The sequence below is a fragment of the Diospyros lotus genome, chromosome 5 (genome assembly GCF_014633365.1).
Source record: "Diospyros lotus cultivar Yz01 chromosome 5, ASM1463336v1, whole genome shotgun sequence".
NCBI lineage: Eukaryota > Viridiplantae > Streptophyta > Magnoliopsida > Ericales > Ebenaceae > Diospyros > Diospyros lotus.
The window spans coordinates 6746390-6890151 of NC_068342.1; the positions used below are offsets into that span (position 1 = coordinate 6746390).

Consider the following 143762-nt stretch of genomic DNA (forward strand, 5'->3'; position numbering starts at 1 on the left):
ATCCCCAAATCCTATTTTTCAGGATTTTTATTGCATTTTTTTCTTTTCTTTTCTTTTTTTTTTCTTTTTCTCTTATTTTCTTTTCTTTTCGTCGTCTTCTTCTTCCTTTTCCCGCCTGCACGCGAACCAGCCTTAGCCCACAGCCGCCGCCTGCGCGGCTTCCGGCCTGCCATCGCCCTCGCCGCCTCTCCCCGGCCTCCACGCAGCCGCTGGCAACCGTTCGCTGCCGCGTCTGGCTGCGGCCTTGCTGAAACTGGTTGTGGCCATGGCTGCCATGGTCGGGCCAGCTTCCCTCGGCCGCCTCCAAGCTTCCAACGACCCCGTCGACCTCGTTGGACATTGCCTTGGCTATTGCCGACCGCCCCCTTGTTACTTTTTCTTCCTCATCCGCCATGGCCGAGCATTGAAGCTTCTGTTTCGCGGCCATGGCCACCTTCGGCTGCTGGAAACGACCACTCATCGGCCGATCACTCTCTCTCGCGATCTATCTCCCTCTTTCTCTCAATCCCCTGAGCCCTCTCTGCCTCTCTCTCGGTCGAAGCTCAAGCTCCCTACTTATTCACTCTCATTCTTCCCCTATTTATAGGCATCACACCACTGCCTCACGCCTGCCTCGCCCATTCTTCTTTGCGTGAGAATTACTCCATAAATCTTGTAGAGGCATGGGTTCAATCTTGCAGGGCATGGGATTTGCGTGCAAATTCTCCCATAATTGATCATCAAATTGCAGAGCATGGCAACCATCACTCGCGCACACACAGCACGCGAATGCATATATATATAAATAAAACTATAATAATAGAAAAATTACATATTTTAATCTAAAAATTCATCTCTATTTCACTTATAAAATCCCCTAATTGCAAATACGCCCTTAAACACTGAATTAAATTGCATTACAATATTGAAAACGCAAAATTAATAACTTCAAAATTACTTGATTTGGACGATTTCGCCCTAGTGTCCTTACCGGGCTGTCGTTTCATCCCAAAACCACTGAAGCGTTGTTCATTACGAAAAATCGGAACCCCCTCAGGTTTCCATTGTCTTCCCGAAAGTCTCATGCGACAATTTGATTTTGCAGCCTAAATGGCAACTGCATTTTAACTGTACCGAAAATCGTTCCCGATCTGATTTCTTTTGATACCATAAATTCTATCTCGAGACGCTCGTTGAACCGTATTATTTTCCTTAGACAATTTCACTCTGAGGCATTCCCTGCAGTTGATTCGGTACTGATAATTGTTATCAGGCCAATTTTTCGATATTCAAAGCTTGCTTAAATTACGTGGCAACCTTATGCTGAAACGAGGTCTTATAATGGCTGCCTCTAGCAACTGCCCATCGCCACCTTCACCTCGCCGCTTCGCCTTCCCTTTCGCATGTCGATCGTCGTTGCTGGAGGTGGTCATGAGAAGGGAGAAGAAAGGAAAGAGGAGACCACCATGAGTTGCTGGGTGAAGGAAAGTAAATTTGCATATATGATAAGGGTATTTCTATCATTTTGACATATGTGTGTAACCTTTTCTGCCACCAAAAGAGTACAAGTGGCATAATTCTATCATTTATCATAGTTACACCATTTTTAAGTTGAGTTAAACATTCAAGTTTGCTTAGACAAAATGGATGGTGACTTTTTTTTTGTTCATAGAATTAGATAAACTCATAAATTCATCCAAACTAATGCAATCGAGTAGGTTTGATTTTTTTCCAACTTGGTTTTGTTTCTATTCTATTTTCAATTAAAATTTTATTTGAATTAAATTATTAGTGTTGTAACATAGGTTTAAGCCCATTAAAAGCCCAAAATAACTCTATGGGTTTTAAGGTGTAAAATTCTCCAAAATTTGGGGACATGCACAACGCACAAAATAGATAACTCTAACATCTGAATTTTTTTTCGATAAGATAAACATTATCTATAAGAATTATAATTTTAATGGGTTTCAAAATTTCAAGATAGATATTATCCGAAATTTTTTTAATCCTATCAGGGTTAAGATTAGTCAAGATAAAAGTTATGTAATCCCAACAGGATTAGGATTAGTCAAGATAGACATTATCTAATCCCAACAGGATTAGTAAATGTCAAGATAGATTTTATCTGTAAGAATCTTAACACTAAATTATTTCAAATTACTCCATACTCCTCTATAAATAAGTAGACACTCATTTTAAAAAATGTATGTCTCTGATACTGGTGTAAATACTACTCCTGGGCTTTCATCATTCTTAGTACCCAATTTAAGTATCAGAGTGTTTACGCAGAAAACCTCCCGCTCTCTCTAACTATTTTCTTTTTTGCAAACTCAAGCGACTTGATGATAACATTTCCTGTCAAATAAATTTATTGTTGTATCTTAATAACAACAATTGGGTTTGGGTATATGGATTCAATCTAACCCGATGGACTTATGTAAACAATAAAAAATTTCTATTTTTTGTTAGTATATTCTTTATTTTGCTTGTGCTGCTTACTATTTTTTTTTCTTATGTTAAAACATGCTTTATAAATTTTGATATTCTAGTTTGTGTGTCACATATTTTAGATTATGAATTTTTGATAGCTTTTTATAGATTTTCAAACTTAAACCCTAGCTAATCTAATATGAATTTGTTCAAGTTGGGTAGGTTTTATTTTATAATTGAATTAATCAAGTCAAAAATTTCAAACTTTCCTGATTTATTGAGGTTTGAATTTATATTAAATCCATATCGACTTAACTCAAGAATACCCTCGCAATGCATATACTTTGATCATTACCTACACAACATGAGCCATTGAAGTTGTTGGCAACCTAATTCAATTAAAACCCTTTATATTTAATTTGACAATAAAACAAGAGAAATATATTTAATGTGGAAGAATAAAATCAATTTAAAAGATATTTTAGTCTTCATATTATATATTTAGGATAAATTAAACTGATATCCCTTGAAATTAAGTGAAATTCAAGACATCTCTTCTTAATTTAATTTTGAAAAATTACAAGAACCCTCCCTCAATGAGATATAAAATATTAGAACTGTTCTCTTTATCTTCGGTGGGTTCATTATGAGAGTGAATTTAACGATGCTTAACTTAGGATACTACAACCCTATTTTTTTTTTTTTTTATTCCTCATTTTCTCTCAATGTTGGGTTGGAATGAACCCTTCAAACGATTGATGGGTTGTTGATGGCTGTCATTATTGTGCATCGGTGGTGTAAATTTAAAAAAAAAATAAAGAAAGAGGAGAAAAAATTATTAAAAAAGTAAAATAAATATTTTATTTTTATTTTTATAATAAAAAATCATTATAATTTTAAATTTCAAGAGACCTCAAGAACGTTCATGTTATTTACCTTTATTTATTGTATTAATGGTGATAACTTATAAGTTAGGTATTAAAAAAGTAAAATAAATATTTTATTTTTATTTTTATAATAAAAAATCATTATAATTTTAAATTTCAAGAGACCTCAAGAACATTCATGTTATTTACCTTTATTTATTGTATTAATGGTGATAACTTATAAGTTAGGTCGTATGAAAATAGAAATAGAAATGACAAATGAATATAATATGATGCGATGTAAAAATGAAAAAATAATATTTTTTTTTAAAAGTAAGAAATAAAAGTGTGTAAATGAAAAAAATTTAGAAACTTTTTGTAAGTATAATATTTAGTATAGAAAATTATATCAAAATAATTATTCAATTAAATATTAACTCAAATTCTATAATCATTCAAGTAAATATAATTAAATAGAAGTTGTTTATATTTCTAATGTAGTTGTTGAGATAAGAGAGATAAATTGCTTATGTGTCTAATATGATCGTGGAATAAAAACGCGTTTTTAAGTGAAAACACATTTGTAATCTTTTTTTAATATTGTAAAATGGTCTAAAAATATTTTTAAAATTATAAAAAAATAAAAATATTATTTTAGTATTCCATTACATTTTCAGATGGACCATTTTAGTGTTCTCGTACTTAAAAACAAAAGATAAGAGAATTTAATAATCGATCACAAGGAGTGCGATTTTGTGCATCTCTTTTAATGAAGGTGAATCACCCCGTCAATTTTGTGAGGCCCCCGTCTCTCTCTTCTCCCCTATCCTTTCTTCCCTTCCCTTTTCTTCTCCAGCAAGTATCTTGTAGCCTTTCTGTCACCGCTGCCTCGCCTCACTACTCGCATGCTGACAGCTGCTATATCTTCTTTCATCGCGGAGAGATAGGATGTATCTGTGATCGACGATGCAAGACAGTGGAGGATGCAGCAACGATCGAGAAGCGAAATGCGAGATGATAAAGCAGTGAGAGATGAGGTGGTGCCAAAGAATGAGGATGTAGTGGTGAGAGGATTGGCAACAAAAGCAAAGAAAGGGGAGAGAGGGAGGAAAAGAGAGAAATGGAGACCCCTAAATAACTTTTTTACCTTTCAAATTAACGGAGATCACGTTAACCTTCGTTAAAAAGGTGCACAAAATTGCACTCGATCATAGGGTGATAAATGGTAAAAGAATTGGATAATGCCATTCGGCCACCCTCAGGGCCATCCTCAAAGCCACCTTCAATCAAATTACCAATCTACCCATAGTGTGAATTTACAAAAATAACCTCAGTTAGTGCTTCATTTCTCTCACACCAGAGGTCTCACTCTTTCTCGTGCAACCTTTACTCTCTCTCTTCCTCTATCTCTCTTTCTTTCGCTCTCTCCATTTCGGTAGCCCTTGGGTCGTTTCAGACAGTGCTCACAATAGTAAGGGGCTCGACTATGATGTTCGCGATGGTGGCAAGGCAAGATTGGTCGGTGGGCGACAGACAATGCTCTCTCTCACACACACACTCAGTCTCTTTCTCTTTCACTTACTCACTACCACCCAAACTTCACTTATTATCTTTCTCTCTCTCTCTCTCTCTCTCCCTATCTATCTATCTCACTTACCCTCGACCTTGAGGGAGGAACACACCGTCACTGCCACCACTGTTTACACCGCCGTTGCCCACACTCGATCGAACTCTGCCTTGAGAGAGAAACCTGCCACCATTGTCGCTCGTCATCTCCATTGCTCTGATCTATAAGGAGGTAAGTCTCTCCCATAATGATTTTCAGCACACATCTATCATATATACGTACATATGCGTTATTTGGGTTTTACTGAAACTTTAAGTTTAGATTTATAGAGTTTCGATTATTGGATCTTGCTAGTTTTTGGGTATGTTGATCGATGGGCACTTGGGTGTCAGGTGATTCCTTTTGATCGCCAGAAACCATCGGCCACGATGGCCGATGACGACTAGCAGTACATTTTTAAGTTTGGTCAAAAATTAAAATTAAGATCTACAAAAATTCAACCATTAAATCTGACTCAATTTTTTGTATGTTAACTCTAATTGTAGGCTCTGATCATGAGAATTTTAGGTCAGCGGTGGTCGTCGGCAGCGGTTGTGTACATACATACATACATACATATATTTTGTAATTATTTTAGTTAGTTTATATTGAATATTGATATTTAATATCATATTTAATTATGAATTTGTATGGAAGATATTAAAGTTGAATATTGAATTTGTGATCTTTGAATATTATGAAGGTTAAAATTGAATTGAATTGGTTGAAATTTAAATGTTAATAAATTGAATTGATATGTATTTATTTTGTGAATCTTAGAATTGAAATTATTAAGTTTATTTAAGAATTGAATGGTAAATAGTGATTGTTAATTTTATTTAAATTTAGATATTTATTAATGTGTATATATATTTTAAATTTATATTAAATAAAATTTAAATTATGTCAATCTTTTTTTGATAATAAATTGAAGTTTTTAAAATAAAAAGTTTTAATTTTAATTTGCTAACTATATTTAGATACATATATAATAAAATAAAAAATAAATTATGTTTTATAATTTAAAATAAATTATATTCTTTAATTCTTTAATATTTATTTTAATAAATATAAGAATTTAAATATAATTATATAATTTTTAGTTAAAATGTTTGTTGCATCTATTGTTTGTTTCTTTCATATATAAATAAATATAAAATATTTAAAAACTTTGTCAGTAATTTGACAAACAAAAAAAATATTTGAAAAATATAAATATTATTTAGTTAGATATATTTTAAATATAGTTAAAAATTTGGTTAAACATTTGTTACTAAAAAGATATTTAACAAAATTAATTAAATATTCAAACATTTAAAAAATACAAAATTATTTAACTAATTGTTATCTTACCAAAATTAAAGAATTTTTACTTGTCTAATATATTTATTGACATTTACACTTATTTCGTATGTGCCATAGAAAAACATCTAATTATTGGATATAAAATTGCTCGTGTGACTAACGATTCTATATAACCTAAAATTATTTGTGCAAAAAATTATATATTTTTCTCCCACAGTTAAGTAGAACTTTTTCCCAATGGGTGATATCTAATGTGGCAGCAAAAGCACTATTTTGAGAATGTTGTATTTTTACATTTAAAACAAATAAATTAGTAAAAATTCTCTTATTTGGATATACTTAATAAAGATGTTGTAAAGAATTAAAAGCTGATTTGTTAGAGAATTTATCATCAATCCAACACTATCAATCGTTCTTGGGGAAGTAAACAATAATTTATATAAATGTTGTTGCTAATTGAGGGTGAAATGTGATTTCAACCTTGTATCAAGAAAAGTTCTCTAAATAAATATATTAAATATTTTGGGATAATTGTCTTTATGCGGCCTCTTGTGCTCATACCCTCGATTATATTAGGAGATGTAAATTATAAGTTGGATCTTTGACTCTTGCGCAAGGCAAAGATCAAACTCGCATTTACGGATTAATACCTGTATATTGCTCACTCGACCTATGCTCTGGAGGCAAATATATTAAATATCTTACCTTTAGAGAAAGTAGACTACCAACAAAGAAACAAACAACATGTAACAAACATTTTTACTTAAAATTATATAATTATATTTAAATTTTTATATTGAATAAGTTTGATTTAAATAATTAAAATAAATATTAAAGAATATAATTTATTTTAAATTATAAAACATAATTTATTTTTTATTTTATTATATATGTATTTAAATATAGTTAACAAATTAAAATTAAAAATTTTTATTTTAAAATTTTCAATTTATTATCAAAAAAATTGACATAATTTAAATTTTATTTAAAATAAATTTAAACTATATATACACATTAATAAATATATAAATTCAAATAAAATTAACTAACTATTTACTATTTAATTCTTAAATAAACTTAATAATTTCAATTCCAAGATTCACAAAACAAATACATATCAATTCAATTTATTAACATTTAAATGTTAACCAATTCAATTCAATTTTAACCTTCACAATATTCAAAAATCACAAATTCAATATTCAACTTCAACGTCTTCGATACAAACTAATGGTAAACCCGTGCAAGGCACATGAGAGTTTAATTTAAAAATAAAATATTAAACTTATTATTTTAAATAAGTTTAATAAAATTGATAATTATAATTTCTTTTTCTTTTTCTTTTAATACTCATTTTTTTTTTTTATCAAACTTTAAGTTTAATTAATTATCCACTATTCAATATGTTAATGGAGAACATAGTTTAATGTACCGCCATTCAATATGCTAAAAAATAATTAACACATTAAGTAGGGTATTGGACAAAATACTTATAAATTTTTTATTTATTATATTTATTTATTTATTATATTATAAAATTTATAATATATTCATTCAGAAACGTTCGTTATTTTTTATTTATTATATTATATTTATTTATAAATTTTATAAATATAAATAAAAACTTTTAAATGTGAGGAAGAATAAGTTTTTCAATGATTACAAAATTTTAAAATTATGGATTTTAATTTCTTCTATAGTCTTAAAAATGTGATATCTTATATATTAATTAGTATTGGAAAACCCAAGCATTTGATAACCTTAAATATTTTTTATGAATTTGTTAAGATATCACATTTTCAAGACTATAATATAATTATTAAAGTAAAATCAATAATTAATTAATCCCTACCTTTGATTTAATGCAAATTTTGGTGGGGAAAAATTCACCATTGATTGACATTTGACAAAATATTTTGACTAATTATCTTACTTCAATATATTATATATATAAGATAAAGATATAAAGATAAAATTTTATACAAATTGATAATTTTCTTTGACTTAATTAATAGTTTAAATTGTCTATTAATATTTCTTAGAAAACCCATACAAATTTAATACAAATTTTAAAAGCAAAAAACAGTTTGACAGATTTTTTGAGGGAAAAAAATATGCAAACTATTATACTTTAATATATATATTATATAAAGATAAAATTTTATATAAATAGACAATTTTATGTGACTTAATTAATAGTTTAAGTCTCTATTCATATTTCTCATAAATAATATTTATTTTTGATTGATTGATTGATTAATTGATGAGAAGATTTGAAATAAATTATTTATTTTTGATTATTTTTGATTTTTTCCTGATGATTATTATTCTTTTATATAAATAAAGATAAAGATTATATAAAGATTAAGATATAAAGATAAGATTTTATATAAATAGATGATTTTCTATGACTTAATTAATAGTTTAAGTTGTCTATTCATATTTATTAAAAATAATATTTAATTTTGATTGATTAATGGATTAATTATGAGAAGATGACAAAAAATATTTATTTTTGATTAATTAATAGCATTGAAAAATGCATGCAAATTTAATGTAAATTTTAGAGGCAAAAAACATTTTGGAGAGAAAAATTATTGATTTTTTTCGATGAGACTATCTTTCTTTTATATATATATATATAATGATATTAACTCAATATTTAATATACACATGATAATGCATTGAAAAACCCATGATTAGCATTGAAAAACTCATGTATTGGAAATTTAATTATTAATTTTACAGTAATTATTTATTACTGTTACTTTTAGAAATAATAATTTAATTATTATTAATGCAAGTTTTGGGGAGAAAAAATTCTTTTGCAACTATCCTACTTAGATGTATATAAAGATATTATATATTATTATATTATATAAAAATAGTATTTTATTTAATTGACAATTTCTGTAACTTAATTAATACTTTAAGTGTCTATTCATATTCTTCATTAATAGTATTTATTTTTAATTGATTGATGGATGAATTAAATATTTAATATTCACATAATAATGTATTGGAAAATCCATGATTAACATTGAAAAACTCATATTTTTAAAATTCATTATTAATTTTATAGTAATTAGTATTTATTATTTCAACATTCACAATATAAACTAAATAAAATAATTACAAAATATATGTATGTATGTATGTACACAATCTTTGCCACCCAAAAATTTTCACGATCAAAGTCTAGCATTAGAAACACCAAGTCAAAAGAGTAAACATACAAAAAAAGGAGTAGATTTAACGATTAGATTTTAGTAGATCTGAGTTTTAATTTTTGGCCAAATTTAAAAATGTATTGTCAGTTGCCATTGACCACCAGGGCCGGTGGTTTTCGGCGATCAAAGACAATCACCCAACACCCAAGGGTCTATCAATAAATATACCAAAAAACCAACAAGATCCAATAGTCGAATCTTCATAGATCTAAACTTAATGTTTCGGCCAAACCTATAACGCATATATAAGCACTGTCAATCGCTACTAGCCATTGTGGCGGTGGTTTTCGGCAATCAATAGCAACCACCCGACACTCCTATTTTCATTGACCAACATACCCAAAAACTAACAAGATTTAACGGCCAAAATTTTGTAGATCTAAGTTTAAAGTTTCAGCCAAATCTAATAATGCGTATATATGTATATATCATGGATGGGTGCGAGACTTATCACCTTGTAGATCGGAGTAATGGATACATACGACAAATGGGAGAGACAAAGAAAAGGCCGAATCGAGCTCAAGAGATGTCGGAGATGAAATCGCATAGACAATAGATTGTGAGAGAGAGCCAAACTCCGAAAGATAATACTTGTATTGGATTGACCCAAGGGCTACTGGAAGGGAGAGAGAGAGTGACGGCCAAAACGAGGGGAAGGGTCACACGGCCGTTGCTCTCTTTCCTTTCTGGCAGATAAAGAGAGAGAGGAAAGGTCAATGAGGGAGAGAGAGACGAGGTAAATTTTGAAATAATGGATTTTAAGCCACTTTTCGTATTGCGATATATCGTAATATTTTGGAGTCCAAAAAACAAGATCTATCACGGTATCTCGAGGGTAGCTTTGCGTGGCCGAATGGGATTATTCAAAAGAATTACGTGGCCAGAAGCTACTCCACAATAGCACTCCGCGGCCACTGATTCTCGCTTCACTAGACTACAACCACACCATTCTTAACACAAAGACTAACCTTGCCCATTTCTGTTGAAAATAATCAGAATATACATCCACAGAGAGAGAGAGAGAGAGAGAGAGAGAGAGAGGATCATGGGAAAGAAGGGGGGAGAGGAGGAAGAGAGGATAGCGGGAGGGGTGGTGGTGGTGAATCCTAAGCCCAACAAAGGATTCTCTTCCAAAGCCATCGATTGGTTGGAGAAGATAATAGTCAAGCTTGGCTACGATTCTTCGCGTCCTCACCACTACCTCTCTGGTAACTTTGCTCCGGTCGTGGACGAGACGCCTCCTTCCAAGGACCTCCCCGTCAAAGGCCACCTTCCGGTATATGTCTCTGTTTCCCTGATTCGGTATTCTATTTCTAATCAAGTTCATCTGTATCTTGGTACTGCCCTTTTGTTTTTCGTAATTCTATTGATTAATCAATGGTGTCAGAAGTACGTAACTTTTTATTTAGTACTCTAAGTATGAATTTTCTTAATTCTTATGCGGTCTTGATTACCGTTTGTTTCCTGAAAAACGGAAAAACAAGGGAAGAAAGGAATCTGTTTGTGGGTTTATCCCGTGCTTCTTGTTTTCATGCTATTTTTGGTGCAAATTGCATCTTCATGTGCCAATAACGGAAAGTATATGCTCTTAGTTGTTTACGCTGAGTATTCAATGAGGAATAAGGTTCACATCAGATGAATATTTCCCAATTGTCTGTGAAGTGATAACGACTTGTGAACTTGTCCAGCTTTCAGGTGCTTTCGAAGGCTGAGTAATTTATATAAACATGTCCCCGAATTGATTAATGAATAATCAATATTTTATATGATTGCCCGTGTTTGTGGATGATGGGGAAGGAGAGAAATGGGGATTGTATTGGCAGTGTCGTGGAAGCGTATTATGTCTTGGTAAGCTGAAGCCTAATTCAGGTGAAGACAAGGTCAAGAGATCAGAGTCAGTCAACAAAAGGATATTTTGAGTTAGGAAAGCTTAATAAAATGTTATGACAATAAACCTGCCATATAGCTGCAAGGAAGCGTAGGTTATCTGATAAGCCAAGTATAGTTATTAAACCAACTTGGAAGATAAGGCATGGAAGTGGCAAGGTAAACCATGTTAAAGGAATTTTAATTCTTGTTCCCAATTCCCATACCCAAAATGTTGGCCCTCACTTCATGCCATTTCATTTAGTTTTTGAAATACAAAGAAAAACAACTTCTTTCTATTCTAATGACTTCATTCACTTCTTTTACATACTAAATATGATTCAAACAGGATGAGCATTAATTCTTCTTGTCCAAATCTTTCACTTATTTTCCAAAACCTTGAATCAAGATGGATTGCTAATCAAGATGGCTGACTTGTGCTTCAGTTGCTAAATCTGGAGGGTCTATCAGGTACCTTGTCCCATTCTCCTTCAGTATATGTAAGCATCCTGATTAGTCTCACAATGAGATGCCTCCACCACGTGACATGCCCCCTTATTTCCTTGCATGTATGGAGCATACTAAATCTCATGACCCCTGAGGTCTAATAGGGGCTGGCAACTTGAACTAAAATGGGGGATGTTGCCAACTAATTGCATGGGTTTGAGATCTATATGATTAGGGGGTTTTGGGTAGTGCATTATGGAAAAAGTCATAACCAGGTATGAGTTGGGATGGATAGGCTTTAAATCACCTCACTATCAACCTACCCAATTACATTGTAATACTTTTAATACAGCTTTATATAATAATACAAAACTATTAAGAGTTTTGTTTTCCTTAGTTTTATGGGAAGATTATGTGTATTTTAGTTTTACAATGATTATTATTTTGATGCCATGCAGGATCAACTTATCCTAACTGTTTGATTTGAACCTTGTTAGCTTAGATGGGGTAGAGATGAGGTGGAGATATTCAACCAATCTCAGGTTTTAGGCAGAGAGGTTCAATCTGTCAGGGTTTTGGGACATGTGTGGGGGAAGTTCCTTGTATTAGGGGCAAGATATAGTTGATCAAATCCATTCAACTGCTATCCTAAAGGCTGAGGCTTAAGGTGCTATTGCCATTGATGTCCCTTTTCTCAGAAATTCAGTGTTCCAACCAGCAGTGAAAGTTGTCTCCAGTTTTACTGGCCTGCAGAAAAGGCCATATAGCTGCCTTTCGCTCTTGGGCACCTGATTTGGTGGCCTGGCCTCTGGGATATAACCCTCCTACATAAATAATACTTGTTCAGAAATGATGAAAATTAGGCATTACTATCCATGCCTCTGGCTTGGAAGCTTTTGGTTTTATATGCTCTAGGTTCACCCCTCTCTCTCTGTTGATCTGAGACTGCCTCCCTCATTTTCCCCGTGTCACTTTGCCAATATTTGGTAGATCAACAAACCCACCTTCTAGAGGGTTTTAGGCCAGCCTACTCAGCTGCACTATCATGCATCTTGCAGTAATATTGCTGAAAACAGGGCCACAGAATTCAGCTAAATTGAACAGAGCCCTGTGGACAAGATAGTCACACTGATCTTTTTTGGGATTTTGACACTCGAAAAGGATACATGTTGGTTCTGGCCTTTTAGGCAATTTGAGCAGACACTTCACGCGTGTTATAAATATATCATCCATGGGCAACCTAACAGGAGATTACCTTTAACTAAAGATAAGATTCCATGTGTTAAGAGATATTCAAGTTTTTAGTCTTACCTTTAATGGCAACCCATCACTTGTTTTTTCTTTTTGGAGAAACAGTTCACTCCTCATCTCATGCAAATCTGCCAACAACTAGAATCATTTTAAACAGTGCTCTAACCATATTTTTTTATTCATTTTATTTTTTAAATGATTATTGTTTGCTGGAGGTCTAGAATTCATGTAGCCAACCCCTCGTAATCAGATTAAGGCTTGTGATTGTTTGTTGGTCGTTTTTAAATTATCGTTGTTCCAATTTATGACATCTAATATTTGTGCATTGCAGAATTGCCTGAACGGTGAATTTGTAAGAGTTGGTCCTAATCCAAAGTTTGCTCCTGTGGCTGGATATCACTGGTACATTTTTTTTTCTTTTGCAAAACTGGTTTTCTAGGCATTACTAGATCTATTTTAAGAAATTCATGCAGTTTTCAGATTTAACAAGAAGCAAAACACTTCGTCTGGCTTATTTTTCTCAATAGTCTCTTCATAGTTGACACTTTTAGGTTGTGGCTTAGTGTGAATGACACCTAGATGAGACTTTTACTTACACCCTTTTTTGCTTGTGTGCAGGTTTGATGGAGATGGGTGTGTACTTTTCTGTTCCCTTGCTGAACTTAATGTATATATGGTTCATTTTAACTTCTTCATAGAGAAGGAACTCAATGATTTAGCATATAGTATCTGTTTCCGCTAACAAAGGTGATTTAGCAAGGGAACAAAGTATATATGTTGATGCGTAAAACTTAACCATATAGCCTTAATGTATATATGGTTCATTTTAGGGATCTTTCATCCAGACCAATAGTCTTTACTTCAAAAAAATACAGCTTCTTGATCAGTGGGTTTGAATACAAAAAGCTCTCTCTCTCTGAATGGATTTATAGTTTCCTGTTTTTTGTTTTTATGTGCTACTGTCCTTCCATCTATGTGTAGCCACTTCTGGAATTCAATATTAGAATGGATCATGAAGGTTTGAAGGCAACCAAGGGTCTAATGATGAATATTAATTTTACAGCATGATTCATGGTTTGCACATCAAGGATGGAAAAGCAACATATGTCTCCCGTTATGTAAGGACATCTCGTCTTAAACAAGAAGAGTTTTTTGGAGGAGCCAAATTTATGAAGGTATACCTTTAACCTAGATAAATTAAATGTTTTAAGCATTTTATTGATCAAGCATCTCTATTCATATATGTGGTTGCCCAAGGCATACAGACAAAGATATCTCTGAAATCTACTCTTTGACCAGTGATTCACTAGCCACTATATGCACTTATCCCACCCTATTCCTAAACCTAGCAGTTTGGTTGATTATTACTCTTATAGGCTCATCTTGCATACAAATTTTGGGGCATTCTGCATCTGCTAAGAACATTTCTTCCTTTAAGGGTAGTTGTAAGGTGTTTCCACTAGATAAGAAAAAACTTGATAAGATGTTGGAAATGATCATTTCAAATAGATGCTCATCATAAGTGTCCCCCCCCCCCCCAAAAAAAAAAAAAAAAAAAAAAAAATGATCAAAAGCATCTGGCAATGTCATGCCTATAGAAAAGAGTGCCACGAAGCTGTAGTTGGGGAACTTGATAGAAGGGATTTGCTGCGGATGAACAAATCTCTTTCTCTAAATATTATGTTGGTGAGACAAGTCGACGTACCGAGTAATATAAACTTTGAGCAAATTCCTTCATATTGTGCTTATGAATAATAAATTTTAATCAACCAGTTCTTATTAGCAACATTAAGGTTGGTTGTTTGTGACCTTCCGGTCACAGGTTCAAGATGTGGAAACTGCCTCTTTGCAGAAAGCATGGGGAAACAGCCTCTTTGCAGAAAATCAGGAACCTTTGTCCATTAGGGCACCCTTTTTTATTATTATGCTTCCATTTATCAAAACAATGTGGCATCATGTCTGCTTGAGATGTCTCTGTTTTTATTGATTTTGATTTTGCTTTTGAACTGTGCATATATTCGATGTTTTGTCTCCCATTTGAAGGGGAGTTTTTTTTTGGGGGGGGTGTGAATAGAAGAATCAAAAGATTGTTCTCTTACCAAACTGATGTGGAACAATCAAAAGATTGTTCTCATACCAAATCTGATGTGGAAAAAAATAAAAGGATTGGGAGAAGAAAGTAGGGGAATAGACAGGAAAAAGAAATAGAAGCTTGGGAAGAAAGAAGAAGCAGCAGCAAAGCTGGGGGAGGGAGTCAACATCTCTGTATTGAATATTCAAGTAGTCAAAAGCTGAATTTCATACTACAGCATGTGCCTTATTTATAGGCAAAAGATAATCCTAACTATATCATGATTTTGAATTCCTGTCCAACTATAATTATCTCAATTAAGAGATAAAACCTAAACCAACTATATCTCAAAAGTTTAAAAAAGATAAACTAAAACATGCTAAAATCAATCATCTAATAACCGTATCACTTGTAAAGAGGAGGAGGGAAAATAGAAGAAGATATCAACCATATTCCTCTTAATACTCCCCTCCAATCAAGGAATCTTCTTTTTATTCGCCCTTTTCTTTTTCCTTAGTACCCTCATCATGGATTCTAGTCAGAATAATTTTTATTTTATTCTATTTTATTTTTATATCTCAGTTCCCAAATTTAAGCATTGTGAATGCTTGTCTCTTGACCTTCTCAGTTTTATTTTGAAGGGTGAGTTGATTGGTTGAATGTTGTAAATGGAAAAAGCTAATTATCTGAAGACTACGTAAACCACCATACTAAGAGTACATAAATCACCATATTTTCTCTGTACATAAACCACCAATGCCCACATATTTTCTTTGTAGATCCAATTATTCTGTCTTTGTAACATAACCTGCAGATTGGAGACCTCAAGGGGCTCTTTGGATTGCTCATGGTAAACATGCAAATGCTGAGAGGAAAGCTGAAAGTATTGGATGTTTCGTATGGAACTGGAACTGGTGGTTTTATTGTCCCTTTTCTCTTATATCTTGTTTGACATTAATTCCAGTATAGTAACATTTAGTTGCCTGATATGCTTCCTGTTACATTTGTTCATTTACATTTTTATTTCAAGATGGCATATGAGAAGTGTAAGGAAGAACTAACCATTTTTCACATTTGTCCAGCTAATACAGCTCTTGTGTATCATCACGGAAAGCTCTTGGCCCTTTCAGAGGCAGATAAACCATGTGAGGCAATCTCCTCCCTTTTTTGATGGAAGCAATCTTCTCTTAGTTCTAATGGAATCAGTCTCAACTTTGGTTCTTTATGGTTGCTAACTCTGTTGGAATAAATGGTTATGTGAAATTGGTGTCTTAGGGCCTGTTTGGTGGGAGTTCCATTTTTAGTTTTCTGTTTTCATTCTTCATTATTTTGGAAATGAAAACAAGAAATGACCTTTGATTTCTTGTTTTTTTTTTTTTTTTCAAATTTTTTTACTATATTTGAGAATAATGAAAATGACAAAAAGCATATGCACAATTTCTGCTTCATTTTCATCTTTTCCCCTCCCCACCACTGGCGACCTTTGTTGCCAGACTCCTTGTGACTCAACCTCTTTAGGATGCGAATCCATCGGCAGTAGATAGGGGAATGGAGAGAGAAAAAATTTGCTAATTTATGTATACGTAGGGGTGTAAAATGGCCCGTTTTCTGGGGCTAGCCTATGCTCTGGGGCCTTGCCAGTATGGCTCATTTGGCACAACCCCCTATGGGCTGTGCCAGGACAGGCTGGTTTGGGTTGCTATTTTTTATTTTTTATTTTAAAAAGCAATTTTATTAACATAATAAAAGTGTAGTGGTTAATAAAATTTTGATCATTTTATTAAAAAACACACCTCAACAGCTCAACTAACAATAAATAACACAAATACATTCAACAATTTTTTGTATTGTACGGGACAATAAAAATAATTACACCAGTGCACTTAAAAGAATAAATTTACATTAAATCATGTTGTTAAATGCTTTAGAATTTTTATGGTCATGACAATTGCCTCATAGTTATTGATAGGAGCTTCATCTAATTTTTATATCAAGTAAAATCTTTTATAGACCATAAGAACTTACCATATTCCATTTTTAAAAAGGAGTTAACGTGTGTTGGTATGGTCTGTCGAGGATTTTATTTGACATTAAAATTAAATCAATTCCATACTATTAACTATTAGGCAATTGCCATGACCACAAATATAGAAATGCTGTAACTGTAAGAGAGAAAATACAATAAAACAATACACTTAAAAGCCTAGAGTTGGGGGAGGGGGGAGATCAGATTTCCCTGAGGGGTAGGGGGAATCTGATTCCCCCATGTAGCACACCTGGCCCAGTTCAAGGGCCATGGTGAGGCCCAAAAACCCGTCCCAGCCTTCAGTAATGGGCGCCAGGCACAGCCCAAGTCTGGGCCACCTTTACACCTCCATGCTTACAAACATATATATCTCCTGTGGCACTCCACCTTGTTTGTGTGGTTTAGTGCCGAGCTGAATGTTATATCTTCTGCATTTTGCAGATGTCCTTAAAGTGCTGGAAGACGGAGACCTGCAAACCCTTGGCCTTCTGGATTATGACAAGAGATTGTCACATTCCTTCACTGCTCATCCCAAACTTGACCCATTCACTGGTAAAATCTGTCTTCCCATCATGACATCTTGTCAAGTTCACTTCAACACAGTCCCTTTAGATTGATAGAATCCTTGCATGCAGGCGAGATGTTTACATTTGGCTATTCTGCCACACCGCCATACATAACCTACAGAGTTATTTCAAAGGATGGTTTCATGCATGATCCTGTGCCAATAACAGTACCAGAACCCATCATGATGCATGACTTTGCCATTACTGAAAATTATGCAATTTTCATGGATCTTCCTTTGTACTTTAGACCAAAGGTATGGTTACTTTCAATTTGTTTAGTGTTGTTTATATGGTACAGAACTCTCCGTGTTAAACAATTGCATTGTCACTGAATTTCAGAGAAACCTTTTAACAATTTGGATATATATTTGGGCATTTACGTATTTATTTTTATGTGTTTATTATAGAAAATCAAAGGCTGATGTGGGATATGAGTTTTTCACAAGAAAGTGCTTTTCTGTTATTTGTTCACTTAAAAATAGTGAATGTTAAATGGTGTAATACAATATGCTTCTCGCCCAATGGATGGGTTGAAGTTAACTTTGGGCTCATAAAACCTTACATATTTATATTTATGTGTTTATCATAGAAAAAAGAAGGCCGAGGTAGTATATGAGTTTTCCACAAGAAAGGAAATTTGTGTTCTTTATTCACTTAAAATTAGTGGATGCTGGATGATGTAATACCATATCCTTCTCACCTAGAAGGATGGCTTGAATTTAACTTTTGGGCTTATAGAATCTTGTATGTGATATGCACAAAATCCCTAGAATAGTATTGTTGATGTGGGATTGAGTCGTGATAGATGGTAGTATTACTTGTAGGGGCTTATTGTCCTGATTATCTGTTCATCTAAATGCAAGTTCCACTTCCCTTCCTGAATGGCTATAATATACAGTTCTCGTATTTCCTTCATGTATCATTGCATTCAAATGAGGTAGTTAAGTCATCAACTGAATGACTCACATTTTGTTTAGAAAGTCAAAGTGTAATTTACTTCTTAAAAGTGGTAATAGAAGATCAAAGGGGTGGGGATGGATATTTTTTTTTTGTGCTAAAAAGATGAAGGCAATGATGTACTTTTCAGAGGAAGGACTGTTATTATTTTTTTGGCTCAAGGCACTAAAATTTAGTGTCTGTTTGCTAAAGTTCTAAAAGTTGCAGCAGAAGATGAAGGTCACTAAGCAATCATTGCAGGTTTCAGTTAAATGTCTTCTTTAATGAGTTTATAGCTTTCTCTTTATTCTTATTGCCCTAATAACAATTAAAATTGACTTTTAAGAACGTTTTCACATTCTTGAGTCAAACTTGTAATGCATAAAACGTGTTAATCTTGTGATATTTGCTAAAGTAATAATTCAAACCTTCTTCATCATATGAAATTTTAGAACAATATTTTCTCTAAGATTAGGTTGAGATGAACACATGAGTTGCTTCAGAGAACCAGTGAGGTAATTTAAGAGCGGAGGATGGGTGCTGGTAGCACAGACACTCAGAAAACCACGTTGGTGTAAATCCACTTGGAAAGCCTTCTTTATTTTGTTATATAGGTGGAGTAAATCCATATTCTGGTTAAAGCTTTATTATCTGGAAGCATTTCTTGTTGGCTTGTTTGGACAACTCTCTCAATAATCACTCTTTTACACAAAGTTGTTTTCTTAGAGTTGTAATTGCTGAGTATCTATTTTTAATGTTGGTGCTGCTATTGTTTGTCCATATTTGCTAGGAGTATGGTTTGTTAGAAAGAATCATGAAGCATCTTTGTATTCCAGTATGCTGATTAAATTGATCATGAAATATCAAGCTCTACTTTCTCAAACCACTTTGATTTTCAGGAAATGGTCAAGGAAAACACACTGATCTTTACATTTGATGCAACTAAAAAAGCTTGTTTTGGTGTCCTTCCACGGTATGCAAAGGATGAGCTCTTAATCAAATGGTTCGAGCTTCCTAATTGTTTTATATTTCACAATGGTAAGCCCATTTGTTTGCTTTCTATTGTAATCTTAAAAGCTGAAGTTCATTAGTTATCTACTTCATTAACTTCTAGTTTATTGGTAACTTAATAACATTTTTGCATGTTTTAAGTTTTAGGTGGTAAACTTACAAGCAAGATATATCTTCTAGAAAAGAACCAAAAAGTAGAACTTACTTCAGTAGAATTTGCTTATCTAATGAAAAAAAGGTAGAACTTTCTTGCTTTATGAAATTAACAAGAAAAATTTTGCAGCATAAGCTGAGAACATTTAATAATTGAGAGCACATTCATTGAGTAGTCAGTAGAGAATAGAGAAGGTAAGAGTTATTGAAAAGGGAGAGATGCAAAAATGTGGGGCAGGGGTGGAATTAAAATTAAAAATTAGGAGGGGGGAATAGCCTTAGCTAAGGTCTTTGATCTCTTCTTATCTTTTCTTACATTGAGGGAGGTATACCCCGTCCCCGGCAATGGTCAAGTGGCCTGGATAGTCCTGCTGCTAAGGTGGCTGAGCTTGGGCCAGCATGGCCTGAGGTTGGCTTTGGTTTAGGCCACAAGCTACATGCCAGATTTACACCCCTTAGCAACAGATAAGGCTAGAAGGATGGATTTAATTGGATTTGATGGATTGTATGAAAGAAGGGTTACTAGACCTGCTGCTAAAGTAGAAGACTGCAAAGCAGATGTTACTTTCTTTAGAATCATAATTAACAAAGAATTTCTTGAGACATTTATAAGGAATTGAACTTTTCTTGTCACCTCCAAATCCAATTACATTTCTATAAGGTGTTACAGACCACCTGATCCTTTGTGTATGCTAATTTGTTAACATTATTAATAATTCGTGTAAAATATATTTGCATGCTCATTCTGTAATTTGACAAGTTGGCTTGGTGAGGTCTATAATGTGAGAAGAAAGGAAAAATGCAATATAAATATAAGTAATTTCCTTAGGATTTTAATTTCTTTTCTGTGTTTTTGGTACTTGTATGAGTTTCTTTCTTTAAAAGAAGTTTAGAATCTTTACTTTGTTCATTCTCATGAACATAATGATTTTGGTGTATTTTGTTTCCATTCTAAAATCTAGTGGAATTTTTTTTCCTTTTGACTAGCCAATGCATGGGAGGAAGGGGATGAAGTAATTTTGATCACGTGTCGTCTTGAGAATCCAGATCTGGACATGGTTAATGGGACTGTCAAAGAAAAGCTTGAGAATTTCTCAAATGAACTGTAGGACTCTGAACCTATGAATTCATTTAACTGTAGTGCTCCGAGGTTGTCCTGACTGGATATTTTCTTATCTTGATGTATTTTCAATCAGGTATGAGATGAGATTTAACATGAAAACTGGTATGGCATCGCAGAAGAAACTTTCAGCACCTGCTGTTGATTTTCCAAGGGTGAATGAGAGCTACACTGGAAGGTATGTGGTTGCAATTTTCTTGTTAGAGTTGGGAAATAATTGGGTTAACTTGCTTTTAGAAAGATATAGAGATGTATAAAGACATTCGTGTTCAGAGATGCATGTGAATTTTTCCATACCATGTTGTCTGCATTACCTGGACATTAATTTCCTCATTTTCTCAATTGTTAATTTGAATCTCTAACTGTGAAAAACATTTCCTTCTGTCAGTACCTTGCTTTACTAATCTGGTGCAAATTTAGGAAGCAACGATATGTATATGGAACCACACTGGATAGCATTGCAAAGGTCACAGGAATTATCAAATTTGATTTGCAAGCTGAGCCAGAGTCTGAGAAAACAAAGCTGGAAGTTGGAGGAAATGTTCAAGGCCTTTTTGACCTGGGACCTGGTAGATTTGGTTCAGAGGCTGTTTTTGTCCCTCGTGAGCCTGGTATTATCTCTGAAGAAGATGATGGCTATTTGATATTCTTTGTTCATGACGAGGTGACTGGGTATGTATTCTTTTTTATCATGCTAACACTAGTTAACTTTATTATTTTCTTTTTTATCCTGCACTCAAATACGACGAGAGATGAAAGTTGAATTTCATTGGGTAACTATTTAAAACCCTTTAATGACTGTAGGACATTCCAGCTAATCCTAGATAAGTCAGATATTCCAGTTCAATTGGTTTTGAACTTGCTGGACCCAGAGCAGATAAACTTAGTCACCTCCCTAAATTTTTAAAGTTGCCTTTTTAAAGCTGTTGTGTGCATCTTACCTTGATGATGATTTTACTATCTGGTCCATGGTACAAAATCTCTAGGAAAAAATCAGATCGTAATTTCATTACACTTTTTATTTGAGCATGATAAATAAGTCATATCTGATATAAGACAAAAAAGAGGTTCCATTAAGAGGGTGTTTGGTTTACCGGTTTGACCACTTATAAGTTGTATCAATAGCTTATAAGCTATTAAGCAAGAACTGGTGAGATGTTTGGGTGCACCTCACCAGCGTTTAAGCTAAGTAGCTTAAACGCTACTACCACAACATTTTGCAAAACGCTGCTTATTTATAAGCTGCATTGACCGATCATTTTATCATTTTACCCTCTTCCTTTTTGCTAATTTCCAGCCATGCTTTTCTTCTTCAACCTTTGCCTCCTGCCGTCTGTTGTCCTAGCTCTTTTGGCCGCCACCGTCAACCATCGCTGTAGCCCCCACCAGCCGCTTCCTGTCAGCTATCGGCCACTGCCCCCATTTGCTTCAACTTCTCCATCACTCCATCGGCTGCTACTCGTCGCCGTCCCCACCCTTATCTCCTCCGAGCTTCTCTTCCCCGCTGCGTGTATGTATGTATATGTATATATATATATATACATATAACAATATATTATATATATATCACATAATAATATATATTATTGTTATATATAACATATATAATACATATAGCAATATTGTATTAATATATTTTTAATAATTATGTCTAATTTATCAACATTTAATGGTAACATTTTATATCATTTAACACCATGTCTATTTTGGTCTTTTTGTCAAGTTTTGATAGCTTATCAATTCTTTCAAATCAAACACAAAACTATTAATTGATATCTAACACATTTATTCTGTGAGAAAACAATTATGAGAGAAAAACCTAAGAGATTAGTCTCTTAGTGTGTCATTTATAATAGGCACAACGGGCCTAATAACCTATGGGCTTAGCCTAATTACACATACAACAATATGCAATATATCTAATTATACTAATAATTCTAATACTCCCCCTCAAGCTGGAGCATAGATATCATATGCACCAAGCTTGTTACAGATATATTCTATCCGAGGACCGTTTAGAGACTTGGTGAAGACATCGGCAAATTGATCACTGGAGTTAACAAACTCTGTAACAATAACACCTTCAACCAGATTTCATCTAATAAAGTGACAGTCGATTTCAATATGCTTAGTCCACTCATGGAACACTGGATTGGAAGCAATGTGCAAGGCAGCTTGATTATCACAAACAAGTTTCATAAGGGACACTTCACAAAACTTGAGTTCCTCCAGGAGTTGTTTAAGCCAGATGAGTTCACAAGTTGCATTAGCCATAGACCAATACTCTGCCTCTGCACTGGATCTAGCTACTATATTCTGTTTCTTACTTTTCCAAGAAATCAGATTTCCTCCCACAAGAACACAAAATCCAGAGGTCGACCGACGATCAGAAAGAAAGCCGGCCCAATCTACATCTGCATAACAACAAATATCTGTGTGCCCCTTATGCTCATAGAGTAGCCCTTTACCCAATGCTCGTTTGATATATCTCAGAATCTGGATAACAGCATCCCAGTGAGAATCACATGGAGAACTGAGAAACTGATTCACCACACTTACAACAAAAGTAATGTCGAGACGAATGACTGTGAGATAGTTCAGTTTCCCTACCAATCTTCTATATCTTCCAGGATCTGAGTAAGACTCCCATGTCCCGGCAAGAGTTTGACATTTGGGTCCATTGGGGTGTCAATCGGTTTGCAGTTCACCATACCAGTTTCTTCTAAGATGTCAAGTGCATACTTCCTCTGAAAGATTGAGACCTCATCTCTTGATTGAGCAACTTTAATACCCAAGAAATACCGGAGTTTGCCTAGGTCTTTAGTCTGAAAGTGCTGATGGAGATGTTCCTTCAGATTTTGTATACCAACCTAATCGCTCCCCGTGATAACAATGTCATTTACATAAACAACGAGGTAGATACATGAAGAATATCGATAGAAAACTGAATGATCAGCTTCACTTCGAGTGAGACCAAAGGCTTGAACCATAGTGTCGAACCTGCTGAACCATGCTCGTGGAGATTGTTTCAGGCCATTGAGAGACTTCTTGAGTTTGCAGACTACATTGGACCCCCCCTGAGCAACAAAACCAGGTGGTTGCTCCATATAAACCTCCTCTTGCAAATCACCGTGAAGAAAGACATTCTTAATGCCCAATTGATAGAGCAACCAATGACGCGTGGCGGCCATAGAGAGAAATAAGCGAACAGAGGCCATTTTAGCAACTGGAGAGAATTTATCACTATAATCCAGTCCATAGATTTGTGTTAAGCCTTTGGCAACCAAGCGGGCTTTAAGACGTTCCACCTGTCCGTCGAGGTCCACTTTAGGGGTGAACACCTACCGACAACCAACTGAAGTCTTTCCTGGTGGCAAAGGCACCAAATCCCAAGTGCCAGTAGAATGCAAAGCACCCATCTCATCTAACATAGCTTGGCGCCAACCAGGAGGCGACATGGCTTCACCTGTGGTTTTTGGAATAGAAACAGAAGAAATGCTCGAAACAAAAACACTATAAACAGGTGACAAACGGTCATAACACAAAAAGTTATAAAGAGGATGTGGATTGTGAGTAGACCGTGTACCTTTGCAGAGTGTAATAGGAAGGCTATCGGGCTGAGGATCCATGGCAAGAGTGACCACTGATGGAGAGAGTGAGTCAGGAGAGTTGCAGTCAAGAGGAATGCCGGTGCTAGGAGTAGGATGAGGACGACGGTGATAAGAAGTGGAGGATTCGGGGAGTGCGAACCAGAAGATGGAAGTGGAGGGTCCACCAAGGAGGAGATAGACGGATCTGATAAGAGCAATGAAAGAGAAGGAATAGGCAATACTTGGTCAAGACGCTGTGAATCAGGTTGAGCAACAAAAAAAAAGGACTGTTTTTCAAAGAATGTGACATCAGCAGACATAAGATAGCAGTTCAACTTAGGAGAGTAACACTTATAGCCTTTCTGCAATCGGGAGTAACCGAGGAAAATACACTTGAGGGATTTGGCAGCAAGTTTATCCTGTCCCGGTGAAAAGGAATGCACATAACAGATACATCCAAATACATGAAGGGGAACAGAATAAAGGGGCTGGGAGGAGAACAAAAGAGAGTGAGGAATGTTGTCCTTTAACATTGAAGATGGCATGCGATTGATCAGATAACACGCAGTAAGAACAGTATCTCCCAAGAATTTGGTGGGAAGATTGGCATGTAAAAGTAGTGTTCGTGCAGTTTCAATGAGATGGTGATTTTTACGCTCAGCAACACCATTTTGTTGAGGTGTATAAGGATAAGAAGATTGATGCATAATGCCACGAGTAGTCATGAAAGTAGTAAATTGAGAAGAAAAGTACTCAGGGGCATTATTACTACGTAAAGTACGTATAGAAACTCTAAACTGTGTTTTTATTTCAACAGTGAATGTCTGAAAGATAGAAAACAATTCAGACCGACTATTCATGAGAAACAACCAAGTGCAGCGAGAAAAGTCATCAATGAAAGTAACAAAATATGAGAAACCAAGAGTATAATTGACACGATTGGGCCCCCATACATTAGAGTGCACAAGAGAAAGGGAGTCTCTGCCCTATTATTGACACGATTGGAAAAAGAATTGCGTGCGTGTTTACCACGCTAACATGACTCATAATTAAAAATAGACAACAATGACAAACTAGGAACTAATTTCTTCAATTTGGAGAGGCTAGGATGACCAAGACGAGAGTGGAGAAGATTTGGGAAAGCAACACTGGTGCAAGCCATCGGCACAGCAAGATGATATTGACCCTGTGACTCACACCCGACGCCAATCGTCCGCCCCGTACCTTGGTCCTGTACACAAACAAAGGTAGGAGTGAAAGTGATTGAGTAATTAAGGGTTTTAGTAAGCTGGCTAACTGAAATCAAATTGAAAGGACTGTTAGGGACATATAAAACTGAATTTAAAGATAAAGACGAAGTGGGTGTGGTTTGGTCTATCCCTTTAACTGCAGTTTTGGTGCCATCAGCCAAGGTAACTATAGGCAAGATATCATAATAAGTGAAGAGAAAATAAGTTTATTACCACACATATGATCAGTGGCGTCATAATCTATAATCTAATGACCAAGAGATGGGCTTTTAGTAACGCAAGCAACGGGATTATCAAGATGAGATTGCTGGGTGGCTTGAAACTTCAAAAAAACATCATACTCAACTGTAGACATAGGTATCAATTGTGAACCCAGTGCAGATTGGGTAGAACTAGGATCACTCTGGAATGTATGAGCTGTACTAGTAGATGATGTAGGCGGAGCAACTGACCAACCATGTTTCTTCCAACACCTGTCCTCAAGATGACCTAGTTTCTTACAAAAGGTGTACTGTGGACGTGGCCGATTATTATTACGGAATCTATTTCCTCCTGAATGAGAAGCCTAAGACACAAGGGCTAAAGATTCAGTTGGAGAAACAACATGAGAAGAAGAGGACATACCATGTACACCGGTCATGTTTAGCAACCTTTTAAAAGAGTCCTTCATGGTAGGATTAGTGGAGCTGGTCAAGATTTGATGTTTGATGGCATCAAATTCTGGTTTTAGATCGGAAAGAGCAATAACCATAAAAAACTTCTCTCTTTGAGCAACATGTTCGATCTTGGTCTTAGTAATGGGAAGAAGAACATCAAATTCTTGCATGAGAGCCCAAACTTATCCCAAATAAGATTCCATGCACAACTCTTGCTTCAGATTCTTAATATTAGAGACTACAGTGTACAAATGCTGGATGTCATTTGTATAACATTCAGCTTTTTTCTACACGTCAACACAAGTTTCAAATGGGCGAAAGAGCTACATGATGGATGGATCAATAGACTGCCATAGGAGGCTGTGTAACTAAGCATCAACTTGTTCCCATCTAGCCCGATTGGCTTCTGGCACACTTTCAGCCTTTGTGGTAAGATGATCGACTTGTCCTTGCCCTTTGAACCATATTTTAACAGAGGCTGCCCATGAGAGATAATTGGCATACCCTATCAACTTGACAATGGTGATATTGGTTGTTTCGAGATTGGAGACAGTAAATGACTGAGAGGCAGCAGGGGTAACAGGTGCGGTTGCGGGAGTAGCACCAACAAAAACTGCGTCACTGAGGTGAGACATAGCGAGGATTTGACACTGGGAATAGGCCTAGGGAAGGAAGGCGAGTTGATATGGAGAAGCCGGGAGAAAACGGCCGGCGGACCTGCCTTCACGCGCCGGCTCGTAGGGGCGGACAACTGTGCGTGGGAGCTCCAGCAACAACGATTTTCCGACGGCAACTCGGCCTGAAGGTGGCGAACCCTAGAGTGGGGTCGGTTCCAGCAAAGGAGGGCCGGATAGTGATGTTCCAGTGTGAACAGTGACGGTGAAGAAAGAAAACTGGGGTTTGAAGGTCGTTGGAAAAAGATACATAGCGGTGGCTAAGTTTTTTCTCACCGGTGGCTCTGATACCATGTGAGAAAACAATTATGAGAGAAAAATCTAAGAGATTAGTCTCTTAGTGTGTTATTTATAATAGGCACAACGAACCTAATAACCTACCGGCCTAACCTAATTATACATACAACAATATGCAATATATCTAATTATACTAATAATTCTAATATATCCAAACACATTATTAGCTTAAATGCTATCCAACTTTTAACTTAAAAGCTAAATAGCTTAAAAGCTATGAAAAAAAAAGGGTAAGCCAAACACCCCCTAAAACAGATTTCACTGACTTCTAATCATTTAGTGATTGTACATGCATAAGGAATAGCAAGAATATATGATGGGCCAGTGAAAGAATTCAAGACCGCTTAAATAGATTGCTAGATTGGAATATGAATTGATAATTCATGATTATGATTACTAAAAGAGCGCCCTTGGTGCATGGGGCTCCCTGCTTTGTGAGGGTTGGGGGAGGGTCATGTTACACAGCCCTCCCCTTGCTTTTTTACCAAGAGGCTGTTTCCATAACTTGAACCCATGATCTTCTAGTCACAAAGGAGCGACCTTATCCTTGCTACCAAGGCACACCCTCTTGTTGTGTGATCATTGAGCGCAAAACTTGAGCACCTAAGGTTTGCAAAGAATAATTCTCTCGGTACTGTAGGTAACTGAAAGGTTGAGAAACTGACAAGTAGTATCCAGTTGAAGATGACTTGAATTATGAAATCCTATTTTCACTAATTGTTGCCCGGTGACATTTAATTAGAGATGTATTTTCCTGGGCCACATTCCCTGAATAGATTTACAATGCCTTTAAAACACAGTGCATGTGCATTGAGTTATACTTTATATTTTTCACAAACAATCACGTAGATGCACAGAAATTTAGCATTCTGTAATTTATCGTATGCATATTAATATTTATCTTTCCAATCAAGTTAAGATTTTATTCCATATATTAAGATAATAAATCAGTGTAATGTGGTCCAAATTATGTGACAATATCTACTGAATGGTCTTGCTCATCCAGCAGTTGAACACAAACTAATCAAAAGGTTGTCTACTTTTCCTTTGTCACTTCCTTTTATCAATTTTATCAGTTAAGCGAAATTAATGAGGCTTGCTGAGGCTGAATAAGCTTTTCATTCGAACTTTCATATTAAAATTTACTCACTAGGCCCTGAAGTTTGCCTGAAGTCAAAGAACAATTTCATGAAGTTGCTAAACTCCACCCAGTGAACATTTTCTGAAATTGGAAATGCTTACAGATTTTCTATTTATATGAAGGTAGTGAAGGAGTAGTTTAGGGAAGTTTTCCACCTCTAGCTAGCAGAATTTTATGAGACCAGGTCTGCATACAGGTTTGCAACAGACTAACAGCTGGAAGAGTGGCTACACTTTCAAATTGATTTTTACATCAACCTTGATCCAAAAGCCAATAAGCTATCTGTATCTCTATACTTGATTAATTCATCTGGTGGATGACTCCTGCTAGTAAGTTGTCAAAGTGAGAAACCAGCTTCCTTCAATTCACAGATCCAGTGTACCACCCTTATTGGATGAGCTAACTGTTGTCCTTTTCTTTATGAATAGAACCAGACTTCTAATATACGCCTCCAGTCCTTGATAAGAAAGCATCCCTTTTACATAGAAACAGTTGCAGCTTCATGTGTATAACATTTAGAAATTCTTTTTGTAACGAATGATTCATACTTTTGAACACTGCTCTACCATGTTTTTCCAATTACAGCTTTATGAATACCATTGCCAGCACTAACATACTTGTGTTCTTTTATTTATCTTCTAGTTGTGGATACAGAATTAAGGTATTATCTTATATCTGGAGAGAAGTTCAAGAAACCTCTTTTATACTATTTGATTCAATGTTGCCTATAGGTCAACATAAAGCACTTGTCATCATTAACTTCGATTTCTCTAAATGAATATATTTTCAATGCCATCAAGTGTGATTTAGTTTCAATCTTGGGCTAATTCTGTCTTAACATATGTCCAGAAAATCTGCAGTCAATGTAATTGATGCCAAGACAATGTCCTCTGATCCGGTTGCTGTTGTTGAATTACCCCAGAGAGTTCCATATGGATTCCATGCCTTTTTTGTTACAGAGGTCAGTTATTTAGATTCTTTTGTTACTCTCTCTCTTCTTCCCTCCCTACCTTTAAAGATAGTAGCTTTAATGACTGTTGTATGGTTGAAATGAAACCAAGTAGAACTATAGAAATGCGAAGACCAACACTAAAAAAAGTGAATGACTATGGATATTGAACACTATATTGAGGTTTAAGTAACAATATGCTGATGTTGACAAATATGTGATGGAAGTTCTGAAATTGTTCAGAAACAACACAAAGTGAGTAAAAGAGCTTGAAAATTTTTAGACGGAAGAGTGTAACGCCCTGCTCTGCTGGAGCGTTACTAATGTCCAACTGGGATTTTTTTTTAAAAAAAATCTATTTAATTTCTCTCCTACCTGCTTATTGCAACTTAACCACTCAACCCATATCTTATCTCCTTAAGGGTTAACTTGGTTAAGTTTAAAATTATCCCTAGCCTCAGTGGGTGGCACCCATAATGCTTATCCATGATGGACTATGATTTAATCTGTTAAGGGTGTTCAACAAGTAATAATTTCAAAAACATTGGTTTGAACCTTATCTAGTTATTTGATGTTTAGAAACATCCTTTTTATCCTTTAGGAAACCTTTTTCATGTTTAAAAACATTTAAAGTAATATTAATTTTTTGCACAGTAGGTTTCAGAACCTGCTAGCCATTCTGAACTCTGACTGCCAAGTTCCGAAAAATGTTTCTCCCCATTTCTAAATCTGAGTTCATTTCTTTTACTTTGAAACCTCTATTACCTCATTTTAAAACATGAGAGTAATGTTCACATTCTGGAAACCCAAGTTCTGAAATTTCACCTCTGGGTTTCGAAACTTGTCTCACTGCTCACCACTGGAGTGCAAAGTTTCAAAACATGGGGAACCATGTTTAAAAAATTTGCTTCTGTTTTCAACTCTATTTCACGTTAATAACCTGAAAGATAGATTTTGACCTCTGTCCTTGAAGCTGAGAGACAAAGAGCTTAGAAAAGATCATGTGTAACATGTGTTAACAATATTCTAAAATTTGTTGAACATTTGTATCATGTGAACAAGATCATGTGTATCATGTGTTAACAATAACCTGTGAATCCGTGATTTTTTTGATGATTTAACCCTTGTCTCTCATTCTAACATGTGTTAAACAATATTCTAAAATTTTCTTGAGGTTATACACAACTTCTCATCATTTAATCTTCATTCAAGCCACAGTTTCCATGAAATGGAACAATATCCAAAACCAAAGTTCAGGAGATATATAACATTCATTTTGTGTTCCATGTACCAAAGTGGATCTTATATATCACTTTTACAAAAGATAATTTCCATGTAAAAGAAAAAAGAACTACTATAACGGGGTAAAATCCTTCACAAAAACAGATTTTATGCATCTTCTTCCCTTTCATTCTTCCATCTTTTCATTTCCTTCCAAAGGTCCAGCTTCATCTAAACACATTGAATGTGCAACATAAGTGTTGGCGCTCTACAAGGATTAATAAAACCATTTTTTATGCATGAAATGGCATGAATAATGCTTTACATGCAAAACATTAAATAGTCAATGTAAGTAGTAAAACTGTTTTCACTCACTGCATTCACCAAGCTAATGGACCTCCATGTCCACTCTAGGGTAAATTGCACCTAAACCTCCTGTGGTTTGGATCATTTGCAAGGAGATTCACTATAGTTTAAAAATATCTTTGAAGGTCCCCATGGTTTTTTTTTTTTTTTGCATAGACCCCCCTATTAAATCAAAAACCCCTATTGGGTCCTTATGGTTACTTCGAATTTCACCCAGACGCCCAGTGGGTTTGACCATTTTTACTGACACCCCCTGTGGTTTACTGCTAACATTATTCTGCCTAGCAATCATAATTCAGAACAGTATACAGCTTCTCCCTAGATCTTTGATACCATGCTTAATTGTTCCGCAATCTAACAGTAGCCTACTCTAAACTACGATCTTGCAAAATTTATCTACTTTACTGATATAGTCTCCATTTTAATGGTTCTACTCTGTTATTCATAGAGTGTAAGCTGATGATGATCTTCCCTCTCATGATGTTTGTCACAGGATCAACTCCAAGCACAAGCAAAGCTCTGAATGTCGAAATGTTGTGCAATTGCAGATAATCCAAATAAAGATCCTCCAGTCACCTTCAAGCTTATATAAAGTAAGTAAAGTACTGTAATACAGTTTTAATGTCAAGAAAGCATTTGTATGATCAGTGAAAGTGCCTATGACAGAGCGAGGGAACAAATATTATGGCAATTTGTTTTCCATAAATGTTCAGATTACAGTTTGTTGTATTCCAAGTGAATGCGTATCCCTTTGTCAAATTAGAGAATGTTTGTTTTCTCTTCCATTTTTGTACACGTCTAGGAAGATAGTGCAACTAGGGGTGCTCATAAATTTGATTGGTTCAATTCTGTTAGTAGCGTATCCTAGGGATGTAATTAGCTGTGTTTATGATAAGATATTAGCTGTAATTAGCACTAATAGCTGTATAGATAGTTTCCTATTCCTGTATAGTTTCTTAATTTATTCTGTTTCCTAATCTAGGAATAGGCTGCATGTATATAAATGGCTGTACACACCATTTACAAGAAATATACACACATTCTCTTATTCTTACAGATTTGATTTGTTTGTTTTTTGTTTTTCTCCCAACTTGGTTCAGTTCTAGTTCAACTTTTTGAACCCAATTGACATTCAGGTCGATACATGTAAGTAAAACAAGCATGAGTTACACTTGCAACCTCTTAAAAGTTGGTTTTTACTAGTATTTTTCAACGACTTGCAATGATGGCGTTGGTTGTCCCGCATTGGACAGCTAGAGATAAGTTCTTTTTCTAAGCATTATATTTAAGTGTTCTTTTGTACCACACTAGAAAATTAGAAATCTTACTTCTTCTGCTAGTTCTACATAAACTCCCTTTGGGTTAGATATAATGGAAGCTTTGAGAATAGTAAAAATTACAAGGTATTTTTTGTTTTCTCCAGTTGAAGATTCCTGGAGTGTGAGAGATTGGTATCCTTGGCCTCTCAAGGTGTGGGGTTTTGGGCAAAAGTCGTAGTGGATTTTCGAACCACGCCAAGATCGACGTCTCAATGATTCAAATTACTTACACTTTTAAGAATCCTCAACTAAAGAAAGCAAAGACCATTTTGTAATTTTTAATATTCTCAAAGCTTCAATTACATCTAAACTAAAAGAGGATTTATATAGAACTAGCAAAAGAAGCGGGACTTCTAATTTTCTAATGTGGGACAAAAGAACACTTAAAAATGCTTAGAAAAAGAACTTACCTCTAGCTTTCCAATGCGGGACAACCAACACCATCATTCTCCCTTGGTTGGAAAAGACCTGCCATCGAGTCTTGTTCATCTTGAGCTCTTTCTTCGTCAGTATGGAGAGAGGCCAGCAACATTGAAGGTAGTAGAAATACCATAATCTCTAGGCAGCTCAATCTTGTAGGTGTTGTTGATGCGTTTCAACACGTGAAAGGTTTATTTGCCCGTGGAGAAAACTTAGAATGGGCTCCTTTAGGAAACTGATCTTTTCTTAAATGAATCCACAATCCCTTTTCAAAATTTTTGGGTCTTCGATGCTTTGTTTGCTTGCTTCTGGCATATTTTGGGTCTTCGATGCGTGGTTGATGCTTTGACATTTTATGCTGCTGCCTAAAAAGAAAAGAAAAAGGCTGCCGGTGAAAATGGTATTTTTTTAAGAGTTAATTATCAAACTTTAATTAGTGTATCAATTTTACAATAGATTTTAAAACATATTAATCTTAGATTTAAATTTTTAATTATAAAATGGAGTTTACAACAGTTGCAAGTATGATGTATTAATTGAAAAGAGAAATTGTTAAATCTGATTAAGAGGGTCAAATTAAGTCAAGTTTAGGATTTTTCTATGGTTTGGCCATTAGAATTGATCCAGATCTGTCAAGTTTGGTGGGACAACAGCTAACTTTTCCCTCAGAGCTGAGGCCAAACAAAGTCGAGAGAAAACAATATTTTCATGAAGTTACGGTATTAAAAATGATAACATATTAGAATTTCAGCCCTTCTTGACACAAGTTTCATTTTGTATTTTTATTTATGTTTTTAATTAGAAGCAAAATCAAAAAATAGTGTTTAATCCCTTATTTGTTTTTAAATTTTTTTAAGAGTAAAACCAATAGAAATTAATATTTCTACATTTTATTTTCTTCTCATCCCATATAGTCAAACTTTTGTTGTTATTTTTTTTCTTTTGAGGTACATACACATTAAGAAAGTTTGGAGATTAGAGGTGCGTAAACGATCAGTTCGACCATTAATCGATTAAATCAAATTAATTGATAATCGAAAAAATCAAATCTAAACTATACAAATCGAACCAAACCAATTAAACTGAAAAAATACAAAAAAAATTAAAGTAACTAATAGAAAATATACAAAATCGAAGAAAACAATAGTATTTTATAAATATCAAAATAACATCATTTTAAAGTTCAATTCTTTTAACTCAAAAATTAAACTGAAAACTGAAAATCAAACTTTTTGAGAAAAAATAATTGAATCGAATCGAATTGACAACTTTGGTTAGTTCGATTTGGTTAGTTTGGATAAACTAAAATTTTACTCTCCCCTATTAGAGATGGTTATGGTGAGAGAACTTAAGCAAAAGATATGAAAAGAATAAAACTCTACGAAAAAGATTGAATATCAAAACTAAAATATAAATTAACAAAAAAGAACCCTAAAACTAAAAACAAGACGACAAATATGATGCTCCAACAAAGCTTCAATGAAACAATCACAATGTGAATGACAAATAAGAAAAAACTAAAGCTTTAAATGACCAAATTAAAACAAAAATTCAAAACCTTCACTTGTTTTTTATTGGAGAAATGTACATATGACCATTATCATTATTATACAACAACCTGTAAACCTCCAACTCGAGCACTCAAGTGATATTCAAAAATGAAATGAATATTTGAAGTGGTAACATGGATTGGAGTCCCCTTTACAAATTGATGTAAGATATAGAGTTAGGTTTATTAGTAATTGTTTGAATCCTATGGTTAAGTTGCAAAAGAAATCTAATTACTCTTGAAAAAAAATAAGTCATCCTTAGCTTATAGCGAGAACTAACAAGAGGTTGTATCGAGGAACCAAACCAAGGTGATTTTGGATAGAGAATAGATAGGGTTTTGATGAGAAAGAAAGGACATGGATAATTGATTTTATGTACATCAAGGTGGGTAAGAAGAAAGGCTATGAGTGAAGGGGTGGGTAAGAAGAAAGGCAATGAGTAAAGGGCATAAAGAAGAATCAAATACTTGTTAGGATGTTAACAAATGTGGAAGAGAATCAAATACCTGTTAGAATCAAAACTATTTTTCTTTCATTTATTTAAAAAATATGGTACAAATTTCAATCACTTATAACTTTTTGTAATTAATTAGAAAATTAGAAAAAAAGAAAAAAATATTTCGTAAAGCCCTTTTGAAGTATTTCTTTGGTAACCTCTTTTAATCATTATCAACACGCTCATTTATTGTTTTAAAAAAAAGGTTAATAAAGAATTAATTAATTATGGTAATTGAACATGGATAATGTAAAAGATAAAATAACTCAAATAAGCTTTATTTATTGCGCTAATGGCAGCAAAAAGTTGAACCTTATTGCATTTTTACAATTTAATCTACACATTTCAATTTTGGCAATTAACTCCCGATTTGATTGGTTAATTGGTTGTAATTTTATCCATGAACCGAATCCAATTCGAGATGAATGTGTGCTTGTCAATGTAGCACACTACTTACCATTTTAAAACATTTTGAGCATGTCTTACGTTGACACATGTAGAAAAAAAATAAAAAAAAATACTATATTATATATATATATATATATACAGAGAGAGAGAGAGAGAGAAAGGTGGGCAGGGGATGGAGTGATGGTTTAACATCTCGGTAGTTAAAAAAAAATTAATTTCTATAATCGAAATAAATTATTTATGATTTATTGATGATTTTTGGATTTAAGGAATTTAAATCAAGAAATTAAAATTTTTTATATTTTGGAATAAGGAGATGATTAAGAGTTTTTGAAAATTTCTGAGAATTTAAGTGAAATTTCTAAAACTAGGAACTCGGATTAGTATAAATTTAATGGTTGCATATAAAGAAGTGAGAATGCTGGTAGCTCCGGGGTTTAAGTTCGGGTAGGCGCGAAAGATGTTTTATTTTGCTAGAACCAGTCCAAGGCCAAAATGACGTCATTTTGGGTGTTAAAGAGGGCAATTGTGAGATGTCCCTGCCTCGCCACATGTCAGCTAATAGGGGAGGGTCATGTGTTAAATTGATGGAGCATTAATTGAGAGAAGTGAGAGTAACAACAACATTAATTGAAGATGTGAGAGGGCATTAAATTGAGATGGGATTGAAGAATTAAAGGAGCATGCATGGGATTTTGAATTGGATTTGCCTACCCAAATAGCTTGTGGATTAAAGAGACGTAGTACTGCAAATAGAATGTGAATTGAACATGAGATTAATTTAATTAGATGGTTCTACAAGCTAAACGATGATAGCACATGAAAGAGAGGTGTAAAAGAGTTGAAAATTTATTGAAATTTTGAAATAAAATGAGGAGAAGAGCGATATAAATACAACACTCCCAAGAAAGGAAAGTGCATGTGGGACAAAAAGTCAAAAAAAAAGGTTAAGAGTTAATAGTAGATTGTGCAAATAATAGAGTAAGGCAAAAAATTGTGTTCATAATTTAAGGTACGAAGTCCAATATTAGATTTCAAAGTGATTTAGTAATATTTAGTTAAAATAGATCTTTTAATCTATTATGTTAAATTTTTGTTAGAAAAATTCTAAGGTGTGGCAAAGGTGTTTTCAACACTTAAAGGAATCTATTCAAAGAGATTTATTAAGGCATCAAAAACAAACTATAAGAGTTAATGTATATTTTATGTGCAAATTTGGTGATCATAACTTACATATGATGACAACAAAGAGTCTAGGCATGAGGTTGTAAATTTTGGGACCTGAACAGAGCTCATGTTGGGGTCCATGGGGAATCATATAGGGGCCAACACGAGTTCAGGATAGATGAGGTGGACGGGTCTACATGCATGAATCACTTCATATTTTCTTTTCCATGTTTGTTATGAATTGTGATTTGTTATTTTATATATATTGTTTTTGTTGAGTCTTAGAACTCACCCCCTATAATTAACCATACAAATAGCTCGGGTTTTAGCAAAGGAAATGCGATATTAGAAGAATAATCGTCCATGGACGCGATCGATGAGTCGTAAGGAGACTTTTATTTATTAATGATTATTTTAATTACAAGTTTTCTAGTTTGTATTAAGTGTGAGACAAATGAGATTTTAAGTATTTATGTAAGAATTAATGTAACGCCCCGTAAATGCCAATTTAATTTAATTTTGGGGTAATTTAAATTAAAGGAAATATTAAAATAATTTGTTGTGATTTAATAAAATTTACTTATGTGATTTTAAGGAAATAAGAAATTAAAATAATTAATTAATTTGTTTTAGGAATTTCTGGAATTATAGGAAAATTAAAAGAAATTCAATAATGGGATTTTCAGAAATTTCGGGAGTTAATGTAATTAATTAAGTGGGCGTTAGTGCAATTAATGGAAGTTTAGGGGTGCTGGCGTGAATCGCGGAAGAGGCCAAAAGTCACATTAAATATAACTTAAAACATATATAGGTTAGATGCGAGCGTGGGCGCGGGCGGTTCGCGCGCGAGGCGGCCAGGCAGCGGGCGCGGGATCGAATCCGCGGGCGAGCAGGCGCGAGGCAGTGAAATTCGGCCAATTTTAATTCAGCCAGGCGTCCAAAAAACGACGCCGTTTCGTCTATGGCGGTGGCCTCCAGCAGCCACCCGCGCGCTGCCACGTGGCCGCGCCTCAGCCGTCGCTTTTTGCCTCTTTTAAAGCCCGAATTCGGGCACTTCTTTTGCTCAAACAGTGAGCAAATCTTGGGGAATTTCCGCGAGCAAGAGCTGGGAAATTTGGCGATTTTAAGGCTGAAAACTTGGTTAAATCAGGTTTAATTTGCATTTTAATTATCCAGGTATGTAGAGCAGCTAGTAATTAATATTCTGTACGGTCAGAATTTCGTTTTGCGTCCAATTTTATTAATTTTGGCAAATAATTGGGATATTGCAGTTTGTATAATTTTTACTGCTTTTGGACCCAACGAGCCTAAGGATATCTCTGATAAGGCAAGTTCTTCTTACCTATCTCGTCGTTTCTGTCGTTGGCGATTTATTGGGCCTCCCTTCGTTTGTTTCGGCCATTAATTAATTATGAAGTTTTTAAACGGTTAGTTTAAGATTTAATTTATTAAATGGATCTCGTGGGTTTTATTCGTTGGTTGCCTACGGGGGTTTGTGCCACCCCCCTGCCTGTTGGGAATGATGTCGTACTCACCCAGGACTAGGTTCTTAGCGGTTCGGGTATTAATTGGATTTTTTGGTTATTTTCTGGCTGGAGCGGTTGTGCAGTGGGGGCTAGGATCGATGGTTCGGTGACGGAGTGACTGTCGTACGGCCTACCTTAGGCCACCGGCGAGTCTCTCCTACCCACTGACCGTTGACCGGTGCCAGGCACTGCTAACTTGCTTAGCCGTTATGTGATTATAGCATGCCTGCTTATATTTTATTCTCGTTGCATGGCTTGATGTGCACATGGGTACGGGCTGCATGTTGGGATTAACATGATTTGGTTATGCTTGGTCACGGGCATTTTAGCTTGATTATAATGCATCCAGCACGGGCATATGCATCGTTTGTGGCTTACTATATGGGCGGAGCATGGCCTGATGCTTGGATGTATGGGCGCCTGGTATCACGTTGATGCTCACTACGCTATTGCATTTTATGTGCATTGCATGGCTACTGATAGTATTTAGTTCTCGGACGGGAGTACCGTTCCGAGGGAGCTTATGGCTCGGTTGTCGGGAGTACCGACGTGGATACGGGTGACGGGAGTACCGCCCCGGGACAGTGCGCACAGGTTTGTTGAGGAGATTGTTGCCTTCTAGGGCAGCGGCAGGTTGGTATGGGACTTGGGTGCCAGGTGTCTTGTGTGGGCCCCAAGGACCGGTATGTGCTTTCACTATACTGCACTGTTGTGTTGTAGCGTCTCATGACTTGTGTGTACTTGTGGGGCTGTGTTTGGGATGGTCTCTTCTTTTATTTATAGCCTTTCATTTCTTATAAACTTGCTGAGTCTTGCGACTCACCTTGCTTTCCATCATTCCAGGTAAGGGTAAAGCAAAGGCCGAGGGCGAGGATCGTTCCATTTAGCAGCCGGCCGTGTTGGTAAGGTGTATAGTTAGCTGCCCCCGTCATCTCTGATGTTTTGCTAGAGTCGCTGTCTTTTATTTTTGACTGTGTCAGGTTGTCATTTGTACCTCCTATTGTTGGCACAGGGTCTGTATGTATTTTTTTATATACTTCATGACCGCTGTATCAGCGGGGTGCTTGTGGGCATGCATGTTTACCGTTTTGCTTCCGCTGTTAAATTTCTTATTTATGCATGCCAGGGCATTTCTGTCTTTTGTCTATTCCTCTTCCCTTCTGTGAGCGCACTCGTTCGGATAGACCGGGTGGTTAGGATATCCGGGCGGGGGTGCTTACAATGTTGGTATCAGAGCGTCATTAAGTCTATTTGGGGGACAAGTAACTGTACACCAAGGCTGTTAGGTAGAGTTAGAGTGTTAGGACGTGTCTGTTATTTCGAAATGCGTTCTAATTAAATTTGGTTGTCTAGGTATCATGGACGCACGACGTGGGCGAGGTCGTGGTAGACCATCGGCACGAGGTAGAGGACACCTTGTCCCTACTCCGGAGGTTCAGGCTACAGGTGCGGGAGAGCAGAGACAGCCAGGACCACCAGATATGCAGGAGACATTAGCGGGTATTTTACGAGCTGTAGATGTACTGGCAGCATCTCAGTTGCGACAGGAGCGCAGACATGATGATAGGACCGCTACGGCCCAGGCGTCGCATTCAGGTACGTCGGGAGCAGGGGACGGTTCAGGTGCTACAGTGCTTAGAGATTTTATGGCCTTGCGACCACCAGAGTTTAGTGGAGGCGCTGATGCGACGGTGGCTGAGGATTGGTTACTAGCGGTGGAGAAGCATTTGAGATCCATAGACTGTGCAGAGGCCCACAGAGTTCGGCTGGGGACTTTCTTGTTACGAGGTGACGCCGAGCGGTGGTGGGAGACCACCAGACAGAGATATGGCGATGGAGGTCCGTCATGGGCACAGTTCGTCGAGGCGTTCAATGAGACCTATGTACCAGCTTGGATCAGAGAGCAGAAGGTGTTTGAGTTCATTGAGTTACAACAGGGCAGTAAGACAGTTACGCAGTATGAGACTGAGTTCGTGGCATTATCTCGTTATGCTCCTGAGTTAGTGACCCCTGAGTCGCGTCGAGTTAGCAAGTTTCAGAGGGGGTTACGACCAGAGATCCGTCATGCCATGGCTGGTATTGAGGCCCCTGACTTCCCTACAGCTGTTCAGCGAGCCCACGCGGTGGAGAGGGATCGACTGGAGGCCCGAGCAGAGCAGTTAGTCTTGAAGGGTGCAGGGAGCAGCGGTAAGAAGAGGAAGTGGGATGCAGGCAGCCAGAGTTCGGGATTTCCACAGTGCCGGCAGTGCGGGCAGAGACACCAGGGGCAGTGTCGGGAGGTACGTCGAGATGTATGTTATCGCTGTGGTCAGCCGGGGCATTTGAAGAGAGACTGTCCACAGGCGCCTAGACCGACTACACCAGCCCCACCAGCTACACCGGCCACAGGGCAGGAGATTATTTGTTTTCGCTGTGGACAGAGGGGCCACCGAGCGAACAGGTGCACCCAGCCAGCACAGAGTGGAGGGCCACGGACTGGAGGTGTGGGGCCCAGACCAGTTCAGAGACAGTCTGCACCTAGGACGCAGGGTGCAGGAGCACCATTACCTCTTCCAGCAGCACAGCGCCCAGGACCTACAGAGAGAGTTCAGATGCAGGGACAGGCATTTGCAGTGTCAGCGACCGAGGCAGCTGAGAGCAGTGATATAGTGCAAGGTATACTTACTCTCTATGGCCATGACGCACGTGCCCTATTTGATACAGGTTCCACCCACTCTTTTATAGCACCCCATTTGTTGCATAAGATCTCAATCCCGTGTAACCCCTTACCATATGATTTATCTATTTCGACACCGGGAGGGACGGTGTTGTTGGGGAGTGAGATGGTCAGGGATTGCGAGATAGGGATTTACGACCAGGTATTTGTGGGGGATCTTGTTGTTTTGGCGATCCAGGATTTTGACTTACTGTTGGGTATGGATTGGCTCTCTCGGCACTATGCTCGGGTTGATTGTCGTCGGAAGGTAATTTCATTTGAGCATCCGGGGAGACCAGTTGTTACATACCGGGGTGTGAAGCCAGTGGTGACTACACCGATGATATCGGTTATGCACGCCGAGAGACTTATTCGACGTGGGTGTGAAGCCTACTTTGCGTTCGTGACCGTGATAGCGGGGGAGAAGAAGGAGTTGGCTGCCTATCCTGTGGTGCGAGACTTTCCAGATGTGTTCCCAGATGAGTTGCCGGGACTACCACCGCACCGAGAGATTGATTTTGCGGTCGATCTGATGCCAGGTACGCAGCCTATTTCCAAGACTCCTTACCGTATGGCTGCCAATGAACTGAAAGAACTCAAGGTGCAATTGCAAGATCTTTTGGAGAAAGGTTTTATTCGGCCGAGCACATCGCCATGGGGGGCCCCAGTATTATTTGTGCGCAAGAAGGACGGGTCTATGCGACTTTGTATAGATTACCGACAGCTTAATCAGGTAACAATCAAGAACAAGTATCCCCTACCCCGTGTGGATGATTTACTGGATCAGTTGCGTGGTGCATCGATGTTTTCCAAGATAGATTTGCGGTCAGGTTATCATCAGGTGCGAGTCAGAGATGAGGATATTGCAAAGACCGCATTTCGCACGCGTTACGGCCATTATGAATTTGTGGTCATGCCATTTGGGCTGACCAATGCACCTGCAGTATTTATGGATCTGATGAATAGGGTATTCAAGGAATATTTGGATTCTTTTGTCATAGTTTTCATTGACGACATCCTAATTTACTCACCGAGCCCTGAGACACACGAGGCGCATCTGAGCGTGGTTCTGCAGAAGCTCAGAGAGGAGCAGTTATATGCCAAGTTTTCGAAATGTGAGTTTTGGCAGACCCGAGTGGTATTCTTGGGACACGTGGTCTCAGGAGAGGGTATCTCAGTAGACCCAGAGAAGACTAGAGCCGTGATGGATTGGCCGAGACCGATGACAGTGACAGAGATTCGGAGTTTTCTTGGCCTTGCCGGATATTATCGACGATTCATAGAGGGTTTTGCACGGCTTGCATCTCCCCTGACGAAGCTGACAAGGAAGGGCACCAGATTTATTTGGGATGAGTCTTGCGAGAGATCATTCCAGGAGTTAAAGCGGCGTTTGACTTCGGCGCCAGTACTGACGATACCCAGGTGTGGTGAGTTATTTACTGTATATAGTGATGCCTCGTATGCAGGGTTGGGATGTGTTTTGATGCAGGACGGCCGAGTGAATGCTTATGCATCCAGACAGTTGAAGAGGCACGAAGAGAATTATCCCACACATGATCTGGAGTTGGCGGCTGTCGTGTTTGCCTTGAAAATTTGGAGGCATTATCTTTATGGTGAGAGAGTCCAGATATATACAGATCACAAGAGTCTCAAGTATTTATTTTCTCAAAAGGAACTTAATATGAGACAACGACGTTGGTTGGAGCTTCTTAAGGACTATGATTGCGAGATCCTCTATCACCCAGGTAAAGCCAATGTGGTAGCAGATGCACTGAGTCGCCGTGGAGCATCAGTTGCAGCTATGATGGTGCAGGAGTGGTTCTTACTGGAGCAGATGAGCGATCTTACTATCTCTGTGGCACCAGACAATCCTACACTTTATTGCGCTGCCATGAGTATCCATTCGGATCTAGAGGGTCAGATTCGCGATCGACAGCGACAGGATGTGGAGCTTGGCGAGATTATGGCTGATATGGAGAGATTTGGGTCATTGGGGTACAGTCAGAGGGACGATGGTTTGCTATTGTTTCGTGGACGGATCTGTGTGCCGAGGGACAGTGATATCAGGCAGAGGATCCTAGAGGAAGCTCATCGTTCTCCCTATACTATCCATCCTGGAGCGACGAAGATGTACCAGGGCTTACGACGTCAGTATTGGTGGAGCGGCATGAAGAGGAGCGTAGCAGAATTTGTATCGCGATGTTTAGTGTGCCAGCAGGTTAAGGCTGAGCACCAGAGGCCTGCAGGATTGTTACGACCTTTATCTGTGCCGGAGTGGAAGTGGGAACGCATAGCTATGGATTTTGTCTCAGGATTGCCACGATCCAGCCGGGGGTATGATTCGATATGGGTGATTATCGATCGGTTGACTAAATCAGCGCACTTCTTACCTGTCAAGAAGACCTATCCTATTCATCGACTGGCCAAGCTATACATTGATGAGGTGGTGAGACTGCATGGAGTCCCAGCTAGTATTGTGTCAGACAGGGATCCTCGGTTTACCTCACGATTTTGGGAGGCGTTGCAGAGTGCTATGGGGACCCAGCTGACTTTCAGTACAGCTTTCCATCCTCAGACTGACGGGCAGTCGGAGCGGACCATACGGACTTTGGAAGATATGCTCCGCGCCTGTGTATTGGATTTCTATGGAAGCTGGGATGATCATTTGTCGTTAGTGGAGTTTGCCTACAATAATAGCTTCCAGGCCAGTATTGGGATGGCACCATTTGAGGCATTATATGGGCGGCCGTGTAGGTCACCGCTTTGCTGGACCGAGACTGGGGAGCGAGCGTTACTTGGACCGGAGTTGGTGGAGCAGACGACAGAAAAGATCCAGTTGATTCGGGCTAGGATGAAGGCAGCTCAGGATCGTCAGAAGAGTTATGCTGATAGACGACGCCGAGATTTGGAGTTTGATGTGGGTGATCATGTTTTCCTTCGAGTTATGCCGATGAGGGGTGTTCGACGCTTCGGAGTATCTGGCAAGTTGAGTCCTCGCTATGTGGGACCGTTCGAGATATTGGAGCGAGTCGGATCGTTGGCATACCGGTTAGCTTTACCCCCTCAGTTAGCCCATGTACATGATGTCTTTCATGTTTCTATGCTCCGCAAGTACGTGGCAGATCCCGGGCATGTCATTGATTATCATCCGCTCGTGGTGCAAGAGGACGCGTCGTACATCGAGTTGCCTACCAGTATCGTGGATCGAAAAGAAAAAGTGCTCCGTAGTCGCACGATTCCCTATGTGAAGGTCCAGTGGCAGCGGCATACCCCAGAGGAGGCTACGTGGGAGCTAGAGGAGGATATGATACGACTTCATCCTCAGTTGTTTGCCTAGCCAGGTACGAATTTCGGGGACGAAATTCTTTTAAGGGGGAGAGGATTTGTAACGCCCCGTAAATGCCAATTTAATTTAATTTTGGGGTAATTTAAATTAAAGGAAATATTAAAATAATTTGTTGTGATTTAATAAAATTTACTTATGTGATTTTAAGGAAATAAGAAATTAAAATAATTAATTAATTTGTTTTAGGAATTTCTGGAATTATAGGAAAATTAAAAGAAATTCAATAATGGGATTTTCAGAAATTTCGGGAGTTAATGTAATTAATTAAGTGGGCGTTAGTGCAATTAATGGAAGTTTAGGGGTGCTGGCGTGAATCGCGGAAGAGGCCAAAAGTCACATTAAATATAACTTAAAACATATATAGGTTAGATGCGAGCGTGGGCGCGGGCGGTTCGCGCGCGAGGCGGCCAGGCAGCGGGCGCGGGATCGAATCCGCGGGCGAGCAGGCGCGAGGCAGTGAAATTCGGCCAATTTTAATTCAGCCAGGCGTCCAAAAAACGACGCCGTTTCGTCTATGGCGGTGGCCTCCAGCAGCCACCCGCGCGCTGCCACGTGGCCGCGCCTCAGCCGTCGCTTTTTGCCTCTTTTAAAGCCCGAATTCGGGCACTTCTTTTGCTCAAACAGTGAGCAAATCTTGGGGAATTTCCGCGAGCAAGAGCTGGGAAATTTGGCGATTTTAAGGCTGAAAACTTGGTTAAATCAGGTTTAATTTGCATTTTAATTATCCAGGTATGTAGAGCAGCTAGTAATTAATATTCTGTACGGTCAGAATTTCGTTTTGCGTCCAATTTTATTAATTTTGGCAAATAATTGGGATATTGCAGTTTGTATAATTTTTACTGCTTTTGGACCCAACGAGCCTAAGGATATCTCTGATAAGGCAAGTTCTTCTTACCTATCTCGTCGTTTCTGTCGTTGGCGATTTATTGGGCCTCCCTTCGTTTGTTTCGGCCATTAATTAATTATGAAGTTTTTAAACGGTTAGTTTAAGATTTAATTTATTAAATGGATCTCGTGGGTTTTATTCGTTGGTTGCCTACGGGGGTTTGTGCCACCCCCCTGCCTGTTGGGAATGATGTCGTACTCACCCAGGACTAGGTTCTTAGCGGTTCGGGTATTAATTGGATTTTTTGGTTATTTTCTGGCTGGAGCGGTTGTGCAGTGGGGGCTAGGATCGATGGTTCGGTGACGGAGTGACTGTCGTACGGCCTACCTTAGGCCACCGGCGAGTCTCTCCTACCCACTGACCGTTGACCGGTGCCAGGCACTGCTAACTTGCTTAGCCGTTATGTGATTATAGCATGCCTGCTTATATTTTATTCTCGTTGCATGGCTTGATGTGCACATGGGTACGGGCTGCATGTTGGGATTAACATGATTTGGTTATGCTTGGTCACGGGCATTTTAGCTTGATTATAATGCATCCAGCACGGGCATATGCATCGTTTGTGGCTTACTATATGGGCGGAGCATGGCCTGATGCTTGGATGTATGGGCGCCTGGTATCACGTTGATGCTCACTACGCTATTGCATTTTATGTGCATTGCATGGCTACTGATAGTATTTAGTTCTCGGACGGGAGTACCGTTCCGAGGGAGCTTATGGCTCGGTTGTCGGGAGTACCGACGTGGATACGGGTGACGGGAGTACCGCCCCGGGACAGTGCGCACAGGTTTGTTGAGGAGATTGTTGCCTTCTAGGGCAGCGGCAGGTTGGTATGGGACTTGGGTGCCAGGTGTCTTGTGTGGGCCCCAAGGACCGGTATGTGCTTTCACTATACTGCACTGTTGTGTTGTAGCGTCTCATGACTTGTGTGTACTTGTGGGGCTGTGTTTGGGATGGTCTCTTCTTTTATTTATAGCCTTTCATTTCTTATAAACTTGCTGAGTCTTGCGACTCACCTTGCTTTCCATCATTCCAGGTAAGGGTAAAGCAAAGGCCGAGGGCGAGGATCGTTCCATTTAGCAGCCGGCCGTGTTGGTAAGGTGTATAGTTAGCTGCCCCCGTCATCTCTGATGTTTTGCTAGAGTCGCTGTCTTTTATTTTTGACTGTGTCAGGTTGTCATTTGTACCTCCTATTGTTGGCACAGGGTCTGTATGTATTTTTTTATATACTTCATGACCGCTGTATCAGCGGGGTGCTTGTGGGCATGCATGTTTACCGTTTTGCTTCCGCTGTTAAATTTCTTATTTATGCATGCCAGGGCATTTCTGTCTTTTGTCTATTCCTCTTCCCTTCTGTGAGCGCACTCGTTCGGATAGACCGGGTGGTTAGGATATCCGGGCGGGGGTGCTTACAATTAAGCTTATATTTGGTAAAAGATATTGAGGGGATTTCTTATAGAAAATAAAGGAGTTTCTTATAAATTGTTTTATAACTTCATCTTATCTTTGTAACAACTTTAAAATTTCAAGTGTGTAGCCCGACCGAGATTCGAGCATCCTCAGCTGCCTATTTTTCTTTTGGGACTCAAATTTTCGGTGAGCGAAGGTGGTGAAACCTAGATCCTACCAAGGATGCCCATATCTTTGGGGCATAACTATCCTTTAAATTCAGCAGATGGCTGTGGTTGTGGTTGTAACCACAAGTTATGGTGGCACCTCGGAAGTGGGTTATGGTGGCATCTCGGAAGTGGGATTGGGGGAGGTGCCACCTCGGAAGTGGGATTGGGGACACCACAAACGACGATAGCGATGAAGAAGGAGTTCGAGGTGACGACGAGAGAGACAGCGACAACGCTGGGCTAGAGGCAGTGACCGATTTGGAAGCTGAATGTGACAAATGAAGACGTGATGACGAGATTTGACAAGCCCAACCCATGTTTTTGCTTGATGCAATTGATTTTCTTAAGCTTAAGCTCGGCCTTGAACATGTCAACTTTGGCGTTCACATCTAGGCTCAGTCAGAACAGGGCTTTCACTTCGCCTCTATCAACGGCAATCATAGTCCCATCGGACTTGACCGAGAAATCACTCATGGGGGACTCTATGTCATCGAGATCCGAAGACCCGCTTAGGCTAGGGTTTTTAAAGCACGCAACGTTGAGAATGATGGTAGTGGTGGTGGAGATTGGTCGTCGCCTCGATCTCCTCCTTCATCATGTCGTTCCATCCATTGCCCGTCTTCTCTCTGTAAATATATATATATATATATATAACATAGCATTTTATTTTTTATTTTTTTTCACATGTGTTAACGTGGAGACCACTCAAATGTTTAAAATGTCAGGAGATGTGTCACGTCAGCAAATGCACATTTCTTTAGAGTCGAATTCGGATCGTGAATAAAATTACAACCAATCGACCAAATCAAGAGTTAATTGACAAAATTAAAATGTTTGGATTAAATTACAAAAACGCGGTAAGGTTCGGGTTTTTGTTGCTATTAGCTGTTATATTTTAATAAACAAAACTCTAAGAAATATGTGATTCATCACTCATCTCTTCTCTTTTTAAATATAAAAAATAAATTACAGATTAAATAAATACGATGTGTTAGATGAAATTATTGATTTAAATATATGAGGTAAATAACATGTTTTATTATCTTCATATTAGTAATTATATTTTGTTATTGGAGATAGTTTATATAAAAGTTTAGATTATGATAATCATGTGTGTTCACTTGGGATAACAATACATATAAAAAAAATTTCACCACTATCAATAACTATTAGGTTAATCACATCATTGTCGAAAACAATAAGAGAGTTATTATATGAAAAATGCTACTTGTACTTCTTGGGTTACAAAAAATAGCTCTTATGATCAAAATACTCTTACTCAATTTGTAAAATTGTAAAAGCCCCTTCCTTAATCTTCGACTTTTCATTCACCCAGTGATGCCATGGTCGTCTCTTTTCTCCCCCTTTTCCATGGTCACCTCCAGCAATCACCCGTTGCCGCATTTGCCTCACTTCACCTTTCACGTGTTGATTGTCGTTTCTAGAGGCCACCATGGGAAGGGGGAAAAAGAAAGAAAGAAGATGGTCATGGGTTGTTGGGTAAAGGGAAGTAAAATTACAAAGAGGATATGGATATTTCTATCATTTTGACATATGTGTGTAGCCCAAAAGAGTGCAAGTAAGATAGTTCTATCATTTATCATAGTTACACCATTTTTAAGTTAAGCATTCAAGTTTGCTAAAACAAAAATGGAAGGTGACTTTTTTTTCGTTCATGGATTTAGATAAAGTCGTAAATTCATCCAAACTAATGCAATGGAGTAGGTTTGATTTTTTTCCAACTTGGTTTTGTTCCTATTCTATTTTCAATTAAATTTTATTTGAATTAAATTATTAGTGTTGTATCATAGGTCAAAGTCCATTAAAAGCTCAAAATAACTCTTTGGGTTTTAAGGTGTAAAATTTCCCAAAAACGAGGGAAGATCCTACATAATGCGTAAACTAAATAATTTTAATATTTGATTTTTTTTTTCAAAAAGATACATTATTTGTAAGAATTATAATTCTAATGAGTTTCAGAATATCAAAATAAATGTTATCTGAAAAAATTTTAATCCTAACAGAATTAATATTAGTCAAGATAAAAGTTATTTAATCTCAATAAGATTAGAATTACTTAAGATGGACATTATTTAATCCTAATAGGATTAGGAAAGGTTAATCCTAAACTATTTCGAATTACTTTATGCTCTGTATAAATAAACATACACTCATTTTAAAAAATATACGATTCTGATACTGGTGTAAATACTATTCTCGGATTTTTATCATTCTTAGTATCTGACTTAAGTATCAGAGTGTTTGTATGGGGACCCTCCCACTCCCTCTGGCTGTTTTCTTTCTTACAAACTTAGACGACTTGATGATAATATTTTTCATCAAATAAATTTATTATTGTATCTTGATAACAACAATTAAGTTTGAGTATATGGACTTAATCTAACCTGATGGACGTATGTAAACAATAATAATTTTCTATTTTTTGTTAATATATTCTTTATTTTGCTTGTGCTGCTTACTATTTTTTTTCCTTATGTTAAAACATGCTTTATAAGTTTTAATATTCTAGTTTGTGTGTCACATATTTTAGATTATGAATTTTTGATAGTTTTTTTTTTATAGACTTTCAAACTTAAACCCTAGCTAATCTAATATGAATTTGTTTGAGTTGGGTTGGTTTTACTTTATAATTGAATTAATCAAGTCAAAAATTTCAGACTTTCCTGATTTATTGAGGTTTGAATTTATATTAAATTTTATCGATTTAACTCATGAATACCCTCACAATGCATATACTTTGATCATTACCTGTACAACATGAGCCATTGAAGTTGCTGGCAACCTAATTCAATTAAAACCCTTTATATTTAATTTGACAATAAAACAAGAGAAATATATTTAATGTGGAAGAATAAAAACAAATTAAAAGATATTTTAGTCTTCGTATTATATATTTAGGGTAAATTAAACTGATATCCCTTGAAATTAGGTGAAATTCAGGACATATCTTCTTAATTTAATTTTGAGAAATTACAAGAACCGCCCGCCCCCTTCTCAATGAGATATAAAATATCAGAACTGCCCTCCTTGCCTTCGATAGGTTCATTGTGACAGTGAACCTAACGATGCTTAACTTAGAATACTGTAACCCTTTTTTTTTTCTCATTCCTCTTTCCTCTCGATGTTGGGTTGGAATGAACCCTTTAAACGATTGATGAGTGGGTGATGGCTATCATTATTGTGCATCAGTGGTGTAAATTAAAAAAAAATAAAGAAAGAAGACAAAAGAATATTAAAAAAAAAGGTAAAGTAAATATTTTATTTTATTTTATTTTTATAATAAAAAAATCTTTATAATTTTAAATTTCAAGTAATAGTCTCTTAAATTTCACCTCATTCATGTTATTTATCTTTATTTATTATATTAATGGTGATAACTGCAAAGTTAGGTTGTAGGAAAATAGAAATAAAAATAGAAATGAGAAATGAATACAATATGATGCGATGTAAAAATGAGAAAATAATATTTTAAAAAAAATAAGAAATGAAAATGTGTAAATGAAAAAAATATAGGAATTTTTTATAAATATAATGTTTAGTATAGAAAATTATAAAAAAATAGTTATTCAATTAAATATTAACACAAATTCTATAATCATTTAAATAAATATAAACACACATTATTTCTATCTCTAATGTGATTGTCGAGATAAATTGCTTTCGTGTCTAATGTAATCGTAGAATAAAAACGCGTTCCCAAGTGAAAACATGTTTGTAATCTTTTTTCAATATTGTAAAATGGTCTAAAAATATTTTTAAAATTATAAAAAAATAAAAAAAAATATTATTTTGAAATTTCTTTACATTTTCATATGGACCATTTTAGTGTTCTTGTACTTAAAAACAAAAGATAAGGGAATTTGATAATCAATCACCCTTGTCAATTTTGTGGGCTTCCCGCAACAGCGCTGACGACTGCTATATCCTCCCTCATTGGGAGAGAAAGAATACAACTGTAATCGACGATGCGAGGCGAGGGAGGAAGCGACGACGATTGATGGGCAAGATGCGAGGCTAGAGAGGATGCAACAGCGATTAGCATGCAAAAGGCGAGACGGTAAGGCAACGAGAGAAGAAACGGCGACAAATAAGAAAGATGCAATGGCGAGAAGGTTGGCAACAAGAGCAAATGAAGGGTGAGAAGAGAGACGGAGACCCCCTAAATAACTTTTTTACCCTCCAAATTGATGGGGGTAACGTTTACCTCCTTTAACGTAGGTGCACAAAATTTCAGTCGATCATAGGGTGATAAACACAAAAAGAATTACGCAGCCGGTAGCTACTCCGTATCCACTGATAGTCTGTTTGGCTAAGCAATTTGATTGCTTATAAGCTATTAGTATAGCTTAAAAGTTATATACTTAAACACTAATTCAACAGCTTTTTGAAAAACTTCTCCCCCTCAGCTTTTGCAAAAGCTATATAGAGAAAAAGTTGCGTTGACCATTAAAATTACCTATTTACCCTCAACTAAAACACAAATTTTCAACCCATATCCTTTTTCTTCAACCCTCATTCTTTTTCAACCCTTTGAAACCAATTTCGACCGCCGCCACTGTCGCCCATGGTCCGTTTTCATCCGCCTCGCCGTCGCCCCAGCCATCTCCCCCACCGTAGCCTCTAGCTCTTTAGTCGCCTTTAGTTGTCGTCTCCAGCTCCACTGTCGCTGGTAGTCGCCATCTCAAACCCATCCCCCCATCCCCATCAACTGTCGCCTCCGGCCTCAATCATCATTGGCCACAGCCTTAATCGTCGTTCGTGCCTCCATCGTTGGCTCCATCCTTGGTGGCTACTCCGATCGCTTCCTACTCCCAATCGTTGTGTATATATATTGTATATATAGTGATATTAATCTAATGATAATATATTACAAGGAAAAAAATAAAAAGTGTATATATAGTGTATTAATATATTTTTTAATAATCTTTATATATATAAAAGTACGATAGTTTGCAAAGATTCCCCCCCCTCAAAAAAAAAAACTTGCATTAATTACTAAAAGTAACAGTAATTAAATGCTTGTATTTTTCAATAAATTAAAGATAGTAATTAAATTAAAAAATTAAGCATGAGTTTCGAATACTATTTATAATATTTATTTATAACTTAATTTTAAATTCTATTAATCTTCTCATCAATTAATTTCTCAATTAATTAAAAATAAGTATTATTTTTTTTATCAATATTATTAATTAAAAATATTTATAATATTATTTTTGATTAATTCCTCAATTAATCTCTCAATCAATTAAAAATAAATATTATTTCTGAAGAATATGAATAGACAACTTAAACTATTAATTAAGTCATAGAAAATTGTTCATTTGTATAAAATAAAAACAATTTGCATTTAGTACTTATTATTCTAAAGTAATTGGAGATCTCCTATAAAGTACCTTAAAATTTTTCATTATTAATTAAATAAATATTATTAATAGAAATTTTGAATAGATAATTTAAATTATTAATTAAGTCATGTGTAGATATATAATTTCTCAATGAATTAAAAATAAATATTTTTTTATAAATATTATTAATAAAAAATATTTATAATATTATTTTTGATTAATTCCTCAATTATTAAAAAATAAATAAAAAAGTATGAATTTTTCAATGTTAATTAAGATTTAACAGATCACATTTACAAGACTATGCAAGAAAATTAATACATAGTGAAAGAAAAATAAGTCAAAATTCATATTTTCAAAGTTTTGTTATTACTGTAAAAATTAAATTTCAAAATTAGAAATTAAAAATTTTAAATGAATTTTTAATTAGCATTGAAAAATCCATGTTTCCTCACATTTAGAAGTTTTAATTTATATTTCTATTTATAATTTATAAATAAATATATAATATAATAAATAATTTTATTTTAATAATTAATCAATCACTACTTTTAATTTAATGCAAGAGCAATGCATGAGTTTTTTAATACTAATTAAGATTTAAGATGTTGCATTTTCAAGACTAATATATATTTTTTTTAATATTAATTAAAATTTTATTTTTAAATTTATTGTGATTACACCTTCCGTGCATTGCATGGGTAAACACTAGTTATGTATAATTTATTAACATTTAATAATAAAATTTTACATAATTCAATATGTCTATTTTAGTTTTTTTATCAAGTTTTAACAACTTATCAATTTTTACAAACCAAACACATAATTTTTAACTATTAGTTTAAAAACACATTTATCCAAATACATTATGAGCTTAAACGTTATCTAATTTAAATGCTATAACTAGTTTAAATACTACCAAACTTAGAGGCCGTTTAGTTTAGCAATTTGACTACTTAGTAGCTTATAAGCTAGATAGTGTTTTATGTTTAAGTGTTTAGCAATAATAAGTAGCTTAAAAGCTACATAACTTAAAAGCGATTATAATAGCGTTTTGCAAAAGTTGGTACCCCTATCTTTTACAAAAAATACTACTAAGTTGACTGATTAAAGTACCAATTTGTCCTCAAATATTTTATATATTTACACACATCCCTCTATTACTTTTACATCTTCTCCTCCATTCTCTCTTCTGCCATCTCATCTTCTTTTCAGTTCACCCAGCGTCGTCGCCCTTCTTCCATTGCATCTGTCGCCCATTTGGGTCGCCGCAAGTTGCCTCCTTACAATAGGTTACACCATTATCGCTCCTTTTTTTAGATCTATCGCCGCAAGCCGCCATAGCCCCTATCGCTTAGACTGTCGCTGCCCCCTATCTCCTCCGCCCTAATCATAACTGCCCGTAATCGTCCCCACCCTCATTTCCTCCACCCTAATCGCTACATGTACGTATATATATTATATATATAACAACAGTTATATGTATATATATAATACATATAATAATATCGTATTAATATATTTTTAATAATTATGTATAATTTATTAATATTTAATGATAAAATTTTACATCATTTAACACTATATATATTTTAGTCTTTTTATCTACTTTTGATAATTTATCAACTCTTTCAAATCAAACACATAACTAATAATTGATAGCTTAAAAGCACTTCTATTCAAACACATTATCAACTTAAACACTATCTAACTTTTTACTTGAAAGCTGTTTGGCTTAGCGGTTTGACTGCTTTTAAGTTGCATAAGCAGCATTTTTGAGTGAAGTGTTTGGCAACACAAAAATGCTTAAACGCTACTATAATAGCGTTTGAGAAAAGTTGGTACCTTTATCTTTTGCAAAAGAAGCTATTGTGTTGACTAATGCTATTACTATTTTGCCCTCAAACATTTTGAATATAAACATTATCCCTTTCTTCTCCCATTTTCGAGCTTCTACCATTATCGTCGTTGTCGCCATCGTCTCTTCTTCAGATTCGCTTTCATCGTCGCCCTTCCTCCAAATTCGTTGTCGGCATTGTCCAGCAAAGCCGTCGTTCGGTTGGTGGGTCGCGCGATTGCCGCAAGCCGCCGTTGAGTTCCATTTCAACCTCTTCTAGCTACCACCGTCAGCTATCGTCGTTGCCCTCACCGGTCGCTTTTCGTTAGCCATCGCCTCCATCGGCTGCTGTCGCCACCGTGGGCCATCGATCGCTGTTCTTATCACTATGTGTAGCGTGTATATATATATATAATAGCAATAAACATAATATATGTTATATGTATATATATAACACAAAATAATATATATTATTATATATAACATACATAATATATATAATAATATTGTATTAATATATTTTTAATAATTATGTATAATTTATTAATATTTAATAATAAAATTTTACATCATTTAACATCATGTCTATTTTGGTCTTTTTGTTAAGTTTTAATAGTTTATCCACTCTTTCAAATCAAATACATAAATATTAATTGATAGTTTAAAAATACATTTATTCAAATACATTACCAGATTAAATATTATCTAACTTTTAATTTAAAAGTTAAATAGCTTAAAAGCTATGAAAAAAATTAGCAAATCAAACAGCTTATTAAAAATTAAATAACGTAAAAGGTATTGAAAAAAAAGGTAAGCCAACCTCTTAAAAACTTAAAAAAAAAACGCAATGCGAAACTAGATTCTCGCTTCACTAGAGGACACCACACCATTCTTAACACGACGACTAGCCTTGCCCATTTCTGTTGAAAATAATCAGACTATACGTCCGCAGAGAGAGAGAGAGAGAGAGAGATCATGGGAAAGAAGAAGGGAATTAAACGCATAGCCAAACTAGATTCTTGCTTCACTAGAGGACACCACACCATTCTTAACACGACGACTAACCTTGCCCATTTCTGTTGAAAATAATCAGAATATACGTCCGCAGAGGCACAGAGAGAGAGAGAGAGAGAGAGAGAGAGAGAGAGATCATGGGAAAGAAGGGAATTAAACGCATAGCCAAACTAGATTCTCGCTTCACTAGAGGACACCACACCATTCTTAACACGACGACTAACCTTGCCCATTTCTGTTGAAAATAATCAGAATATACGTCCACAGAGAGAGAGAGAGAGAGAGAGAGAGAGAGAGAGAGAGATCATGGGAAAGAAGAAGGGAGAGGAGGAGGACAGGATAGCGGGAGGGGTGGTGGTAGTGAATCCTAAGCCCATCAAAGGATTCTCTTCCAAAGCCATCGATTGGTTGGAGAAGATAATAGTCAAGCTTGGCTACGATTCTTCGCGTCCTCACCCCTACCTCTCTGGTAACTTTGCTCCGGTCGTGGACGAGACGCCTCCTTCCAAGGACCTCCCCGTCAAAGGCCACCTTCCGGTATATGTTCTGTTTCCCTGATTCTGTATTCTATTTCTAATCAAGTTCATCTGTTTCTCGGTCCTGCCCTTTTGTTTTTCGTAATTCTATTGATTAATCAATGGGGTTGATCAATGGTGTCAGAAGTACGTAACTTTTTATTCAGTACGCTCTAAGTATGAATTTTCTTAATTCTTATGCGGTCTTGATTACCATTTGTTTCCTGAAAAACGGAAAAACAAGGGAAGAAATGAATCTGTTTGTGGGTTTATCCCGTGCTTCTTGTTTTCATGCTATTTTTGGTGCAAGTTGCATCTTGATGTGCCAATAACGGAAAGTATATGCTCTTAGTTGTTTACGTTGAGTATTCAATAAGGAACAAGGTTCACGTCAGATGAATATTTCACAATTGTCTGTGAAGTGATAAAGACTTGTGAACTTGTCCAGCTGTCAGGTGCTTTTGAAGTCTGAGTAATTTATATAAACATGTCCCCGAATTGATTAATGAATAATCAACATTTTATATGATTGCCCGTGATTGTGGATGATGGGGAAGGAGAGAAATGGGGATTGTATTGGCAGTGGCGTGGAAGCGTATTATGTCTTGGTAAGCTGAAGCCTAATTCAGATGAAGACAAGGTCAAGAGATCAGAGTCAGTCAACAAAAAGGATATTTTGAGTTAGGAAAGCTTAATAAAATGTTATGACAATAAACCTGCCATATAGCTGCAAGGACGCGTAGGTTATCTGATAGGCCAAGTATAGCTATTAAACCAACTTGGAAGATAAGGCATGGAAGTCACAAGGTAAACCATGTTAAAGGAATTTTAATTCTTGTTCCCAATTCCCATACCCGAAATGTTGGCCCTCACTTCATGCCATTTCATTTAGTTTTTGAAGTACAACGAAAAACACCTTATTTCTATTCCAGTGACTTCATTCACTTCTTTTACATACTAAATATGATTCAAACAGGCACTTATTTTCCAAAACCTTGAATCAAGATGGATTGCTAATCAAGATGGCTGACTTGTGCTTCAGTTGCTAAATCTGGTGGGTCTATTAGGTACCTTGTCCCATTCTCCATCAGTATATGTAAGCATCCTGATTAGTCTCACAATGAGATGCCTCCACCACGTGACATGCCCCCTTATTTCCTTGCATGTATGGAACATACTAAATCTCATGACCCCTGAGGTCTAATAGGGGCTGGCAACTTGAACTAAAATGGGGGATGCTGCCAACTAATTGTATGGGTTTGAGATCTATATGATTAGGGGGTTTTGGGTAGTGTGTTATGGAAAAAGTCATAACCAGGTATGAGTTGGGATGGATAGGCTTTAAATCACCTCACTATCAACCTACCCAATTACATTGTAATACTTTTAATACAGCATTATATAATAATACAAAACTATTAAGAGTTTTGTGTTCCTTAGTTTTATGGGAAGATTATGTGTATTTTAGTTTTACAATGATTATTATTTTGATGCTATGCAGGATCAACTTATCCTAATGTCATGTAATAACCTGCTGTAAGGGGAGTTTGTTGTAATTAACAATAGTTAAGGGGTTAAGTAGAGCAGTGTGGTAGTAGCTAGCTGTGAGGGTTGTACTTAATTAGTTGCTGCATTAGCAACAGGTACATTCTCATGCATGTGGGTGGTTACAACTCATGAGAGGATAGGAATCCAGCTATATATAGTGCTGAATTCTCTCCTACGATTATGTACGAAAATATCAGAGAATCTCTTGAATTCTCTCTCTATCTATCTCTCTTTCTTTCTTCCTACATAATTCTCTTATCTTTCTTTCTGTTCCCTTCATTCCTATTCTACTGTTTGATCGGGAGCTGTTGTTCACTTCGGGAAGTTGACAAGTCTGGTATCAGAGCACGCTCTTGGGCGCCAAGCGATACTCACAAGAAATTATAACCATGGTTGATGGAACGAGAATGAAACAAATGGAGTCTCAGCTACAACAGGTGACGATGGCAACAACAGAGGTGCAAAATCAAGTGGGAATGCTCAAAACCTCTATTGGAGCTGGAGTAGATTCCCGGATCGACCAAGCGATGGAACGTTAAAGGGTGGAGAGTTGCAAGCAGAGCACCCTGTTACGGGAACAATTGATGGAGCAAATGCAGTTGATTGCATGAATGTTCACCAATCAACAATCGATAAGGTTCTCTCTCGAGTTTCCCTCGAGGGAAAGAACGGAGCCCATTTTTCCTGGAGTGGGAGTAGAACCGCGACCGATAGGAACGTCGAAGTTTGAGTTCGATACGGACACGGTGGGGGAGAACGTAAGAGAAGGAGATAGGGAGCCCCGGCTAATCGACACAACTAGAATTACCCCATGCCGAAGATCTAGATTCCATTGTTTGAGGGGGAGAATTCGAGGTGGTGGACGTGAAGATGTGAGCGAATCTTCTCCCTATATTAAATTCCGGAACAACAAAAGATCACCTTGGCTTCTGCTTACTTGAATGATATGGGTGATGCTTGGTATCAGGCATGGCTTGCGGTTAAGGAGGGAAGTCCTTGGAGTGTGTTTGTAGAGGACCTCTGTGTGAGGTTCGGAGATAAAAGCATGAGGGATATAATCGAAGAGTTTAATAAACTCAAACAAGAAGGAACGGTTCAGGCCTATCAGCAGAAATTCGAGGAGCTGAGATCGATGATGATGGTGCACAATCCTCAGCTATCTGAGGAGTACTATGTCTCGAGCTTCATCAGCGGCTTAGGGGATGAGGTGCGGCCTATGGTAAAAATGTTACAGCCCCATACAGTGAAGCAGGCTGTGGAAAGTGCAAGGTTGCAGGAAATGATCATTGAAGCAATGATGAAAAAACAGAGGAATGAGGGGTGATAATAGGGGGGTGGCAAGCAGTAAATAGGTTGACACCAAGAGAAGGAGGGTCCAATAGTAGAGGCGTCCTGCCCTACCTTCCACCAATCCCATTTCGGCTGCTAGAGGTAAGCTGATGGAGCAACGATGGGTAGATGGCTTATGCTACAAATGTGGGGATAGGTACTTCGTGGGACACAGGTGTAAGAGGCAGCTGTTGTTGTTGGAAGGGGAAGATGAGGAAACTGAGGAAGGAGAAGAACTATCAAAAAATGAGAGGGAGGACCACGGGGAGATCTCTTTACATGCCTTAAAGGGGGTGAACAATAGTAAGGTTATCAAGGTGGAAGGAAGAGTAAACAATCAACCGATCATGGTTCTCATAGATAGTGGGAGTACTTACAACTTCTTGGATGAAGTTGTGGCAAGAAGGCTTGGGTGTGAGGTAAGCCTATCCCATCCCCTATTAGTAATGGTTGCCAACGACAACAAGGTGATGAGTCAGTCGTCTTGTAAGGGTTTTTGCTGGGAGATGAATGGAGAAAAATTTTCAACAGATCTAAGGTTGCTCAAGTTAGGGGGTTGTGATGTAGTGTTGGGGGTGGATTGGATGAAGGGAGTTAGTCCAATTAGCTTCGATTTCAATAAAATGGAGGTGACTTTCAAGAAGGATGGCAGCAGAAAGGTCCTAACGGGCAATCTGGAGGTGGGAGTGTGTAAAGTCATCTCGGGTAAACGGCTACAAAGAATGTTCAGGGGTAGATTTCCAAAGGTGACTCAACTTTTTTCCCTCCATGTAGTGGAAATTCTTGAAGTAACCACTAAGAACGAAGGAGAGATATGCGTGGTGGTCAGTAGCAAGACATCCAGCCAAAGAAAGGTACAAGAACTAGACTCTCTTAATCTACTCTTAATTGAGTATAAGGACCTCTTTGCTAAACCCCACTTCCTTTCACTCGAAAGAGCTTTTGATCATTCGATTAACCTAAAACCTCAAGCCGAGCCGGTGAACCTAAGATCATACCGATACTCCCCTAAACAGAAAACTGAGATTGAGTTACTTATCAAAGATATGTTAAGCAAATCTATCATCCAGCCCAGCAACAGTCCTTTTGCCTCACCTATTTTGCTTGTTAAAAAGAAAGATGGTTCATGGAGATTTTGTGTCGATTATTGACAACTAAACTCCATAACCATCAAAGACAAGTTTCCAATACCTATAGTAGAAGACTTACTTGATGAACTTAAGTATGCCACTGTTTTTACCAAATTAAATCTTAGGTCGGGTTATCATCAAATTCGGATGAAACCCGAAGATATTCACAAAAAGGCTTTCAAGACTCATTAAGGGCATTATGAATTTCTTGTAATGCCTTTCGGTTTGACTAACACTCCAGCTACTTTCCAATCCTTGATGAATCGAATCTTTTAACCCTACCTCCGCAAATTCATTTTGGTGTTCTTCAATGATATCCTAATCTACAGCCCTTCCTTTGACCAGCACATCTATCACGTAAAAGTCACCTTTGAGGTCCTTAGGTTCAATCAATTGTATATTAAAGAGTCGAAATGTGCCTTTGCTCAAGAACAAGTGGAATACTTGGGCCACATCATATCTAAAACAAGAGTGAGCATGGATCCTAGCAAAGTGGCAGCTATGTTAGACTGGCCACGACCTACCAATGTAAGGGGACTTAGGGGATTTCTGGGGCTAACTGGCTACTACTGCCAGTTTGTCAAAAACTATGGAATTATCAGCCAACCCTTGATCGAATTATTGAAGAAGGATGGGTTCCTTTGGAGTCGGGAGGTAGAGAGGGCGTTTATAGACCTTAAGCAAGTTGTCAGCAGTGTTCCCACGTTAGGATTACCGAATTTCAGCAAACCCTTCATACTTGAAACAAATGCGTGTGCTAGTGGAATCGGGGCTGTTTTGGTTCAAGAGGGAAGACCCCTAGCTTTCTTGAGCCAAGCCTTGGCACCTAAGCACCTAGGATTAAGTATATATGAGAAGGAATTGCTGGCTGTATTGATGGCAGTGGATAAATGGCACCACTATTTGGAAGGAGGCACATTTGTGATCAAAACAAACCATGAAAGTCTGAAATTTTTATTGCAACAACGATTGAATACTCATTTATAGCAAAAGGGAATGACAAAACTAATGGGGCTAGACTATTCCATTCAATATAGAAAAGGAAAGGAGAACAAAGCAGCAGATGCTTTGTCGCGATGCTTTGAAGGGGGCCAAACAACTGCTTTAACTGTTGTGATTCTAGATTGGTGTCAAGAAGTTAGTGCAAGCTATGAAGCAGATGGGACATCTGAAGAATTGTTACAGCAGTTAGTGGTCAACCTAACTGCTAAACCAGGGTATTCCTTGGTAAATGGCATCATTAGGTATCAAGGAAGAATGGTTTTGGGAAATGATAAAAGGCTCAAACACAAGGTGATAGACGCTTTGCACTATTCACCTATGGGAGGACATTCGGGCATTGTCAATACTTATCATAAGGTAAGACAACTCTTTCAATGGCCAGGATTAAAGAAGGATGTTATGGAGTTTGTGATGGGGTGTGACACTTGCAAGAGGTTCAAAATAGAAAATGTGGCCTATCTGGGACTATTGCAACCATTGAACGTTCCAGGGGGGCCTTGGGAAAGCATCTCCATGGACTTCATTGAAGGACTTCCAAGGTCAGAAGGTAAGGATTGTATTATGATAATAGTGGACCGATTCACCAAGTACAACCACTTTGTGGGGCTGTCTCATCCTTATACTGCCCGAGAAATTGCTAAGATCTTCATGGATTAGATAGTAGCATTGCATGGAGTGCCCAAGACTATAGTATCGGATAGGGACAAGATTTTCACTAGCCTACTTTGGAAGGAGTTAATGCGATTATTGGGAGTCAAGTTGAACATGTCAACTACCTACCATCTTGAATTTGATGGGCAAACGGAAAGGGTAAACTAAAGCCTAGAAATGTACTTGAGGTGTATATGCTTCCTGCAACCAAAATCATGGCATAAGTGGCTGGCCACTGCTCAGTGGTGGTACAATTCCTGCCACCATAGTGCCATCAAAAGGTTTCCTTTTGAAGCACTTTATGGTTACAAACCACCACTACTTTCGGTCGTTGGAGAGACATCTTCAATGGCAGCCCTAGATACCTACCTCCAGCAAAGGCGGCAGGCTCTACAAGTGATCAAGACCGAGCTGGCCAATTCCAAGAACCGAATGAAACAATTCATGGATAGAAAGAGAAGTGACAAGCAGTTCCAAGAAGGGGAAAGTGTATACTTGAAGTTACATCCAAGGCATCTGAAATCCCTATCTCCAGGGCCTATTTCAAAGTTGCAACCCAAATACTATGGTCCATTCCTCATAACTGCCAGGGTGGGTAGTGTGGCTTACAAACTACAGCTCCCAAAGGATTCTAACATTCATTCGGTATTTCATGTTTTGCTTCTCAAGAAATCAGTGTCCGAACAACAAGTCAACCCCACCCTGCCTAATGCTACACAAGGCAAGGAGCAGCCTAAAGAACCCTGGGCCATTTTGGATAAAAGGGTGCTCTACAAGCATGGAGCCCCCATTCCTCAAGTGTTAGACCAGGTCTACACTCAGATAATAATACCTAGGAATACCTCTCAGATCTACTCAATTAGTTTCCACGAGCAGCAAGCCTTCTTATACTATTTCTTGAGGACAAGAAAATTTTGATGAGGGGGGTATTGTCATGTAATAACCTGCTGTAAGGGGAGTTTGCTGTAATTAACGATAGTTAAGGGGTTAAATAGAGCAGTATGGTAGTAGCTAGCTGTGAGGGTTGTACTTAATTAGTTGCTGCATTAGCAGCAGGTACATTCTCATGCGTGTGGGCGATTACAGCTCATGAGAGGATAGGAATCCAGCTATATATAGTGCTCCTCCTACGGTTATGTACGAAAATATCAGAGAATCTCTTGAATTCTTTCTCTCTCTCTCTCTTTCTTTCTTCCTACATAATTCCCTTCTCTTTCTTTCTGTTCCCTTCATTCCTATTCTACTGTTTGATTAGGAGCTGTTGTCCGCTTCGAGAAGCTGACACCTAACTGTTTGATTTGAACCTTGTTAGCTTTGATGGGGTAGAGATGTGAAACAAGACTTTGAAAATAATGCAATAGCTTGCTTGAATTAAATCTGAGAGTAGCAGAAAATATATATACAAACTACTGTTATATCACTTTCCTAGAAAGTAGGAAAAGATTTGGTACTGTACTCCTAAAAAATAGGGATAACTATCTCCTAAAACTTAGGAGATAAAGGAGATGTAAAATACAAAAGATTATAACAATTATCTACTACTAACAAACATAAATTTAAATAATTTGAAGATAATCTTGAGTTCCAGCAGATATTATCATGCTTTTGGAGTTCTTCTCCACTTATACTTCTAACAGAAACTGATCTCATCCAACACTCCCCCTCAAGCTGGAGAATAGATGGAAGTCATTCCCAGCTTGCTAATTAGAGCCTCAAAAATTGGTCTTGCAACTGCCTTTGTTAAAACATCAGCCACTTGATCATTAAATGGTATATAGGTCAAGATTATTCCTCCTTCCTCAATTTCTCTTTTTATAAAATGCCTATCAATCCTCACATGCTTCATCCGATCATGTTGCACTGGATTTTTAACAATGCTGATAGCTGATTTGCTATCACTAAATACTTTTGTTGGTTGAGATAGGGGAATCTTCAAGTCCTCCATGAGCCTTTCCATCCAGATTACTTCACATATCCCATGAGCAATTGCTCGAAACTCGGTTTCAGCACTGCTGCGAGCCACAACTGACTGCTTCTTGCTTCTCCATGTAACAATATTCCCAAATACCTTAGTGCAATACCCTGAAGTTGAACGACTATCTTCTCTAGAATCAGCCCAGTCTGCATGTACATAGCCTTCAATGCTTTTATTTTCAATTTTCTTGAACATTATTCCTTTTCCAGGAATTCCCTTTAGGTATCTTAGAACATGTTGAACTGCCCTCATATGTCTTTCTGTGGGTGAATGCATGTATTAGCTGATTACAATCACTGAATATGCTATGTCTGGCCTAGTTAATGACAAGTAAATCAACCTCCCTACCAACCTTTGATACTTTTCTTTGTTCATGGGAGCATCATCACCTTTTTCTTCGAGTTTCCAGCCCTTTTTCAATGGTGTTCCAGCTAGTTTGCAAGCTGTCATTCTGGTATCTTTCAGCAAATCCAAGGTATACTTCCGTTGTGAGATGAACAAACCCTCTTTGCTTCGAGCTACCTCCATGCCTAGGAAATATCTCATAGTTCCTAGGTCATTAACTTCAAACTTAGCCTTCAATTGCTGCTTTAGATTATCAATTTTTTGCAAATCATCACTTGTTACAATAATATCATCAACATAAACAATCAATATAGCCATTTTTCCATTTTTGTTGAGTTTAATGAACAAAGTATGCCCGGATTGGCCTTGTTTATACCCTAGCTGCCTGAGGGTCATGTTGAATTTGTGAAACCAAGCCCTTGGTGACTGTTTTAGACCATAAAGTGACTTTTTCAGCTTGCACACACTGCCACTTCCAACCTTTTGCTCAAAACCGGGGGGAACCCTCATATAAATCTCTTCCTCCAAATCACCATTAAAAAAAGCATTCTTAATGTCGAATTGGAAGAGAGGCCAATCAAAATTTACAGCAATAGATAATAGTACTCGAATGGAATTTAGTTTGGCAACCGGGGCAAATGTCTCCTCATAGTCGATTCCAAAGGTTTGGGTAAAACCTTGTGCAACCAACCTAGTTTTGTATTGCTCAATGCTCCCATCAGCCCTGTATTTGACTATAAATACCCACCTACATCCAACCACTTTCTTGTTAGGAGGCAATGGAACTATCTCTCATGTCTTATTTCCCACTAATGCATTCATTTCTTCCATTACAGCCATTCTCCACTTAGGATCTTCCATAGCAGCCTGAATATTTTTGGGAATATTAATGCTGTCAATCTGAGCCAAATACCCTCTGAATTGTGGAGCCAATTTCACATAGGTTAGATGATTAGATATTAGGTACTTAACACATGATCTTACCCCTTTTCTCAATGCTATTAGAACAGCCCAATCTAAGCCATCTTCTTCTTTAGTACTGCTGTCACTTTCTAGTGCAGCTGTCCCCTCATTGCTACCCTTTTTTGCTGAAGGATCGGTCTCTTGATATGGCTGGTTTTGCTTCAGTTCTGTATGACCTTTAGACTTTCTTGAGTAGACAAATAGAGGAGGATTTTTGGCTGCTGTAGGACTAGGTTTTTCCTGCTTAGAATGATGAGAGGACTTAGAATTTGCAGGATTTTTGGTGTCAGGTTCAGAATTTCCAACAGGTTCAGAATTTCCAACACCAAATAGTATGTTGTCATGAGGCACTAAGAATTCTCCCCCTCGAGAGCATACTGGTAGATTTGGATCAAAGGAAAATAAGGGAGAAATGGACTCATTGGAACTGTTTTGGTGGCCTGTGAGGGAATAATAGGGAAGATCTTCATAGAATGTCACATCGGTGGAAACCAAAAATTTGTGACTTGTAGGACAATAGCATTTGTAACCCTTTTGAGAGGAGGAATATCCCACAAAGATGCACTTGGTGGCTTTAGGATCCAACTTGGTCCGAGAAGGGGCATTGTTGTAAACATAGACGATGCAGCCAAAAACCTTAGGAGCAATAGACAAGATGGTAGAGATGGTTGGATACATAGTACATAGAATGCTGCGAGGAGTTTGGAATTGCAAGGTTTTGGATGGGAGATGAGTAATTAGGTAGGCAGCAGTGAGAACTGCTTCTCCCCAATAAGAATGAGGCACATTCATAGTGATCATCATAGCTCTAGTCACTTTTAGGAGGTGTCGATTTTTTCGTTCAGCCACTCCATTTTGTTGGGGTGTATGTGGACAAGAGCTTTGATGAAAAATACCATGCTCGGCCAAGTAATGAGAGAGATTATTTGAAAAATATTCTCAGCCATTATCAGTGCGAATTATTTTGATGGAAGTTTGAAACATATTCAAAATTAATTTGTGGAATCGTTTGAATATATTACCAGCTTCAGATTTTTCCTTCATCAAGTACACCCAACAATCCCTAGAATGATTATTGATAAATGTAATAAACCATCTAGAACCAGTGATATTAGGGCATTTAGAGAGTCCCCAAATATCACTATGAATTAATTGGAAGGGAGTAGAAGGCTTATACATTTGACTAGGATAATGAGATCTATGTTGCTTAGCAAGAGTACACTGTTCACATGAAAGAAACTGCTCTTTATTACCAAACATATCAAGATATAAAGATCTAAGGTAAGGAAAGCTAGGATGTCCTAAGCGTTTATGCCATAATAGGACATTGGCATTGGTTTTTACATTTAGAACAACTTTATTAGAAGGAAAACTAGAAGGGAAAAAAAGATCTACTACAAGACAATAAAGGCCATCCATTACTTTAGCATTGCCAATCATCTTCCTCGAGACTCAATCCTGAAAAACACAATAAGAAGGGTAGAACATTATAGTGTTGTCATATCTTTAGTGATCTAGCTCATTGATAATAAATTATGCTGCAGTCCAGGAACATGTAACACAGAATTCAACTTTAGATTAGAAATATATGCAGTCCCCATACCCAAAACTGGTGAAGTGGTTCCATCAGCCATAGATATATTGAGAGATGAGTCACATAAGGTATAATCAGTCAAAGACCATGCTGAATTTGTCATATGGTCTGATGCTCCCGTGTCAATCACCCATATATTCTTAGAAAGACTTTTAGAAACCAAGGAGTAGGGCTGGAAATTACCTTGCAGTGCTAGAGAAGCAGAGGACTGAGGATTAGTTTGGACGGACTGATTTGTACCTTGGTTTAGAAGCCTATACAAGGCTTGAACTTGCTCTTCTGATAGATTCAGATTCGACTTAGTTTTTGTTGAAGCCTCAGTATTATAGGCTGCTGCTTTGGGATTATCTCTCCTCGGCCGTGGCTTCCAATTTGTTGGTTTGCCATGGATTTTCCAGCAATTTTCCTTAGTATGGTTGAGCCACTTGTAATGGTCACACCATAACTTGTCCCTTGCTTGACTCTTTGCAAAAACATCCCCCTATTTAACAGAGGCAAGAGCCGAATGCTGGTGAGGTAAGACTGAATCTGATGGGTTTTGAAGCATCACTTTTCTCCTGCTTTCTTCCCTTCTTACTTCTGAAAAAACTTCCTTCAGTGATAGAAGAGGCTTTGTACCCAAAATCATACCCTGAATTTCATCTAAATCAGGGTTAAGACCATATAGGAAGTAAAAAATACGCTCTCTTTCTATCATCTTATTATATTGTGTGCTATCAGTTGGAGACTCCCAAGTTATTGCATAGAACATGTCCATCTCATGCCATAATCCAACCTAAACATTAAAGTACTTGGTCACACTGTTCATACCTTGTTTAGTGTTCCTGATGGCTGATCGGACTTCAAAACATTGAGAGAAATCTTCCAAATCTGAATACATCTCTTGAGTTGATTCCCAAACTTCCTTGGGCGTTTTGTAAAACAGGTATGTTCTCCTTATTTTTGGCTCCATGGAATTGATTAATCAAGCCATGATGGTAGAATTTTCAGCCTCCCAAAGGCCATAGTTGGCTGTTGTAGCAGGCGGAGCAGGGATGGATTTAAATACCCGGATTTTCCTTTGCCTTTTATCACTAACATCACCGATTGAGACCATTTCCTAAAATTACTCCCATTAAGTTTGTGTAGAGTAATTTGTAGGGGTTAGTTATCAATAGGTGTTGTAGTGAGGTGTGAGGGAGACGGAGATGGAAGAGAAGCACTTGGAGATGAAGTGGTTGAGGTTTCGGTTAGGGTTGGGTTGAGAGTGGCGTCGGCCATGAATAAAATCGAGAGAAGTCACTGTCGTTCTTCCTTGATTGAACAGTGCTCTGATACCATAAAACAAGACTTTGAAAATAATTCAATAGCTTGCTTGAATTAAATCTAAGAGTAGCAAAAAATATATATACAAATTACTGTTATATCACTTTCCTAGAAAGTAGGAAAAGATTTGGTACTGTACTCCTAAAAAATAGGGATAACTATCTCCTAAAACTTAGGAGATAAAGGAGATGTAAAATACAAAAGATTATAACAATTATCTACTACTAACAAACATAAATTTAAATAATTTGAAGATAATCTTGAGTTCCAGCAGATATTATCATGCTTCTGGAGTCCTTCTCCACTTATACTTCTAACAGAAACTGATCTTGTCCAACGAGATGAGGTGGAGATATTCAACCAGTCTCAGGTTTTAGGAAGAGAGGTTCAATCTGTCGGGGTTTTGGGACATGTGTGGGGGAAGTCCCTTGTATTAGGGGCAAGATATAGTTGATCAAATCCATTCAACTGCTATCCTAAAGGCTCAGAAATTCAGTGTTCCAACCAGCAGTGAAAGTTGTCTTCAGTTTTTCTGGCCTGCAGAAAAGGCCATATAGTTGCTTTTCACCCTCCTACATAAATAAGACTGTTGAAGTTTGCCTCGAGTTTTGTCCTAGAAGATAGCAGAATCGGAAGGAGTATAAAAGAGTAGTTTTGGCTGAAGAAATTAGGCAGCTAGGGGTTAAGTGTAATTAGTACATTTTGTTGGGGTTAATATGTAATTTCCCTAAGTTAGTTAGTTGCCCAAGTGTGTCTACCTCCTCTATAAATAAGAGGGCAAGGCAGCAGTCTAATAACTCCTCTCTCTTGTCAAGTTCTCTGTTTCTATTGTGAGTATTCTTTGTTCTAGAGAAAGTGAGGCATGTGTATTGTGTTCTTGAGTTTTCTTGGAGTGAACAAGGGTTGTACTTGAGCAATAGGGTTGAGAGAGGGCTTGGGCTTTGTACTGATTAGTTTCATCCTAATAAAAGGCTGCTCTTGGTGGGTGTTTGAAGGCTAGATGTAGGATTGTCAAAGGCATTCCGAACCAGGATAAATTTGCGCCTAATGCTGTTTGGTTTGATCTTTTAAATTCAGTTATTTTCTTTTCTGTTGTTTAGTTTTATGTTCTAAAGTTAACAAAGACTTCTTCAGAAATGATGAAAATTAGGCATTACTATCCATGCCTTTGGCTTGAAAGCTTTTGGTTTTATATGCTCTAGGTTCACCTCTCTTTCTCTCTGTTGATCTGAGACTGCCTCCCTCATTTTCCCCGTGTTGCTTTGCCAATATTTGGTAGATCAACAAACCCACCTTCTAGAAGGTTTTAGGCCAGCCTACTCAGCTGCACTATCATGCATCTTGCAGTAATATTTTGCTGAAGACAGGGTCACAGAATATATTCAGCTAAATTGAACAGAGCCCTGTGGACAAGATAGTCACACTGATCTTTTTTGGGATTTTGACACTCCAAAAGGATACATGTTGGTTTTGCCCTTTTAGGCAATTTGAGCAGACACTTCACGCGTGTTATAAATATATCATCCATGGGCAACCTAACAGGAGATTACCTTTAACTAAAGATAAGATTCCATGTGTTAAGAGATTTTCAAGTTTTTAGTCTTACCTTTAATAGCAACCCATCACTTGTTTTTTCTTTTTGGAGAAACAGTTCACTCCTCATCTCATGCAAATCTGCCAACAACTAGAATCATTTTAAACAGTGCTCTAACCATATTTTTTATTCATTTTATTTTTTAAATGATTATTGTTGGCTGGAGGTCTAGAATTCATGTAGCCAACCCCTCGTAATCAAATTAAGGCTTGTGATTGTTTCTTGGTCTTTTTTAAATTATCGTTGTTCCAATTTATGACATCTAATATTTGTACATTGCAGAATTGCCTGAACGGTGAATTTGTAAGAGTTGGTTCTAATCCAAAGTTTGCTCCTGTGGCTGGATATCACTGGTACATTTTTTTTTTCTTTTGCCAAACTGGTTTTCTAGGCATTACTTGATCTATTTTAAGAAATTCATGCAGTTTTCAGATTTAACAGGAAGCAAAACACTTCTTCTGGCTTATTTTTCTCAATAGTCTTTTCATAGTTGACACTTTTAGGTTGTGGCTTAGTGTGAATGACACCTAGATGAGACTTTTACTTACACCCTTTTTGCTCATGTGCAGGTTTGATGGAGATGGGTGCGTACTTTTCTGTTCCCTTGCTGAACTTGATGTATATATGGTTCATTTTAACTTCTTCATAGAGAAGGAACTCAATGATTTAGAATATAGTATCTGTTTCAGCTAACAAAGGTGATTTAGCAAGGGAACAAAGTATATATGTTGATGCGTAAAACTTAACCATATAGCCTTAATGTATATATGGTTCATTTTAGGGAGCTTTCATCCAAATTGTTGAAATATTCAAGATAAACCAAAGCTAACAACCAGCCGAGATCAAGATCAAGATCAAGATAATCCTAAGTGATAGATTGTTTGATGATTGTTTGATTGTTTAGATTTGTTTAGATTATTTTAGTTTTACCTTCATATTTATCTTTGTGTTTTTTATCTTCTTGTTGTATTTAAATTAATGTAATCTAGTCCTAGATAGTAGGAATGTAATCTAATCCTAAAATATAGGAGAATTCTTAGGAGAATTCTTCGGAACCTCTCGTGTATAAATTTTATCATTGACATCAATAAAATTATAAGGAATACCGGTTCCTTTTCTCAACATGGTATCAGAGCTTGCAAATCCAAGCCTGTTTTTCTAAGAAATCGGTGCCTTCATTGCACGATTTTGTTTTTTCAGTGCCTTCATCGCATTGTGCCCTAATAGCACCCGGTTTTTCTTCTGCCGTTCCACACACTTTTTTCATCCTTCTGTTCTTCCTTCAACATCAGCGAATCCATGTCAGAAACATCAGCAAACCCATCGTCTTCACCTACTATCATCACTGGAGAAAATACTGCAGTAGACCAACCTTCTCCTCTCACGGGCGAACTACCAAGTATTCATCAATCCTATCGGCTAGATGGTAGGAATTTTCTTCAATGGTCGCAGCTAATCAAAACCCTTCTTAAAGGCCGAGGAAAGAGTACCCACCTCACTGGGAATCCTCCACCAGAAACTGATCCAGGCTTCAGCGCGTGGGATGTGGAAGACTCCCGCATCATGTCGTGGCTATGGAGCACCATACAACCAGACATCAGCAGGAACTTTATGTTCCTTAGTACTGCCCGAGCAGTTTGGGAGACCGTTTATCAGACTTACTCAAAGGCCAAGGACGCATCTGTGATCTTTGATGTCAAAACAAAGATCAATGGTTCAAAGCAAGGTCAACTAACAATCACCGAGTATTATAATCTGATGCTAGGCCTATGGTTAGAGCTTGATCAATACCAAGCTATAAAGATGGTGTGCCAAGCGGATACTACTACTCTCAATCAAATTCTTGAAAGAGACCGGATAGTAGAGTTCCTAGCTGGCTTAAATCCCGAGTTCGATCAGGTAAGGGTTCAAATTCTTGGTAAGGATAAATTACCTAGCCTAAATGAGGTGTTTGCTATTGTTAGAAGTGAAGAAAATAGGAGAGGAGCCATGCTTGGTGGATCCAATATGGAAGGATCAGCACTCCTCTCCAACAACAGATCATGGAAGCAATCAACCAATCGAAATAAATCCAGACGAGAGGGGCAGTGGTGTACCTTCTGTAATAAGCCGAGGTATACTAAGGAGACTTGCTTCAAGTTGCATGGAAAGGAAGCAGTCCTCAATAAACTTGGTGGATTCAAGAATATAAGGACTCAAGGTCCTCCGCAAAACTACCCTCAAAGCTATCTTTCAAACAAAGAACAAGAGGGAGAAGCAGAAAAAGAAGAAAGGCCGAGTGTTGGAACTGGTATGGACTTCAGTCAGCTCAATAAAGAAGAAGTTTATAAGCTGAAGGAATTTCTAAAAACCATTCAAGATGGAGGGGGATCCTGCTCTATGGCTCAACAAGGTAAACAAATCAGTTTTACTCATTCTTTAGCCTCCAAAACTGGTAGGAATAACACTTGGATCTTAGATTAAGGAGCTACTAACCATATGACACCAAATTTCCAGTTTTTTGATACTTATGAGCCTTATACATCATCCAAACAGATCACTATTGTCGATGGAACCAAATTCCCATTAAAGGAAAAGGAAAAGTTATCTTTGGTCCAAATTTGTTAATCAACCCAGTCCTTTATGTACCAGATTTAACTCTTAGCCTTATTTCTATAAAACAACTCACTCAAGACCTCAATTGCAATGCTGTTTTCTCTCCATATGTGTGTAAATTTCAGGACATGGACACGGGGAGGATGATTGGTGTGGCTAAAGAGCAACATGGGTTGTATATCTTACAAGGGGGGAGCACTAAGCCTAAAGATCAGCTGCAGGAAGCCTACTCAACCTAGAAAACAGCCTCTGACCGAGCTGCCATTTGGCTTCATCATCTTCGACTAGGTCATCCTCCTTTTAGTTTAATGAAGGAAATGTTTCCTACTTTGTTTAAAACTCTTAGTCCTAGCAATTTTCAGTGTGATGTGTGTGTTATGGCCAAACATCATAGAACCTCTTATTCAATTAGCAATAAACTATCATCTAGACCTTTTGATTTGATTCATTCGGATGTTTGGGGTCCTTCAAGAATTTTAAATCAGTCGGGGGCCAAATGGTTCATCTCATTCATAGATGATTGTACTAGAATGTGTTGGGTTTTCCTTTTAAAAGATAAAGCTAGTATTGGGATTGTTCTCCCTTACTTTTGCAAAATGGTTCACACACAATTTGGAACTAAAATTAAAAAATTTAGGACAGATAATGCTCAGGATTATTTCAATGCTCATTTACATCTCTTCTTCCAAAACGAAGGAATTGTCCATGAATTTTCATGCATCAACACTCCACAACAAAATGGAGTGGCCGAGAGGAAGATGAGGCATCTTTTGAATGTCACTCGAGCCCTTCTTCATCATCATAATACTCCTAAATATCTATGGGGGGAGGCAGTCTTGACAGCCACTTATGTCATTAATAGAGTCCCATCCAAGATCCTTGACAATCAAAGTCCTTTCCAAAGTCTAACAGAATTTTTCCCAGACCTGAAACTGCACTCTCCATTGCCTCTTAAAGTTTTTGGATGTGTATGTTTTGTTCACATACCTAAAGTCCATAGAGTCAAGTTTGATCCTAGAGCAAAAAGATGTGTCTTCATAGGGTATTCTCCAACCCAAAAAGGATATAAGTGTTATGATCCTATCTCCCGGAAAGTCTATATTTCTAAGGATGTCACCTTCATTGAGTCCCAATCCTTTTTTGATTCTTAGCCTAAGGGGGAGCATACTCAACCAGAAAATATGGATAATTTCTTTCCAGATTTTCTTCTAGAACTCCCTACTTCCACAAATGATTTTGTCCATCATTTCCCTAAGATTTTTCCACCAAATAACACTGATTCAAACCAGCAGCTGACAACCAACAGATACAAAGGCTTACCCTATGTGTATAAGAGAAGACAACCTAATGATGATCTTCAGTCCACACCAGTTGCAGCCCCTAATCCAAGACTAGAAGAGCACACATCTGACGAACAAAACATCATCCAAACAGACTCAGAATTCCCTGATCTGGACCTGCCTATTGCCCTCCGAAAAGGGGTCCGAACATGCACCAAACATCCCGTTGCAAATTTTTTATCCTACCATCGCCTTTCTCCTACCTATAGAAGCTTCCTAACAACCCTAGATGCTAGTGTTATTCCAAACTCAGTGGAAGAGGCACTAAAGGATCCAAATTGGAAAGAAGCCATGTTAGAAGAGATGAGGGCCTTGAAAAAGAATCAAACTTGGGAGGAGGTGACTCAACCCAAGGGAATTAAACCAGTGGGCTGCAAATGGGTCTTTAATTTGAAATACAAAGCTGATGGTACTCTTGAGAGATACAAGGCAAGGCTAGTAGCCAAGGGTTATACACAATCCTATGGGATTGATTATCTTGAGACTTTTGCCCCAGTAGCAAAAATGACAACAGTACGAGTCCTCATATCATTAGCAGCAAATTTGGGGTGGAAACTACAACAACTAGATGTTAAAAATGCATTCTTGCATGGGGATTTAGAAGAAGAAGTATTTATGGAATTACCCCTTAGATTTTCTCATAACAAAGAAAGGCAAGTGTGTAGATTGAAGAAAGCATTATATGGACTTAAACAGTCTACAGCAATGCATAAAATGGGATACCGGCAAAGCCGAGGGGACCACACCCTCTTCCTAAAACACACGAAAGATAAGGTAACTGCTCTATTAGTTTATGTTGATGATATTGTTGTGACAGGAAATGATGAAGCTGAGCAAGAAGACCTAAAGAAAAATCTAGCTAAGGAATTTGAGATTAAAGATCTTGGAAGGCTAAAGTATTTCTTAGGCATTGAGGTGGCCTATTCTCAAAAAGGGATCTACCTATCTCAGCGTAAATACACTCTTGACTTATTGACTGAGACTGGATTGCTAGGAGGAAATGGAGCTCAGATTCCAGTAGATCCAAACATCAAGCTACAGGAAAATTACTCAGGAGAAGCAATAGATAAAGGCAGTTCCAAAGGTTGGTAGGAAAACTGATATATCTCTCACATACTAGGCCGGACATAGCATTTGGAGTAAGCCTAGTAAGTCAATTCATGCACAACCCCAATGAGGAACACATGAACGCAGTAAGGAAAATTCTTCATTATTTGAAAGCTACACCAGACAAAGGCATTCTCTTTACACTAGGAGCTGGTCTAAAAATTCACGGGTACACGGATGCAGATTATGGAGGTTCTTTGGTTGATAGACGTTCTACAACTGGGTACTGCATGTTCCTAGGAGGAAATTTGGTGTCTTGGAGGAGTAAGAAACAAGGAGTAGTAGCACGGTCAAGTGCTGAGGCAGAATTCAGAGCTATGGCTCTTGGTGTATGTGAACTCTTGTGGCTGAAGATTATCCTAGAAGATTTAAAGATTCAAATACCATATCCACTTGAACTGCTATCCGACAACCAATCAGCAATCAATATTGCTCATAATCCGGTGCAACACGACCGAACCAAGCACATTGAGATTGACAAGCATTTCATTAAAGAAAAACTAGAATCTGGGCTGCTACAAATCTCCTATGTTTCAACTAATCAACAGGTGGCAGATCTTCTCACTAAAGGATTGCCTATTAGGAAATTTGAGGAACTAGTAAGCAAGCTGGGAATGGAAGATATTCACTCACCAGCTTAAGGGGGAGTGTTGAAATATTCAAGATAAACCAAAGCTAACAACCAGCCGAGATCAAGATCAAGATAATCCTAAGTGATAGATTGTTTGATGATTGTTTGATTGTTTAGATTTGTTTAGATTATTTCAGTTTTACCTTCATATTTATCTTTGTGTTTTTTTATCTTCTTGTTGTATTTAAATTAATGTAATCTAGTCCTAGATAGTAGGAATGTAATCTAATCCTAAAATATAGGAGAATTCTTAGGAACCTCTTGTGTATAAATTTTATCATTGACATCAATAAAATTATAAGGAATACCGGTTCCTTTTCTCAACACAGACCAATAGTCTTTACTTCAAAAAAATACAGCTTCTTGATCAGTGGGTTTGAATACGAAAATCTCTCTCTCTGTGAATGGATTTATAGTTTCCTGTTTTTTGTTTTTATGTGCTACTGTCCTTCCATCTATGTGTAGCCATTTCTGGAATTCAATATTAGAATGGATCATGAAGGTTTGAAGGCAACCAAGGGTCTAATGATGAATATTAATTTTACAGCATGATTCATGGTTTGCGCATCAAGGATGGAAAAGCAACATATGTCTCTCGTTATGTAAGGACATCTCGTCTTAAACAAGAAGAGTTTTTTGGAGGAGCCAAATTTATGAAGGTATACCTTTAGCCTAGATAAATTAAATGTTTTAAGCATTTTATTGATCAAGCATCTCTATTCATATATGTGATCGTCAAAGGCATACAGACAAAGATATCTCTGAAATCTACTCTTTGACCAGTGATTCACTAGCCACTATATGCACTTATCCCACCCTATTCCTAAACCTAGCAGTTTGGTTGATTATTACTCTTATAGGCTCATCTTGCATACAAATTTTGGGGCATTCAACATTCTGCATCCGCTAAGAACATTTCTTCCTTTGAAGGGTAGTTGTAAGGTGTTTCCACTAGATAAGAAAAAATTTGATAAGATCTTGGAAATGATCAATTAAAATAGATGCTCATCATAAGCCCCCCCACCCCACAACACACGCACACACAGTGATCAGAAGCGTCTGCCAATGTCATGCCTGTAGAAAAGAGTGCTACTAAGCTGTTGTTGGGGAACTTTATAGAAGGGATTTGCTGCAGATGAACGAATCACTTTCTCTAAATATTATGTTGGCGAGACAAGTCAACATACCGAGTAATATAAACTTTTAGCAAATTCCTTCATATTGTGATAAATCCAGTCTAAATCTGCTGGACTTGTGTTTATGAATAATAAACTTTAAAAGAGGTGGTATAATCAATAAAAACAAAGAAAATCAAGCAGCCATCATGCCATCTCTCTCTCATCCTCTCTAAAAATATTATTATTATGCCACCAGTTCTTATTAGCAACATTAAGGTTGGTTGTTTGTGACTGGACGGTCACAGGTTCAAGATGTGGAAACAGCCTCTTTGCAGAAAGCAAGGGGAAACAGCCTCTTTGCAGAAAATCAGGAACCTTTGTCCATTAGGGCACTCTTTTTTATTATTATGCCTCCATTTATCAAAACAATGTGGCATCATGTCTGCTTGAGATGTCTCTGTTTTTATTGATTTTGCTTTTGAACTGTGCCTATATTGATGTTTTGTCTCCCATTTGAAGGGGAGTGTTTTTTATTTTTATTTTTATTTATTTATTTATTATTATTATTATTTTGGGGGTGGGGGGGGGGGGGGGATGGGGTGTGAATAGAAGAATCAAAAGATTGTTCTCTTACCAAACTGATGTGGAACAATCAAAAAATTGTTCTCATACCAAATCTGATGTGGAAAAAAAATAAAAGGATTGGGAGAAGAAAGTAGGGGAATAGACAGGAAGAAGAAATAGAAGCTTGAGAAGAAAGAAGAAGAAGCAGCAAAGCTGGGGGAGGGAGTCAACATCTCTGTATTGAATATTCAAGTAGTCAAAAGCTGAATTTCATACTACAGCATGTGCCTTATTTACAGGCAAAAGATAATCCTAACTATATCATGATTTTGAATTCCTGTCCAAGTATAATTATCTCAATTAAAAGTTAAAACCTAAACCAACTATATCTCAAAAGTTTAAAAAAGATAAACTAAAACATACTAAAATCAATCATCTAATAACCGTATCACTTGCAAAGAGAAGGGGGGGAAATAGAAGAAGATATCAACCATATTCCTCTTAATACTCCCCTCCAATCAAGGAATCTTCTTTTGATTTGCACTTTTCCTTTTTTTCTTTTTCCTAAGTACCCTCATCATGGATTCTAGTTAGAATAATTTTTATTTTATTCTATTTTATTTTTAAATCTCAGTTCCCAAATTTAAGCATTGTGAATGCTTGTCTCTTGACCTTCTCAGTCTTTACCCTTCATATCCTTTGTTTTATTTTGAAGGGTGAGGTGATTGGTTGAATGTTGTAAATTTAGAAAATAGGACGGGTAATATTCACAACAACAACAACATATCCAGCATTTATCCCACTATGTGGGGTCGGCTACATGAATTCTAGACTTCTATGTGTTTATATCTTTTGTCATATCTTCATTTAGGTTCATACACTTTATTTCAAACTTTAATATCTCTCCCAAAGTCTTCTTGGGTCTGCCTCTACCTTTTTTTTTGACTAATTGTTCCATTTCATCAACTTTCCTCACAAAAGCATCTATTGGTCTTCTTTTCACATGATCAAACCATCTTAGTCTAGTCTCTCTCATCTTCTCCTTGATTGGCACTACTACTACCTTATTACGAATAACCTCATTTTTAATTTTATCTTTTTTTGTATGGCCGCACATCCATCTTAGCATCCTCATCTCCGCTACACTCGTCTTTTGCTCATACTGGTATTTGACTGCCTAACATTCTGAGCCATATAACAAAGCTGGTCTTATAGCTGTCCTATAGAATTTTCATTTAAGTTTTAATGGGATTTTACCATCACATAACACCCCCGATGCATTTCTCCATTTTAGCCAACTTGCCTTAATTCTATGCGTGACATCCTTATGAATTTCTCCATCTTTTTGAATCACTAAGCCCAGATATCGAAAATGGTCTTTTCTTTGTATGATTTGGTCTTCCAATTTTATTATAACATCCTTCACTCTTGCATTCTTACTAAATTTACATTCCATATATTATGTTTTCCTTCTACTTAATTTAAATCTCTTAGATTCTAAATTGTTTCTCCACAACTCAAGCTTTGTGTTCACTCCCTCTTTTGTTTCATCCACCAACACTATGTCATATGCAAATAGCATATACCATGGCACATATGTCTGAATGTGTTTAGTAAGTTCATCCATTACTAAAGCAAATAAATATGGACTTAGTGCAGAACCTTGATGCAGTCCCATTGTAATTTTAAACAGTTCAGTATCCCCTTCGCATGTTCTGACCCTTGTCTCTGCACTGTGATTCATGTTCTTAAGGGCTTGCATATAAGCTATTAAAACTCATTTTTTTCTCTAAAACCCTCCATAATACTTCTCTAGGGACCCTATCATAGGCCTTTTCTAGATCTATAAATATCATGTGCAGGTCCTTCTGTTGATCCCGATATCTTTCCATTAGACATCTCAGTAGGTATATAGCTTCCATTATTGACCTACCAGGCATGAAACCAAACTAGTTTTCCAAGACGTCTATTTCTTTTCTGAGCCTCTGCTCTATTACTCTCTCCCAGAGTTTCATGGTGTGGCTCATTAACTTAATTCATCTATAATTTTTACAGTTTTGAACATCTCCTTTGTTCTTGTATATAGGGATCAAAGCACTATTCCTCCACTCATCCAACATCTTTTTTTATTTAAGGATCGCATTAAATAATTTCGTTAGCCAGGAGATGCCCTTTTCTCCCATGCATTTCCATGCTTCTATTGGTATATTATCTGGTCTCACCGCCTTATGATTTTTCATCTTTCTTAATGCTTGCCTTATTTCTTTTGAACTTATGCGTCGATAAAATGTATAGCTCACGTTCCCTTCGGAGTTACTAAGATGTTTCAACCTAACTCTTGTGTCCCCGCCATCATTGAATAATTTTGTGAAATACTCCTTCCATCTCTCCTTAATCGCTCCCTTATTCAATAATACATTTTGGTTTTCATCTTTTATGCATTTCACTTGGTTTAGATCCCTTGTTTTTCTTTCTTTTGCTTTAACTAATTTATATATATCTCTTTCTCTATTTTTTGTATCAAGTCGTTTATATAGACACTCATATGCTTTTGACCTTGCTTCACTAACAGCTCTTTTTGCTACATTTTTCGCTTCTTTATAATTTTTTAGGTTTTCTTCATTGTTGCACTAATATACAGCCTTATAGCAAGTTTTTTTATTTTTAATTTTTAATTGTACCTCTTCATTCCACCATTAGGACTCCTTAAGGTTTGGGACTTTACCATTTGTCTCTATAAGGACTACCTTTGTCGTGCTTCTCAGGGTAATAGCCATTTGCCTCCACATTTGGTTTGTCTGTCCTTCTCCATTCCATTCCCTTCTACTCCTTAATTTTTCTTTGAAGATTAATTATTTCTCCCCTTTTAAATTCCACCACCTAATTATTAAATTTTGTTTTATGTGATTTTTTCTCTTCCAATTTCTTACATGGACGTCAAGTACCAAAAGTCTATGTTGAGTAGTCAAACACTCTCTCGATATCACCTTACAATCCCTACAACATAATTGATTCTCTTATCTCATGAGAAAGTAATCTATTTGAGTGTTTGATGTGACATTTTTTATATGTGATTAAGTGTTTGTTTTGTTTTTTGAACCTAGTATTGGTGATGATGAGCCCATATGCCATAGCAAAATCTAGAATAGACTTACTCTAATTATTAATTTCCTCGAATCCATACACTCCATGTACCTCTCTGTTGATGTTTTCATCTCTACCCATGTGACCATTTAAGTCACCTCCTATAATCACTTTCTCTCCTCTTCATATCATTTGTATGAGTCTCTCTAGGTCCTCCCAGAATTTTGCTTTTATCTCCTCACCTAACCCCGCGTGTGGTACTTATGTACTAAAGATATTTACAATCATTCTTCCTAGACCAACCTTCACCATAATAATCCTATCCCCTATTCTCTTTACATCCACTACCTTATCTACTAAGCTTTTATCCATAATAATCCCCACTCCATTTTTCGCTCGATCATTTCCTGTGTACCATATTTTATATTTAGATTTTGATAAAGTTTTTATTTTTTTCCCTACCTATCTCGTCTCTTGAAGGCATATAATATTAATCTTTCTCCTAATCATCACATCTACCACTTCCATAGCTTTACCTGTTAATGTTCCTATGTTTCATGACCCAATCCTTAATCTATGATTTTGATTTTGACTTTGACTTTGATTTTGATTTTGGACTAGCCTCTTTACCCGCATCCGTCCAAGCAAATGTGAGGACCCTTGCTCATTTGTCACTACATCCGGATGCCGATGCAACGGTCTTAACTCACTTGATACTATACGCGGGCAGTGTAACGCGTCGCTATAAAGGGGACTTGTCTAGAGTTCATGTTTTTGGATCAGATTAGATTTTATGTTGGCTGTCGGTTACCTAACACAACCTTACTCACCTAACACAACCCTGCTCCTTTATTCGGGGTTGGGACTGACAGTGAATAACATCCCCAAGCGGAGTTAACTGGTAATATTCGCAAGTGAATGGAAAAAGTTAATTATTTGAAGACTACATAAACCACCATACTAAGAGTACATAAATCACCATATTTTCTCTGTACATAAACCCCCAATGCCCACATATATTCTTTGCAGATCCAATTATTATGTCTTTGTAACATAACCTGCAGATTGGAGACCTCAAGGGGCTCTTTGGATTGCTCATGGTAAACATGCAAATGCTGAGAGGAAAGCTGAAAGTATTGGATGTTTCGTATGGAACTGGAACTGGTGGTTTTATTGTCCCTTTTCTCTTATATCTTGTTTGACATTAATTCGAGTATAGTAACATTTAGTTGCCTGATATGCTTCCTGTTACATTTGTTCATTTACATTTTTATTTCAAGATGGCATATGAGAGGTGTGAGGAAGAACTAACCATTTTTTACATTTGTCCAGCTAATACAGCTCTTGTGTATCATCACGGAAAGCTCTTGGCCCTTTCAGAGGCAGATAAACCATGTGAGGCAATCTCCTCCCTTTTTTGATGGAGGCAATCTTCTCTTAGTTCTAATGGAATCAGTCTCAACTTTGGTTCTTTATGGTTGCTAACTCTCTTGGAATAAATGGTTATGTGAGATTGATGTCTTAGGGGCTGTTTGGTGGGAGTTCCATTAGTTTTCTGTTTACATTAAATAATGTTGTTAAATGTTTTAGAATTTTTATATTTGTAGTCATGACAATTGCCTAATAGTTATTAATAGGAGCTTCATCTAATTTTTATATCTAGTAAAATCTTTTGTAGACCATAAGAACTTACCATAATCCATTTTTAAAGAGGAGATAACGTGTGTTGGTATGGTCTGTAAATGATTTTATTTGACATTAAAATTAAATCAGGTCCATACTATTAACTATTAGGCAATTTCCATGACCACAAATATAAAAATGCTGTAACTGTAAAACAATACACTTAAAAGCCTAGAGTTGGGGGGGGGGGGGGGATCAGATTTCCCTTAGGGGTAGGGGGAATTTGATTCCCCCATGTAGCACACCTGGCCCAGTTCAAGGGCCATGCTGAGGCCCAAAAACCCATCGCAGCCTTCAGTGATGGGCGCTAGGCACAGCCCAAGTCTGGGCCACCTTTACACCTCCATGCTTACAAACATATGTATCTCCTGTGGCACTCCACCTTGTTTGTGTGGTTAAATGCTGAGCTGAATGTTATATCTGCTGCATTTTGCAGATGTCCTTAAAGTGCTGGAAGACGGAGACCTGCAAACCATTGGCCTTCTGGATTATGACAAGAGATTGTCGCATCCCTTCACTGCTCATCCCAAACTTGACCCATTCACTGGTAAAATCTATCTTCCCATCATGACATCTTTCCAAGATCACTTCAACACAGTCCCTTTAGATTGATAGAATCCTTGCATGCAGGCGAGATGTTTACGTTTGGCTATTCTACCACACCGCCATACATAATCTACAGAGTTATTTCAAAGGATGGTTTCATGCATGATCCTGTGCCAATAACATTACCAGAACCCATCATGATGCATGACTTTGCCATTACTGAAAATTATGCAATTTTCATGGATCTTCCTTTGTACTTTAGACCAAAGGTTTGGTTACTTTCAATTTGTTTAGTGTTGTTTACATGGTACAGAAATCTTCGTGTTAAACAATTGCATTGTCACTGAATTTCAGAGAAACCTTTTAACAATTCTGATATATATTTGGGCATTTACGTATTTATTTTTATGTGTTTATTATAGAAAATCAAAGGCTGATGTGGGATATGAGTTTTTCACAAGAAAGTGCTTTTCTGTTATTTGTTCACTTAAAAATAGTGAATGTTAAATGGTGTAATACAATATGCTTCTCGTCCAATGGATGGGTTGAAGTTAACTTTGGGCTCATAAAACCTTACATATTTATATTTATGTGTTTGTCATCGAAAAAAGAAGGCCAATGTAGTATATGAGTTTTCCACAAGAAAGGAAATTTGTGTTCTTTATTCACTTAAAATTAGTGGATGCTGGATGATGTAATACCATATCCTTCTCACCTAGAAGGACGGGTTGAATTTAACTTTTGGGCTCATAGAATCTTGTATGTGATATGCACAAAATCCCTAGAATAGTATTGTTGATGTGGGATTGAGTTGTGATAGATGGTAGTATTACTTGTAGGGGCTTATTATCCTGATTATCTGTTCATCTAAATGCAAGTTCCACTTCCCTTCCTGAATGGCTATAATATACAGTTCTAGTATTTCCTTTCATGTATCATTGCATTCAAATGAGGTAGTTAAGTCATCAACTGAATGACTCACATTTTGTTTAGAAAGTCAAAGTGTAATTTACTTCTTAAAAGTGGTAATAGAAGATCAAAGGGGTGGGGATGGACATTTTTTTTTTTGTGCTAAAAAGATGAAGTCAATGATGGACTTTTCAGATGGAGGACTGTTATTATTTTTTTTGGCTGAAGGCACTAAAATTTAGTGTCTGTTTGCTAAAGTTCTAAAAGGAACAGTGGAAGATGAAGGTCACTAAGCAATCAATCCTGGGGTTTCCAAAGCATTCTTATTTGCAGGTTTCAGTTAAATGTCTTCTTTAATGAGTTTATAGCTCTCTCTTTATTCTTATTGCCCTAATAACAATTAAAATTGACTTTTAAGTACGTTTGCACATTCTTGAGTCAAACTTGTAATGCATAAAACTTGTTAATCTTGTGATATTTGCTAAAGTAATAATTCAAACCTTCTTCATCATATGAAATTTTAGAACAACATTTTTCTCTAAGATTAGGTTGAGATGAATACATGAGTTGCTTCAGAGAACTAGTGAGGTAATTTAAGAGTTGAGGATGGGTGTTGGTAGCACAGACACTCAGAAAACCTCGTTGGTGTAAATCCACTTGGAAAGTGATGCAGCGTGTAACACGTGTGTAAAAAAAACACACAAAGAAACCCTTGAAACAATAATTTTCAAGTATCCTTGAGAGAACAAACTTCAACGACCAAAGTTTGACTCTCAACTAGGCACAAGAATTGAACTTGCTTTCCGGAAAAAACTGAACTGGTTTGCTGGAATTTATTGAACTGTTTTACAACCCATAGTTTCTAGGTATATTTATAGAGTTTGGCTAATTCATCCAATACTTGTAAATAAAATGCAACTAAAATCCTAATAAAAATAAAACCTTAATCAAACATGAAGTAGAATCCTAAAACTTATGAAGTTTTGCTATTGTTTTGGCGTTACTGTTTGGGCTAGTTCTAGGCTGCCCAGTTTGGGTCGGGTCGGCCTTAGGCTAGGTCTTGATTGGTGACCACATCATTCAACTCCACTTGAGAAAAATTCGTCCTCGAATTATGATCTAGGTATGACAACTCAATATACGGCAAATACAAAGAAAGATTAGCAACATTGAATGTTTTGGAAATACCCATATGATTAGGCAAATCCACAACATAAGCATTGTCATTGACCTTCTTTGTAATCTTGTAAGGACCATACTTCTTTTGCTTGAGCTTGTTTTGCTTTCTTGTTTGAATCCTTTCATTTTTCAAGAATACCATGACTTCATCTCCAACTTCAAATACCTTGTGCTTTCTATGCTTGTCAGTTGCCTCCTTGTACTTCTCATTTACCTTGTGCAACTTTTTCTTGACACCCTCTTGAACCGCTTGAACTTGTTTGGCTAAGTCACTAGCTGCAACACGGAAACCTGGTACCTTTGGCAACTTTACCAAATCCAATGCATGATTAGGAACTTTTATGTATACGATGCAAAATGGTGATCTTCTTTTTGAACTATGCATGGTGTTATTGTAGGCAAACTCTTCAAGAACCACATCGTGGAATTCCTCCAACAATCCCTGCACCTCCACTTGAATTTGATTTAACCTTTAGTGGCTCACTCACGCTCTCCCCTTTTACAACCAACAAGTGAACCTCTTGGGTATCCTTACACTCCCTCATAAACTCAGAGTATTTATGTGTGATGGTAAGAAAATTCCTCCCCTCCACTCTAGAAACTTTGATTTGGTTTTTTTCCACCATAGGTAACAAGGTATAATACACACCCTCTTTTTTAAGCTAATATGTGTTCTTCCTACCCGAGTGTTTAGCATCAACATCAAATTGCCAAGGTCTCCCAAATAAAATATAGCAAGCATCCATTCAGCAATATCACAATAAATTTCGTCAGAGTACTTACCAATAGAGAAATGCACCCTGCAGCATTCATCCACTTGTATGCCATCAACTTCTTTGATCCATCCAATCATGTAAGGGTTTGGATGTTTCTTAGGAGTTAGCAGCAACGTCTCCACCACATCTCTTTCTATGATGTTTTCTTGACTTCCACTATCAATAATCAACTCAAAGATCTTTCCCTTCACTTTACACCTTGTGCGAAAAAGCTTATGCCGCTGAGTAGTATCTTCATTCTTTGGAGATAGCATTAGCTTACTTACTACACATGTATATGCTTTATGGTCATACTCTCCTTTATCATCCTCCCCATCAGGCCCGCAATAGACTTCCTCGTCAGCCACATCTTCTTCCTCCCTTTCTATAATGTTAATTGTTTTCCTCCTTGGGCAATCACTAGATTGATGTCCAATCTCATTGCACTTGAAACATTTTAAAAGAATAGGCTTTTCCATAAGAAATAGGGGATTTTGGAAGATTAGAAGTAGTACCTCGAATGTTTTCCCCTGTTGTAGCCTTATTAGGGTTGACTATATGAGGTGGATTGGAGGGTTGCGCTCCCTGAACCGACTTGTCTCTATCAAAAGATGCTTGTTTATTTTCATTCCCACTATACCAGTGATAGTTGTCATTACGGGCTCTCTCACTCAACATTAACTCAACCTTTAAAGCTAAGTTCTTTGCTTCTTGCACACTCAGAACCATCTAAACCCCAATTTTATCACGAATAGTAGGCTTGAACCCATTCAAATAACGAGTTGCTTGTTGATTATCACTTTCTGACAATTGGTTCATCTCCGCCAATCTCAGAAACTCAGAGGTATATTCATTCACACTCTTCATTCCCTGTGCACATCTTTGATAGGCTTCAAACATGTATTGTTCATAGTCAGGGGGTAAAAACCTACCTCTTAACAGCTACTTCATTCGTCTCCATGTTTGAACTGGGTGCCGACCTTTCCTTAATCTCGTCTTTCTCAATCGCTCCCACCAAACAGATGCACTATCTTTCAATCTGTAAGCCACTAAGTTGAGTTGTCGTTCATCTGGGATCTCCATGTATTAAAAAAATCGGTCAACCTCAGTGATCCAATCCACGAACCCCTCAATTTCAATATCTCCACCAAAGGTAGGAATATCAACTTGTCATGACCCTAGGGTAGGATTGTAATTGATTGTATAACAGCCTGGTGTTAGGCTACTTGTTAGGTTGTTAAGTAGTTAGAAGAGTTGTTGCAGAATTGGCTAGAGGTTCTATATAAAGGAACCTACAGCATTGAGGAGGGATATCGGTTGAATGAATAATCAATTTCTCTCTTTCCTGATTCTCTCTCTCTTTCCTTCCTCTTTTCTCTCTATGTTTCTATCTCTCTCCCTCGTTCTTACATTTTATAGTTACTGAAATTGCCAGCCCTAATTCAAGGGCCTGACAAAGTGGTATCAGAGCCGTGCAATCCTTGGCTATGAATTTTTCAATTTGGGCAGAATCCTTAAGTAGTGCATTGAGGGGTTGATCCAACACAAAACCAGCAATGTTGGAAGTGACCGAGCCGCAAGAAGTAGGCCATCGAAGTTAATTTTGCGGACGACAACTCGGAATTGAAGTCGCAACAGAGCACGTGCAGGCAAGGTCGGATGTTCTTGGATGCCAAATTGAACGAGTCATAGGTGGCGACTCAAGAAGCAGTGAATTCTGGTGATTACGAAAATTGTAGAGCCGACAGATTCAAGATTCTGTCAATTTGAGGAGGGTCGGTGATTGGGTAAGGAGACCCGAGCAATGCTAGACGATCTTGAGGGTTGGACTCACATACCGAAACCAATTCCGGTTGCCAAAAGGATCCCAATTACTGTGATTGCACTGAATTAAGGGGTATCAAATTCAGGAAGGTCACGACTTGGGGAGGCGATCACGGGAAACGACTCTCGATTAAGTCTTGAAGGCACGGGGTAAATTTTGTAATTTTTGGGTTCACAATTGTAATTCCAGCAAGTAAGGGATGCCCGAAGCAGACGCATTTCAAGAAGCGGCGAGGAAAGCGTCGGAAGAAGTAGGTAACTGTTGTTTCGATGCGGAAGGGAAGAACCAGCAATCATGGGCCTAGTGCAAGTGAGGAGTAAGAAGTGATGGCTGATGGACACGCTTGAGGCAACTAGAGGCAAGGTTGGAAACCATGGAGTGTAGCATGAATCATACCCAAGAGGCCCTGCGCCAAACGAGGGAAGAATTGACCGAGTGGAAGGAGCTCATGCAAGCGGCTTCGGAAAAGTAGCAAGAAATAGTCGAAAGATGCCAAGAATCAGTCCAAAGGTGTCAAGAAATTGTGGAACAACAGGAGCAGAGGATCAATAGTATATTAAACATGTTGGCCTCTCTGCCCCAGTTCTGGTTATCACCGGAATTTCCACCAAGACAGGTGTCGGCACCAATCTTGCCACATCACAACAATCGATCGAGTGCAGAAGGAGTTATGGAGGAGGCAGAGTAGCAGTTAGTTCGAGAAAATCTGGGAAGAACTGTGCAACCGATGGCGCACGATCATGCACCCATGCTGAAGTTGGAAATACCACTGTTTGAGGGAAAGAGCCCAAGGTGGTGGCTAAGGCGGTGTGAACTATTCTTTCATCTCTATCAGACTACGAAGGATCAAAAAGTGACTCTAGCAGCAACCTATATGAACGAAGTCGCAGATTCTTGGTACCAAGGGTGGGTCCAAGATGGAGGGTTGCAAGGGAGTTGGAGAGCTTTCTCAGATGGCCTTTGTGAACGCTTCGGAGAGAAGAAGATGACATATATTATTGAAGAATTTTGTAAGCTGAAGCAAGAAGGTACTGTAATGGAGTACCTTGCCCATTTCGAAGAATTGAGATCCTTGGTATGTACAATTTAGCTTGGACTTACCGAACAGTATATGGTATCAATTTTTGTGAGTGGGTTGAAGGAGGAACTACGACCCGTGGTAAAGATGATGACACCAACGATGGTAGGGAAAATTGTAGAAAAAGCTAGGCTGCAAGAAATTACCTTAGAGGCCATTTTCAAGAAGCATAATATTCCCTATGAGCCGAGTAGTATGGAGGTGGTAACTCTAGGTTTTTGCTTGCAGGGCCTAATCCAGCAGCAACCAAAGCACAGCCCTATAATAATGGCATGAAGGGTAATCTAAACCAGGGCTATGCTTTAGGTGTGGAGACAAATTTAGCCCCGGCCATTAATGTCAGAGACAACTGATGAATATGGAAGGGGAAAAGGAAGAAGAAGAGGAGGATGTCTCCCATGAAGAAACCGATGAGTGCAAATTGATTATCGGTCAGGAATCACAGCTACATTCTATATTGACTGAAGTATTTGAAGGAACAATTGAGGCAGCAGTGGAACAACCCGCCGCTACAATTCTATTACTCAAAGGGGAAGGGCAAAACAGTAAGGAGAATAGAAGGCGGCAACAAGTATTGAAGGTAGGGATTGGCTGAACCATAGTCTTCGCTATCAATTCTTGGGGACAAGAATTGTTTAATGGGGTGGGGATTTGTCACGACCCTAGGGTAGGATTGTAATTGATTATATAACAGCTTGTTGTTAGGTTGTTAAATAGTTGGAAGAGTTGTTGCTGAATTGGCTAGAGGTTCTATATAAAGGAACCTACAACATTGTGGAGGGATATCGATTGAATGAATAATCAATTCCTCTCTTTCTTGATTCTCTCTCTCTTTTTCCTTCCTTACTTCTCTCTCTGTTTCTATGTCTCTCCCTCGTTCTTACATTCTATAGTTACTGAAATTGCCAGCCCAATTTCAAGGGCTTGACACAACCTTTAGTATATACTCATCGTTGCCCCAATAGTTGTGCTGATGTGCATTCCTCCTAACCCCTCTAATACCAGGGTTAGCTATTGTTTGACCAAGATCATCCTCTTCATCACTATCTTCAATCATTGGTCTTTTAGGATTAACAAGGACATGATTAATGGATGGTCTTCCCGCTCCGACTTGATTCACCCCATTATTCAGTTTCTTTTCATCATCAACTCATAGTAAGATGCTCAATTGATTGTTGATTTTCTCCAATTGCTGCTAGATGGTACGAGTTACTTCCCATTGTTCTTCGATTGCTCTCCAAACCGCGGACAACCCTTGATCATTGTCACGAGGTTGGTTGTTGCCGTTACCTTCAAGATTGACCATTTGATTGGTTGATTAACCACTTTAATACCACCTGACGCAGCGTGTATCGCGTGTGTAAAGAAAACACACAAAGAAACTTTTGAAACAATAAGTTTCAAGTACTCTTGAGAGAACAAACTTCAACGACCAAAGTTGGACTCTCAACTAGGCACAACAACTGAAGTTGCTTGCTGGAAAACACCGAATTTGTTCGCTGGAATTTATTGAATAAAAAAGATAACTACAACCCATAGCTTCTAGGTATATTTATAGAGTTTGGCTAATCCATCTAATACTTGTAAATAAAATCCAATTAGAATCCTAATAGAAATAAAATCATAATCAAACATGAAGTAGAATCCTAAAACTTATGAAGTTTTGCTACTGTTCTAGTGCTACTATTTGGGCCGGTTTTGGACTACCAGGTTTGGGTCGGGTCGGCCTTGGGCTGGGTCTTGATTGGTGACCGCATCAGAAAGCCTTCTTTATTTTGTTCTATAGGTGGAATAAATCCATGTTCTGGTTAAAGCTTTATTATCTGGAAGCATTTCTTGTTGACTTGTTTGGACAACTCTCTCAATAATCACTCTTTTACACAAAGTTGTTTTCTTAAGAGTTGAAATTGCAGAGTATCTATTTTTAATGTTGGTGCTGCTATTGTTTGCTCACATTTGCTAGGAGTATGATTTGTTAGAAAGAATCATGAAGCATCTTTGTATTCCAGTATGCTGATTAAATTGATCATGAAATATCAAGCTCTACTTTCTCAAACCACTTTGATTTTCAGGAAATGGTCAAGGAAAACACACTGATCTTTACATTTGATGCGACTAAAAAAGCTCATTTTGGTGTCCTTCCACGATATGCAAAGGATGAGCTCTTAATCAAATGGTTCGAGCTTCCTAATTGTTTTATATTTCACAATGGTAAGCCCATTTGTTTGCTTTCTATTGTAATCTTAAAAGCTGAAGTTCATTAGTTATCTACTTCATTAACTTCTAATTCATTGGTAAATAACAATTTTGCATGTTTTAAGTTTTAGGTGGTAAACTTACAAGCAAGATATATCTTCTAGAAAAGAACCAAAAAGTAGAACTTACTTCAGTAGAATTTTCTTATCTAATGAAAAATGGTAGAACTTTCTTTCTTTATGAAATTAACAAGAAAAATTTTGTAGCATAAGCTGAGAACACTTAAGAATTGAGAGCACATTCATTGAGTAGTCAGTAGAGAATAGAGAAGGTAAGAGTTATTGAAAAGGGAGAGATGCAAAAATGGGGGGGAGGGGTGGAATTAAAATTAAAAATTAGGAGGGGGAAATAGCCTTAGCCAAGGTCTTTGATCTCTTCTTATCTTTTCTTACATTAAGGGAGGCATACCCCGTCCCCGGCAATGGTCAAGTGTCCTCGATAGTCCTGCTGCTAAGGTGGCTAAGCTTGGTCTGGCATGACCTGAGGTTGGCTTTGGTTTAGGCCACAAGCTACATGCCAGATTTACACCCCTTAGCAACAGATAAGGCTAGAAGGATGGATTTAATTGGATTTGATGGATTATATGAAAGAAGGGTTACTAGACCTGCTGCTAAAGTAGAAGACTGCAAAGCAGATGTTACTTTCTGTAGAATCATAATTAACAAAGAACTTCTTGAGACATTTATAAGGAATTGAACTTTTCTTGTCACCTCCAAATCCAATTACATTTCTATAAGACGTTGCAGACCACCTGATCCTTTGTGTATGCTAATTTGTTAACATTATTAATAATTCATGTAAAATATATTTGCATGCTCATTCTGTAATTTGAACAAGTTGGCTTGGTGAGGTCTATAATGTGAGAAGAAAGGAAAAATGCAATATAAATATAAGTAATTTCCTTAGGATTTTAATTTATTTTCTGTTTTTTTTGGTACTTGTATGAGTTTCTTTCTTTAAAAGAAGTTTAGAATCTTTACTTTGTTTATTCTCACGAACTTAATGATTTTGGTGTATTTTTTTTCCATTCTAAAATCTAGTGGAATTTTTTTTTCCTTTTGTCTAGCCAATGCATGGGAGGAAGGTGATGAAGTAATTTTGATCACATGTCGTCTTGAGAATCCAGGTCTGGACATGGCTAATGGGACTGTCAAAGAAAAGCTTGAGAATATTGCAGATGAACTGTAGGACTCTGAACCTATGAATTCATTTAACTGTAGTGCTCTGAGGTTGTCCTGACTGGATATTTTCTTATCTTGATGTGTTGTCAATCAGATATGAGATGAGATTTAACATGAAAACTGGTATGGCATCGCAGAAGAAACTTTCAGCACCTGCTGTTGATTTTCCAAGGGTGAATGAGAGCTACACTGGAAGGTATGTGGTTGCAATTTTCCTTGTTAGAGTTGGGAAATAATTGGGTTAACTTGCTTTTAGAAAGATATAGAGATGTATAAAGACATTTGTGTTCAGTGATGCATATGAATTTTTCCATACCATGTTGTCTGCATTACCTGGACATTAATTTCCTCATTTTCTCAATTGTTAATTTCAATCTCTTGACTGTGAAAAACATTTCCTTCTGTCAGTACCTTGCTTTACTAATATCTGGTGCAAATTTAGGAAGCAACGATATGTATATGGAACCATACTGGATAGCAATGCAAAGGTCACGGGAATTATCAAATTTGATTTGCAAGCTGAGCTGGAGTCTGAGAAAACAAAGCTTGAAGTTGGCGGAAATGTTCAAGGCCTTTTTGATCTGGGACCTGGTAGATTTGGTTCAGAGGCTGTTTTTGTCCCTCGTGAGCCTGGTATTACTTCTGAAGAAGATGATGGCTATTTGATATTCTTTGTTCATGATGAGGTGACTGGGTATGTATTCCTTTTTATCATGCTTATACTAGTTAACTTTATTATTTTCTTTTCTATCCTGTACTCAAATACCACGAGAGGTGAAAGTTGAATTTCATTTGGTAACTATTTAAAACCCTTTAATGACTGTAGGACATTCCAGCTAATCCTAGATAAGTCAGACATTCCAGTTCAATTGGTTTTGAACTTGCTAGACCAGAGCAGATAAACTTAGCCACTTCTCTAAATTTTTAAAGTTGCCTTTTTAAAGCTGTTGTGCGCATCTTACCTTGATGATGATTTTACTATCTGGTCCATGGTACAAAATCTCTAGGAGGAAAAAATCAGATCGTAATTTCATTGCAGTTTTTATTTGAGCATGATAAATAAGTCATATCTGATATAAGACAAAAAAGGGGTTCCATTAAAACAGATTTCACTGACTTCTAATCATTTAGTGTGATTGTACATGCATAAGGCATAGCAAGAATATATGATGGGCTAGTGAAAGAATTCAAGACCGCTTAAATAGATTGCAAGATTGGAATATGAATTGATAATTCATGATTATGATTATTAAAAGAGCGCCCTTGGTGCATGGGGCTCCCTGCTTTGTGAGGGTTGGGGGAGGGTCATGTTACACAGCCCTCCCCTTGCTTTTTTACAAAGAGGCTGTTTCCTTAACTTGAACCCATGATCTTCTAGTCACAAAGGAGCAACCTTATCCTTGCTACCAAGGCACACCCTCTTGTTGTGTGATCATTGAGCGCCAAACTTGAGCGCCTTGGTAAACCTTGGAGGACCTGTAGGTGATAATTGTTGTTCAGATAAGCTGAATGAACTCCAAAAGTGCAAGTTTCTTAGAGTTATTTGCTTGTGTGAAGTTAATTGACTCAACTTTAGAAATATGAACTTTTAGTCTTTTACATAGTTATCTGGTTCGTTCTCCTCCCTTAAGCACCATGAACTAGTTCGTGCATCCTAGTTTGCGGTACATTTTCAAACTGGTTCGTAGTGGTGCGCACACTGAGACGCTACAGTCAACAAATCGAAGCTAAAAATATCATAGTTACCTAATACGCCCCTCCCTCCTAGAAACCACGTTCTAGTACACATGCACTGGAATGCAGTGCATTTGCGTCTTGGAACGCTTGGGGACACATCCCAGTTCCCCTATAATAAAGACCCAGATCTATGATGTCATCCTCTTCCTGTCTGCGGTGATGTTGTCTTCTTCTTTTCTTTTTGCAACAGTTCATGGTCTTTGTCAAGAACTAGAAGGTGAAGCAATGATGAGGATCAGATCTGATATAAGTTGATGAAGATGAGGTTCCAACAAGTTCCCCAACATTGGATCTTCTCATCTCTAAACAGAGGTGACTATAATGAACTACAAATCTTTGAAACTTCTTCAACGATAGAGTACTTCAAGTTGTAGAGTTGGAGACTTCAAGTTGCATCAGCTAGTGGAGACAATAAGTAGGTCTGCAGAGAGGCGCAGCCTAGCATCTCGTGAATTGTGCTTTCACTTTTTAGTTGAAGCTTTTTATTGGGACTCCACATCCCATTCTACTTTCTTAAATTTTATGATTTTATAAATATTATATTAATATTTATTTGTTTGATTTTTTTATCATTATTAATATATTTAAAAAAAATTAACTATAATTGAATATGAAAAAAATAAATATAAACAGATTCTATATATTTTATATTTTATTTATAATTCTCATATATTAAAATATAGTCAAAAATTAAAAAAAAAATTCAAAAATTTATATATTTCATAGGCGTTCCACTTTGGTGCACCAAAGCGTACCATGACTTAAAGTGGCAAACCGAAGAAGCCTACCCCCCACATACTGCGTCCCGGGAAAAGTGGCATACCACGTCCTTGTACCACGTTCCGCGTACCAAGCGTTCCACGAACCAGGTAGCTATGGTCTTTTAGCTAAGTTCATATTCTTATAGTGCAACCAAAGGTTTGCAAAGAATAATTCTCTGGGTACTGTAGGTAACTGAAAGGTTGAGAAACTGACAAGTAGTATCCAGTTGAGGATGACTTGAATTATGAAATCCTATTTTCACTAATTGTTGCCCAGTGACTTTTAATTAGAGATGTATTTTCCTGGGCCACATTCCCTGAATAGATTTACAATGTCTTTAAAACACAGTGCATGTGCATTGAGTTATACTTTATATTTTTCACAAACAATCACGTAGATGCACAGAAATTTAGCATTCTGTAATTTATCATATGCATATTAATATTTATCTTTCCAATCAAGTTAAGATTTTATTCCATATATTAAGATAATAAATCAGTGTAATGTGGTCCAAATTATGTGACAATATCTACTGAATGGTCTTGCTCATCCAGCAGTTGAACACAAACTAATCAAAAGGTTGTGTCTACTTTTCCTTTGTCACTTCCTTTTATCAGTTTTATCAGTTAAGCGAAACTAATAAGGCTTGCTTAGGCTGAATAAGCTGTTCATTCGAACTTTCATATTAAAATTTACTCACTAGGCCCTTAAGTTTGCCTGACGTCAAAGAACAATTTCATGAAGTTGCTAAACTCCACCCAGTGAACATTTTCTGAAATTGGACATGCTTACAGATTTTCTATTTATAAGAAGGTAGTGAAGGAGTAGTTTAGGGAAGTTTTCCACCTCTAGCTAGCAGAATTTTATGAGACCTGGTATGCATACAGGCTTGCAACAGACTAACAGCTGGAAGAGTGGCTACACGTTCAAGTTGATTTTTACTTCAACCTTGATCCAATAGCCACTAAGCTATCTGTATCTCTATACTTGATTAATTCATCCGGTAGATGACTCCTGCTAGTAAGTTGTCAAAGTGAGAAACCAGCTTCCTTTAATTCACAGATCCAGTGTACCAGCCTTACTGGATGAGCTAACTGTTGTCGTTTTCTTTATGAATAGAACCAGACATATATGCCTCCAGTACTTGATAAGAAAAGCATCCCTTTTACATAGAAACAGTTGCAGCTTCATGTGTATAACATTTAGAAATTCTTTTTGTAATGAATGATTCATACTTGTGAAGACTATTCTACCATGTTTTTTCAATTACAGCTTTATGAATACCATTGCCAGCAGTAACATACTTGTGTTCTTTTATTTATCTTCTAGTTGTGGATACAGAATTAAGGTATCATCTTATATCTGGAGAGAAGTTCGAGAAACCTCTTTTATACTATTTGATTCAATGTTGCCTATAGGTCAACATAAAGCACTTGTCATCATTAACTTCAATTTCTCTAAATGAATATATTTTCAATGACATCAAGTGTGATTTAGTTTCAATCTTGGGCTAATTCTGTCTTAACATATGTCCAGAAAATCTGTAGTCAATGTAATTGATGCCAAGACAATGTCTTCTGATCCGGTTGCTGTTGTTGAATTACCCCAGAGAGTTCCATATGGATTCCATGCCTTTTTTGTTACAGAGGTCAGTTATTTAGATTCTTTTGTTACTCTCTCTCCTCTTCCGTCCCTACTTTTAAAGATAGTAGCTTTAATGACCGTTGTATGGTTGAAATGAATCCAAGTAGAACTATAGAAATGCGAAGACCAACAATCAAAAAAGTGAATGACTGGATATCGAACACTATATTGAGGTTTAAGTAACAATATGCTGATGTTGACAAATATGTGATGGAAGTTCTGAAATTTTTCAGAAACAACACAAAGTGAGTAAAAGAGCTTGAAAATTTGTAGATGGAGGAGTGTAACGCCCTGCTCTGCTGGAGCGTTACTCATGTCCAACTGGCATTCTTTTTTTAAAAAAATATATATTTAATTTCTCTCCTACCTGCTTATAGCAACTTAACCACTCAACCCATATCTTATCTCCTTAAGGGTTAACTTGGTTAAGTTTAAAATTATCCCTAGCCTCAGTGGGTGGCACCCATAATGCTTATCCTTGATTGACTATGATTTAATCTGTTAAGCGTGTTCAACGAGTAATAATTTCAAAAACATTGGTTTGAACCTTATCTAGTTATTTGATGTTTAGAAACATCCTTTTTATCCCTTAGGAAACCTTTTTCATGTTTAAAAACATTTAAAAGTAATATTAAATTTTTGCACAGTAGGTTTCAGAACCTGCTAGCCATTCTGAACTCTTTGACTGCCAAGTTCCAAAAGGTGTTTCTCCCCATTTCTAAATCCGAGTTCATTTCTTTTACTTTGAAACCTCTATTACCTCATTTTAAAATATGAGAGTAATGTTCACATTCTGGAAACCCAAGTTCTGAAATTTCACCTCTGGGTTTCGAAACTTGACTCACTGCTCACCACTGGAGTGCAAAGTTTCAAAACATGGGGAACCATGTTTAAAAAATTTGCTTATGTTTTCAACTCTATTTCACGTTAAGAACCTCTGTCCTTGAAGCTGAGAAACAAAGAGCTTAGAAAAGATCATGTGTAACATGTGTTAACAATATTCTAAATTTTTTTGAACATTTGTATCATGTGAACATGATCATGGACAAGATCATGTGTATCATTTGTTAACAATAACCTGTGAATCCGTGATTTTTTTGATGATTTAACCCTTGTCTCTCATTCTAACATGTGTTTAACAATATTCTAAAATTTTTCTTTAGGTTATACACAACTTCTCTTCATTTAATCTTCATTCAAGCCACGGTTTCCATGAAATGGAACAATATCCAAAAACAAAGTTCAGGAGATATATAACATTCATTTTGTGTTCCATGTACCAAAGTGGATCTTATATATCACTTTTACAAAAGATCATTTCCATGTAAAAGAAAAAAGAACTACTATAATGGGGAAAAATCCTTCACAAAAACAAATTTTATGCATCTTCTTCCCCTTCATTCTTCCATCTTTTCCTTTCCTTCCAAAGGTCCAGCTTCATCTAAACACATTGAATGTGCAACATAAGTGTTGCCGCTCTATAAGGATTAAGAAAACCATTTTATATGCATGAAATGGCATGAATAATGCTTTAGCATGTAAAACATTAACTAGTCAATGTAAGTAGTAAAACTGTTTCCACTCACTGCATTCACCAAGCTAATGGACCTCCTTGTCTACTCTAGAGCGTCTTTTCTCATTGTCAACGAACTTGATCATGGTGAACAAAACCCCCAAAAAATTTCTATGGCCATAGCTCTTCATGGGATGAGAAGTACTTGCTTTAATGCCATTTCAAAATTAGACCATGCTTTTCATGGAGTATCATGCTTGTAAATAATTTCAAAGAAAACTTTTAACTTTTTCATGCATTTTGAATAGGGTAAATTGCACCTAAACCTCCTGTGATTTGGATCATTTTCAAGGAGATCCCCTATAGTTTAAAAATATCTTTGAAGGTCCCCATGGTTTTTTTTTTTTTTTTGTTTTTTGGCATAGACCCCCCTATTAAATCAAAAACCCCTATTTGGTCCTTATGATTACTTCAAATTTCACCCAGACCCCCAGTGGGTTTGACCATTTTTACTGACCCCCTGTGGTTTACTGCTAACATTATTCTGCCTAGCAATCATAATTCAGAACGGTATACAGCTTCTCCCTAGATCATTGATACCATGCTTAATTGTTCGTCAATCTAACAGTAGCCTACCCTAAACTACGATCTTTCAAAATTTATCTACTTTACTGATATAGTCGCCATTTTAATGGTTCTACTCTGTTATTCATAGAGTGTAATGCTGATGATGATTTTCCCTCTCATGATGTTTGTCACAGGATCAACTCCAAGCACAAGCAAAGCTCTGAATCTCAAAATGTTGTGCAATTGCAGATAATCCAAATAAAGATCCTTCAGTCACCTTCAAGCTTATATAGACCAAGTAAAGTACTGTTATACAGTTTTAATGTCAAGAAAGCATTTGTATGATCAGTGAAAGTGCCTATGACAGAGCAAGGGAACAAATATTGTGGCAATTTGTTTTCCATAAATGTTCAGATTACAGTTTGTTGTATTCCTAGTGAATGCGTATCCCTTTGTCAAATTAGAGAATGTTTGTTTTCTCTTCCGTTTTTGTACATGTCTAGGAAGATAGTGCAACTAGGGGTGCTCATAAATGTGGTTGGTTCAATTCTGTTAGTAGCGTATCCTAGGCATGTAATTAGCCGTATATTATGATAAGATATTAGCTGTAATTAGCACTAATAGCTGTATAGATAGTTTCCTATTCCTGTATAGTTTCTTAATTTATTCTGTTTCCCAATCTAGGAATAGGCTGCATGTATATAAATGGCTGTACGCACCATTTACAAGAAATATAGACACATTCTCTTATTCTTACAGATTTGATTTGTTTGTTTTTTGTTTTTCTCCCAACTTGGTTCAGTTCTATTTCAACTTTTTGAACCCAATTGACATTCAGATAGATACATTGAAGTAAAACAAGCTTGAGTTACACTTGCAACCTCTTAAAAGTTGGTTTTTACTAGTATTTTTCAACGACTTGCAATGATGGCGTTGGTTGTCCCACATTGGACAGCTTGAGATAAGTTTTTTTTCTAAGCATTATATTTTTAAGTGTTCTTGTTGGATTAATGTGAAGCTTCTAACGATACCATTTTGATTGAAGGCTTAAGGGGGTCGGATGGTCTTTTGGCAACCACCATTGGCTGCCCAAAACGTTGCTGTTTTGGGCCCATGAGTTGTTGGGCCAAAACAACAATCACCTCATGTCGTTTCATCAAGCTTGCACAATCTCCTTGTCGCTTAGCCTGCTGTTATTTTGTTCGTCAATGCTACATTTTCACGATCAAATCATCATCGCTGCTTTCTCTTATTTATCCTCTTAGAGCCTCAAGATCATTGTAGCAAAGCCTCCGATTTGAGTCTACCTTTTAGGGTTTTGTTTCATTCTCTGCTACGACTTGCTCTTTATATAGTTTTTTTCTTTATGTTTTCTCTCTAAGGTTATCGCCTCTAATCTATATTCATGTGGTTGTGAGGCATTTTTTATTAGAGAGTTGTTCATTTGTACAATGAGTAGATGAGAGTGAGATTTGTACATTGAAGCTGTATTCATTTCTTCTGATAGTGCAATGAGCTCTCCTTGCCGGAGCTCAACGTGGATGTAGCCTTTATTAACAGGTGAACCATGGTAAAATCGCTTTGGGTTTATTCTTGCATTACTTTTCATTTCTGTTATATGCAAGTTTTAGTCTATTGATTGCTCTGTATTTGTGAGGCTCTATTTTTCTGGTTGGAAAAGACCTGCCATCTAGTCTTGTTCCTCTTGAGCGCGTTCTTCGTCAGTATGGAGAGAGGTCAGCAACATTGAAGGTTGTAGAAATACCATAATCTATAGGCAGCTCAATCTTATAGGCGTTGTTGAAGCGTTCCAACACGTGAAAGGTTTATTTGCCCGTGGAGAAAACTTAGAATGGGCTCCTTTAGGAAACTGATATTTTCTTAAATGAATCCACAATCCCTTTTCAAATTTTTTGGGTCTTCGATGCTTTGTTTGCTTGTTTCTGGCATTTTTCCATTTGTTGAAGGATTTTCTCTTGCACTTTTTGTGAAGATTTTTAATCTTCTTAGCTTACTTTTCGGCATCAGAGCTAAATTGGTGAGGACTTGGAAACAGTGTGAGATCTGGAGGGCTTATTATCTCCTTACCCAACTTCAAATGGGCATTCTCTAGTGGATTGGCTAACTGAGTTGTTATAGGCAAATTCTGCTTGCGATAGCACCATATTCCATTAGTGAATATGTTTCCCAACCAAGCTGCACAAAAGATTTCCCAAGCTTTTATTCACAACCTTAGTTCAGCCGCAGTTTAAGGGTCACATTTCAATCAGAAGTAATAATTTCTAGTACTTATGGAACGCCATGAAATCGAACAATCTCCTTGATGTAAAGGTCAACAATATGTGAAACATCATTTGTGTGAAAGTTAGGAAGAAAACTTAGCTTTTAATATGTATATTTCATTTAATTAAATTTATAGACTATATACCTATATATATATATATACAAATATAATGGGCCATGGGCTTGGGCTCTAAATAGGACAAACCCAGTACTATAACTATATAACTCAACACTCCCTCTCAAGTTAGAGTATATATATCATATGTACCAAACTTGCTACAAATATGCTCAATTCGATGACCCCTAAGAGACTTAATGAAGACATCTGCTAACTGGTCATTGGAATTGACAAAATCTGTAGTAATACAGTCAGATAAAATCTTCTCTCAAATGAAGTGACAATCTATCTCGATATGTTTGGTCATCTCATGAAAGACTGGATTGGAAACAATATGTAATGCAACTTGATTGTCAATTAATTTCATCTGTGATATATCCCTAAACTTGAGCTCTTGAAGCAATTGTTTTAACCAAATAAATTCATACATTCTCAAGGCCATAGCACAATATTCTGCTTCTGCACTCGACCTAACAACAACCTCCTATTTCTTACTTTTTCAAGATACTAGGTTTCCTCCAACCAGAACACAATATCCTGACGTAGACCGTCTATCAGAAAGAGAACCTGCCCAATCAGCATCAGAATATCCGACTACTTGAGTATGACCTCTATCCTCATACAATAGTCCTCTACCTGGAGCTCCCTTAATATACCTGAGAATCCGGACTATCGCATCTCAGTGGCTATCACAAGGAGACTGTAAAAACTAACTGACAACACTGACTGAGAAAGAAATATATGGGCAAGTGATAGTGAGATAATTAAGTTTTCCGACTAGCTTGCGGTATCTTCTAGGATCAACAAGAGGCCCCCCCTGTCCTGGTAAGAGCTTTACATTAGGGTCTATGGGAGAATCTATAGGTTTACAATCAAGCATCCCAGTTTCTTCTAAAATGTCTAACACATACTTTCGTTGAGAGATAACAATACCAGAACTGGACTGAGCAACTTTTATGCCAAGAAAGTATTTAAGTAACCCCAAGTCCTTAGTCTGAAAATGATGGAAAAGATGTTTCTTTAACTGAATAATACCATCTTGATCATCACCTGTAATAACAATATCATCCACATAGACAACCAAGTATATACACCTCCCATGTGATGTGTGTTTGTAAAAAATCGAATGATCAAACTCACTACGAGTCATACCAAAGTCTTGAATGACAGCACTGAAATGAACAAACCAAGCTCGAGGAGACTGTTTCAACCCATATAGTGAGCGACGGGGTTTACAAACCTGCCCAAACTCCCCCTGAGCAACAAACCCATGAGGTTGCTCCATATAAATCTCCTCCTGAAGCTCACCATGTAAGAAGGCATTCTTAATGTCCAGTTGATACAATGGCCAGTGGCACATAGCTACTATAGAGAGAAACAAACACACAGAGGACATCTTAGCAACAGGGGAAAAAATGTTGCCATAGTCAAGGCTATAAACCTGAGTATACCCTTTGGCAACCAAATAGGCCTTAAGGTGATCAACCTGACCATCAAGACCCACCTTGACAATATAGATCCACCGATAGCCGACAAGAGATTTCCCTAAGGGTAAAGGAACCAAATCCCAAGTACTATTGGAATGCAAAGAAGTCATCTCATCCATCATTGCTTGTCGCCACCCTGGATAAAAAAGTGTCTCACTAACAATCTTAGGTACTGAAACAGAGGATAAGGAAGACACAAAAGCACAAAAAAGAGACGAGAGATGGTGATAGCTAAGAAAATTATAAATAGGGTGAGGATTGTGAGGAGAACGGGTACCTTTTCGAAGGGTAATAGGAAGCAGATCCTCAGAGGGTAGGACCACGGCAGGTGGAAAGACTGGAGCAGGATGGGAGGCGGCAAAAGTCGCCGAAGTACTAGGAGATACGGGAGAAGGTGTAGGAACAACATCTCCACCGGGAGGAGACCGAGGCTGATGACGTCGATGATAAACCTGCAATGGGGTAGAAGAAAGAACAGGGAGAATAGGAGCAGGAGGACTCGCGGGAAAGGGGATGGACTCAGAAATGGGTTGACACTCAAAAGGAGGCAAATAGTAGAAAGGAGATGACTCAAAGAAGATAACATCTGCCGAAAGAAAATAGCGACGGGTGTCAGGAGAATAACACCTGATTGATGCTAAAAAAATGCAAAAATTTGTTATATTTTTATTACCTCCTAACCCATTTGATCGACTTAAAATCTTTAGAATTGCTTGTTGCAGCCCAAAAGAAGGGAAAGAGATGAAAGAATGATTTAACTCTCCAAAGGCATGATTGAAAGAGGAAGAAAAAGCCAAAAAATGAAGGTGTTCTGATAAGAGTCAAAGCCATTCGAATGAGTCTTCAGAAGATATTCAAATATGAAGCAAATCAGAAGGAAGCTGCTGAATCATTCGAATATATCATTTGAACATTCGAATATGCAAGATATCGGGTATGTATTCGGATAAGTTTGGCCTAATTCGAATAAGAAGTAACAAAAATCAAGGACTCCAGGTAAAATTGTGCATATTCGAATGAAGGCCAAGTCATTCGAATGAGCTGAAAATGAGAAGAAATTCGGATAAACGTATCGTATGGAAGCAATGAAGATATATCCGAATGAAGACCAAGTCATTCGAATGTAATTGAAGAAGAAAGAAAATCTATTCAAATGAAGGCTGAGTAATTCGAATAAGAAGCATCGCAAAAACTCCAAATTCGAATACTTCCCAAGTCATCCGAATGCTAAGAAGAAGTCAAGAGGAAAATTAGAAATCCATTCAAATGAAAGTACTGTTGCATTCGAATGACTGAGAAAATCGCCGTGTAAGGAACAGTAAAGTATGAAATTCATTCGAAAACTCTCAAATTCATTCGAATGACCCCAGCTGCCAAAGAAAACTCAACACGCATTTGAATATCTTTGCTAGCATATTCGAATGAGCATCCGAACAAAAATCTGACATGAGCAAATAAACACGGTGGCTCTGGGGTAAATTCAACCAACTTTTTGAATAACTTTTCATCAAGTGGTCCCCACTTCCATGTGCCGTAAGCTTAAAAAAGGAACCAACATTCTTTGGAATCAGAGGTTGGAAAGAACAGAGGATACTCAGAAAAAAAAACACAAAAAGACGAAGATCATTGGAAAGTTGAGAGTTTTTTTTTATTATTCTGTCTTTTTGTTCTGCTTTAGTTCTTGTCTGTATTTTTAAAACGAATAGCACTTCAGTTATTCTGGTTGTTCTTGCGAGTTCTGAGCTTTTGTATTACAAGTCCATTTTAATTTCTGTTTCAAGTTGTAGTTCATTTCAGTAATCAATACAGCAGTAGTTTATCCAATTCTTATTGTTTGATCTAATTTATTTTCTTTGTGAATTTCGTATTCATCCGTTGAGATTAGTTTTAGTCGTGCACTTCCTATGAAGATGTGTGGCTAATTCGATTCTTGGGTTAAGGCAAAGACAGTGCCTAAAGCCACTGATGAATCAATATAGCAGAACTCCATATGTCAAAGTAACCAAAGCAAAAGTAGTTTGGGAAATGTTATTAACGAAAACCTCAGGCTTGGATTGGTTCGTACGCCTAACTTAGAATTCCCATGCCATGTATGGGGGTTGCTTGACCTGGAAACGTTCTCATACCCAAGCCTCGAGCAAATATTTTGTCAAAACGTTATTTATACACTGATTTATGATAGCTGCTTAACATAGAGTCTCCATGACATGTATGGAGGGTGCTTGAATAAAGAGTTATCATCATCTCGGTAGTACATTTAATGGTTGAAAACCCAAGCTATTCGAGTTGTTAGTTACATCTCAGAAAGTTATATGGTAAATCAGTTGGATTTGGCACCAGATCTGTCTTGACCCAAGACCACTCCATATCCAGATTACAGTCATATCACATTTAGTTTGATCTCATTTTATTATTTCGTTAATCAAAAGAACTGGTGTGGTTATCTCCTTCCATGAGTAATCTCCCTGTGAGTCGACCCGGTCTTGCCCAGAAAAATTACATAAAAATTTTCTACTACAATCACACTCGTGCATTGGCGAGTCTAAACGCCTCATCCTATCTGTGAACATAAATAGTTGCTAAATCGGCTGAGTTAGTGAAAGAAAAATACAAAAAGTGATAAATGCAGGGTGAGCGAAGCAGCAACACCGATAACCCTTCTGAAGGCGAGAATAACCAAGAAAAATGCACTTGATGGACCGAGTAGACAATTTATCTTGACTGGGAGATCGGTTATGGACAAAGCAAGTGCAACCAAAGACACGGGAAGGAAGAATATATAATGGTTGATCAGGAAATAAGAGAGAATGAGGAATCTGGTGCTGAAGAACCGAGGAGGGCATCCTGTTAATGAGATAGCAAGCAACAAGGACGGCTTCAACCCAAAAGCGAAAAGGGACATGATGATGTAAAAGAAGAGTGCGAGCAGTTTCAATCAAATGTCTGTTTTTACGCTCAGCAACCCCATTCTACTGTGGTGTGTATGCACAAGACGACTGATGCAAGATACCTTGAGAAGACATAAAGGTAGTAAAGGAAAGAGAAAAATACTCAGAGACATTGTCACTGCACAATACTTGGACAGGGATATGAAATTGAGTTTTGATTTCAGCACAAAAGGATTCAAAAATTGAGAATAACTCAAAACGATTTTTCATTAAATATAACCATGTGCAACGAGAATAATCGTCGATAAATGTTACAAAATATTGAAAACCCAAAACAAACACGATACGACTAGGACCCCAAACATCGGAATGAACTAAAGCAAATGGGGACACAACCCGATTATTGACACGCTTTAGAAAAGAAGTGCGAGACTGTTTTTCAAGTTGACAAGACTCACAATGAAAAGATGACAAACTAAATAAACTGGAGACCATCTTCTAAAACTTAGCCAAACTAGGATGTCCCAAACGATTGTGGAGAAGAGTAGGAGACTCAATCACCAAGCAAGCAACAGGCGATGTAGGAAGGTTGAGATGATAGAGACCCTGCGATTCACATCCGATGCCAATCATCGGTCTCGTACCGCAATCCTGGATAGTAACAGAATGATCATCAAAGGTGATAGAACAATTTAAGGCATGCGTAAGTTTACTAATAGAGACAATATTAAAGGGACAATGAGGAAAATAAATGACAGAATCTAAAGGCAGAGAAAGTAAGGGTTTGGCAGTGCCAATAGCTTTAGCAATCGCTTTGGACCCATTGGCTAATGTTACAAAAGGTAAGAAATAGAATTAGTAAAATGAGAGAACAAATGGGGATTACCAGAGATATAGTTAGAAGCACCTGAGTTCAGGACCCATGGTCCCAAAGAAGATAACTGAGCAAGACATGCAATGGAATCACCAGTATGGGCAACAAAAGCAATTGTGGATGAGGTTTACTGGGACGTCTTATACTTGAGATACTCATCATAGTCAGCCCCAGTGAGAAGGACAGATTGCTATGGATGACCATCAAATGACTCAGATCGAGAACCATCAACATGAGCAACATTAACACGAGGAGGGCGACCATGCAACTTATAACACTGTTCCTTAGTATGCCCCCATTTGTGACAATAGTTACACTTGGGGCGTTTGCCCCGATCACCACAATCTCCTCCTTGTTCGGTATTACTCTAAACTTGTGAAGCCATGACTGAATGATCATCTGCAGAAGAGGGAGGCACTATAGGAACAAATGAAACTCGAAGAAGATAAGAATACACTTCATCCATAGTAGGTACAGTACGACTAGCAAGAATCTAATCACGAACAGGAGCAAGCTTAGGACCAATGGCAGCAAGAGTACACACCATGAAGAACTTATCCCGCTGAGCTAGATCCTCTGCAGCAGTCTTACTAGCAGGTAACAAGGAGTTAAATTCAGCTTTAATAAAGGTCATCCGACCAAAAAAATCAGAAAGAGTCAAACCCTACTGTCGTAAACTGAGCAAATTAGACACCGCTGAATACAAGCGTTGAATGTCATTAGTGTATAACGCCTTGGCCTGAGCCCACAATTCACAGCACATGGTATAGTTAGTATAGATCGAATGAAAAGAATGATCAATTAACTGCCACAGAAGACTGCACAACAGAGCATTAGCTCTCTGCCACTTAGATTTATTTGTGGTCACATTCTCGGCCTTAGTAGTTAAATGATCCTGTAAACCTTAACCCATACACCATAGTTCAACCGCCTTGGACCAAGAGATATAATTGGTACTGCCTATCAATTTCTCAATAGTAATTGCTGGAAAGGGAGACAAAATACCAGAGAAGGAGCTAGATTTACTAATATCAGCCATGTTGGATCAAAGGGTGCCCTACAAGATCAACAAATCTGAAACAAAAAGGTGAAATAAGCCAAAAAAATAAAGGCTAGATGATCCAGCACAGAGAACAAGCACGCTGGAGCGATGGCAGATGGCGGATGCCGGTGACCGGCAGCCACGGATGGCGAAGAAACCATCGAAACTGGGATGGACTGAAGGAGGCGAGTCCAATGGTGAAGACGACGTTGCGATCGAAACACTGGTGAGAGAGATCGGAGCAAAAATGTCTCCGTGAACAGTGCGAGATAGGCGGTGCATAGCGGCGACAACGACGACGGTCCTCCGAGGGTCAATAGATCAGAGGCCTGCGAATGCAATAGCGGTGGTGGTGTGTGTGATCAGTGGATAGATGGTGAAGACTCGTTGCTGACCAATAGCGTGCGCGGTGAAAACGCAATGGGCGACAACGGCGATGGCACGGTAGGCTGCGGTGGTCGTCGGTGATGTAGGCGGCGGCGGCGGCTAGGGTTTGTATTTTGGCTCTGATACCATGTGAAACTTAGGAAGAAAACCTAGCTTTTGATATGTATATTCCACTTAATTAAATTCATAGACTATACACCTATATATATATATATATACAAATACAATGGGCCATGGGCCTAGGCTCTAACATAGGACAAACCCTAGAGTCTAGACTATAACTATATAATTCAACAATTTGTTTTGTGACAAGGTATAAAAATGAGTCATCTTGGAAAATCAATTTACTACCATCATCATAGTCCTTGTTTTGCTGTGTTCAAGGTAGTCCAAGCACGAAATCCATGCAAACATCCTCTCAAGGAGCTTGAGGAACTGGCATATACAAACTAGTGTTTTGATGTTTTAGCTTTGTAATGTGATCATATGTTCTGCAACTTCTTAATATGGAGTAACATCTCGTTCAAGCTTGGGTCCAAAAAACAAAAAATCCTTGATAAGAGCTAGTGTCTTGTCTCTCCCAAAATGACCAGCTAATCCTTCATTATGAGCTTCCTAAATAATGGACTGACGTAAAGAACCACATGGAATACACAACTGATTACCTCTGGACAAAAAATCCTTCTTGTGGATGATAAGCCTTGTAAGGACCCTCAAAGCTTAAAGCCATATTTCTCCAAAATCTAAATCATTTTCATACAGCTCCTTGATAATACCGAAGCTAACAAGTTTTTTTTTTTTTTTTTTTTACAAACGATAAAAAATTAGATAGATCAAGAGAGAATGTACAAAATACTCTTTGCATACCTAGGAAAAACATACAAAGAGGGCCAAGACTAATGGCCCAAGGCAAAAGAATCCCAATGGACTAAAACTTGAGGATACAAAGTGTAAATAACTCTATATACACGAGTTTTAATCCTGGAGATGATGCTCGGAATACACGGCCCTAGGCCTTAAAAAATCATGGGATTCCTAGCCATCCATAAATGGTAAATAGAACCTACCAAAGCAATCTTCTTAGCTTTACTTAGGCAAGAGGATCCTCTAGCTTCCTTCTTAATCCATTTTAGCGCACTAAAGATAGTAGACATAGCATGTGAGATACCCAACCAGCTCCTGATATTGGACCATACAACAGCACTAGCTGGGCACTGAAAAAACAGGTGATTGGTCGACTCCTCTACTACCCCACAAAGGCTGCACAATCTGTCAATGCCAAGAAAGAGAAGCTTGTCCTTTGTGCGAAGCTTGCCTTTAATGCCAAGCCAAAGAATGAAAGAGTGCTTCGGCATGTTGTAGGGGCCCCAGACAGCTAAAGCCCAAATTGCCTTAAACGCCTTAGGTCAGAAGTAATTATAGGCCTTGGAAAGTTTGATTCACCCCTGCACAACCCAACTAGATAGCAGTCTAATAGCCACTAGGAATGAGCCCTTCGATTGGTAGATGTGATATCTGATAGCCACCAGCCTTTTAACAAAAGCGGAATCATCCCTCCTAGGACTCCACTCCTAGATGAAAGAGCCACGTAGGTAGAAATGATGAGCCCATCACACCCAAAGGGAGTCTTGCTTATTGTGGATATTCTAGAGGACTTTAGAAAGTAGAGCAATATTCCACTTTTTAAGATCTTTGAACCCCGATCCTCTCTTAGCCCTCGACAAACAGACATCCTTCCAAGCCACGAGTGGGGATTTAATTTGCCAGAAGAAAACCTTGCAAAGGATGGTGATATGGTCAATGACAGTGGTCGGGGTCGAAAGGATAAGCTCAGCTCAACTCTGCAAGACAGAACGGATAATATTAGCTATCCCCAGCAAAAGACAAAAAGGCAGTCGACCAGGCCAAGATAAGACTAGAAATTCTAATAATAAAGGGAGCAAAGTGGGCCACTTTAAGCTTTGCAGCTGCAAGCAGAATACCAAGATAACGAAAGGGCATGGAGCCAAGAGGAAAGTTCACTAAACCCTGAATATTAGCAAGTTGTTGGCCAAATATCCCAGTAATGAATAAGGTAAACTTCAAACCATTAGCTCTTAGACTAGAAACTGCACCGAACTGGGAGAGGCAATCCATGGCGATCTTAACCGAGGTGAAGTCCCCTCTAGTGAAGAGCATGAGATTATCAACAAAGGCAAGGTGAGAAATAGCAAGGCCCCCACACTTTGAGTGGAAATTGAAGTCAGAGTCAGTCGTAGCAGCCTTAAGCAACCTGGAAAGGTACTCCATACAAAGCATAAAAAGGAATGGCGAGAGAGGATCTCCCTGCCGGAGCCCCTTTTTACCTTTAAAAAAACTATGAGGATTACCATTGATGGAAAGGGAAAACGAGGCAGTTGTAACACAGGCCATGATCCACCGAGCGAATTGAATTAGAAAGCCAAGACCAAGAAGAATGTGCTTCAAAAAGTTCCAATTAACCGAGTCAAAAGCCTTACACAGGTCCACCTTGATGGCACATCTAGGAAAGATATGCTTCCTACAATAACTTTTTAGCAATTCTTGGGCGAGATGGACATTGTTAGATAAACTCATGCCCTCAATAAATGCTGCTTGACAAGGAAACTTATGTTGTTATTCGAGCACTAGACAATTGAAGCCATTACCTCTTGTCCAAGGAATTTGTCTTGTATTCTGATCATGAGGCATCAAACAAAGCTAACAAGTTTTACCTCCACGGAAGATAGTAAGTTATGTTGTCGACTTAACGCATCATCTACTCGATTCTGAACACCAAACATATGCTCGAGAAGGAAAAGAAGGGGCTGGAGGAACTCATTCCATGGTGCATGGCAACGATTCAACTTATGCTAAGATCGAATTTAGATGCTTTGATGCCTCATGATCAGAATACAACATAAGTTTCCTTGTCATATGTTGAATATTTGAATTTGGCATTATTTAACTTTTCACTAAAGAAGGTAATTGGGTGACCTTGATTAAGTACAACACCAATACCAACACTAGAGACATCACAATCGACTTCAAATATCAACTTAAAATTTGTGAGTGCTAGAGCAAGTGCTTTAGTGATTAATTTTTTCAATTCTTCAAAACACTTTTATGCTTTGTTACTCCAGACGAAATGTTCTCCTTTCATACTTTGGGTAAGTGGAGTGGCAATGGATCTGAAATTCTTAATGAAGCATTTATAAAATGAGGCTAAACCATGAAATCTTCGGACATCAATGTTTTGGAAATGGGCCAACTAACAATAACTAACTTTGTTGTGATCCACTTTAATACCTTGACTTAGACCACATACCTAAGGAAGATCACCTCGTTTAAGAAGGTGCATTTCTTGAGATTGACATAAAGCTTTTGAGCTCAAAGTACTGCAAAGACCTAGCAGAGATGGCCTAGATGATCTTTTTATGCTTTGTTGTATATACTAGAAAATCATTAAAGTAAACTACAACAAATTTTTCAATGTAGGGTCTAAATATCTGGTTCATAAGCTGTATAAAAGTATTCGGAGCATTAGAGAGACCAAAAAGAATAATGGTCCACTCATATTAGATATCTCATGTTTTGAAAGTAGTTTTCTATTCATCTCCAAGTTGTATTTCGATTTGGTGATATTTGCTCCTCAGATCAATTTTTGAGAGACAACGGCACCATGTAATTGATTTAGTAAGTCATCAAGATGAGGAATCAAAAATTGGTATTTGATAGTAATCTTGTTCGATTATGAATACCATATTATTCACCATGATCCATTTTTCTTTGGGACTTGCAAAGCAAGGACAACACATGGGTTCACATTTTATATGATCATCCCCTTTTTCATGGGTCACCCAATAGGCTGGTTTATTTGGGATTAGAGCACCAAGAATGAAATCTATTGCACGTTGGATATCTCGCATAGGTGGGTAGTCTACAAGGGATTAGAGCACCAAGAATGAAATCTATTGTACGTTGGATATCTCCAAATTCCTTTAGGCTTTACTTCATCAGGTAAGAATAAGGTTGCATGATTCTCCTCAACAATGTAAATGAGGCATGTTATACTTGATTTTTGACAAATCTTGCTAGGAGTTGGACTTGTTGGTCAAGACATTAATGCTCAACAGACTTGTTATATCATGTTCCATTTTCTTATGAGTTAATATGATCTTGGTGTCATCTTTACTGAAGGAGTAAGTGCTCATGTAGCCAGTACCATACTTGAGATTTTGGAGCCCTGAGTCGAAACGTAAAAAATGGGTCCCCGAATTATAGTGTACATTCAAATTTTATTTTTCATACTAAAATATAAAAAAATATTCATATTATATCATAATAAAATCAAAAATTTTCTAACTAATCAATTAAAAACTACTCTCCTTACAATTTTGGAGACAAAAATATCAATCAAATTTAATTTTTAAACTTAAGCAATAATAATATTAAACTTAATTTTTAAATTATAATCCAACAAATCAATAAAAATTCACAAATGAATTAGTAATTAATATGGAGGCAAAATGGTCATTTTGACATAGGGACAAAATAGTAATTTTATTTTTAAATTTATGAGTCTCCTAAATTGGCATAATTATGGGCCCTGAGACGATGAACTCTTTGATTTACTTATAGGTCCGGACCTGCATGGAGCCATCATGGAAGGCTCAACAATCGTACCACCAAATGCGTCCCACAACAAATGGCAAGCATCCATGGGGATGATATCACACCAAACTCTTATCTTGATATTTTTTGCCAATTGAGAACTGGTCAAGATACCATTTGGTAACCATGAGAGATTCCCCATAATCAACACCTTCTATCTCCTCGTTTGTATCAATTCATTGGGACGAGCCTTCAACTTCTTTCTCAGGGATCTCATTATTGACTTCTTCTTCAACAAATGAAATGATGTGTCGATTTGGACGATCAGCAGCAGTGTATCCAACTCCTTGACGTTTGAAACACGTTCTGGTATTAGTTCCATAAGGTCGACGGCTTTGAAGCTTGACTCTCCTAGAAGCAAGCACTCTCTTTGTATCTTGACAAGCGAGCAGTCTTTTTCTTTGATCGTTGCCTTTTCTACTTTCAAGGCTAAACAAATGACATCATTTAGCATCCAATAAGGCTGGAGTTGTACCATGTCTGATATGTCCACATGGAGCCCATCAAGGTAACGAGTTATAGTTTGTTCTTCGTGTTCGTGGATATCACAATACATGAGTAACTGTTCGAATTCCATGGTGCAGTCTTCAACAGTCGTAGTATGTTGTCTCATGTTGGAGAGATTTTAAAAAAAATGGTTGCAACTTTTCACTTGTTTGGGAAGAGATCCAAGTCAAGAACTAGAGATTGTAACTTTTCAAATTCTATTTACACACATAAATGGTTATAACCTTTAGTAAAGGGTTGTACCTCACTTATTTTAAATTTAATTTAAGTGATTATAACATTTGGTGAAGAGGTGTACCTTTGGTAAAAGGTTATAACACACAAGAGTTAGTTATATCCTTTGTGAAGGATTGTAATACATATGATTGGTTGTACCTCTGGTGAAGGGTTATAACATTGTCTATAAATAGATTAGTGTGTTGTTGGATAAATAGATTTTTTGATAATTCATATAATTTCTCTCTTCTTGTTCTTCTCCTACATTTTTACATAAAATTTCATAATTTTTGTACATACAAAAACCAACTCTTTGTATTCTTTTACTACAAAATTAGAATACAAAGTTTCTTGTGTTTGTTATTAATTCCGTGTGTTCGGATTTATTTTCAAAAATTGCACATTCGTCAACAAATATTATTCTTGATTCTATTGTATCTTGGAGGCTTGTTTGGATCCCTTGTACATTGTATTTTAGGACAAACAAAATCTTAAAGAAAATAAATTTTCGTGCCTTGAAATCTTTGAATTATTACAACATATTTATCATTATACCACCACAATTTTTATCAACATCTCAGATTGTGAAACTTGAGAAATGTCTCTTGACGGTAGTGCTTTGGAAGGAACTTGCACTTGAGTTCTCGGTGCATTTTATCCCAGCTTTTGATCTTGCTTTGACCCTCCCTTCCCCTCTGTCCTTAGAGATTCTTGTTAGAGTTGTATATATGATCTAACATGCTACAAATACCAAAATAGCATTTAGATCAATGCGGAAAAAAATTAAACGGAAGTTACCTCCAGCCATTGCAGCTTTCTTCTATTCTGATATTGGCTCTTCCAAGCTCTCAAACACCCCAGGTGATGGTGTATGATGAAGAGAAGGGATGATGAGCTCAGGGACCAAAACCATAAATTTATATTACATTCTTCCATCAAGAATATACATACGTTTGCCACTTTACAACTCAATCAGTAAGTGATTATGGAAACATAATCATGAGAGCATAATATGGGCTAAAGAAATATAAATAATTCCCTTGCAACCCACAACCATAATAATGACAAAACATATGGGCCACCTTAAGAACTTTACATTCTCCCACTTGGTGGCCCATATGTAAAGTTCTTAAGGTGGCCCATATGTTGTCATTATTATGGTTGTGGGTTGCAAGGGAATTATTTACATTTCTTTAGCCCATATTATGCTCTCATGATTATGTTTCCATAATCACTTACTGATTGAGTTGTAAAGTGGCAAATGTATGTATATTCTTGATGGAAGAATGTAATATAAATTTATGGTTTTGGTCCCTGAGCTCATCATCCCTTCTCTTCATCATACACCATCACCTGGGGTGTTTGAGAGCTTGGAAGAGCCAATATCAGAATAGAAGAAAGCTGCAATGGCTGGAGGTAACTTCCGTTTAATTTTTTTCCGCATTGATCTAAATGCTATTTTGGTATTTGTAGCATGTTAGATCATATATACAACTCTAACAGTTGGTATCAGAGACATTGTTTACCTCTGCCTTGACATTTTCAGTATTCTGAAAATTTTTCCAGCATTCTGAAAATTTTTCCAGCAAGATTATTTTGATTAGATCTACATAGTTGTGACATATTTCGATGATTTAAGTTTAGAAATCTTTGGGAAGTTGATTTGTGAGCATTCTGCAATTTAAATCATCAATTTTTATGGCTGGAATAGTAAGATATAACTAGGTCTTCAAAACGGGTTGAAACCGGGTCAAAATGACCCGGCTGGAGGTTGAAGATGACACTGTTCAATAGTGTCAATGATGGCTGGGCTTGTGTTTCATGGGCTGTTTTAATTAAATTAGTTTGGGCCTGTTTTCATGAGCTGATTTAATTAAATGGTTGGGCCTATTTTACATGGGCTGTTATTTTAATTAAATAAGTTTGGGCTGTCATAAGTTTGGGCCTAATTTTCATGGGTTGTTGTTTTAATTAAATGGGTTTGGGCTTATTTTCATGGACATGTTTTAATTGTTTGCATGGAGAATTAAGTGTGCTGATGGCCCATTTCTGTTAAAATTAAAAATAAAGAATTTTATATTATTTGCATAAATTAATTCATTATGTCCATATTAAATTATGCAAAATATTGAATGAGTTCATAAATTAATAATATGTGCATAATATTATGATTTAATTATGCAATATCATTTTTATGCATGAGATAACATATTGTGTTTAGTTAAATCATGCAATTTAGATTATTTGCATAAAATTTAGATTTATGCATAATATTTAAATGTCTAGTGATCCATATAATTTTAATTAATTAAGGATTAGCCACAGCACCCTTAATTAAATAAAATTATATATTATGTTTATTTGGGATCACATGAAGATTCATAGACATTAATTGTAATTAATTATACTTAATATAATAAATTTTATCCCACAGGAAATTTTATTATATTTATATAATTAATTAGAATAAAATATCAAATTATTCTCATAATATTCCCACAGGATTTATGAGTTAGTATATAATTTGATGATTTTATCATAAAGTTTATTTTGATAGAATTAATGTACTCATAAATCTTGAATTTAGTACATATTTTGATAATTCTATCATAAGAAACACATGAATATGCTTGAATTAAAAATTTAGCCCACAGGCAATTTTTATGTCATTAGATTCATTCATGTATGATTTACATTGGTAAAACATACAATTTATTTAATTAGACCTCTAATTTTGACATAAGCATTTATGATATTTATGCAGCTTTACAACTTGCTAATTTCTCTGATATTCGTTGCGATATTCCTGAATTAACGGGTGACAACTTTAAGATATGGAAAGAAAGAATTCTTCTCCATTTAGGGTGGATGGACATTGATTATGCTATTAGGAAAGATGAGCCACCAGCAATCACTGATACCAGTAGTGCAGCGGACATCACGCTTTATGAGCGATGGGAGCGATCTAATCGCCTCAGTGAAATGTTCATTAAGACTAAAATTTCAGCTGGTATACGTGGTTCCGTCGATCAGCATGAGAAAGTCCGAGACTTGCTGAAAGCCATTGATGATCAATTCATCACTTCAGATAAGACACTGGCAAGCACCCTAATTATGAAGTTCTCATCCTTAAGGTTCACCAGCGTAAAAGGTGTGCGTGAGCACATCATGCAGATGAGGGACATTGCGGCTCAACTTAAGAAACTCGAGGTTACAATGTCTGATTCATTTCTGGTGCACTATATCCTAAACACTCTCCCATCACAATATGGGCCATTCAAAATCTCATACAACACTCATAAGGATAAGTGGTCAATTAATGAATTAATGACCATGTGTGTTCAAGAGGAAGGTAGGCTTGTGATAGAGCATGGTGAAAGCGCAATGCTGACTACAACACGGGGAAAAGGCAAATCCCAGGCCAATCAGAAATGGAAGGGTAAAATGCCACCCCAGACTGATATTAAGAAGGAGTCCAAGTGTTTTTTCTGTAAGAAGAAGGGACACATGAAGAAGGACTACGCTAAATTCAAGAAATGGCTTGAGGATAAAGGTAATCCAACCTCGTTTGTTTGTTATGAATCTAATATGGTTAATGTTAATATTAACACCTGGTGGATTGACTCTGGCTCTACAATCCATATTGCAAACTCCTTGCAGGGTATGCAAAACCTAAGGAAGCCAGTGGGAAGTGAGCAAAGCATCTTATCCGGAAACAAGATGGGCTCACATGTGGAGGCTATAGGGACCTGTGTTTTAACTTTAAGTGGTGGTTTTATTTTAAAACTAGATGGGACCTTTTGTGTTCCAAGTTTTTCACGAAACTTGATTTCAGTTTCCAGACTTGTGCCTTTCGGATATTCCTTAAAATTTTTAGATACATCATTCAGTTTGTTTTGTAACTCTGATTGTGTTGGGAATGGTATTTTGTCTGATGGTCTTTATCGTATTAATTTACAAGACAATACCACTTACAGTTCAATGCATGTTCATATTGGTACTAAAAGGTGTATTATTAACGAGGACTCATCTATATTATGGCACCGAAGATTAGGACATATCTCCATAGAGAGAATTAAGAGATTAATAAAAGATGGGGTACTCAGTACTCTAGATTTTACTGATTTTGAAACATGTGTGGACTGCATTAAGGGAAAGCAGACCAACAAGTCCAAGAAAGGTGCCAATAGGAGTTCAGACATATTAGAAATTATACATACTGATATATGTAGTCCAGACATGGACTCACATGGTCAGAAATATTTCATCACCTTTATTGATGATTACTCACGATATATGTATCTCTACTTGCTTCATAACAAAAGCGAAGAATTAGATGCATTTAAGATCTTTAAAGCCGAAGTAGAGAAACAATGTGGGAAACAAATAAAAATTGTGAGATCAGATAGGGGTGGAAAATATTATGGTAGATACACTAATGATGGACAAGTACCTGGTCCGTTCGCTAAATTTCTTCAAGAGCATGAAATAGTTGCTCAATACACCATGCCTGGTTCACCAAACCAGAATGGTGTGGCAGAAAGAAGAAATCGAACATTATTGGACATGGTGCGAAGTATGCTTAGTAGCTCCAATCTTCCTAAATCTTTGTGGACTGAAGCACTAAAGACGGCTGTGTATATATTAAACCGAGTTCCAACCAAGGCTGTTCCAAAGACACCATTTGAATTATGGAAAGGTTGGAAACCGAGTTTGCGACATATGCGCATTTGGGGATGCCCGTCTGAAGTGAGAATTTATAATCCACAAGAGAAGAAGTTGGACCCGAGGACCATTAGTGGGCTTTTCATTGGATATGCCGAAAGGTCTAAAGGATACAGATTTTATTGTCCATCTCACAGCACTAGGATTGTGGAATCAAGAAATGCCAAGTTTCTTGAAAATGACTTGATTAGTGGGAACGATCATATCAGGGATGATATTCCTGAACGTGATCATTCAGAACTTCAACCTTCCACCTCAAATGATAGATTGGTTATAGTTCACAACGCCTCTCAAGTTCCAACTGGTGTTGAACAACCAATCAATGAAGTTCCACAAGCTACTGACAGCATTCCAGTGGATCAAGTAGTTCAGGAATTACCAGCACCTCCTGAACAGCCAGTTGAATCACAAGCTTCTCAAGAAAATGTTGATACAGCATTAATGAGATCCACTAGAACTAAAAGGTCAGCAATACCTAGTGATTATATAATGTACCTACAAGAATCTGACTACAGCATTGAAACCGGAAATGATCCTGAGTTATTTTCACAGGCCATGAGTTGCAAAGAGTCAGAATTATGATATAATGCCATGAAGGAAGAGATGAGTTCTATGAAGAGTAACGGAGTCTGGGATCTTGTTGAGTTGCCTCATAATGCAAAAGCCATTGGCTGTAAATGGGTCTTTAAGACTAAGAAGGACTCATTAGGCAACATTGAGAGATACAAGGCTAGACTCGTTGCTAAGGGATTCACTCAGAAGGAAGGAATCGATTACACAGAGACCTTTTCTCCTGTATCTAAGAAAGATTCCTTGCGCGTTATTTTGGCATTAGTAGCTCATTTTGACCTTGAGTTGCAACAAATGGATGTGAAAACAGCTTTTCTCAATGGAGATTTGGAGGAGGAGGTTTATATGAAACAACCTGAAGGATTCCCCTCTAGTAATGGTGAGCAATTGGTTTGCAAGCTCAAGAAATCCATATACGGCCTAAAACAAGCGTCCCGTCAATGGTATTTTAAATTCCATGAGGTAATTTCTTCATTTGGATTTGTTGAAAACCCCATGGATCAATGTATATACCAAAAGGTCAGTGGGAGTAAGATTTGTTTTCTTGTTTTATACGTGGATGATATTTTGCTTGCAACCAATGATAAGGGTTTGCTACATGAGGTAAAACAATTCCTCTCTGAAAATTTTGATATGAAGGATATGGGTGAGGCATCTTATGTCATTGGCATCAAGATCCATAGAGATAGATTTCAAGGCATCTTGGGTTTGTCTCAGGAAACCTATATCAATAAAGTTTTAGAGAGATTTCGGATGAAGGATTGCTCACCAAGTGTAGCTCTCATTGTGAAGGGTGATAGGTTCAATTTGAACCAATGCCCGAAGAACGACTTTGAAAGGGAACAAATGAAGAACATTCCATATGCTTCTGTTGTTGGAAGCCTGATGTATGCTCAGGTCTGTACAAGGCCTGACATTGCATTTGTTGTGGGAATGTTAGGACGATATCAGAGTAATCCAGGCAAGGACCACTGGAGAGCTGCAAAGAAAGTATTGAGGTACCTTCAAGGGACCAAGGACTACATGCTTATGTATAGACAGACAGATAATTTGGAAGTGATTGGCTACTCAGATTCCGACTTTGCTGGCTGCGTTGACTCTCGTAAATCAACATCAGGATACATTTTTATGATGGCCAGTGGAGCTATATCATGGAGGAGTGCCAAGCAGACCTTGACTGCCACTTCTACTATGGAAGCCGAGTTCGTCTCTTGTTTTGAGGCTACTTCGCACGGTGTATGGATCAAGAGTTTCATATCTGGGTTTAAGATTATGGATTCCATTTCTAAGCCATTAAGAGTTTTCTGTGACAATTCAGTTGCTGTCTTTATGGCTAAGAATAACAAAAGTGGAAGTCGAAGTAAACACATCGACATTAAGTACTTAGCCATAAGAGAACGTGTTAAAGAAAAGAAAGTGGTCATTGAACACGTCAGTACTGAGTTGATGATTGCTGATCCTTTGACTAAAGGCATGCCACCATTGAAATTCAAGGGTCATGTTGACAAAATGGGACTTGGTTCCACTATGTAATAGTATACATTTGGTATATGGATGAAACTCTTGTTTATTGTAATGTTTTCTCATATTCATGTACACCTTAATTTATTTGAGAAAACGCATCTATATAGGACCAAGAATGAACATAAGGTTTATTCATTAAGTAATGTTGCCACATGAAGTATAATTCTTGAGAAACTGAATGCTTTGTAATACATGGAAGGTAATACTCATTGTTAGAGGAACATATGTTGCCACATGTAATGTTTTAACTCGTTCGTCATCAGGAACATCTTTGAGCTCAAAAACACACTTTTACAGTATAAAGCCAATCTATAAAAAGTCATCAGCTTGTAATCTTCCCTCAAAGTTAAGGATATCAACCATTAATATTATTCCCAGATCTGAAGATGAATGATTATTGGTGCGATGAGGTGGGTGAGTATCATCATCAGTTAAGACTGGTTGGCAAAGGGGCTCTCAGTGTCTGTCTCACGGCTTGAATCATTATTATTAGACTTTTCATTGTGACTTTGATTGCCAGATCCCTCATATGCTTCAAGTCGCTAATGTAGTTGTTGGGTTTGTTTTCTCAATCCTTCCATTTCATTTTGGCAAGCATTTCGACGTCGCGGAGGCATTATGGAGATTAGATTTTCTTACAGAGATTCAGCCAATTCGATAGCAAAGCAAGCCAATTACGAGAATATATATATAGATGATAGAGCCATCCAATTACAGGAAGTATAATGGCAAAATAGTCAATTGAGTTGAGCCAGGCCAATTACAAAATTTGAAAGATAGTCGGTTGAGCTAGACCAATTACAAAAAATTAATATAATCGGTTGACCCAAACCAGTGGCAAAAAAAATTAGATATAGTCAGTTAAGCTTAGATTAATTGCAAGGACAATCAGCTACCAAGAAGCTCCAATACCAATTAACGTAGAAACGTTAGAATTAAGCGTCAATCTTTGCTAGGTTAGAAACCCCACTACGACTTTTGGCCAAAACACCACCTTGAGAAGCCACTCAAGAATACATATTACTTAACACTCTATGAATCTTCAATTAGAGAAAACACATAACATTTTGTAATTATTAATATTCTCAAAACTTTTATTACGAAACCCCAAAGAGTTTATATAGAATCTAAGTTGTATAGAAATGAAAATGAAAAACAGATACGAAACAAAAATTGTAGAATAATATATTTTTTAAAAATAAAAAATGGAAAAATATGTAAAAAAAATATAGGAATCTTTTTGTGAACATAATTTTTAATATAGAAAATTATATATCAAAAATTAATATAATATAAATATATATTCTCTTATATTTTTATATTACATAATACAGGAGAATCTTTTCCGTTTCTAATTTCTTTACGAATGGAAACGAGTTTCTAATATTTCTTTAATAATATGAAATAATCCCAAAGTATTTTTAAAATTATACAAATGGCCCAAAAATTCTTTTTTAATATTTTTTAACCTTTCAATATAAGAAATATTTTAAAAATACAAAAATAACACTCTCAAACCATTTCAGTGTATTATAATATAGAACTAACAAATAAAGCAAGACTTTTAATCTTTCAAGTATACAAAGAGCGCTTGAATATAATACTTGAGAGAAAGAATTTATCTCTAATTTTCTAAAGTGAGGCAACCAACGCCATCATGCAACCTCTTAGAAGGCTTTGTTTTTTATCCTTCCTTCTGTTCTCTCAACAATAGGTTGAGAATTTAAGAATTTTAATGGGAATATTATTTAGAATTTAATTGGAAAAGCTAAGCTGACCCTGAAAGGACACATAACAAAGACATCAAACACTGGCTGTGAAGGAAAGACAAGAGAATATGACATTTTTGAAAAGGATAAGACATTGAGATAAGTTAATTAATAAAATAATTTTTAAATTTTGAATCATAAAATAAAGCATCTAAATTTTATTCTAAACACATAAATAAGCATTTGAAACTTACACACATATTTTGTGTGTTTCTTCTAAAAAACATTTAAGAAAATATCAGTCATGTCATATCAGAGTATTTGACATATATTATAAGTGTGTAGGCGTATTTGGCACGCTGATATTGATGTCATAACCACTACAATGCTTTCAATTGCATTATAAAATTATTAACAAGTTTCAATTGAGACATGTGGTTATTAATTACTAATTTTATTATATATATTTTTAACCAACATAATCAATTTTTATTTTGAATGACATAATAAAATATTCAAATTATATTTATTTTGAATCACATAATTAAATATTCAAATTACATTTTAAATTCATAAATGTCTATTTAAAATTCATAAGCTAAAATTTTCAAAATGAATGCGATCAAATCTCAATATAATAGTTTCCTTCTCTCACGATCCAATTGATATGAAAAGTCTAAAAAAATCCCTTATCTTTTTGTCTTCAAAGTGTGCATAGAGGGCATGCATTTTCTACCTGTGTCCCCTCCTATGCCTTGTTAAAAAACTTTAAGAAAGTGTTTGCCACCTTATGTAGGCATGTCCAGGAGGTATCAAATGTATGGTTTGTCAAAGTCTTTGATACACCAACGACACCGATATGATAGCCCTAAAGATTGTCTGTGCTCAATAAGACCCTAGTCAAGTCATACAAGTAGATTATGTGTCCTTCCACATGGTGTTTGAAAAGAACATTGTTATTGCAAGTGGGGCTCGATTCTCTCTGACCACAAGTGAGAAAAATGAGTGCGATTTGTATCTACAACCTCTTAAAAGTTATGTTTTTAATTATTATTATATTTATTCTCTCTATAACCTATAACCTCTTATAATTTTTATTATTATTACCATCATTTTCTCAATAGTACGAATGAGATTTTAGTTCATTTTCAATAAAAATTATATTGTACTTCCTTACCTTTCTGTTTTCCAGAAACGAGAATAGTTGTACTTATGCGAGTTTACCCCCAAAAATATGCACAAGATTCATCCATACAAGAATTATTAAGAGATTGGGCCACACAAAAGTATGCAAAGACTACTCCTCTTGTTTGCCTTATTTAGAACTAGCGACTGGACACACATGATGACCTGCGCATAACTTGTGCATTGGCATAATAATTATTATTCATAACGTTAGACTGAAAGGTTGGTGATGTTCAATTCCCTCTCATGATGTTTGTCACAGGACCAACTCTAAGCACTGGCAAAGGTTTGAATGTCGAAATGTTGTGCAATTGCAGATAGTTCCGATAAAGATCCAAAGGGCACCTTCAGGTCTGCGTAAACTAAAATTGAAGTATTGTCAGGAAGGGCTTTTTTTCTTCCGAGCCACAGGTTCTTTGGCCGTTGAAGTTGCTTCTTTCTCTAATCTAGCTCCTCTTCCCTCCTTGTATCTTCAATATTAGCAAAACAAAGAAAATCAAGAAAACAAAGCAGCCAACAATTTGGCAATACGACAATCAGATTAGAGACGAATCTTCTATATCAGAGAGAGAGAGAGAGAGAGTCTTACAAATGTGTGTAACCGATAATGTCTGCATTATCACATGGTGAATCATAATGTTGAAGGAAGAAGAAGAAGAAGAAGAAGAAAAATAAAGCCTAGCATGAAAGACAAGAGGGTGTCAAGTTAGCCAAGGAGACTGCCTGGAACCAAACACACAGAAAGCCCTACCCTAGACATGAATATGAATAATGGCAGCCGCCATTAATTGCATGCAGAGAAGAAGATCTCTCTCTGATGGGTACTGGAGCAGGCAAGTCATCCTTGGCTACCAAACTCCCCTCTATTATCTTCATGTAAGGCTGCTCTTCCTTCCACTCTTCATGCTTCCACCACTGCCCTGCTGCCAAAGTCCCTACTTACTTACATATATATATATAACACCTACTATTTGCATACATAAGATATATATGTATATAAATATATATTCCGATTCCTTCTGATCAGCCAATTTGCCTCATCCATGAATGCTCTAGATCCTCCTCCTTGAGTAGTTATTCCCTTGCATGTCTGCCCATTCCTCTTTTAATTCCACTATCATTCATTCAGTTGAAGCTTATAAAGGAAAGGAAATTGACTTCCTTTTCTTCCCCATTCTCCCCCTCCACCTGTCAACTTCCATATGCACAGACGAATAAATATATATATATATATATGTGTGTTTATATATATATGCATACATATTTGTGTGAGGACTCAGTAATAACGAAAAGATCATAAACTTGAAAAAAAAAGAGAGAAATATCGATGATATTCTTAGTAGAAATATTTTTTCAGATATTATTTTGATACATAATCATTTAAGATATTCACTATAATCTAAATTTTTTATACAAAAAAATATAATATAACAGCAGTAATTTTACAATCATTATTCATTCCAATGAGTATTTTTTTCTACATAGAAATAAAGATAATAATTTTAAAAACAAATTGAGTGTCCAAATTGTGCATAGGAGAGAACAGAAAGTTATAATTGCTCATATTTTGAATTTTGTGTCATCAAAATCTGACTTGTTACTTAATCGGGCCACACAATTCGGGCCCTCAATTCCATAAATGTATCACAGCCCCAAAAATACAAAGAATAAAAGACTGATGAGTTGGATAACGATGTGTCAGAAGCTTGACTTCCACCACTGGAGCCCCTGCAACAAGTCATTTTTCAACCCTTCATTTATCCCTTTAGTCCAATGGTGGCATCGATTCCCTTGAAGGGAATGTCACTCACCACTCAAAACCGTTAAAAAGGGTCAAATCCACTATATCATTTGATGAGATAAGCAGGCCGAATTTCAACAACTAGCCAGCTTATACATATCTCAGGTGGATTCAAGTTTTCTAGATTTAACAAAAGCAATCCTTTTAAACTTGGGTCAGTAACGATATTTATGGTTGTGAACCAGTTCACTAGAATTTTTCTGATAGTTAGAACGTTATAAAATTCACATAGCCATTAGCCAGACTCTGTTTAAGCAAAATTAAGCCTAAAAAAATTATCACCATTCTCCGGTCCCAATTGAATCAATTCTGATGGAAATGTTTCGGAACGTTGAGTCAAAAACCGATTCTGTTATTTATGACAAGTGGCTGGACAGCATGAAATCTTGCATGAAAAGGAACCACATTACAGGATGTGGAGAGGCCGACGGAAGCAGCTGCCAGGAAATGATTCTACTTTGAGTGGATCATCAGGAGAACCACTAGGAAAAGTATGCAGATGGGTTAAGAGTATCCTGTTCCTGGTTTCTGTTCAATTCAGTGCGCATGACCCCTACCAATAAGGCTAGTTTCATAATGATGGCATCCCGTGAACCAGGAGACACACAACCCACAATCACTGCTCTTCAAGCTTGCACCAAATAAACTCACCGATCGCCCACAATATTTGACAGGCAACGCACCAAACACAAACCCGGGAAAGTTTGAAGCCAAGTTGCATACAAAATCGCTATGCCTCTTGCCACCAGGCCAATGAGGGGAAGTAGAAACCTGAACTTTTACACAGCTGTGCCGTAACACACTCAGTTCACTAACAAATCTTGACAGGACAGTGTTATGTAAATATAAAATTTTCATAGGAAAAAAGGGGACACCCATACATAATGGCATCAAGTTAAAGATATATCAAAACACTAAAGAGACCACAAAGAAAGAACTGCTCTTCAACACCTTAAACATGCAAGACAATTGTTGTCTGAAAGGTTAGTTCCTGCTTGAAACAGAGGTCTCCACACATTCGACGGTTCGTTGTTTGAGGTCTTGAATTCACACATATTAATACAGGTCCTAACTTTTTAATTTACAAAAGGGGGAGGCCCCGAGAAATGAACATGATGGCAGACTGCAAACAGTAGTAGGCCTTCATATTCTCTCACACTTTGTCTCACCCCCCACTGGAACACAAAAGTAACCAGAGCCAAGAATGATTTGCCTGATGAGAGTCCCCTCCACTCGGGATGGGTCACGCTCCAGCGTTGCCCGACACAAGACATCACCAAAACGACCCACCACCCAAGAACAGGGAGATTCTCATTTGGTGGCGGAAGCCCCATGTGAGGCCTGACTGAACAGGATGCTACCTTTTTCCTGATGAAACCAATCTCCCCCATCCTCACTGCCAGTCAATTGTGAATGGTGCATAGAGGAGAAGCCGTGGCCATTCTTCGCACTTGAGGAATTGCGCTCACTGCAAATGTCTTGAAACCTGCCACAGTTCTCATGTCGATCATAGTTTCCGTTAGAGTTCGTGGTCAAGTGTTCAGAGCCTGATGAGTTGGCAGATTGTGTTGAATTAGAGCCACAGTGTGGCTCTCTCTCAGAAGTGGAATTGGTGGCATCATTAACTTGTTTTTTCGTATTCAGAAAACGGCCTCCACAACCTCTTGCCCTTCTCATGGCATGTTGGTGGCGAGATTCATGAAGATACGGCTATATTGCAGAGAAGAATATTTTATCAGATAACATTCCAACAGACATTTGAGATATGAAATAAGTTATAAACCCCTAACCTCTACTAATTATTGTAATTCAGTATTTGCTGGAAAGAATATAAAATTTATGTTATTCCTGATAAACTTTAAATACTATATAACAACAAAGAGTCACCAAGAATTGCTTTTTATATTTGTGAATGTGACAGTCAACTACAGATTATTTTTTTAATAAAAAAATCATACAGGTGATTCATTTATATATGTGTTGTTCATTCTGATCCATTATTATCTGGATTTTTTGAATGATTTTTTCACAAACCAGTGCATAAGATTTCCAAATGAGCTATCAAACCGTATACAAACTCAGATATTCTTTAAAAGAAACAGAGATGAAGTTGACATTCAAACTTTTGACCAACAAATCTAGAAGTTAAAATTCTTCAGTCCACGAGCATGGCACAATTTAAGTAGACAATAACACATTTTTAAGTATATGTTATGTTATACATTTTCTTTTACTCCTCTCAGCTTCTTTACTATATTTAGCAGTTTGGAAGTGGGGTTGTGAGCTGAAGGTTTTGTCATTGAGAAAGCAAGTTGCAAAGCAATGTCATACTATAACTAGCAGTGATACAGGTCATTTGAAAAAAGAGAAACAACAGAAGAATGACTCTCACCTTTCTACCTTTTATCATTTTCTTCTCAAGTTCCATCTTGGCTCTTATTTGCCTTCGTCTCAAAATTCCATGATACTGCTTTGCATTCACATAAACAGGTTCCTCTTCCATATCAAGGGGCAAGGGCATTCTAGTTGGATGGAAGCCTAGGAAATGAGGATGCACCTGAGGCCAAGCAATAATTGTTAGGAAACATATTCAAACTCTTCATATTGAGAATTTATTTCATATTTTACAGTTATCAAGGAACAAAATTTTACTTCCATCTCCTGTGAAACCAAAAGAAATACTAATGGAGAATTAATTATAATTTTCCATCAAGAACACAGCAGTACAGCAAACAAAAATCTCAACACACCATAACAAATAACAATTAGTTAGTTAACTACGGACTGGTTCTTCATACAATTAAATTTGGGTACATGACCAAAAAGATACCGAACTTTAGCATGTTTTTCTTATCTATTCTGAACTTTAAATTTTATCAATTCACCTCATAAACTTTAAAATCTGTTACAACTGTGTTTTGTCACCTAACTTCAGTTTAAATATTCACCCAACTGTTAACATGTTGACTTAATATTCATGAGTGTACAAGAGAATGGTTAACGTGGTAATCACTTTCATTGAGCTGGAAGCTGATTGTACATGAATTGGGGGGAAATCAAACAGGGAGAAAAAGAAACCCAAGCTAATGGCTGAGAGAGGGAAAGAAACCCTAACCTCGTCATAGGACCAACTCCCTCTCTTTGAGAGCTCTGCTATGTCCACGACACCAGTTAACTGGGAAAAAACCCAATCAGGGTTCTTGTTTTTCATCACATTTATCATATACACATCTTCCATATCTTTTCTATTTTCTTTGTTTTTGATGGAGCACATGAGTGTTTCTTGCACCTACTTGTTCAAGACTCACAGTTCGATATAGCCACTGCACCAAACCCTAGCCCAAACTTCTTCATCACCTGATGAACCAGTTTGACTTTGGCTATCAACCAAAGGAGGAGTTCTTGAGCTCCCAAGGCCTTCAGATACTAACAGATGTTATAATTCACAATTATATTCCCCTTTTTCTTGTTCCAAAATCCACAACTCCTCATAAATATAAAATGTTAATCAAGAAACAAAAAAAAAGGGGGATTCAACCATTTGCTTTAGTGCTTCTCTCCCTGATTAACTCACATCAACTGGATCCTAAATTTTTAGAGACTCAACTTGATGTAGGATAGATATGGAATTCTGTTAATATCAACTGATTGGAAGCTTTTTAGGGTTAGAATGCTAGGAAAAATTATTCAAAATGTTGGTGCGTTGGTATTTTATGGGTTGGTTGGCAATTTAGAGGAAAAATACAGCCTAAAAGATGAATTTGGGGTGTTGAAGATAGGTCTGAAAGTATGGTTACAAAAATAAGAATCTGAAATTGAAAGATTAGAGAGGAGAAATATCTTCTAGGCATCACATATAGCGTTCCATGGGCATCACAACAAATGTTAGAATAGCATCACACAATTCCAAGAAGGCATCCATGCTGGGAGCAAACTGTCGTAGTTGTTCCATTCACTAATGAAAAAAAAAGAGATTACTGTGGTATTTAGAGTTCTGGTAGGCCAGGGTAGGAAATTCCTTGTCCTATTAGGAAACTAAACAAAATTTGATTCTATTAATAATAAGGCCCGAAAAAACTAAAAATAGAACCTAGACACTATAAATAAAACCCCAACACATAATTAGATAACCAAAAACAAAAAATAAAATAAAAACTAGGAGACATTTGTAGAATGACAAGAAACCTCTTGATGCATAAAACATCAAATTTAAGCCTAACAAAGCTCCCAAGAGAATCCTTCATCCAAAACATCCCAAATTAATGTTTGGGCCTTAAAACCAATTTTAGGATGCCTCTTATGCCTTTAGAGGTTGTCGCCAGTCCTCCATCACAACTAGTATCTGGACTTCAAAACCTTTCTCCATTATTAGAAACAAAAGTTTTTAGGGAGGGGAAATTAAGGAGTGATTACTGTGTCAGCCACTCTCTTGTACACTCAGCAATATTCAGAAGTTAGATGGCAGAACAAAATTGTAACAGATTTTAAAGTTTAAGTTGTGTATTGATAAATATAAAGCAATGATCTGAGGATCGGACTGGTTCCTGTCATAAAACCATCCGGCAAAAAACAGCCGGTTTTTGCTGAATCATGGTTCAACCAGTGAACCAGCCAGCAAAAAAACAGATCAGTACACTGGTTTATTATTTTTCCCTCTTTAACGCTGTTTAGGGGAGAGATTTGCTGGTTCACTTTCTTCAACTTCAATGGGAAGAAAGATCTCTGGCAACGAAGACTGTATCTCACGCTCTCTGGTGATGTTGCTGGTTATTTAAATATGTATAAGCAGCAATATATATATATATATATAGCGCGCGAGAGAGAGAGAGAGGAAGAGAGAGAGAGTTGCTCCTGGCATCATCATCTTTTGTGATGGTCTCTACACAGAAAAATAGACTTCCGTGGTCGCTTAGAGAGAGAGAGAGACTTCCATGAACAGCCTGCTGCTTATGCTTAAGAGAAAAGGAAAGAGGGGCGCAAAGCCAACATCATCTCAGATTTTGAATATCAACATCATTCTGGAAAAGTTCACCTTTCAAAGAATCACCTGGTCCTCATACCTTCATATAATAAATTAAAAAGTAAAAACACAAAAGAAGGTGCAATTTTTAAACATTTAAAAATTAAAACTCTACCAAAAATATTAAATATTTGTTATTTTTATAATATATTATTATTAATTTAAATTTAGTGATAATATTTTTACCATTGTCAAAAACAGAGATATGAATAGACAAAAAAAAAAAAAGATATGAAAATATTTTTCAAATACCACTTTTGAGAAATTGAAAATCTAGAATTAGTAAATAAATATATAAATGATATTATTTTTTTATTTAATAAAAATACATTCTGGTAGAACCTTGGTCTGACCACTAAACCATCAAATTCTCCCCTTTCCAGTTTGATACCCCAGTCCCATTTTCAGAACAAAGATTAAAGTTCAGAATAAATCTTAAAAAAATGCTAAAGTTCAATATTTTTCTGGATATTTACTCGTTAAATTTTGACTATTCTTTTCAATTCTTTCTGGAATATTTCCTTTCCATATTAACCAAAAAATTATATTAGGCACACACAACACATGCAGTACCTAGTGTTGCTCAACAAAAGGCTAAAAATGAAAGTCATGATACTTTTTATAGCAGTTGTGCAAACAAATAATACACAAAGTACATCTTTAAAAGAGAATCTCACATCAAAAACATAATCTAAAAACATAGGCCAATTTTGAAATTGCAAATAAAATCAATGTATTCAATAGAAGTAGCCACATGCGCACAGAATCACAGTCATATGTCCAGTAAACAATTTACTTTCTAGCGATACCACAAAATAGAACCACATTTCTGGCCACGGTTGTAATTCCCCTAATTTTTTGAAATTATTAAAATCCAGAAAATTATAAAATAAAATATGTTAAAAGGTTGTCTCGAGTATAGGATAAGAAGACCTAGAAAGATTAGTTAAGCCAGTAAGTGGAAGCAGTGCTCTTGAGGTCCTTTGAAGAATTAAATAGAAGTTGTAACCCAAAACTGTAATTAGTAAAAGTTATGGAGTGAAACTGTAAATATTTTATATTGGGATACCCGCCCTTGTCTATAAACAGAGGGCAAGGGGGTGTGCGAGAGAGTGCTAATTTGTCTCTTTCTATTGTAACGAGTGTTGTATGTTCTCTAAGAGGAAAGACTAGATCTTGGGGTAGCTTTTGTAATCTTGAGAGAGAACTAAGTGCTGGGCGTACTCGGAAATAGGGGAGGATGTTTCTTGCTGCTGTACTGATTGATTCTCTGTAATAAAGACTGCTCTCGGTGGGATTTTGAAGACTGGATGTAGGGTTGTATTATATGCAATCCGAACCAGGATAAATCTGCGCCTACTGTTTGGTTGTCTCTTTACTTAATATCTTTGTTGTTCTTTTTAATTCTGGTTTATACTTTCTCTTGTGGGTGTTTTTTTCTCAAGTGAGGGTGTGAGAATTGGCGAGAACCGATCCTATTGTGCTCCTAATTTCTAACAAAATAAAATAAAGGTTTTGTTTTTTTTACTTAGGCTGGAGACCTGTTAAAAACCAGAAGTCGGTTTGGAATGGCCAGCAAACAATAAATTAAAAGGCCCACCTTGTGTGAGGCCCAAACCACCAGCCTATTTTAAAAGGAAAACAAGGTGCCACCACCCCCCCCCCCCCCAAAAAAAAAAGCACATGCACACAAAAAAAAAAACATTTGCATCCACACATGCTTGCTACTCAGCTCACTCTGCCATTCTCTCTCTTGTCACTCTCTTGCTCTCGATATTCCAATTGTCTTCTCCGGCTACTACCCTAGACCTTAGGTGAGCCCCCATAATACTCTCACACCCTCGAGTTCTCTAGTTCGAGGGTTTGTGGAATTGTGACTAGGAGGCTTCTGGTGGAGGTTCAGTCTTTAAGTCAAACCCAAGTTGTTCTCCCTTGTTCAATTCCAGTGTTGTATATCCTCTGTCCTCATCCTTTCTTAAGTGTGTTGTCTTGACCAAGCCTAGGAAACTCAAAATCGCTTTTGTTTGGACTAACCCAAGCCCTCCCAACCTTCTTCATGGTGTTTCCCAATACCACAGGATACCCTTATTGTGTGTTTGGTATGTCATCTGAGCATTTACCAATGTGTTTGTGGTATCTTCAAGGCAACCTAAAAACCTTACCTTCAGATCCTTAGTTCCTTGATGTTTCATGGTTGAATTCCCTTGGTTTTCACTTCAGTTGATGATGAGGGCTAGCCAAAATCGACGATGTGATTTGACCACAAATGGCTGACAAGGCATGATACTGAGGCACCATTATTTCTTAAGATACCCCAACTGTCTATTTGTTTATCAATTCAAATCTGATGGGAGGTGTGTGGCCCTATCTGGATTTGGATAGCCACTATTATTCCAGATTAGGATATTCCAATCAGGGATAGGGCTCAATTGGGCTATACTATCTCAATTAGGGATAACCCATGGTTAGGCCCTATTTAGGTTGTCCACCCTTGTACACAGCTAGGCCTAATTAGGTTAGGCCTAGGTCCAGTGCACTAAATAAAACTTGAGCCCATATGCATTGGCATGTGCCTGTGCACAAGCCTGTCCATACCAAACCTAACCTAAGCCTGACCCAAGTGGTTAAGTTTGGGACCTCATTGGCCCAATCCAAACCCAAACCTAAGCAAAACCCAACCTGATGACTGGAGTTAACCCATCAAGTTAACCCAAATGATCAAAGTTGACTAGGCCAACTCAATGACCCAGTTAACTGGCTTGCTGGTCAATGATGACATCACATTGAGGTCAAACTTGGCCTTTGACCTGTTGACTTAGACCTTTAACCAAGGATTTTTGCTATGACAACATCAGCACAGTGGCATCATCATGGCGGCATTAACACCCCAAAGTCAACATTGATGACATTAGCATGAGGTCATCATGATGATTGTCAGCAATGATGACAACCTTCAAGTGACGCATTTACAAGGTACATTTAGGTTTTTGTCACATCATTTTGCCAAGGTAATTAGGTATCTAGTCTAGTACACTTAGGAGAATTATTTACAGTCAGTCACATGAATGCCCAGTCTAATATAGTTGCTTGGTGATTGTAGGTTAGACAAATCATCACAAGGTGGAGCTCTACTAAGCTGGCTTGACTAACACAACACTATAAGAGGATAGACTATGCTATGATAGTTTACACATCTTGTATCCCTGCATATCTTTGTATGCATTAACTCTTATTTTAAATACTATCTTATGTATGATACCAAATATTTCTTTTAACTTTGTTTTCTATAGCATGCATGAAGCCTCTTAAAATGTTATCATCATTTTGACCTAAGGTATTATGGACTCTTATCTCTAACCCACATTCAAGAACCGATTTTCTAACTACCAGAGAGAAGAGCCTACCACAGTATCCGAACTTGATTATTGTCATGTGATTCATATGATATGATATGCTTTGCACATGCGATAGGTCACATCCGTTACTCTAGAGCTAACAACAGAACTGTTGCCCATACTGCACTACGCATATTACTAACATTTGATATGATTAACCTAAGAATGTTGATACGTGGCTGGTTGGCACCTATAAGTAGTTAGGAGAGACTGTAATACTCTGGAATTTCTTGAAGTTATAAATGCTATTTAATGAAGGGCATAAATGAAATTTTCAAAAAAATGAGACTATAGGATACACTAACGCAGCTTTAGACGACCAAATTAGACGAAGGGAGTACCCCAGACCTAGATGCTTAAGAAAAATGGTATAGTATCGACGAGTGATTTAAGTTATGATTTTAGGAATCAAAAGAAGTGGGATCGGGAACAGTTTTCGGTACAACTGTCAACCGGGTTGAGAAAACTGAATCGATGTAGGAGATGTCCGGAAGGTCAACGGAGCGTGTTAATAACCAATATTTTATGTATAAAACAACCCTTAAGTGATTTCGGGTTGAAACAAATGGATTTAAGGTCAAAACGGTCAATCGGGCCTAAGTGTAATTTTCTAAATTTGCCCGAGGGAGGTCAAAACGGTAATTTTTTGGGAATTTCGAGGGTGAAATGAGAAGTACTAATCTTGTGAGCTTTAGAGGTATAGTTGAATTTATCAGGGGTGTTGTGGAGAGGGAAGAAATGGCATTTGAAGATACTAGGGGGCTGAAGTGCAATTTATGAAAATCTGGTGGTGTGAATGCAATGAAGGAAAACGGCCGCCGCACTGCCACCACACGTGGAGGCCGATTCCGGTGATGGGACGATCGAGGGTGGCTTGGGGGAGGTCGTATACGGCCGTAGGAGGCTTGGGGAGCAAGGATTGGCCGGTGATTGGTCGGATTTTGGCCGATTTTTGGGTATAAATAGAGGCCGAGGGTTTCAAGTTTTGAAGCACAAATCGACCACGTTTTTGGATGTTTTTGAGAAAGTGATTAAGGGGCTTTTGATCCTTGCATCAAGAAGAAGAGATTGGGAGCATTTTGAAACATTTTGGAGTGCGTTTGGTGGCTATTCGTGCGTCGCCGGAAAGTTGGAAGCGGTCCGCCTACCGCGACCTGCAACTGGCTGTTTGGTGGCCTTTCCGGTGGTGGTTCGGCCTGAAATCGGTGGGGTTGTGATCGACTTTAAGTAGGCTTCAAGGGGGTATCCTTTTCATGGTCATCAGAGCAACCGTCGGCGGTCGGTTCAACGAGGAAGACAGTGGCGCGTGGCTGCACGCGCCAGCCTTCACTTGTACCCACGCACTGAGCGCGTGAAGGTGCGTGACAGGGGCATTTTCGGTATTTCCTTTTCCAGAATTTTCCTTTAATTATTTTAGGATTTATTGTGTTGAAATATTTGGGAAAATGGTTGAGGAAATAATTATTTTGGAATTACCGAGGTGGAAAATGAGAGAAAATAGAGGAAATTATAGAAAAATTGAGAAAAATGGATTTTGATGCTTCCTTAATTAAATATGGTGTTTAGGGAATGTTGTGGCTCGAGGTTGAGTGTAAATTCAAGTATTTGTGATTTGGCACGCAAATCGAGGTTGCACGCAAATCGAGGTTGTGCGCAAGAATCGAGACGATCCAAATACGTCGAGGTGAGTGTTCGCCCCCAGACTTGATTTACTGTGAGTAGTTTACCCTAAAATTTGGTATTTGTGTTACCTAAATGTGTTGTGGATTTCATGCAAAATAGTTTTGTGCATTGAAACAGTAACCAGTGACGGTTGGTTTATGAGGGAGATTCGTCCCTAAATGTTTTGAAATTGTGCATTGCATTTTATAAAATTGTTGTTTATATGATGAATTGTGAAATGTGGAATTATCTTGAGTTTTGTGTGTACGTATGGAATGTCAGCCTAGGATGTTGTCTGGATAATGTAGCCGTAATTCTCCAAACGCGTGACGGAATAATAGGGGTATCTGATGCTGGTGTGCATGTCAGGATAGTCGCCTTGATTTTCGTGCCAGATCGTTTGGTCAAGGAAGTTGCACTAGGACGACTAGGTGGTCCATACTGTGTTGTTCATGTGGGATGTCAGCCTAGAATGTTGTCTGGATAGTGTAGCTGTAATTCTCCAAGAGCGTGACGGAATAATAAGAGTATCTGATGCTGGTGTACATGCCAGGATAGCCACCTTGGTTTCCGTGCCAAGTCGTTTGGCCAGGGAAGTTGCACTAGGATGACTAGGTGGTCCATGTGAAATTTTGGAGTTGGGATTGTATGGTGGTTCCCGGATGCTTAGAGTGGAAGCACGATTTGGAGAGATGCGTTGGCTTACCCCTCTTAAGCTAGAATCGCGTCGTGTCGTCATGTCGTCGAGTCAATATGGTGGCATAGCTTTTAGAGAGATTGCTTTTTTCCCGTGGTAGGGTTAAGCGCATGAGATTCTCTTGGGCTAGGGCTTACCAGGTGTATTGGTTTATTTCATATCTTGCATTCATTCATGAAAAATGTGATTTTGAACTCTCATTTAGATGATTTATCATCTAATTTGGACTATGTCCCTAGAATATTCAAACGTTCTAGGTGAAAGCAGTAGTGCGAAGGGAAAGGGAATTGCCGAGGAGTGACGGCGTTTAGAGGATGTTTTATATTATGTCCTTTCAGTTATGTTGTTTATTTTGAAAACATCATGTAAACGTTGGTGCAACTTTATAATATGAATAAAGTGGTTTCGGTTATGACCTGTTAAGGTTTCAATCTAGCTTCCGCATTTGAGTTGGTGAACCTATCTTAGTTTATTGATGGTTCATAGTTGATATACTGAGAAAGTGTAACGGGATCTTTGGAGAACAGTTTATGTTGAGTTTCCGTTTTTGTGATGGGTTTTTGTTTGGAAAAAAAATATCCCTGGAATCTTACGCTACGTATCGCTCCAGAGAAGTGGGGTGTTACAGAGACTATCATACACATGGACATGATATAACTTATCTGTATACTCCCATCTTTATGTACCTATGTATTGCATTAACTGTTATTTCCTTACATAATGTTCATCAGCAACCCCATCTAGCATCCTAGTATGTCTATCTATTCACTGTGTCCTTGTGACTCATACCATTTCAAACTGTTTTGGAGATTTTGTGAGTCCTAATAGCAATGTCATCTTGGTAGGGTGTATAGCTCGGTCCATGTAACACCCGAATTTTTATAAAGAGACAAATAAAAGGGAAAACAAAATCCAAGAGGAAATAGGATTTCTAAAGCAATTGTAGATTGGAATTGAGTTTAGATTCTAAATGGAGATTGAGATAAGAGGGATTATCCTAGTTGTGGAAGGATCAAAATGGGGCTGGAATTTTGAATTAAACTTGATTAAGTATGGGATTAGTAAGGAAAAAACATAATAATAATAATAATAATAATAATAATAATAATAATAATAATAATAATAATAATTATTATTATTATTATTATTATTATTATTATTATTATTATTATTATTATTATTATTATTATTATTATTATATTATAGGAAGAGAATTTGAGAAGGATTAGGATTGACTCTAAGGGATAATTGTGAGATAAATCAGAAACATATATGAATATTATCTTAATATGATTTGAGAAGGATTAGGATTAGGACTAATTATTCTGGAATTGAAAATAAATCAATTCCTTGTAAAAAGGGAAATTATTCATCTAAAGTTGGAGACAAACTAATTCCTTGTTGAGAAGGGATTAGGGCTGATAATGAAAATTTTGAGAATAAATAAGAAGAAAAACCTATGTATTAGTCGGTGAGGATTTCATAAGGATTATGATTAATTGGGGAATTAGAAATAAAAGAGGAAATTGAATCCAAAACCAAAAGGGATTTGGATAAAAACTAAGGGCCTTATAAATAAATACAATTAAATCATTAAACTTTGAACAATGAGAATTAATAAGAAGCAAAGTCACTAGATAATTGCGGGTTTCCTCTACAAAAGGGGTTAGGTGAGTGGTTATTTTTGCACTATTATGTTTTGAAAATTATTCCCATGCTTGATTGAAAAGTTTTTTCAACATGATATAAGTTCTCAATTATGTTACTTGACATACAAGAACTATTGACTTGAAAATAAAGAACCGTGGTTTAACAAATCGCTTTGAAAAGAATATTGATGGTGTTAGCATGTCGTTTTTAAACTATTATAGAACTATTGGGAGAAGTCTAGAGGTTACTCTGGCAACTAAAATTAGGTTATCTATATAGTGTCATTTTAGTTTCTCAACTAGGAGGAGATGAAATGATTATTTTGTTCACACTCCACCGAGTACTTGGGGGTGGATCCTAGGGAAGTTACTAGGTCCCCTTGTACATTAATTGGATCCAGAGCTATACTACCCATTGAGATTTGTTGAAATTTGAATTGATTATAAAATGATATTGTGGTTCCCTTGGTTAATTGATGTTATATACATATGAAATTCTTTATTTTGGTATCATTCGATTATGTGAGGTGGCCCTCACTGGGCTTTATGCTCACCAATCTCCCTAACATATTTTTCATGCAAGCAAGACTAGGAGGCTAGGCATGGACCCAGATCGAAGGATTATTAGTGGATTCAGTTTAAGAAAGTTAAATTTTCTGCCTTTTTTTTTTGTTATTTCAATTATGTAAATATGGAAAGATTTTAGGTTTCGTGAACTTTAAGTCTTAGCTTAAGGTTCATGGCAGATTACATAACCTGTCGAGGGGGGTGTAACAATTCTACAGACCAATATTTTTTAGGCATGCTCATGGAAGTTCATGTACATACATAGGGCGCACAGATATATATATATATATGTGTGTGTGTGTGTGTGTGACCCTATTGCATAAATCTTGTTTTGATGTATAAAATGGCAATGTTCTCTGCCCACACACAATGATGCATATGTTTATATTGTTTATGCATAACTTGAGGTTCACACTTCTGTTGGTGGTTTGTGGTTTATGGTTCATGTGATAGTTTATTTTCATATTGTCCATGTGTTTCAATAATTAGGACCTTAAATAGGGTATACCCCTTGACTTTAGTTACTATTTCAACACGAGGTTATAATTGAATGCATCTTTAGTTTACATTAATACACGGTAGATCAACATCACCTAGTAGCATGTAGGCACCCTAAGACACCCATATTCCCACCAAGAAGATGCCAAAACGTCTTCTTACAAGCATGTTTCATCCTTCCATAAGATCCACTAACATCAGGCTGGCAGATCCCCTCATGTCCCACGCCCACCTCAGGATCCATACCATGGACCCCACTTATCAAATCATGACAACAATGGTATGGATAATCCATAAATTAGGACCAGAAACAATGTCCTCTACAATTAAGATTTAAAATAACAAGGTTGTTCTGCAAAAACCTCCAACAATTGCAAGAGTTCCAAATGAAGTGAACAAACCAAAAAAAAAAGGAAGGAAATACAAGAAAAGGGTATGGGGTCTAATGTTGAAGAATGTGCTATTTGAGAAAAAAATGGTATTGGGTCTAATGTTCAAGCATGTGCCATTTGGGAGTAGTACCATTGCCATAAAAGCTGCCACAAAAAAGAAAAAGCAATGCGAATTTTCAGGCATGTGAGAGATGGGGTAATGGGTGAGTGACCAAGGTCAATCCATACCTGTGCCCCATATGCCATTATTCCCCCATAAGGTGGATCCGGATATGGATATGACGTCAACATCTGCAAGTATAACAAATAAAATCATGCCTCTGGTTGTATACACACAATTAAGCAAGCAACTGCCCCTTAATTGATACTTGCAGTGCTCGAAAGTTCACTTTTGAAGATCATCATAGGCAATGACTGTAAGAGACAGACCAGGAGAGGGCTCTTACAATAGAGTGGCCAACGAGCTCCATCTGGGAATTTGGTTCAACATGTTCACCAACAGCTGCTGATGTTGAAGATGGGAAGTGCTTGACATGTTGCTGTTCAAGCACACCATTACCATTCAATCCTGTAAGAATGATCTTCATCAGTCTGTGACATAATGTTAGGGGATGTGTATGTTTATCGTGTGACTATGGCAGAAGCATAAAAGGCAATCATACAAAGGGGTAGAGATGTTTGGCACATAAGCTTAAGATTTATGCTTGGTTCTTTGTTAGGCTCTCAGGGAGCTCTTCAGTATCAACTATATCTTTGAGCTGTTCAGCAACACAAATATTGTGCTGGAACTGGTTTGTTTCTTCTCAATTGTTCATGTGTAACAGGTTAAGCGAGTTGTGGGCCATTCAACGCTGCTTTCCCCCCATATAGATGCTAAGCACAAAAAATAATATGACACCACAAACAATAGCAGAATTTTATTCAAAGTGAGAAAGATCAAGCAAATGATATCAGAACATCAGACCAAGTAAATAGAAAACACAGAAGACACTGAAATTTTTGTTTTCCTTTTTGGTTGTCAAGTAAAGACATTTTCAAAAATTTTAATTAAAGGAAGAATTGATTATGAAGCGATCTGAAAGTAATTCTTTATAGAAAAATGAACCTAAGCTACACTTTATGATTGGCAATCCATGATATTAGCTATCAGCCACAGTAAGTGTTGGCAATTCTTGTTCTAGCAATTTCACCATGCATGCATTGGCATAAAAGGATTCTAGGTTATCTTCTTAGCTTGAAGGATAAGTGAGTTTTACTCTTAATCTCAATGTTCTCCACATTCTCAAACCAAACAGGTACATGTCATCATTTATTCGGTAAAAATCTAGTCAAGAGCAGCAGCAAGAAACTTCATAACAGCCAACCAGAGAAAACAATGGACATCCAAATTTTTTGACAATTAGAAGAGCATAAATGTTAAGGATAAAAGAAAAAACATATTATATTGGAAAAATTAATAAAACAAAAAAGTGAAAAGTGAAAAGCAAAAAGCTTTCTGATTTACTGTAACCCCTCATCTGGACATATGATTGAACTTTTGTGATGTGTTTGTCAAGCACTTGGTCTGACAGAGAACCTCATAGTGAAGAGTGCAGTTAGAGCAATAAAATCTGATCTTAAATTCTTACTGACCAGTCAGATCCTTTTCTCATAAATGCTTTCTTGTAGAATCCTACACATATTCCTCAGACAAAATAATCCAATGCTTTCTTTCTTATTCTGCCTTAGTCTGTTTTCTTGAAGAAGAGGATCAATGAAAATATATATTTGAACATGACAATAACAAATCAAGAATTAATTAACCTTTTTACCGATTAAAATTCATAAGTTAATTTTTCCTAATAGAATATGGCATGCAAAGATAGAGTAAACAAATATTCTAATACTTCAGATTCTATCTAGTGTAATGCTTATAGCAGCATTTTTCAAAATAACAAATAAATAATATTAGTAATCTTGTTATGCATTTATTAGGCCCTAGCATGTAATATAAGCACCTTGTGACAATCTCAAATGTTATGCCCAGCATGACTTATAACCATGAAATATGCCTCATGAAATAACAAATAATAGCACAAACTTCATGAACATTGCATTGTCCCTTTAACTAAAATGGGCATCTGCAATACTTAAATCACCAACATGAAACTGTGTGGTGACAAGTTCCCACTGATGAAGATAAATATTAATTTATTGGAAAGGACGACTTTTTTAGCAGTCGCCATGTCCATGTGTCCACACTGCATCAACATATGTATCTATGTTAGAAGCACTCGCGAATAAACCACAAAACCATCATAAATATCATATCATTCCTGGCTTCTTAAGTATGTACCGAAATGAATATGAGATTAGACTTCAGTTATAAATCTTATATAACCAGGAAAGTAAAATAAATAAAACAAAGCCAAAGAACCTCCCTATATCACTTGGTTTTCCATCACAGGGAGAGAGAGAGAGAGTTTTGATATTTGAAATCATTCTTTTATTAGATGATAGAAGACAAAAGAAGAAATACCAGGTTGCTCGGAAGTAGCGGCATGTTCTTCTTTATTGCTACCATCACCATTAGCTTGTGAGTGGAGAGCTCCCATTGTGGCAGTACCATTAATGTGTTCCACTGGAGAAGGCATGGCAGAATTTCCAGCACCACGCCACCAGGGTTGGGAGTAAACTATTGACGGTGAAATCATATGTGCCCCATTTTCTGGTTGTTGATCTTCACTTTTGGATCTTGTTGGCATTATTCTGAACTCTCTCAAGGTAAAAATAAATGGCTTAATCCAGACAATTACTGTACAAACCAAGTCATCAAGTTATGAGAGAAGAAAACCAGGTTATCTTACACAAGATAAAATTGCCAATACCAAAGCCTTTGGATAAAATATCGAAGTATTAAAATGCATGCAAATGAAGCAGATCAACAACAAACACAAACATTAGGGGCAGCAGAACTGATACTCCACTATTAGCTTTTGCTCAGCATTTTAAAGAAATATGAAACACACTTTTTACTGTAAAATAAGAAATGGTATCATGCAATATTGACTGTAAAAGTGGACTACAAAAGCAGCACAAGATGTGGGAAACATATTTGAGAAGTGAAAAAAGAGAGCAAAGGGAGTAGTTACTGTAAATATCTAAATAAATAATAAATCAAAAGGAAGAACTGGAGCATATATATTTCATCAAATCTACATGCTGAAAGAAAAAAATATATATCACAATCAGCCTAAATCCAAAGAAGGAATTAGGCAAATGTAAAAATCATTCTGTACAACGCATAACTTATTTAAACAAAATTCTCCCTTGCAATTTCCCTAGAACCAAATATTTTTGAGTTTCAAAGCACTCAGTTGACCACAGATGCAAATAAGAAAAGTAGTTAATTTCGCTAAGCTTGGAAGCATTTCTTATGCCAAGTAAACTACGAAAGAGATGAAAACTATTTCCTGAAAAAATAATGTCATGCAAAATGGAGACAGGATAAAGAATAAAAAAAAAAAAAAGTAAAGCAAACCAAACAGCCCAAACTCATCCAGTTCTCACCGCGGACAATAATTGTAAAGACATGCGAAGACAATGATCTTGTAAAACAACACAAAGAATGAGTTAAATCCAAAAATTAGAAATAACAATTACCTAATACATACACACGCACATATATAAATCCTCCAGATCACAGCCATCTTCCTCATATACAACTATATAAATGAACAGCTGAATTCAATTCCATTTCTCCGAAATACTAATCTTATCAAAATTAAGTACAAAAATAACAGTAGCCTACAAGAAGATTACCGCAGACCAACCTACCATTTGGCTACTTAGAAATATGAGCCGAGACGGAACAAGAAACAATATTATGACTAGTTACACTGTCTAACTCCCGATTAGACAATTGAGGTAGAAGAAGAACACGGAAACGAAATACACCCACAGCTCCGATTTTTATTCTTTTCTGTTAACAACCCTTTTCCCGAGCAACCAAACAGAGCTCGAAAACAAAGTTCCCGGAGAAATTGGCACCGAGACAAGTCGGATTGTATCCAAATTCGAAGTAAACAAAAAACCCTAGAATCGACGAATTGAGAGAAAATTGAGGGGGGGAACAAAAGAAACTCACTCTGCCGTGGGATAGAGAGCAGCGATGGAAACCCTAAGACCTACGCTTCGATTCAGAATTCAAAGCCATGAATCCATTTGGTCTGTGCAGAGAGGCCAGTGGCTGAGGACAGAGAAAATGCCAAGCTAATAGTCTATACACGAGAGAAAGAAGAGGAGAGGAGAGAGAGAGAGAGAGAGATGTACCTTTGAATAAAATCATTTTAATATTTTATTTTTAATTTTTTACTTTTTTTTAGTTCACGCCATTGTCGGCTTCTGCGTCGCAATTAAGGAAAAAAGTTTTAATTAATTTAGGAATTTAATTATGGGGATCAGCAAGTGAGGTTGTGTGGTCCGAAATACCCTTGGCTTTTCCGGATAATGATAATCATGTCCCATACCCTCTTTGGAATTTATTTTTAGCAGAATAAAGGCTAATGAGTTTTTTTCCATATTTGGAACATCAATGATAATGATTATGATTATCATCACCACAGCCGAGGCCTCAAAATCAGCCACGCGTAATTCCACCATACGGACCTTATTATTATTATTATTATAAGATTCCGATTATAAATAAATTTAATAAATATTTTTTCATAAATTAACTTGATGCATTTAAATTTATAATAATTACATATTAAAATTTATAGTAATTTTATTTTATAATATAAAATTTTTTAATAAAAAACGTATCATTTTATAAAAAGAATTATATAAAAGAATATATTACGTTTGCTTTCTTTATTGTAAAAATAAAATAAAAAAATCAATTTACGTGCTTTTAATTATTAAGAAAACTTATTTGAAATAGATTATTAATGAATCAAACTAAGGATTAAAAACAATTTAATTTGCTTTCAAGTGTTCTCAACATTTAGCAACTAATAATTGCTTATGCACCAAACATACTAAATTAACTACTCAAAAAATTCATAACCTCAAGCAAAATTATAGTGGTATATACTTTAGCTAATTAATAAAGAATCAATTGGTAAAGGGGCAGGTTGAAAGCTTGTCTGAGGGCTCTCAGTGTGAGTTCGATTTTTGGGAGAAACAGAATATTTCCTTTTGACAGAGGATCTTGAAGGTGACATTAGTAGTATCAAGACCTACCACCCTAATCATTCAGGCATATCCCTCGATTTATCTTTTTAGTGTAATTTTAGGAACGGAGTGATTGAGAATCTATAATGAGACGTAATTAAAAAAATAAAGAATTATATTTAAATTAGACTAAGAAAAAAAGAGAAAAAGGGAAATCTTTCTTCTAGAATGATGTAGGGTCAGTAATAAATAATAAAGGCATAAATCTCTTTAGAGTAATAATATAACACAATTGGCTCTGTCACCTTATTCACAACATTTTAGAAGTCCTGTTTGGTCCCTATCTCTGCCTTCATCAACTTTAGAAGAAGAAGAAGAAGAAGGAGAGGAGAGAGTTGAAACATCAGTGATTGATGGTGAGAGAATTTCAACTTTTCATTCTGCAAGTTACCCCAAACAACAAGCAAGGCCGATCGATTGGTGCTCACTGCTTAGAAGTGAAGAGATAGGACGAAGAAACGAAAATAAAACAAACCTTCAGGGGCAAAATCGTCAGGTAAATATATCCAAACAGGATTAAGCGATTGGCCAAGTACAATTATTGGGCGTCTACAAAAAAAAGTCGGCGACGTGGCAAGACATGAGGAGTCCAGTGGGGCCCGGCGGCAAGTGCTCGCCACGTGGTCCAGACAGTCTTAACAGCTAGCGGCTGATGTAGTTGAGGTCGTCTTCTGCGCTGACGCGCGGTCGAGAGTTGGTGCTTGTTGGGTTCCGAGGAAGCAGCGCAGGCTGGTGCCTCCTCCGGAATATGGAAAGTCGAAACGACGTTTGGCGATGACGTATCACGCGCCGCAGCCGCGAGCGTGCGGGACGAGGAGGCACGTGTTGGCGCCGGCGCATTCGAGCCACGTGATTGGTGCACACGTGGAGGGCAGAGTGTAGCCTCTGGGCCGGCTAGGCCGCTTCCAAGTGGTATAGTTCCGACGAAGTACAGTCCTGGCGATATATGTTAAAATAATAATAATAAAATAATATTTTGAACTTGAACTGAGCTCTGTGAGAGCTGAAGCCTGAAGGTTGGATCGGAATACTTTTTTTGATAAATAAATATAAAATAATAATATTATAATTAGGAAAAATTTATATAACAATGTTAATACAAATTTAGTATGAAAAGAGAACAGACTGAAGATCCTATATTATCTAAATTACATGTCACTAAAAGTGCTCTGCTTTGATTAATATTGAATCACCTAACATGTAATTCAAATAATTGATATCAATTTATTTTAAAAACATTGCTCTTGTTTTCTAACATTTTAAAATAAAAAAAATTAAAACGACCAAGTCTAAAATTTGATTTCTTTCGAACATTACGATATTTTAAAAATAATAATGATCTCTTATGTTATTGAAAAGAGTAAAACTATTTAGGATAAAGGCATAAAAATATCCTTTTACTATACTAATAATATCATGTGGCGCCTTGAAGTTTCAGAATGTCTTATTATTAAACATATTTACTCGAAAAAAATAAACTATTAAACATATTTTTTTATAGTCAGCAAACAATGCAAGAACATGTGCTAGTGAACACGCTTAGTAAGATCACTCATCATTCTTTCTCTCTATAACGATAAAATCACTTATTTTTCTTGGCTGCAAAAAGTGAATTCTCTCACTTTAAAGGTCCCACACACACTGCCCCACGCACGTGAGAGCAATAAATCATGGTACACGGCGACCCCCTAGGCAGGAGACACAGTACATGGTGCCCACAAGGAGCCACCCCCACAGGAGGGTGAAACTTCTACACTGCGGCTACCATAACTCGAACATGTATTCTTTGCTGCAATCTGCTACTCGGATACCAACCGTGCTACGCCCGTGGGGGCAAATCACTTATTTTTCTCTCTTTATTGGATCATTACCAAAGACACTAAATATGCAATAACAGAACCTTTGATTTGTCAATGCACTTGGAAAAAATCGGCATAGTTTTGGAGCTATTCATCGGAGAGGTTTGGGACAAGGGGCTTGGCTGAGGAACCGGGCGA

The 143762-nt window shown here is 37.0% G+C and overlaps 3 protein-coding genes across 6 annotated transcripts; 2 read left to right on the top strand and 1 right to left on the bottom strand.

Moving 5' to 3' along the window:
- Positions 1–10372: 10372 nt before the first annotated feature.
- On the top strand, positions 10373–97168 carry LOC127801846 (carotenoid 9,10(9',10')-cleavage dioxygenase 1-like). Of its 2 annotated transcripts, none has more exons than XM_052337312.1 (14): positions 10373–10692; positions 13312–13382; positions 13599–13613; positions 14044–14155; positions 15866–15965; positions 16134–16196; positions 17519–17629; positions 17713–17897; positions 19479–19617; positions 20731–20848; positions 20940–21041; positions 21284–21535; positions 29321–29432; positions 96879–97168. In XM_052337312.1, exons 1-14 carry the CDS (start codon positions 10462–10464, stop codon positions 96906–96908), a joined length of 1641 nt encoding a protein of 546 aa, XP_052193272.1. In that variant the 5' UTR covers positions 10373–10461; the 3' UTR covers positions 96909–97168. The 2 variants fall into 2 exon arrangements, with proteins under 2 accessions (XP_052193272.1, XP_052193271.1); XM_052337311.1 differs by lacking the exon at positions 96879–97168 and adding an exon at positions 31501–31790 and having other exon boundaries at positions 10375–10692.
- LOC127801847 (carotenoid 9,10(9',10')-cleavage dioxygenase 1-like) lies at positions 54596–97168 on the top strand. Its single transcript, XM_052337313.1, has 14 exons — positions 54596–55196; positions 68893–68963; positions 69180–69194; positions 74831–74942; positions 80114–80213; positions 80382–80444; positions 81169–81279; positions 81363–81547; positions 89097–89235; positions 90347–90464; positions 90556–90657; positions 90904–91155; positions 94497–94608; positions 96879–97168. The coding sequence occupies exons 1-14, from the start codon at positions 54966–54968 to the stop codon at positions 96906–96908; spliced, it is 1641 nt and encodes a 546-aa protein (XP_052193273.1). The 5' UTR covers positions 54596–54965; the 3' UTR covers positions 96909–97168.
- Positions 97169–123592: 26424 nt separating this feature from the next.
- LOC127801848 (nuclear transcription factor Y subunit A-1-like) lies at positions 123593–140847 on the bottom strand. 3 transcript variants are annotated; one of them, XM_052337316.1, is made up of 7 exons: positions 140678–140847; positions 140194–140255; positions 139070–139345; positions 136998–137119; positions 136780–136842; positions 125064–125228; positions 123593–124381 (listed from the first exon to the last, which is right to left on the bottom strand). In XM_052337316.1, exons 3-7 carry the CDS (start codon positions 139293–139295, stop codon positions 123983–123985), a joined length of 975 nt encoding a protein of 324 aa, XP_052193276.1. In that variant the 5' UTR covers positions 139296–139345; positions 140194–140255; positions 140678–140847; the 3' UTR covers positions 123593–123982. The 3 variants fall into 3 exon arrangements, with proteins under 3 accessions (XP_052193276.1, XP_052193277.1, XP_052193275.1); XM_052337317.1 differs by lacking the exon at positions 140678–140847 and adding an exon at positions 140368–140655; XM_052337315.1 differs by lacking the exon at positions 140194–140255 and having other exon boundaries at positions 140678–140845.
- Between the last annotated feature and the right edge of the window lie 2915 nt (positions 140848–143762).

Coding starts and splice junctions, on each gene's coding strand:
- LOC127801846 (XM_052337312.1), top strand. CDS start 10,462: ATGGGAAAGAAGGGGGGAGAGGAGGAAGAGAGGATAGCGGGAGGGGTG. Junction 15,966..16,133: donor TTCGTATGGAACTGGAACTG/GTGGTTTTATTG, acceptor ACATTTGTCCAG/CTAATACAGCTCTTGTGTAT. Junction 29,433..96,878: donor ATGCCTTTTTTGTTACAGAG/GTCAGTTATTTA, acceptor TGTTTGTCACAG/GATCAACTCCAAGCACAAGC.
- LOC127801847 (XM_052337313.1), top strand. CDS start 54,966: ATGGGAAAGAAGAAGGGAGAGGAGGAGGACAGGATAGCGGGAGGGGTG. Junction 80,445..81,168: donor TTCAGAGGCAGATAAACCAT/GTGAGGCAATCT, acceptor TGCATTTTGCAG/ATGTCCTTAAAGTGCTGGAA. Junction 90,658..90,903: donor AATGAGAGCTACACTGGAAG/GTATGTGGTTGC, acceptor GTGCAAATTTAG/GAAGCAACGATATGTATATG.
- LOC127801848 (XM_052337316.1), bottom strand. CDS start 139,295: ATGCCAACAAGATCCAAAAGTGAAGATCAACAACCAGAAAATGGGGCA. Junction 137,120..139,069: donor CGCTACTTCCGAGCAACCTG/GTATTTCTTCTT, acceptor TCATTCTTACAG/GATTGAATGGTAATGGTGTG. Junction 125,229..136,779: donor TAATGGCATATGGGGCACAG/GTATGGATTGAC, acceptor GCTTGGCCTCAG/GTGCATCCTCATTTCCTAGG.